The 121,896-nt window shown below is 48.2% G+C and overlaps 1 protein-coding gene across 1 annotated transcript; it reads left to right on the top strand.

Moving 5' to 3' along the window:
• Window positions 1–27,426: 27,426 nt before the first annotated feature.
• Window positions 27,427–120,752, top strand: LOC144805880 (uncharacterized). Its single transcript, XM_078672365.1, has 2 exons — window positions 27,427–27,548; window positions 118,289–120,752. The coding sequence occupies exon 2, from the start codon at window positions 119,541–119,543 to the stop codon at window positions 120,666–120,668; it is 1,128 nt and encodes a 375-aa protein (XP_078528491.1). The 5' UTR covers window positions 27,427–27,548; window positions 118,289–119,540; the 3' UTR covers window positions 120,669–120,752.
• The last annotated feature ends 1,144 nt before the right edge of the window (window positions 120,753–121,896 follow it).

Genomic DNA, 121,896 nt, shown 5'->3' on the forward strand with positions numbered 1-121,896 from the left:
TTTGGCACTGATCAAGGGAGACATCTTAAAAGTGGTTACGCAAAAGGAGATTAGAGACTATCAGACGTCTCGAGCAAGGCGTTATGAGACAGGTGAACAAGCAGGTAGAGCACTAGCACTGCACATAAGGCAAGAAACTAATAAAAATAACATCCTCAGAATTGAAGATAATGGGATAGAATATACGGACCCGAAAGAGATAATGGGTGTGTTCAAGAAATTTTACCAAAAACTATATGATCAGGAGGCGGGAGGGTTACCATCCAGTCAAGTGCTTGGGCCTGCATGTCCGGTTTTGGATGATAAAAACAGGGAGCAGTTGGAAAAGGATATAACCCTAGAGGAGATAAGGACTGCAATACAGGATCTAGCAGCAGGTAAAGCTGCAGGCCCAGATGGGATACCGATGGAAGTTTATAAGATCTTAGCGGAGGAAATTCTTCCACTGCTCTTAGACCTATTTAACTGTATAATTTGCTCTGGGAAGATCCCTGATTCTTGGAAAGAGACCAATATAGTAGTATTCCATAAAAAGAGTAAACCAGAGGAAAACCCGGGCTCTTATCGGCCAATATCGCTGATAAACGCGGACACCAAACTTTATTCTAAGGTGTGGGCCAAGAGGTTAGGGGGGATCATTGGCCAACTTGTCTCTCCGTGGCAGCATGGGTTTGTTCCAGGGAGAGGCACCACGGATCACACTTCGCGTGCGATCTCGCTATTTGATGCTATGGCTGTCACGGGGGGGGAGAAATGGCCATGATCCTCCTAGATGCCGAAAAAGCCTTCGACCATGTGGTCTGGGAATTTATGTGGGATGTTCTGGTCAGAAGAGGCTTTGGAGAGAAGTGTAGGAAAGCAATAAAGGCTATGTACTCGGACCCAGTAGCTAGAATTACAACTATGGGCCTGCAGTCGGAAGAGGTGGTAATTAGAAGAGGTACCCGTCAGGGATGCCCTTGCTCTCCTATACTCTTTTCACTTTATATAGATCCCCTAATTAGGGAAATGTTAGCTTCAGATAAAATCTCCCCTGTTATAGTAAATGGGCATACCACCAAATTATTGGCTTATGCGGACGATCTGGCAATTGTTACCACTAACCTGCAGACAGCAATGCTGGAATTAAGTCAACTGGCTAACGCCTTTGGAACCCGCTCTGGGTATAAGCTGAATGAAGAAAAAACAATAATAATTAGCACAAATAATATCTATAAAGCCGATCAGAGATATGTGGAGTCTGCAGTATATCTCGGGGTGAGAATTAATGCAAATGTGGAGAAAATCATTCAAGAAAATTATGTACCCCTGATTGCCACAATAGACAAAGAATTAAGAAGAATAGATGTTTTACACCTATCCTTGATTGGTAGAGTGAATGTTTTGAAGATGTCAATGTTCCCGAAATTATTGTACTTATTTTGTGCCATACCTCTGCTAGTAGAAGAGGGTCTGTTGAAGAAAATGGAAGCTGTCTTCTCCCAATTTGTGTGGCAATATGGGAAAATACGTAGATCTTTGGCTCGACTATCTGCACCACTGGAGGGAGGGGGACTATCTGCACCAAATCTGAGGCTGTATCACTGGGTTTGTTTAATGATGCAAATGAATGGCCTTTTTAAATATGATGAAATAGCTTTGCCGATTGGTATGTACAGAACCCCCACAATATATGAATTGTTAGTAGGAGGTGGAGCATTGGGGCTTCTAACACGAAAAATAAACTTTAGGTATTTTAAAAGGAGTAAAAGTAAAGTGATGCTTAGTGCTTGGGGTACTTGGAAGTCAATAATGAGATTCTTAAAGATTCCGAAAATCAATAGCACATTAGATCTGTGGCGGTCAAACCCATTTGTTGATCTTGGACAGAATAGTAATAGTAGGTTATGGAAGGAGCTGGGTATTAGTTGTCTGGGGGATGTCATGGTTGAGGATGAACTACTGGGATTTGACATACTTTAGCAAAAGTTCGGAATACCTGGAAGCCAATGGCTTTTATATAGACAATTGGAGCAAACAGTTAAGTCAATCAGACCCAGGATCTCAATTCAGGAGCCTAATCCGATTGTGAACTATGTAAGGAATGGTGGCAAGAAGATTAAAATCGGGTATAGCTATCTCTTGCAGGGTTTGGGAGATGACATCGGACAAATTGAATCAGCTTGGGCCCAAAGAATTGGGGATCCAGATATTGACATTGATTATGCCTTAGCAATGAATAAGAAAATATTAAGAGCTTCAAATCTGAAAGCACAGCACTACAAGACTATTTTTAACTTGTATTACACGCCTGCCAAGCTGTTCAAGTGGGGTAAGAGAGAAAACGATAGGTGTCCCAGGTGTGACCAAGGCCCTGCAGATCTACCCCATATGTTCTATAACTGCCAGAATCTCACTCCAGTTTTTAAAGAAATTGAAAGGTTTTTAACGGGGCTGCTAGAGCAACAGATCACTCTATCCCCTACTATTGTTTTGATTGGCAGGGATGAAAACGTAAAACTGGAGCAAGAGGCAGAAGCATTTATTTTTCTATCTATGGCTGTTTTTAGGATTTTAATTTCGGCTGGATGGAAAGACTCTGTAGCTCCCACTTTTCAGATGTGGATAACTAGACTTCTGGGAATTCATAATATAGAGGAATGTTTGTACGATTTCAAAGGAAAGAGGTCGAGAGAATATGGTAAGAAGATATGGGCTCCTCTTAGAAATTGGAGAGAAGTCAGATAAATAAGAATAAGCTGATCTATTGGCGACCCTGATTGACTCCCTTATGTACTACTGTCTGAAACAAACATGGTTTTATGTCATTCTACTATTGTAATTATTATAAGATGTATATAGCAATTTCAATGTCTGATTTTATCCTGTTGATTAATGTATTTTTTTGTACCCGGAACCATCTCAATAAAAAAAAACCTGCTAACCTATGGTGCGTGTAGACACCTAATTATGCATCTTTACAGAACAATGCGATCACATACAGTAGACACTACTCACGGCCCCAGAGACCTGGAATTTAGACTTTGACATTCCAATGGAAGATCAAGACTGGCAGCGGGCCTGTGAACTAATACGTATGATTTCTAGTAATGACCATTTTCGACTGATACATTATAATTTTCTGCGAAGAACCTACTTAACGCCACAAGACCTTTATTGAATGGTCGTGTCTTGCCCAGATATATGCTTGCGCTGCAACACCATTAACCATGGCCCTGCGATGCAATACACTCCTTCTGGCAACTAGCTGTCGAAGAAATGGTGCATGCCACACAACTAAGTATTGAGCTGACACCCAAATGATGTTTTTTAAGCCTCTTTAGATGCCAGAAGGGTGCAAGATAACCTATAAATTTGGTCAGTCACCTATGGTACTGGCATGACGTAGAATTGCAATCACATGGCTGTCCCAGCATGCCCCAACGATTGCGCTTTGGCATAGAGATGCGCTCGACTGGGCCCTAGCTGAGGAGACACATATGCGCCTTAGCAGAAAGGAGGACAAATTTGAGGATACACTAAACACTTGCCGTGCTCATACAGATAATTCCTAGCTCTTGCTTCCCGAGTGACAACAGACACCGACTCTGGCTTTGAAACTGATGAAGCAGAACACTACGGCACTGGAGACGAGCAGGGAGGTGTCTCCACATGATAATTATAAGGTACATTCCCAATTAGGGAAATAGGACACTTATTGATCACCTGGTGTAGGAAGGTGGCTACCTGACTATGGTTACCCCAGATTTTTTGCCTGTGTTTAGCTGTTTTTTTTGACTTAGTTGACCTGGTTCCCTGCTAATCAGGGCCCCAGGCCATCTGCTCTCTCTGTAAAATGGATTCCATGTACCCTAGGTACATACCACAATTGGAAATGGACTCCTTGTCAGCCCCTGTAGAATGCACTATAGGTGCACAGGGCACAGGAGCCACTAAGGCCTACCAGGGGCTGCAGCATATCTTTTGCCACCCCTGGCTGGTTCTTAAATTGACACAACTGGCTGATCACTCAGCTGGGGTAAGGTGGTGTACACACCCCTTGCTTAGATATAGTATACCTATGTCTAAACCTATATCTGGACACATGTAAAACCTGTGAGCCACTCCTATAGGCAGGCCTCCCCAATCCTGGAGGCTGGGTGCATGGTTTTTATGTGAGATGGAGCTCTAGCATGAGCTGAGCCTGTCTGCAGCCGTCGGGAACAAATCCCTAAGCTGTTTCAGGATAATGCCATACCATATACTATTAAGTGCCTTATAATCCTCGCGGTTATTTAGCCACTTTGGTTTGGCTTTATCAAAACATGTCGTGTAAGGTGTCATACGCTTTGGAATACCATCCCCTCGCCAGTTCTGGCGACGGGGATGGCATTCCACCCCTCTAGAGGGGTAAGACATGTTACTTCACTTTAATGCGGTTGATTTCTCCAAAGGCCTGAAGATCCACAAAATGGATGCCTCTGCCACAGACAAATGTCTGGACCCCTGGAGCTGACCGAAACTCAGTCAAGGGGGCCCTGGACAAAGGGTTTCCTGTCACAGGAGGGTGTCACCGCCCTCCAGACAGGAGATAGTGTATTGTAGCAGGGAGGTTTGAAAGAAACCAGACACTGCTTGGGGCGCACAAGGCTGCCCCTTGCATAATCCGGCCAAACCGGTTCTGGGGCACTCCAGCCCTCGTGCCAGGGCGGCCTGGATCAAAGGAAGGGGGTGTATCCACCCACTTCCTGGGTCCCACCCATAGGAGGGGACCTAGCAGGTAATCACGCCCACCAGATTCGAATAAGAGTGGGAGCAGTGCCAATGCACATCAGATTTCCTGGAAGAAACATTTGAAACGATATTCTGGACCCTTCGCCCTCCATCTCAACGTGGAAGCCCGAAGAATCTCCCTTGTGGTCAAGGAGTGACCACCCTGCAGCAGCAGGCACCATCCAGCCCTCGACGTCTACTTAGTTGCAGTTCCCGCCGGAACTCGAGCGACTGAGATCGACGAGATCAAGCCTGCCCAGCTTCTAACAGCCCGATCCACAGTCCCTGCAAAGCTGAGACCCGTGGAGGCGACCGGAAGCGTGGGGCACGCCATCTTGAAGTGACCACGAGACGCTGACCGTGCAGCCCACGAGTGACCCTCGAAGCTGTACACCGGGGTTTGAGAAGCCCCCACCCTGAGCTACTCCTGAGCCGAAGTTCAGCCCTCCACACTCGACGAGTGCTGCGTGGGGCCCTTTGGCACGATTTGGCTCAACGCGTTGGCCCGGTCACTTGCCAGCTGGCTTGTGGTCCCTGTGCCGACGAACTACCTAAAAAGACTTGTGATTCTGGTTGCTCCAGATCCACACCAGCTCCCCTGAAAAGGAGCCCCGACTCTGACCTTCCTGGTCCGAGTGAGAAGCAATCTTCCGATCCTGCGTGGATTGCTCTTACCAAGGCTTGTTTGCTCCAAACTTGAAGCCGACTGCACCGACGGTGAGAGCCTGCGTGGGACAGATCGTGACCTGCTCCTGGACGTCGCAGATGCCCCAGAGCCCACGTGACAGCGGAGAGAAGCTCCTCGACGACCACCTGATTGCGCCCGACATTGCCTGGTTCCGTCCTGGTTCCACCCTGGTCACTGCTGAGTGACCCAGACTCTGTCCCCTCTGCTTTCAGGTACTCTACAACTTGAGTCCACCCTTGGACTCCACCGGACACTTCGTCTTCACCCTGCCTGCAGCCCTTTCAGCTTCAAGCACCAAGAGCCTGCGTGTCAAAACCCGACGCCACTTCGACCCTGTGCACCCACTTCCTGTGGGTGAGGTAACTTTGCTCCGCCGGTGTTCCCACACTGGTGCACACCTCTAGGGTCTGTGTGTTAAGTTTTGTTCCTCTAGGTTCAGCGGAAGTGTCCTTAAACTTTAACTCTTTGACTTTTACGCACCATTGGTTAACATTGGTGCATGCGTGCGCTTTCCGCACATCTCCCGAATCCCGAGGGCCATTCCCGACTTCAGCATTGCTTGTCCTGACTGCTCCCAGCGATTCCCTAGGCCCTAGGCCTAACCACTGCTCGAGTGGCCTTTCTTATACCACTTGTTTAGTATATGGTTTGAGTGGCCACCCGCCCTCATCCATAATTGTGCAACTTGTATGTTTAAACAGTGCTTTTGATTTAACGCTTGTGCCCCTTTATTCATAAAGAATACTGGGGATTGTTTTTAGTAATAAACACATATATTTTTATAATATATACTTGTGTGGTGTCCTTTCATTTGGTATTACAGGATTGTATGTGGTAAAACAGCTCGCTTAACACGACCTCTTAAGTTAAGCCTTTAGGCTGCTTAGTCCATGCTACCTCTAGGATAGCTTGTCTAATAAGGTTGACTTACAACCAGACACCATAAGGGGATTGTTTGGTCAGGTAGTAGGAGGTTCCAGAATTGGAAACATCCCCTACCAGGCCAACTTCTCACATTGGTGAGCAGCGGTGCGGATTTGAGCTTGCTGTTGTTTTACCATTGCAATCTTTATATCAAATTGAAAGATCACATCAAGTACCTCTAGGTACATATAAAATCAAAAGCTTAGCATATTAAGTTCTACTGAACTTAGTAGTTGTAGGTTGAAGGGAGTAGCACACCCCTGACTACAACTCACTAGCAAGGTCCAGTAGGAAAACACTTAGTGTAGGTAAGTGCACCACTTACACCTCACTAGTAACCATGTCTGACACAGGAAAGGCCTCAGGGTCTAGTCCTGTGACAGTTGACCCTACCCAGGCAACTTTTGGATATGACAAACTAACCCGCAGAGACTTGATTGCCTTGTGCAAAGCAAGAGGGTTAAAAAGGGGCAGAAGCCCCACCTGCCTAATCCTGGTAGAATTCCTAGAACAGGATGACTTAGAGAAGGCAAAAGCAGCTTCCCTAGATACAGGAACTGGAGGGAACCCCCCTGCAGTTGATCCCCCTGAAGAGGAGGATGATGATGACTTGGATGAGGACTCAGATGTTGAGGACTTAGAAGTACAGGATCAGGGTAGCCAGGTTCCAGTTGGTAGGCTTAGCCAGGCCAACTTGGACCTACTGGGGAATGGAGAGGGCCAGCACCTCCCCAGAACCCAACATGTTATTCTCCCAGGCAACAGAAGAGTGAGATCCCCCTCAGGGGACTCTCATATTTCTAGTGCCTCCAGAGAATCACAGAGAAGCATGGGTGCTTCTCAAAAGCTAGAACATAGGGCCAGAATGAGGGCTGTCAAACTCCAGATAGAGAGGGAGGAGGTAGCCTTGGCTCAAGCTAGACTTGCCTTGGCAAGAGAGCAAAAATTGTGTGGCTTAGGTGCCACTGGTGGCAGCAATATTCCTAAAGAGAAACCCAGGTCCTATGATAGTAGAAACCTGACAAAGATTGTGCCCCCCTACAAGGAAGGGGATGACATCCACAAATGGATGACTGCTCTTGAGAGAGCCTGCATGGTACAGCAGGTTCCTGAGGAACAGTGGGCAGCAATCTTATGGTACTCCTTTTCAGAGAAAGGGAGAGACAAGCTCCTCACTGTTAGACATGAGGATGCAAACAATTACAAAGTCCTGAAGAGTGTTCTGATAGATGGGTTTGGCTTAACCACTGAACAGTACAGGTTGAAGTTCAGAGATACCCAGAAGACACAGACTCAGGACTGGACTGATTTTGTAGATTGTGCTACTAAGGCTCTGGAGGGTTGGCTACATGGCAGCAAAGTACATGACTTTACAGGATTGTATAATTTGATTATGAGGGAGCAGATCCTAAGTAATTGTCAGAACCAGCTCTTACACCAGCACCTGGTAGACTCTGATCTGACCTCTCCCCAAGAATTGGGAAAGAAGGCAGACAAATGGGTCAGAACCAGGATTAGGCCTAAGAATCAGGACAGTAACCAGAAGAAGGAGTCTACCAAGCCTCAAGATAAGGGTGGGGATAAAAGTAAAGAAAAGACTTCCCCAGGGCCCCAAAACTCCAAGGATGGGGGTGGGTCCCAAGACACTTCTTCAACAGAGAAAAAGCCTTATTGTTATGCCTGTAAACAGGTTGGGCATTACAAAACAGACAACTGTTGTCCCAAGAATAACAATAAAGAAAATATACCTCCAAAGCCAGCTTCAACACCTCCTGTTACTGTCAGCAGTAATCCCCCAGGAAGTGGAAGCACACCCAGGAATCTGGGTGGGTTTACTTTTGGAACTCAGGTGGACCCTGGCCTATCCAGGTCCCCATCACCCACTAATCTTGTTTATGAGGCTGGCATGGGGTTTGCCAACTTCTCTGCTTGCCCAAATACTTTGAGCAAGTATAGACAAGAACCCATCATCAATGGTTTAAGAGTTGAAGCTTTTAGAGACACAGGGGCTAGCATCACCATGGTGGCTGATGGCATAGTCCCCTCTAAGCAACTTTTACCTGGTGCCACATACCAGGTAATAAACATTGATGGCATCCAAACAAATCATCCCATGGCAGTAGTAAGTCTCAGCTGGGGAGGTGTCACTGGCCCAAAGAGAGTGGCAGTGTCACCAAACTTGCCTGTGGACTGTCTACTGGGTAATGATTTAGAAATCTCAGCCTGGGCTGAGGTTGAACAGGAAACCCATTCTAGAATGGTGAATTCCCATGGAAAGGTTAGTGAGGCTGTACTGGCTACAGCCCCAATCCAAGATGTCCTTCCTGAAAAGGTTGGTAGGGCTGAGAAACTCTCTGCCCCATCTTTAGTAAAAGCTCTTCCTGAACAGAATAGCAAAGCTGTTATGATAACAGCAGAAACCCAAACTGAGTCTCCTCCTGAAAAGGTTGGTGGGGCTGTGATGGCCACAGCCCAAACTCAAACTGACATGTGTGTTGTGAAACCTGAAATGATGGATAACTCCACACAAACTGAGAGCATGGAGGAGGAAGAAAAATCTCCCCCTCACCAGACTTTAGGACAGGATCAGCCTCCTCAGGGAACTGATCTTACCCCTGATGAAGGAGCTGCCCCAGAGGTGGTTGGGCCTAGCCTGACAGAACCTCTGATGTCAGTGGACCCTTCTCAGGTGGGGCCCAGTCTGGAGCAGGTAACCTGCCCCTCTCTACCTTGCCTTAGCCAGCCCAGGGCTGCAGAGGACAAGAAGGACAGTGAGACCCAGAGGGCCCCCTGTCAAATAAAGCACCCCCATCAAAAGATTAGGTGCACCAAAACTAGTAGCCCTAGTAAGGTGAAAACTTTAAAAACTCCTGAGGGAGCCCCCTTAAAAGTAGTTAGGGACCTCCCACAGATGGATTCTGTTGGGCACAGCCAAACCTGGGACCCAAGGGGCCCAAACCTGAACTGTCCCTCCAGCAAGCCAAACAGAGGGACCCGGCCTCCAGCTTTAGGTAGCCAGAGGCTGACCCTGAGAGCACAGTGCAACTCAGTTAAAGAAAGAAAGGCACACCTGGTGGAAGATAATTGGAGGAAGCCCAGCCCTAACTTAGTAGAGCCTAACTTCAATACTCCATATCCAAACCAGCCTTTAACTTTGCATAAACACACCCAAGGTAGTGATTCCCTATGGTGGAGACCCTCTAATACCCAAAGGGTGAGGGACTGCTTAGTGGACCATGAGACAGGGGGTACCCATGCTAGTGCAGGTACTTCCTTATATGGCCACTCAGGCAATATAGGCTTACCTGGCCAAGGATAGCCTTATCTCCTTTCGTTTGGGGGGGGGTTATGTAGGAAGGTGGCTACCTGACTATGGTTACCCCAGATTTTTTGCCTGTGTTTAGCTGGTTTTTTGACTTAGTTGACCTGGTTCCCTGCTAATCAGGGCCCCAGGCCATCTGCTCTCTCTGTAAAATGGATTCCATGTACCCTAGGTACATACCACAATTGGAAATGGACTCCTTGTCAGCCCCTGTAGAATGCACTATAGGTGCACAGGGCACAGGAGCCACTAAGGCCTACCAGGGGCTGCAGCATATCTTTTGCCACCCCTGGCTGGTTCTTAAATTGACACAACTGGCTGATCACTCAGCTGGGGTAAGGTGGTGTACACACCCCTTGCTTAGATATAGTATACCTATGTCTAAACCTATATCTGGACACATGTAAAACCTGTGAGCCACTCCTATAGGCAGGCCTCCCCAATCCTGGAGGCTGGGTGCATGGTTTTTATGTGAGATGGAGCTCTAGCATGAGCTGAGCCTGTCTGCAGCCGTCGGGAACAAATCCCTAAGCTGTTTCAGGATAATGCCATACCATATACTATTAAGTGCCTTATAATCCTCGCGGTTATTTAGCCACTTTGGTTTGGCTTTATCAAAACATGTCGTGTAAGGTGTCATACGCTTTGGAATACCATCCCCTCGCCAGTTCTGGCGACGGGGATGGCATTCCACCCCTCTAGAGGGGTAAGACATGTTACTTCACTTTAATGCGGTTGATTTCTCCAAAGGCCTGAAGATCCACAAAATGGATGCCTCTGCCACAGACAAATGTCTGGACCCCTGGAGCTGACCGAAACTCAGTCAAGGGGGCCCTGGACAAAGGGTTTCCTGTCACAGGAGGGTGTCACCGCCCTCCAGACAGGAGATAGTGTATTGTAGCAGGGAGGTTTGAAAGAAACCAGACACTGCCTGGGGCGCACAAGGCTGCCCCTTGCATAATCCGGCCAAACCGGTTCTGGGGCACTCCAGCCCTCGTGCCAGGGCGGCCTGGATCAAAGGAAGGGGGTGTATCCACCCACTTCCTGGGTCCCACCCATAGGAGGGGACCTAGCAGGTAATCACGCCCACCAGATTCGAATAAGAGTGGGAGCAGTGCCAATGCACATCAGATTTCCTGGAAAAAACATTTGAAACGATATTCTGGACCCTTCGCCCTCCATCTCAACGTGGAAGCCCGAAGAATCTCCCTTGTGGTCAAGGAGTGACCACCCTGCAGCAGCAGGCACCATCCAGCCCTCGACGTCTACTTAGTTGCAGTTCCCGCCGGAACTCGAGCGACTGAGATCGACGAGATCAAGCCTGCCCAGCTTCTAACAGCCCGATCCACAGTCCCTGCAAAGCTGAGACCCGTGGAGGCGACCGGAAGCGTGGGGCACGCCATCTTGAAGTGACCACGAGACGCTGACCGTGCAGCCCACGAGTGACCCTCGAAGCTGTACACCGGGGTTTCAGAAGCCCCCACCCTGAGCTACTCCTGAGCCGAAGTTCAGCCCTCCACACTCGACGAGTGCTGCGTGGGGCCCTTTGGCACGATTTGGCTCAACGCGTTGGCCCGGTCACTTGCCAGCTGGCTTGTGGTCCCTGTGCCGACGAACTACCTAAAAAGACTTGTGATTCTGGTTGCTCCAGATCCACACCAGCTCCCCTGAAAAGGAGCCCCGACTCTGACCTTCCTGGTCCGAGTGAGAAGCAATCTTCCGATCCTGCGTGGATTGCTCTTACCAAGGCTTGTTTGCTCCAAACTTGAAGCCGACTGCACCGACGGTGAGAGCCTGCGTGGGACAGATCGTGACCTGCTCCTGGACGTCGCAGATGCCCCAGAGCCCACGTGACAGCGGAGAGAAGCTCCTCGACGACCACCTGATTGCGCCCGACATTGCCTGGTTCCGTCCTGGTTCCACCCTGGTCACTGCTGAGTGACCCAGACTCTGTCCCCTCTGCTTTCAGGTACTCTACAACTTGAGTCCACCCTTGGACTCCACCGGACACTTCGTCTTCACCCTGCCTGCAGCCCTTTCAGCTTCAAGCACCAAGAGCCTGCGTGTCAAAACCCGACGCCACTTCGACCCTGTGCACCCACTTCCTGTGGGTGAGGTAACTTTGCTCCGCCGGTGTTCCCACACTGGTGCACACCTCTAGGGTCTGTGTGTTAAGTTTTGTTCCTCTAGGTTCAGCGGAAGTGTCCTTAAACTTTAACTCTTTGACTTTTACGCACCATTGGTTAACATTGGTGCATGCGTGCGCTTTCCGCACATCTCCCGAATCCCGAGGGCCATTCCCGACTTCAGCATTGCTTGTCCTGACTGCTCCCAGCGATTCCCTAGGCCCTAGGCCTAACCACTGCTCGAGTGGCCTTTCTTATACCACTTGTTTAGTATATGGTTTGAGTGGCCACCCGCCCTCATCCATAATTGTGCAACTTGTATGTTTAAACAGTGCTTTTGATTTAACGCTTGTGCCCCTTTATTCATAAAGAATACTGGGGATTGTTTTTAGTAATAAACACATATATTTTTATAATATATACTTGTGTGGTGTCCTTTCATTTGGTATTACAGGATTGTATGTGGTAAAACAGCTCGCTTAACACGACCTCTTAAGTTAAGCCTTTAGGCTGCTTAGTCCATGCTACCCCTAGGATAGCTTGTCTAATAAGGTTGACTTACAACCAGACACCATAAGGGGATTGTTTGGTCAGGTAGTAGGTGGTTCCAGAATTGGAAACATCCCCTACCAGGCCAACTTCTCACACCTGGAGAATGGGAAAGCAGATTAATGCATGTGTAATTATTGACTGCTTCTTGATTAACCTACTTACGTAGAACATATTGGTATGATATGCCTATGTATACTCTAACTGCCAGGTTGTATGTTGACAAAATTAAAGTACCACCTAGTGAGTTTAACAATTCAAGACAACATGCGCCAGGAGCTCCTTCAAAGCTGTTGCTCTTTTTTGAAGGTTGCTACTCATAAGAGTTTTCAGTCTACCTGAGATGAAATAGTATTCAACATTTCTTACAACATGGACAGCTACTGTTGCGGTGTAAGGCTGTGGCAACAAGTGAGAGGCGCTTTATGGGTCCTGAATTCGATTTCCACCCTTGACCTCGAAATGAAACATCTTGGCAGTCTTTCTATGAAGCCCAACGCGTTTTAACGCTCTAGTCTATCATCATGACCCCCCTCTGCTTACGTGGGACCGTCTATTTCTGCCTGCCCCTAGACGGTTCAGTATTACACCAGGAAGGGATGGTTGTGACGGAAGTAGAACGGGTGTATTATAGGGCTTGACTCACTTTTAAATTAAATGGCTAGTAGATGTGGATTTTTCAGATAAGGTGAATAAGAAAATGTAACAAACCACAGGTCAAAATAAGGATAAGTAGGCACATCACTTCCCGAATTCAGCCCAATGATAGCACAGATGATGATGGGGAATCTAGGGAAAAGGGGGTATCAAGGATATATTGCTCCCTAACCAATAACAGTCCAACACTTGACTTGCTCAGACACCAGTGGGAGGCCTAGTTGGGTTCGCTGGTAGACGAGGACTGGCGGGATGCCTTGATGGCTCCTAAAACCATTACTACCTCAGCCAAGCTTCACCTGGTCCAGCTGTACTACATTCGTGGAGCATATCTCACTCCCGGTCGTCTCCATTGGGAAGGCCTAACATCCACCCCTGCATTACATGCTGTGGGTTGGAACAGGCTGACTTGTACCATTTGGCGTGGACGAGTCCGCCTCTTACCCCATACTGGGAAGCATTGGAATCTGAGCTTACGGGCATCCTGGGCTGGGAGGTGCCACACAAGCCCCTGAATCTACTCCTGGGGGTTATGGACGGCCTAGACGGACCCAGGGCAGACAAGCTCCTCCTGGGTACTGCCATCATGGTGGCCAAACGGGATATCGCTAAGACCACTATCACTACTCCTTGACCAACTCATAAGATCTGAACATACATTGTGCAGATGTGACGGTTTGTTATTCGTCCCTGAGACGAAGCAGCTATCAATAGATCATGAACAAGGGCGGCCTGACTAAGGTCTTGGCCTGGGAACAAGAATGCTTTTTGCTATAAATAAACAAGCATTTCTGGGTTGGGGCAGAGGAGCACTTGCTATCATTGCAAGGTCACTCCATGCCAAAACCTTAACCCAGCTGCTTGCCAATCACTCTGCGAGGAGGGATGTCCAACCTGTGAGCAAGACGGGTGTCAGGTAGCACCTGTAGCAGAAAATGGGATAGAGGATAAGGAGTGCCATGCCCTACCTTCATATATATCTCCCTTCCTATAATCACAGTCCCCTTTTACCAGTTGGCCGCTTTGCTGTCAGCAAGAAGTGGAGAGAGGGGAGAGGGGAATCGGAAGGCGACCCATTTAAGCCAGAGCTGAGGACGGATGTCAGAGGATACATGATCAAAGAAGGTGGGGGCGAAGAGGACGTAGGGTTGGGCAGTAGTTGGTCCAGCTACACGCAGCAAGGGATCGCGAGGCGGAGAAACCACGAGTGTGGGGAGTGAGGCCATATAGTCAGGACCTGTCCCCAAAAGAAGTCGACGGATAACCGATGGATGTTAGTTGTATACCCAAAACCATCCTATATACAGAAGAAATGGGTTCTGGCTTCTACGCAAGTCTTACACTCAATTGAAAAAACACGACATCCTTATTGGATTCGGGTTGTAGACAGTCCGTCATACAGAGCACACTGGTGAAAGACTTTCAGATCTGCCCGGAGAAAATGACACCCATCTGCTGCGTTCATGGAGACATCAGAACATAATAAATAGCCGAAATCCCCATCAAGTTATCCAATGTCAGTACTCTACTGGTTAGGGTGGGAGTATTGGACAACCTACCTGAACAACTCATTTTGGGCACAGACAATCCAGTATTCATCTTGTTGCTCAAATGCACACTGAGGGAGACTTCTATACCCCCTGGTATGTTGCTCACACAAGCCCCCTGCGCACTCACACTACTTTAGGCCATGCACACTGCACCCTCACACTACTTTAGGCCACATACACACTGCGCCCTCACACTACTTTAGGCCAAGCACACTGCGCCCTCACACTACTTTAGGCCACATACACACTGCGCCCTCACACTACTTTAGGCCACACACACTGCACCCTCACACTACTTTAGGCCACATACACACTGCGCCCTCACACTACTTTAGGCCACGCACACTGCACCCTCACACTACTTTAGGCCACACACACTGCACCCTCAAACAACTTTAGGCCACGCACACTGCGCCCTCACACTACTTTAGGCCACACACACTGCGCACTCACACACTGCACACTCACACACTGCACACTCACACTAATTTAGGCCACACACACTGCACACTCACACTACTTTAGGCCACGCACACTGCGCCCTCACACTACTTTAGGCCATATACACACTGCGCCCTCACACTACTTTAGGCCACATACACACTGCGCCCTCACACTACTTTAGGCCACGCACACTGCGCCCTCAAACAACTTTAGGCCACGCACACTGCGCCCTCACACTACTTTAGGCCACACACACTGCGCACTCACACACTGCACACTCACACACTGCGCACTCACACTAATTTAGGCCACACACACTGCACACTCACACTACTTTAGGCCACGCACACTGCGCCCTCACACTACTTTAGGCCACATACACACTGCGCCCTCACACTACTTTAGGCCACGCACACTGCGCCCTCACACTACTTTAGGCCACACACCCTGCACCCTCACACTACTTTAGGCCACACACACTGCGCCCTCATACTAATTTAGGCCACACACACTGCGCACTCACACACTGCGCACTCACACTACTTTAGGCCAGACACACTGCGCCCTCACACTACTTTAGGCCACACACACTGCGCCCTCACACACTGCGCCCTCACACTACTTTAGGCCACACACACACTGCGCCCTCACACTACGTTAGGCCACGCACACTGTGCCCTCACACTACTTTAATCCACACACACTGCGCCCTCACACTACTTTAGGCCACGCACACTGCGCCCTCACAGTACTTTAGGCCACACACACTGCGCCCTCACACTTCTTTAGGTCACGCACACTGCGCTCACACACTGCACCCTCACACACTCTGCACCCTCACACACTCTGCACCCTCACACACTCTGCACCCTCACACACTCTGCACCCTCACACACTCTGCACCCTCACACACACTGCACCCTAACACACACTGCACGCTCGCCCTACTTTAGGCCACACACACTGCGCCCTCACACTACTTTAGGCCACGCGCACTGTGCCCTCACACTACTTTAGGCCACGCGCACTGCGCCCTCATACTACTTTAGGCCACACACACTGCACCCTCACACTACTTTGGGGTCACACACACTGCACCCTCACACTACTTTAGGCCACGCACATTGCGCCCTCACACTACTTTAGGCCACACACACTGCACCCTCACACGCTGCACCCTCACACACTCTGCACCCTCACTCTCTCTGCACCCTTAATGCAACATGCACTCCAAATACCAGTCAGTGCCACACAATTACACGCCACATAATTACATTGCACTCAATGCAACTTACACTCCAAATATCACTCATTGCCATATAATTACATGCCACATAATTACACTGCACTCAATGCAACATGCACTCCATATACCACTCAGTGTCACATAAAAACACTCTAATTACACTCTACTGAATACAACATACACTCCAGACAATACCGCTCAGTGCCACATAATTGTATGCTACATAATTACACTGCGCTCAACGTAACATACACTCCATATACCACTCAGTGCCACATAATTACACGCCACATAATTACACTGCACTCAATGCAACATACACTCCAAATACCACTCAGTGTCACATAATTACACTGCACTCAATGCAACATACACTCCAAATACCACTCAGTGCCACATAATTACACACCACATAATTACACTGCACCCAATGCAACATACACTCCAAATACCACTCATTACCACATAGTTATATGCAACATAATTACACTGCACTCAATGCAACATACACTCCAAATACCACATAATTACACTCTACTGAATGCAACACACACTCCACACAATACCACTCTGTGCCACATAATTATACGCTACATAATTACACTGCACTCAATGCAACATACACTACAAACAATCACACTCAGTGCCACATAATTACACGCCACACAATTACAATCTACTGAATACAACATACACTCCTCATAATACCACTCAGTACCACATAATTACACGCAACAGAATTACACTCTACTCAATGCAACATACACTCCAAATACCACATAATTACACGCACTCAATGCAACATACACTCAAATTACCACTCAGTGCCACATAATTACACGCCACATAATTACACTGCACTCAATGCAACATATACTCCAAATACCACTCAGTGACACATAATTACATGCCACATAATTACACTCTAATGAATGCAACACACACTCCACACAATACCACTCAGTGCCACATAATTATATGCTACATAATTACAATGCAACATACACTCCAAACAATACCACTCAGTGCCACATAATTACACACCACACAATTACACTCTACTAGATACAACATGCACTCCTCATAATACCACTTAGTGCCACATAATTATATGCTACATAATTACACTGCACTCAATGCAACATATACTCCAAATACCACTCAGTGCCACATAATTACATGCCACATAATTACACTGCACCCAATGCAAAATACACTCCAAACACCACTCAGTGCCAGATAATTATATGCTACATAATTACACTGCGCTCAACACAACATACACTCCAAATACCACTTAGTGCCAGATAATTACATGACTCATAATTACACTGCACTCAATGCAACATACACTCCAAATACCACTCAGTGCCACATAATTATATGCTACATAATTACACTGCGCTCAACACAACGTACACTCCAAATACCACTCAGTGCCACATAATTACATGCCACAGAATTACACTGCACTCAAGGCAACATACACTCCAAATACCACTCAGGAACGCAAGGCGGAGAAACCAGCGGGGGAAGACCGGAAAGACAGAGAAGACCTAACAGCCTCCCGAAAGAGAAAACCGGAGCCCAGGGGAGGTAACAGCTTGTCGGCGAGTGGAACACCCGAACCTGGCGGAGGAGGGAAAGCCGAAACAGATGGAGACCAGACCTCACTGAGGACGCAGAGTCACCACGCCACGGCCCCGGAGGGACGTGGTTCTTCCAGGTGCGTGGGCGTCTACAGGCTTTTGAAAAGGGGCTGAGTCAAAAAGGGACGTGAGAGGAGGCTGAGGGGTGAAAGGGACCCAGGAAAAAGGAAATAAGTGAGACAGAAAAGAAAGACAGGGGCAGAAATCATCGGCTACTCTTCTTCTTTTGGTTGCTCCAACCCCCTCCGTTCACATATATGCATAGCAATTATTTATCCCTGACATCCTCCCTTGATTAAACCATAAAGCAAAAACACTTACCTGAGTCTTTACCTTCTGTCCGAGAGACGACCGCGGCCGAGGCTCACCTAAGGGACTGAAGTGGAAGACCCTGTGGGAAAGAAGAATACAAAAGAGACAATCAATCATTGTGATTTCCTGTAATACTAATAAAAAGTGCATACCAAGAAACTATTCAATGCAGTGTGCTCCTTCTTGACCGACTCTTCTACAACGGGGAGCTACATACTTTCCCTACAGGGAATGGGAGACAGACACACAGAGACCAACAGACACACACAGACACACACTCAGGAAAGCAAAGTAGGAAAACGCTACATACAGTTCTTATATGCTTGCATATGTACATTATTTTAGAAAGATGGTGAAACTATTGATTTTGTTCAATGTGCTTATTTTGCTAATTACTTTTATCTGCTTCTATTATCATTGCAGCACATAAATTCTATACAAGAATTAGGATGGTTCAATACATAATGAAAATGCTAATGTTATATTATTTTAATTTGATTTCGCACAAGAATTACCACTAAGCAGAAACTCCTTCAAGGAGAAATTTAGGATTAGTACGTAGAACCACTCTATCTTTGTAAAGTTGAAAGAAAGGCTCTTGTATAGGTAATGCCTGAAGTTCCTCAACTCTCCTTAGTGAGGTTATCGTTATGGGGAAAGCAACTTTCCATGATAGGGATTGTGACTGACATTTGTGCATTGGTTCAAAAGGCGGGCCCATTAGCCTTGTAAGGACTATGTTCAAGTTCCACTCTGGAGCAGGGTGAATACTTGGCGGTATAACCCTTTTTAATCCTTCTATGAAGGCTTTAGTCACTGGTGCTCCTTCAGTCGACAATTTTGTCTAGACTGTATTACGGGAACTGCCTATACTTGGGCGCGAACAAGCGTCTTCAAAGGGCACAGAATGCAGCTGCTCACATGCTGATGGCCCTTCCGCACACTTGCTCGGTTTCCCATGTACTTCAGAAACTTCCCTGGTTACCGGTAGAAAAGCGCATTCAATTCAAGGCGCTTTGTTTGGCGCATACGATCTTGTCACCTAAAGCACCGGCAGGACTGACGAGGCTACTAGAGTTCTATGCGCCACGACATCCTTTAAGATCTGCCGCCTTAGCTCTGGTGTGCACCCTGCGTGTCTGGAAAGCCAGAGCGGGTGGCCGTTCCTTTCGCAGCCTGGCCGCGCAACTCTGGAACTCACTCCCTGTGTTCATCAGAGTGATCCGGAATCATCTTGCATTCCGTAAGGCCATAAAGACCTGGCTCTTTCCGGCATAAAGCTTTTCGTATCTGGTTCTTGTCCGGGAGTCTGTGGTCTGTGGTCTGCGCTGGGACGCCCCGTTGCTGGGGCAGCCATGTGCACTATAAATCTGATAAATTAATAAAATAAAATAAATAAATAAATGTTTGTAATTCTGAGGAGATATGATATTATTCTATTCTGACTCGTGTTGCAGGCGAACCCTAGAACGAGTCTACACTAACTGTTTATTGCTCATTTTAAACTAATAAAGAGATTCAATTGAAGGACTCTGAGACTCTGAAAATGCATCTCTGCCACGGACGAGACCTCTCTGGTTGTTTACTCGGAAGCCAGAGCAAATCTTGCAACAATACCTGAACTCTCGACAGCCATCTTCAAAAGTCTGATTATAAAACAAGCTTGCAAAAACTATTTACTTTACAGGTGCTTGTTGTTGTCCTAGATATTCATGTATGCATGCGTATCTGCGGTGGCTGTCCTTAAGTGGCATTTTGTTAACTATTCAAAAGTGTACTCAAAGCGAGCTCTGGCTGATGCTTGCGCATCCATCGTCGAATGAACAGGTTTTGTTTAAGTAAAGCACATTCAAATATTCTCCCTGTAGATGTGTGTGCATCAGTGGTAGAAGCGATCTTTGATGAGATTTGTTAAAGCAAGTGCTATTTGAAGATGCAAGTAGTGCATGCGTGCACTTGCGGCACGTTAGAATGTCAGTGTGCGTGTGTGCGCAGTCAGCTCTTTTTGGAAGCACATACTTATGATTGTGGCGCGCCCTTGCTTGCTCCCGCAAAGCGGATGCCACCACAAGCATTAGTATGTGCTTCCAAAAAGAGCAGAGCAACGGCTAAAGGTCCTCCTATGCAGCACATGCGCACTGCGTATGTGAGACCTAAAAATGGCATCCAGTATGGTACCCTTTACATGGGTGCTTGTGTTTATCAGTTGTTTCAGTTGCACGGCCTCCATGTCATGAATTAATCTAACTGCCGTGGTATTATCAGGTTCATCCAGATGGAAGTTAAAGTCCCCCAAAAATGTAATGGAGCTCTTGCTGGCCACCATGTCTGCTATTAAGCTGGGAAATTCCACTAGGAATGGAGTGGGGGGTCCTGGGGGTCTATAGAGCAGTGTGCCTGAAAACGAGTTACTAGCCGATGTTTTAGGCTGAATTGTACAGTTTCACTGTTGGTGGTGGCAACGGACGATATCATGCATTCATAGTCGTTTTTGTAAATGATTGCTACCCTGCCTCCCGTTTTTCCCATCCTACCTTGTCTTTGGATAAGGAACTCTGGGGTTAGTCCTTGGATTATGTCAGGGTCGGACCAGTCTTTCAACCACGTTTCAGTAACGAAGAGAATGTCAAGTTCTACATTCTCTATTAGCATTATGATTTCTGTGGTGTGTGCTGGCTGCTTTATAGACCCAATTCCTCTAAGATAGCAATTCGTCCTTTTGTGTAACATGACGCTATTTGTGCGCATTGTTGTTTGAATATACTTGAATTATTCCCCTTTTTCTCCCTTCATTTCTTTCTACGATCCCCTGTCACACAGAGTTAACAAACACAAAGATGTGTGACATTCAATAGGCAGACTGCCACTGTTTAAGCACTTTCTACGTGACTATCTTAAAGGAACAGACCGTTTCTGTGTAGTCACATTTGAATTGTGGTAAGAATACCTCATTTTTTGTCCGCCATCTATCCTACAGAATAGATGCCCTTCCCCCCTTTAGTATGTCTTTTCTAATGATCCCCTTTTTATATACTTTTTCCTTCAGTCTCTCTCCGACAAGTAACGTCCAATACATGGATAGTAGCCCAGACCTAACAACAAGCACCACGAACATACCAATTTTCAAGGTAAATAACCCATAACGCCGAGAGAGATTAGCATGTTTTATCCAATCACACAATTCTGAACGTGCGCGGTAACGGATCATTTTGCTTGCCCACAAACACTACGGATAAACACCGTCGTCAAACCACGTCAATGTTACCGCTATAGTCCCTCACCTATACCACTACACAATAGCTCACCAATTTTGATTTTCAATTGATTCACTACTGCATGAACCCTCGGAGTGCAAGATCACCGTGTACTTTGCTAAACATGATCACACACCGAAGCGTTATGCTACTAGACCTCACGTCTGTGCACCATCACCCAAGGGCAACCACTCACAGCCTTGGAGTGACACAATTACCAGTTCTGTTGACATCACCACCACACGATACCATTGCGTGCGAACTCCGATGCACGCCACTACTGCATGTTGGTTGCACCTTGTCACCATTTGCAGTATGTGACTACGGCATTACTGATTCTGTATATGTTATTCTTGTATCATCAGCCCTGAAGAGTCGTGTTGACTCAACTGTACACGACGAAACACGTGTCGGCTTTGCATTACATTTCTTGAATCTGGAGAGAATAAACCAACTTCTTGCTGTATCAAGAACACACCAAAGAATCTGCTTCTGTCTCCTTGAATACTCATCAGTCATTGTACTGTTTGTAATACTTTTTTGTAGTAGCGAGAGCACAATTGTATATATGTGCTGGCAAGGATCTACTGTTAATAAGTCTCATATCTCCTTCCTTGTGGGCCTATCTAGTTGTAGTGGCCCTTCAATCTTTTCTGAGTTAAACTTAGTCTGGCAGAGAGGGCATGTCATCTTCTTCCCTATCAAGCTTATTGGCGCTAGAGTCATCTCACAATGGGCTCTACCCGAGTATCTCAATGAGAGTAATAATGCTCTATCATATGTGATGAGCTTACCGTTTTCTGGGACTAATCCGGCATGGTTCCTTGCCCTTGACCGTGTCCGGACGCAGACGGGCTAGCCTTAGGCACGCCAGCAGCGTGCCGCTGCACGTCCGTGCAGCGGGCACCATAAGTACTAACATGAAAAAAAAGTACATATACAGCAAACACTTATTTAAAGGTTAATTGCAGTTAGGAAAGGGAGGTAACTAGGCCTTTAACTTTAGGAACACCTTCATTCTTAAAGGCAGCCACTAGATATACATGCTTTGTTTCTCTACCCCGACTTTACACCCCGCTGGCATCAGTGCGGCCCTCGGTCACACCATAGACCAAACTTTGCGGCCCCCGGGAAAATGTTTGTGAGTATGCGTGATCTAGATCAACAAAAGGCGGGAGTAGTTAGACAGGAGAACGAAACAGAAGCATGCATCTCTAAAAGGCACAAACAGGAACCAATGAAAACAAGCATTGGCATAGCCAATAGGTCTTGCCTTTGGGACCTTATAAGTGTTTAGCCATGCAGCAGTTGATGTTGTTGCACCAAGGATATTGTGCTGGATAACTAAACGCTTATAAGGTCCCAGAGGCGAGACCTACTGGCTATGCCAATGCTTGTTTACCTGATGGGCATTGGCTGACCCCTACCTGGTTACTGAGGCCCTAGTGCGGTTGAGACATATTTGGGGCAGTTTTAGCCTCATCAGATGATGCTGTGCAGGCCCAGCCCAGGTGCAATGAGGCGCAGTTGGTGCTGACTGGGAGTGCGTTGACAATGCTTGTTTACCTGATGGGCATTGGCTGCCGCTGCCTGGTAACTGAGGCCCTAGTGAGGTTGAGTCATATTTGGGGGAGTTTTATCCTCATCAGTTGATGCTGTGCAGGCCCAGCCCAGGTGCAATGAGGCGCAGTCGGTGCTGCCTGGGAGTGCGTTCTTTCACTTTCGATTGACGGGGCTGCCCCCCTTCACTCTCCCAGGTGCAATGAGGCGCAGTCGGTGCTGCCTGGGAGTGCGTTCTTTCACTTTCGATTGACGGGGCTGCCCCCCTTCACTCTCCCAGGTGCAATGAGGCGCAGTCGGTGCTGCCTGGGAGTGCGTTCTTTCACTTTCGATTGACGGGGCTGCCCCCCTTTACTCTCCTAGGTGCAATGAGGCGCAGTCGGTGCTGCCTGGGAGTGCGTTGCCAATGCTTGTTTACCTGAGGCGCAGTCGGTGCTGCCTGGGAGTGGGTTCTTTCACTTTCGATTGACGGGGCTGCCCCCCTTTACTCTCCTAGGTGCAATGAGGCGCAGTCGGTGCTGCCTGGGAGTGCGTTCTTTCACTTTCGATTGACGGGGCTGCCCCCCTTCACTCTCCCAGGTGCAATGAGGCGCAGTCGGTGCTGCCTGGGAGTGCGTTCTTTCACTTTCGATTGACGGGGCTGCCCCCCTTTACTCTCCTAGGTGCAATGAGGCGCAGTCGGTGCTGCCTGGGAGTGCGTTCTTTCACTTTCGATTGACGGGGCTGCCCCCCTTTACTCTCCTAGGTGCAATGAGGCGCAGTCGGTGCTGCCTGGGAGTGCGTTGCCAATGCTTGTTTACCTGAGGCGCAGTCGGTGCTGCCTGGGAGTGGGTTCTTTCACTTTCGATTGACGGGGCTGCCCCCCTTCACTCTGGTGAAAGCCACAAACGGAATTCAAGCCGATCTTCTCATCACAGACTTTTCAGGCGAAACAAATGTCAACGTTTGCTGAGGCCTTGAAAAGAGCGACCCAACTCCAGCAGCGAGGGACAATGAGCATTGTTGATACAAATAATCATCGATCGATGCAACAACAACAACAACAAATGAACCCTGGAGAGCAGGCTCGAGACCCTCCAGCAGCAGACAATCTTGGTATCTCTTGGCCTCACCTGGGGTTTCATGGGTGCTGTGGGCCCTGCTGGGGTCGGGCTGAGCTTTCCGAGGCCTTTGTGTAACCCCAGGACTGAACTATGAGCGCGGGTTTAGGGGGACCGTAGACGGACAACTGCGCATGCGCCGAGGACAGTCACTGCTCCCCCACAGCATCAACTGCGCATGCGCCGAGGAGAGACACTGCTTCCCACAGCACGGGTTGGAGAGGTCTTTGAATCAACTGCGCATGCGCTGGGGATAGACTCCGCTGTCCCCACAATCCCACTCCAGAAATCGATGCAAGAAAGATTCACAGCACAGGCTCCGGCAGCACGGAGCGCAGGAAAGGACATGGGGGACGGGGTCCTCGCAGGGACAAGAATACCAGTGTCCGCGCGGGGACACGATGAATGAGAGACAACAGCTGCCTCCCGCCGCGGAGCACGAGGCGCCTCGCGCCACAGCACAGGGTGAGCTGTATTTTAGTGTAAAGTCTCCCAGTTCTGCTCCCCTAGGGGGGGTGTCTCTCCTCTGCGCAGGCGCAGTGAGGCTGAGCGGCCTCCGTCCAGGGCAGTTCACGGACCCATATCTTCGCTCTGCACATGCGCAGCCCTGTCGCGCGGTCCTGCGCGTGCGCAGCTGTGAGACGCCATGTTTTGTTCCTGCGCGATGGCGGCTCGTGCAGCGGTGTGAGCGCGCGCGTCACTCGGGGGCAGTAACACACCGGGACACACTCCTCACTGGCAGCTGGGCCCCCAGCGTGCCCCCACCTCTTCCCCAGGCTCAGCAACCCCCACTGAGCGGTGAACAAGGAGAGGTGAGACACTCTAATCTCAGTTTCTAAACTCCATTGGAACTGTACTCTTTGCGCATGCGCATTTGTTACGCGTAGACCCGCTTTAACCGGCGCTCCGCTGCGGGAGGCAGTGTCTGTTTACCGCGCATGCGCACTTATACGGCGCGTGAGACCGACTACTCTAAGCCTGGCTGCATACAGTAATCCCCGTCTCTAAACTGCATTGGTGTACTACCCTTGAGCGCATGCGCAGTTGTTAATCCCAGGCGCGTGGTGGCGGGGCCTGTGGTGTGAATGCTCCTCCTCTACCAGGGGCGGGGCCTCTGTGGGGGCGGGGGCTGTGGGAGTGTGGCCTGTGGATGTGGGCTGGGGGGGGGCGGGGTTTGGAAAAGTGGGGGCGGAGTCAGTGGATTTGAGGGCGGGGTCAAAACTGCAAACATGCCCAGACTGGGGGCGTTGCATTATATAGGGAGCGGGCGCCATATGTTTCTGAGTTTGATTTTCTGCGTGCACCGACACCTGTGCGACCAGAATTTGGAACTCTTTTCCTCCGTACCTCCGCACCGCCACCTCTTTCCGCATCTTCCAAAAGGACCTTAACCCCTCCGTTGCTCATGGCGAGCGGAGCTCGTTATGCCCGTTGGAACGCTCGCACGCTGGGCTGATTCCCCTGCCATGCTGAGCGTTCCATTAAACGGGTGCGACCGGAGCGCCGTGGCTCATGCCGAGCTGAGCTCGTCATGAGCACAGGAGGGGTTAAGGTCCTTTTGGAAGATGCCACATTACCTCAGTATATGGCTTATGAAGTTTGTTGAGGCATCATTTTGTTATTTTCATTTCAGGCAGGTCTCAGCACGGAAGATACAGGTCAGTTCGGGACGTGGTGACAGCTCATATATACACAGGGTTAAGGTAGCACGCGGGTATTCACGTAGCGTTTGAACCATTGGTTGTGGAAGCATGTCATTAAGCACCTTTTTCTACCATTTGATTCAATTTTTAATGTGCATGGCAATTAACTACAAGCAATCGCGGTTGTGGTTTACTGAATTCCCATTGAATATATAGCAAAAGATACATGTAGTTTTTTGTTGGTTTATTCCAGTATTCCCCTAAAGAAAGGTAGACATTTTTATTTATTTATTTATTTACTTATTTATGCATTTTTATATAGCGCGGACTTTACCCGAAGGTGTCAGAGCGCTTCACAAAAGGAACAGAAATGAAACATAATGAGAAACATTACAAAAGAACAGATTGCAAAAGCATACGTTACGTTACATAAGGTAATAGTGACAATTGTGAGCAAACAAAATACATGAGGTAGTAAAAATTGTGCGCAGCCAAAAATACATGAGGTAGTAAAAAGTGCACAGGAGGAAAAAGTGACAAGTGTGCAGTTACAAAGAAAACAAAGAATCATTTGTATCATGGTATAATACTGCAAAAGGTGCTAGACACTCCGGCACAAAAACAAGCGTTATGTAGGCAGAGGTGGCACTTGTGCCAGTATCAAAGGTAAAAACATGCGAGAGGTTGCAAATCGTGTGTTACAATGGCAAAGTGGTGTGTGCATGTTACAAAAAGCATACCAAAATGCATTGGGAAACAAGGGACATATGCTGAAAAGCCCCATGGGCGAGACAAATAATGTTAAAAGAGATCCTGGACTGAATGGGAAGCCAGTGTAAGTTTCTTCTGGCTAGCGAGGCCGAGGCAAGCCTGGGGAGATTAAGGACCATCTTTGCCGCCTTATTCTGGACCATTTACAAACGATGAATAAAGCTCTTATTTATACCCTCATAAAGGGCGTTGCAATAGTCCAGTCTTGAGGAAACTAATGCCACAGTGGCTTGTTTCCGAGCATCGGGGGAAAGATAGTGGGCAATCTTTCTTAGAACCCTGATGATGCCGCAGCAGGCGGAAACAGTCCTGCTGACCAGACGTTCAAAAGAAATCGTGGTGTCTATAAGCACCCCTAGGTACCTAGCGAACTGGGGGGGGGGGGCAATCCCCAAGTGAGGGTGGCCACTAGTCATTTGACCAGATATCCTGATTACCCCCAAAAATCGACACCTCCGTTTTCTCCCAGGGGTTTTAAGTCTCTTCAGTGACACAAGCTGCAATAATAGTTTTTGTCGTTGCAAAAAAATATGAATGGCCGACGAGTTTCTGTAGGTCAAAGAATGGAAGGGCTGGGGAACTGTCAGTCATCTCACTGCTAAGCAGAGCAGTGTCATGCTTCATCCTCCATCAGGCCTCTGATCTTGACCAACATCGATTAGAACACTGGGACCTTAGAGACCATCCTTTTAATGAGAAAAACAAAACTACAAGTCCCATAAGCAATAGTGGTGGAAGGTGTCACACATGTCCTGAGACAACATCGGATTCAGCGCATCCAGTTCCATTTTTTAAGTATTTGACACTATATTGAATTTATAACCTTTGTTTTTTATGGTCATGAGTCACCAGAATACTAAAACCGTGTCTTTTATTTTCAAGGTCAATTAAGTAATGGTCACCAGCTTGGAAGCTCTGTTAATTCTTCAGTATTTTTCATTGATCTCCACGTGTGGCTGGTTTGGGTCTGCCCCCTGCATCTATCCCGATAACTCACACAGGTAAGGACCTTGTAGCAGCAACATGATAACCCCATACTCGTCTGTAAGATGTGCGCTCCGAGGCAGCTATCGGATCATCTTTGTGGAAGAAGCAAGCGCCAATATCTGCTATGTACATGTGTTAAATAAAACAGTCAAATCACTGTATACTGTTCCGGAGGTTCAGTCCCAGAGTCATTATCTATAACTGAACGGAGACACCCTAGGAAGCATGTGCTCTTAAGACAAGTTGCGTTCACTCACCTGAAGGTGACATGCTTCATCATTGGGCTATACTCCTCACCCCGCCAGCGCTACAATGCCTGGCAGGCACCACAAGAGGGCACTTTGTCGGAGATCTTTTATTAAGTATGCCGGATGAGCATAGTAGGACACAGAATGTTTGTGTCATAAGATGTGAGATTGGGGAAAGCCTGAATATAAGATCAACTATCGACCAGTTCCCGCAATATAGTTAATGTGATCTTCCTCGTCCATGTTGAGATTAAAAACGGTGGCAGAGAAATTGAGGAACTAATGGCCCCTATCACTGTGTGAAAGTGTCTATCATCTATGGACCTGCTTGTAAGCTGGGGTCTATACTTTTTTCATGCCCTGTGTAGTTATGGAGCAATCTGTTGGCATTTCATCAGGACCAAATATGGGAAAATGGGTAAATGAGACCTAATCTTCTCCACAGCATGATTATCTCTGTAACTCAAAGCCCTGCACCGGGCATAGGTGAAAAGGTGCCTATTAACATCTGGTGAGCAACAGGTGAGCACTGCCTAACAGAGTGCACTAGATACGGTAACCCTCCTAAAATGCAGGAGATACTGACTTATCCATTAGCGAGGACGCCGCATCAGAGGGCAACTGGTTTGAAAAGCACATGCTTCCTAGTCTGCGTTCAGTTAGAGATAATGTTTGTGGGACTGAACCTCCAGAACAGTATACTGTGAGTTAATTTATATGAAGATTGTGTATACTGGACTGTCATTTTCCTCAGCATCTTTTGTGCTATATAAAATAAAACACTACACACCGGGAGGCCTACACATCTATCATACATTTAATGCAAAAATAGCAAAAGGCCAAGCAAAGTAACAAGTGACAATTGTCTTTGCAATGGACGAGAGCATCCATCCTAAAGCAATTTGGAGAATATAATGCTAATGCTACACAATGTATTTTTATACACTTTTCTCCTAATACAAGTCAATGAAACATGAACACATGATAGAAACAGTTACTGAAACAACACTAATGAGTAGGAGGCAGGATCTTCTCTCGAGAGCAATGTGCGTAGTCTGTGAGGTGCAGGTCGCCCTACCGGCCAACATCCAATTGGCTCCAACGGAAGCCAGTTTTAAGAGGCAGCTAAAGACTTGGCTCTTTTCCCAGAATAACTAAACACTCCCTCCCCTTTCTCCGCCCTTTTTTGCCTGGAAAAAAATGATTACTCAGCGCCGGGACACCTCCTTGCGAGGTAGCTGTTCGCGCTATATAAATATCGGTATTATTATTATTATTATTATAAAAGATACACAGAAAAGCTGCAGAATTCACTGTTTCTGGAAATAACACTTGTGTTTGTCAATATTCAATTACTACAAGATGCAGGAAAGTGTGAAGATGGAAATGACTAAATAAGATGGTTCTGGGCCCTAATAGAATCATGTAACTTTGCAGGCATATTAAGGCGAACAGAGACATCAAATTTTATTGTAATTTGGTAATGTAATATATTAATGCACGTTATGGCATTCATGGGTAACCAATTATCGGTATTAAAGAAACCAGTATATCCAGTTATGCTTTCTCCATTCCTTCTTCCCAGTGGCCACCACTGCTATTAGCCAGCCATATTCAGCCGTGCCTCCTGTGACTTGGAATCCTGCATTTAATCAGTACCCAAGGTTGTCAATGCTTCTAGCCAACTCCAGTCACTGGTGCCACTCGCACCCCTCCACCCTTGGGTCTGTTATTCTATTAGCCAGCTCCAGTCAGTAGTAGCCCCTTGGGCCTGTATGTAAGCCTACTAGCCAGCTCCTGTTAGTACTGGCCCCTGGGACCTGTTATCATTCTAGCCAACTTGAGTCATTAGTAGCACCTTGGGACTAGTGATCATACTAACCAACTTCAGTCAGTATTGCCCCCCTGAGAGCTATTATCTAGCTAGGTAACTCCAGTCAGTAGGGACCCCTGTACCTTAAATCCTGCAAATATTCAAAACCAGAGGTCAGCTCCTTTGCCAACCAGGTCCTGTCAATATTGACATGTATTGTTACCCTGCTTGTAATGAATACCAGAGGCCAGCGTTCTTGCTAGCCAGCTCCAGTCACCAGTGGCCCGTCACATATTATCCTCAATAGGATCAATGCCCAAGGCCTGTGCTTCTGCTAACCTGCTCTAGTCAGTAGTGACCTCCCAGACCTGTTATTCTGCATATAATCAGCAAGGCTTCGGCCATAATACCACTCACCCCACATCCTTATGGTATATTAGCAATGTAATTTATTTACTTACATCATAAGGTAGGTACCGCACTATATCACACGATGCCAAAGACAAATAAAATCAAAAATTGCCTAACCATTCAGCACTCCACCTTGTCAAAAATGACCAAATCACACCAAGCACTATAGCCTGCCACATCACATGGCACACTCAGCCACAACATGACCAGATACCACGGCAGATATTTGGGGCCATTAATCCTCTGTTCGAGGCATGTATGCTGTAGATGCACATGCTTTGCACACTCCTGCCATCTTGTGTTGGGTCCGGATGTTTGCAAGTTGTTTTTCTTCGAAGAAGTCTTTCCAGTCGCGAGGTAAGGTGACTCCTCCTTTCGGTGATAGTGCGCATGGGCATTGACTCCATTGTTGTTTTTTACCCCAAACTGGTTCAGATGTGTATTGCTGCGCTCTGAAACCGCTCTTCGGGTTCCTCTCAGTGTGCAGTCCACTTTACCCTCAACGGTATTGATTAGGTACGCGTTTCCCTGTTCTCCGCGTTTCAAATTAATCAACAAATTCTCCATTTTCGATCGAAAACCTTGTGGGCAATCATCGGGCCTTGCTGCATAGGGCCAGCCATCTGCAAATGAAACGGAGCCCATTTCTGTCCTGGGTGGCACGCCTAGTACCCTCGCATTGACCTACATCAAGTTTGTAACTTGCGCCTCTCTCCAGAGCACAAGCAGGAAGACTGCAACGCTTGTAAGTCGTTTCGGTCCAAGAGGACTCTACCCGATCATCAGACTCGATGACGAGAGAGGAAGCGTCAAAGCATTCAACACACTCTGGATATCTTTGCAGAAGAATCTGACCAAGAAGAGATAGAAGCGTCCTCCGTAGAAGAAGAGGCCCTCTCGATTCCAGAGTCGGATTCCGTGCTCGAAATCTATCTGGATTCCCAAGATGTGCCTTCAGGACATGCTTTCGGGGGAAGAATCTGACCAAGACGAGATAGAAGCGTCCGCCGTAGAAGAAGAGGCCCATCTCTGTGCCAGAGCGCAATCGTTGGGGCATGCTGGGCAGCCATGTGATTGCAATTTTACGTCATGCCAGTACCATTGGCGACTGACCAAATGTATAGGTTATCATGCGCCCTTTCTGACAACTAAAGAGGCCTAATAAACAGCATTTGGGTGTCAGCTCAATACTTAGTTGTGTGGCATGCACCATTTCTTCGACAGCTATTTGCCAGAAGGAGTGTATTGCATCGCAGGATCATGGTTAATGTAAGAAATCAGCCCCCACAGTGTTGCAGTGCAAGCATATATCGGGGCAAGACCCGACCATTCGATGAAGGCCTTGTGGCGTTAAGTAGGTTCTTCGCAGAAAATTATAATGTATCAGTTGAAAATGGGCATTACTAGAAACCATGCGTGTTAGTTCACAGGCCCGCTACCGGTCTTGATCTTCCATTGGAATGTCAAAGTCTAAATTCCAGGCCTCGGTCCGTGTGTAGTGCCTACTGTATCTGATCGCATTGTACTGTAAAGATCCATAATTAGGTGTCTACAAGTGCCATAGGTTAGCAGTATTTCCAGGGTTTGAACATGCAGCGGAGCTGTCGCAAAGCATGGCCAGGTGTGCTTAGTTACGTCTGCCAAGCCTGCATCTTGTAAAAATAGCCACTGGCTTAGACCAAAATCTTTGCGGGCATGTTTAAAGGCGAGAAGTCTCATCTGGGTACAATTCACCCTATTGCTCGCATCCCCCTCCCTCAATGCCTGGAAGGACAAACTGAGTGCCATCTGCCTGATTGATTTTAATATCCAGATTGGGAGCTCCCTATGGAATGGTGCGCGCTTAACTACTCTCACTACAAACCAATGCCATACTCTGGCCGTCTGTCGCACAACATATGGAGTATCTCTCGGTGTACCTTATTCCTCCATTAACAGCTCTGGAAGACAACCAGCGTCCACCATTTGCTCGAAGAGCCGCATTTCCCTACTAGGGACTGTGTTGAGCGATCGAGCTGCGTGTTGCAATTGAACGGCATAATATTAGGGGTCCAAATGTGGGACCTTCAATCCCCCGCTGCATAAGTCCTGGCCAAAGCCACTCTGCTATGTGTAATGGCCTTGTTGAAAGATGAAGGGCATGATTGATGGACTTCCTGAAAAACTCAGAAGAAGATGGGATGTCTTACTTCCATGCCTGCTTTTTGCCTATTGGGAAGGGCCATAGAAGGGAGTGGGGTCCTCCTTATTTCTGTTTGGGATTTCCTGTCGGGACCACTGTGCCTTGTGAAGGAGGGATTGGAGAAACCTCTTGTTGAACCGTAGCAGATATAGTTGACTATGTGCTTGGCGTTTGCTCCAGTATGTGTGAGTACGTGGAAAAAGCCAGCAAAAACATTGAGGTCAGCCTAGCTCCAGAAGCTCTGGTGATGCCAAAAGGTTGCTATGGTTGAGTTCCATCCAGGGCAGATGGTGTGGGTTTTGGGGCCTGTGGTTCCTTGGGATCTGCACGGTAAGTGGAGTGGACCCTACCCTGTCCTAGAAAGAAAAAGGGAGGTCACCTACCTGGTAGACCCTGGCTGTGACCATAAGAGGTCATCCATCTCAACCGCCTTACACCCTACTATGACATGGCAGATGTGATCTTGCTCATGGTTCCAGATGAGGATCAGGAAGCAAAGAGCGAACCTGTCCCTGACCTGTCCAGCAATCCAAAAGATGGGTCAGTGGAAGGTGTGGTCTTGTCAGACACCCTACCTGCCCATCAGGAGACTAATTGCAGGCAAGTCCTAAATCATTTTGCTGAGCTCTTCTTTTTGACCTCTCGCCAGACTAGATGGTGTATCCATGCTGTAGACGCTGATGAAAGACTACCTTTCGAGAATAAAACATACAGGCCGACTGAACATGTGAAAGAGAGCATCAAAGCTGAAGTAAGCATGATGCTGGAATTAGGAGTTTTAAAGCTTTCTGAGAGCCCCTGGACCTGCCCAGTTGTCTTAATCCCCAAGTCTCATAACCAGGATGGTAAGAAAGAAATGAGGTTTTGTGTGAACTATTGGGGTGTGAATGCTGTGACCAAAAGCAATGAATACCAAACTCCATGGGCAGATGAACTTATTGACAGGTTGGGAGCAGCCAAGTATCTGAGTATGTTCGATCTCACATCAGAGCACTGGCAGATAGGACTGACGACTGCAGGAGCAAAAGAAATATCTGCATTTTCAACCCCAGATGGGTATTATCAGTTCACTGTGGTGCCCTTTGGTTTGAAAAATGCACCTGCCACTTTTCAAAGGTTGGTGAACTAAGCCCTTGCTGGATTGGAATCGTTGAGTGCAGCATTTCTACACAATATTGCTGTCTTTAGCTCCACCTGGCAGGAGCACCTGATCCAACTTAGGAAAGTACTGGAGGCTCTGAGAAGTGCAGGCCTCATTATCAAGGCATGCAAGTGCCAGATAGGGCAGGGAAAGGTTGCATACTTGGGTCGCCTCGTGAGTGGAGGCCAGGTTCAACCATTACAACCCAAGATCTAGACAATTCTGGACTGGGTGGCTCCTACTACCCAGACTCAAGAGAGGGCCTTTCTTGGCTTCACAGGTACTATATGAGGTTTGTGAGGGATTATGGCACCATTGTGGCACCCCTCACAGAACAAACTTCCAAAAGAATGCCGACAAATAGTGAACTGGACTGTGAGCTGTCTAAAGGCTCTTGATACGCTGAAGGAAGCGATGTGCTCTGCAGCTGTTCTGAAATCTGCAGATTATGCCAAGCAATTTATTGTGCAGACTGATGCCTCTGAACATGGTATAGGAGCAGTGCTATCCCAAAAACATGACCAAGGTCAAGATCAGCCAGTGGCTTTCATCAGTAGAAGGCTAATCCCCAGGGAGCAGCATTGAACTGCCATTTAGATGGACCCCTTTGCTGTGGTTTGGTCCCTTGAGAAGTTTAGGTCAAACCTCTTTGGCTCTCACTTCCTAGTTCAAACCGACCACAGGCTTCTCGGATGGTTAATGCAAATGAAAGGTGGAAATCCCAATTTGCTAAAGTAGTCCATCTCCCTACAGGGAATGGACTTTGAAGTGAAACAGAGACCTGGGAGTGCCAATGCAGAAGGACTTACCAGGTTGTCCCATTTAGACGATGTTAAATGTTACGTTATGTTAAAAATACTTATAAAGCGCGTGCACACCACAAGGTTTCATGGCGCTGCGGACAAGGGAGTCCTGCCACTAAGTGATTCATTCATAAGCCTGGCGAAAGAGCCAGGTTTTTAAGAGTTTCCAAAATTGAGGATATGATATCCTCAATCTAATGTCCTGAGGGAGAGAATTCCAAAATTGAGGGGCCAGGACCGCAAATCTTAGTCCCCCCAATTTCAGCGTTTAAAGGACGAAGTAGCTAGGGTATTCAAATGGGAAGACCTAAGATCCAGAGTGTGGATATATCTCTGGACCCGAGTAGATACAGACACTGGGTAGTTGCCACTTTAATAACTTGTCCAAGTCATTAGATATGGTACAAACTCCAGCCAATCAGGCTACAGCACCCTCTGGAACCTTCTCCTCAGAGGCTCAGGCTCTCAGATTTTCTACCACACGTCGTGTGAAGGGAGTCTCCCTGAGCTCTGCTCAGTACAACTACCTTTACCCTTCAGAAACTCTTCAGAATATCTTCACTGCTTTGTCTACTACAAAGAGGTCACTCATCCGAGACTGTGAGTCTTGTGGGAAACTCCGGCTTCATTCCGAAGACCCTCACAAAAAGTGTATCTACTGCCTCCACCTTGAACATCAGGTGAGAGATTGTAAAATCCGCAGGACTTTTCCTCAAAAGACTTAAAGAGACAGAGAGGGACGTCTACTTCTGTGGTTACAGAAACTCAAGACCAAGGATGATCACTTATCAGATGTTGAGAGTGATTCCTCTCTCGGGACTGTCATCTCTAAGAAGAGGGCTAGTGAGGCGGAGATGGTATCTGCTAAGGTTAAGATTCTCAAGAAACACCACACCTCTACTCATGAAGGCCAGACTTCACCATTTCTTCGACAGCTATTTGCCAGAAGGAGTGTATTGCATCGCAGGATCATGGTTAATGTAAGAAATCAGCCCCCACAGTGTTGCAGTGCAAGCATATATCGGGGCAAGACCCGACCATTCGATGAAGGCCTTGTGGCGTTAAGTAGGTTCTTCGCAGAAAATTATAATGTATCAGTTGAAAATGGGCATTACTAGAAACCATGCGTGTTAGTTCACAGGCCCGCTACCGGTCTTGATCTTCCATTGGAATGTCAAAGTCTAAATTCCAGGCCTCGGTCCGTGTGTAGTGCCTACTGTATCTGATCGCATTGTACTGTAAAGATCCATAATTAGGTGTCTACAAGTGCCATAGGTTAGCAGTATTTCCAGGGTTTGAACATGCAGCGGAGCTGTCGCAAAGCATGGCCAGGTGTGCTTAGTTACGTCTGCCAAGCCTGCATCTTGTAAAAATAGCCACTGGCTTAGACCAAAATCTTTGCGGGCATGTTTAAAGGCGAGAAGTCTCATCTGGGTACAATTCACCCTATTGCTCGCATCCCCCTCCCTCAATGCCTGGAAGGACAAACTGAGTGCTATCTGCCTGATTGATTTTAATATCCAGATTGAGAGCTCCCTATGGAATGGTGCGCGCTTAACTACTCTCACTACAAACCATTGTCATACTCTGGCCGTCTGTCGCACAACATATGGAGTATCTCTCGGTGTACCTTATTCCTCCATTAACAGCTCTGGAAGACAACCAGCGTCCACCATTTGCTCGAAGAGCCGCATTTCCCTACTAGGGACTGTGTTGAGCCATCGAGCTGCGTGTTGCAATTGAACGGCATAATATTAGGGGTCCAAATGTGGGACCTCCAATCCCCCGCTGCATAAGTCCTGGCCAAAGCCACTCTGCTATGTGTAATGGCCTTGTTGAAAGATGATGGGCATGATTGATGGACTTCCTGAAAAACTCAGAAGAAGATGGGATGTCTTACTTCCATGCCTGCTTTTTGCCTATTGGGAAGGGCCATAGAAGGGAATGGGGTCCTCCTTATTTCTGTTTGGGATTTCCTGTCAGGACCACTGTGCCTTGTGAAGGAGGGATTGGAGAAACCTCTTGTTGAACCGTAGCAGATATAGTTGACTATATGCTTGGCGTTTGCTCCAGTATGTATGAGTACGTGGAAAAAGCAAGCAAAAACATTGAGGTCAGCCTAGCTCCAGAAGCTCTGGTGATGCCAAAAGGTTGCTATGGTTGAGTTCCATCCAGGGCAGATGGTGTGGGTTTTGGGGCCCGTGGTTCCTTGAGATCTGCACGGTAAGTGGAGTGGACCCTACCCTATCCTAGAAAGAAAAAGGGAGGTCACCTACCTGGTAGACCCTGGCTGTGACAGGAACCATAAGAGGTCATCCATCTCAACCGCCTTACACCCTACTATGACATGGCAGATGTGATCTTGCTCATGGTTCCAGATGAGGATCAGGAAGCAAAGAGCGAACCTGTCCCTGACCTGTCCAGCAATCCAAAAGATGGGTCAGTGGAAGGTGTGGTCTTGTCAGACACCCTACCTGCCCATCAGGAGACTAATTGCAGGCAAGTCCTAAATCATTTTGCTGAGCTCTTATTTTTGACCTCTCGCCAGACTAGATGGTGTATCCATGCTGTAGACGCTGATGAAAGACTACCTTTCGAGAATAAAACATACAGGCCGACTGAACATGTGAAAGAGAGCATCAAAGCTGAAGTAAGCATGATGCTGGAATTAGGAGTTTTAAAGCCTTCTGAGAGCCCCTGGACCTGCCCCCCCTGGACCTGCCCAGTTGTCTTAATCCCCAAGTCTCATAACCAGGATGGTAAGAAAGAAATGAGGTTTTGTGTGAACTATTGGGGTGTGAATGCTGTGACCAAAAGCAATGAATACCAAACTCCATGGGCAGATGAACTTATTGACAGGTTGGGAGCAGCCAAGTATCTGAGTATGTTCGATCTCACATCAGAGCACTGGCAGATAGGACTGACGACTGCAGGAGCAAAAGAAATATCTGCATTTTCAACCCCAGATGGGTATTATCAGTTCACTGTGGTGCCCTTTGGTTTGAAAAATGCACCTGCCACTTTTCAAAGGTTGGTGAACTAAGCCCTTGCTGGATTGGAATCGTTGAGTGCAGCATTTCTACACAATATTGCTGTCTTCAGCTCCACCTGGCAGGAGCACCTGATCCAACTTAGGAAAGTACTGGAGGCTCTGAGAAGTGCAGGCCTCATTATCAAGGCATGCAAGTGCCAGATAGGGCAGGGAAAGGTTGCATACTTGGGTCGCCTCGTGAGTGGAGGCCAGGTTCAACCATTACAACCCAAGATCTAGACAATTCTGGACTGGGTGGCTCCTACTACCCAGACTCAAGAGAGGGCCTTTCTTGGCTTCACAGGTACTATATGAGGTTTGTGAGGGATTATGGCACCATTGTGGCACCCCTCACAGAACAAACTTCCAAAAGAATGCCGACAAATAGTGAACTGGACTGTGAGCTGTCTAAAGGCTCTTGATACGCTGAAGGAAGCGATGTGCTCTGCAGCTGTTCTGAAATCTGCAGATTATGCCAAGCAATTTATTGTGCAGACTGATGCCTCTGAACATGGTATAGGAGCAGTGCTATCCCAAAAACATGACCAAGGTCAAGATCAGCCAGTGGCTTTCATCAGTAGAAGGCTAATCCCCAGGGAGCAGCATTGAACTGCCATTTAGATGGACCCCTTTGCTGTGGTTTGGTCCCTTGAGAAGTTTAGGTCAAACCTCTTTGGCTCTCACTTCCTAGTTCAAACCGACCACAGGCTTCTCGGATGGTTAATGCAAATGAAAGGTGGAAATCCCAATTTGCTAAAGTAGTCCATCTCCCTACAGGGAATGGACTTTGAAGTGAAACAGAGACCTGGGAGTGCCAATGCAGAAGGACTTACCAGGTTGTCCCATTTAGACGATGTTAAATGTTACGTTATGTTAAAAATACTTATAAAGCGCGTGCACACCACAAGGTTTCATGGCGCTGCGGACAAGGGAGTCCTGCCACTAAGTGATTCATTCATAAGCCTGGCGAAAGAGCCAGGTTTTTAAGAGTTTCCAAAATTGAGGATATGATATCCTCAATCTAATGTCCTGAGGGAGAGAATTCCAAAATTGAGGGGCCAGGACCGCAAATCTTAGTCCCCCCAATTTCAGCGTTTAAAGGACGAAGTAGCTAGGGTATTCAAATGGGAAGACCTAAGATCCAGAGTGTGGATATATCTCTGGACCCGAGTAGATACAGACACTGGGTAGTTGCCACTTTAATAACTTGTCCAAGTCATTAGATATGGTACAAACTCCAGCCAATCAGGCTACAGCACCCTCTGGAACCTTCTCCTCAGAGGCTCAGGCTCTCAGATTTTCTACTGCACGTCGTGTGAAGGGAGTCTCCCTGAGCTCTGCTCAGTACAACTACCTTTACCCTTCAGAAACTCTTCAGAATATCTTCACTGCTTTGTCTACTACAAAGAGGTCACTCATCCGAGACTGTGAGTCTTGTGGGAAACTCCGGCTTCATTCCGAAGACCCCCACAAAAAGTGTATCTACTGCCTCCACCTTGAACATCAGGTGAGAGATTGTAAAATCCGCAGGACTTTTCCTCAAAAGACTTAAAGAGACAGAGAGGGACGTCTACTTCTGTGGTTACAGAAACTCAAGACCAAGGATGATCACTTATCAGATGTTGAGAGTGATTCCTCTCTCGGGACTGTCATCTCTAAGAAGAGGGCTAGTGAGGCGGAGATGGTATCTGCTAAGGTTAAGATTCTCAAGAAACACCACACCTCTACTCATGAAGGCCAGACTTCCTCCTCAAAAAGGGCTCCTGCTCCTTCTAAGGGACTACTTATGCCCTCTACGCCTCCGAGATCTGCCTCTAATTCTCAGACGTCCTAGTCTATTCCTGCAACAAATTTGCCTAAAAAATGAGTTCCTCGTCGACAATGACTTCCGTCGCCACTTCTACAACGACGACTTCCACCTTCTCTTCTCCTCAACCTACAATGATTATGTCGTCAGCGTCCTCTCTGTCGACGTTTGTCATGGTGTCGGTGAAGCCTCGCTCGTCTGCCACCTCCCTCACTTCGTCGTTGACATAAAAGAGGTCTGTCTCCGGTCAGTCATCGACGGATGCCTCCTCGCTGACGAGACGGTCGATGGCTCTCAAGGCTCCACCTGCTTCGTCGACGGTTGCCTCCTCGACGGTTGCCTCGTTGACAGCACAGACACCTTTCCTTACGGAACTTCACCCACGCTCTTCGTCGTCGACTGCTGAGTCGGCAGCGGCATCCTTGGTTCCACCTTCAGCTTTGATGTCTCTAGTCCCCTTGAAATCTTCAGCAACACTTTTGCCGCCTTCAGGAACGACGGATGTTTCCCCACTTCAATGTCAACTTAGGAACTCTTCTTTGGATCTATTGCCATTTCAACCATCTCCAAATCTTTCTGTGGAGCCTTTTGACTATGGGGCTAATGAGGAGGTTTCGGAAGAGGATGACCGGTTCCGTGCTGCTCGTACTCCTTCCGAGCTTCTCATCAAATGACAAGATATTGATGATGACCAAGGATATGATTATTACCCTGAGCCTAATACTCAACCACCACTTGAGAATCCAACTGTGCAGATGCCCATGTCTCTCATCACTAACTTGCAACATGTGCTTGATGACTACTACCGCCGATTTCCTCCCTCGGAGTCGGCCTCATCTGTCCCACAGACACCTCTTCCTCTGCCTTCATCAATCATCGGGCTGCCCCCTCCAGTGGCATCGATGTCTCATCACCCGGAGGACGCACACACAACTGACAACAACAGAGAAGAAGGGGAGTGGGTGATAGATCCCTCCTTACTGAGTGGGACACTTATTAAATTCAGACTCCGTCACCTACTGACAAAACTGAAGAGCCGACCTGGCACACATCCCTGTGTGCCATTCCCATGAACACTGCTAGAGGGATGTCTTACACAAATCTCGGGCAGTGAGTTAAAGTTTGCAGATTTATATATTGCAGCTCATCACCTGTGATGGTTTACAGACGTTGTCTATGGGTACCGGGAGATACAGTGATTGCCCTGAATCACAGGATGTTGCGCTGAAGCACAGACTTGAACCCGGATTCCCAGTTCCCAAGTCGGCAGCTCTGGCTGCTGCACCACATCCCCTCCCCCCTGTGAGGGCATATCTGCATGAAAAGCCCCTGATGCCCCTGCAATATCCTAGTCGATTCCAGGATATTGTAAGTGACCAGGAAAGTCATAGTAAGTACATAGGCTGGACACTCGTCATTATGAGTTCGCAGCTACATGATGGCTTCACTGAAATATGTGATGTTTGGCACCAAGCATCTCAACATAATAAACTTGCACTGATTCCAGTGTCAATTTTATTAAACATTGCACACAGAGGGCCCCTTAGAGGGGTCCCCTGAAACCTACCAATCCTTAGTGTGGTCATTGACTGGCCTGAGCCAGCCTGCTACCACAGGCTATATTCTGACCTCAGGGGAGAGTGCCTGCACTCTGAGGCTGAGAACTATGCCTTTCCTGGGTGGAGGTGTTCACGTCTCCCCTAGACAGGAAGAGCCATCTGTGGTGGGGAGCTTCAGAGGTCTTGCCTCCTTTGTAATGTGACCCCAGCCTCTCCTGTTCGAAGGAGCTGGCCTCCATCCTGTCCTTACCCCCTTTTAGGCGGCAGGACAGGCCGGAAACCTTAGATAGAATAGGAGATGTGCCCCCTCTGCCAACTCCAGCCCTCGGGTACTGGAGGCTAGGTCAAGTACACTTTTCAGTGCCCACCATCTTGAAGATGATGGGACTTATCTACTTAGGGCTAGGACTGTGTCCTCGTCTCACAGAAGGTGGGCATGTTAGAGGACCTATACAACCAGGCAAAGGGCCCATTGGACACTACCTGTCACTCTCTTGTAACACCCTTAAATCTAGTTTTTAGGTGGCATCCCCAGTCCCTCAACTTCAGTTCCTGACGACCTAAGAAGAGCCAGGCACTACCAATCTGCACCAGCATAGAAGATTGCAGAGAACTACTGTACACAGGTGTTCCTGGACCTTTTGTCTAAAGTAAAACCTGGGGGGCGTGGCTAAGATGGCGGCTTGAGCGGACGTGTTTCGCGTGGCTCCCCGGCCCTAACCCCGAAAATCCCAAGTAATAGCTGGGAAATCCCCCTGAAACTCCCACACGCCGTTGCGACAGGGCTGGGCCACGAAGCGATGCACTTTTCGCCGACTTCTGCAACGGCGGCGGGTGCCTTCACACCGTAGAAGCCGGGACCGGCGCAATGGCGGCGCCGAACTGCCCAGCGGAGCCCGCGGCCTGACGACGATCCGCTGGAGTGGGATCCTACCTTACCGGGGACCTTAAGGGGCAACTGGACCGCCGGCGCAGCGGGAGGCCAAACCTGGGCGATCGACGGGTCCGACGGGCCTGAGCACCACCACGGCCCCGGCCGGCCTCCACTACCTGAGGCCCCGGCGTTGAGCCTAGCCTGGACATCTGCGGGACTCGACCCCAGGTGAGTGCCGAACCGGAGCCCCCCACGCAGTATCCCTGGGCGGACGCAGCCCGCAGATTGCACCGACGCAAGGACCCGCTCCCAGACACAGACGAGGGGTCCGGACCCGGAGGGCCGAGTCCCACACACCAGCTAGCGGCCCTCCCGGCAGATAGGCGCCAAATGAATGCGGGAGAACATAGCCGGCCAGGCGGCCTCCAGCTGTACCCGAGCGCACAGACGGGCCTACACCTGTACACTGGCATCGCACCACTGGCGCCTACGACTGGCAGCGACGCCCTGATGGGCTATCGGACCCGGTCCTGATGAAGTCGGGCCCACACTTCCGAGGCCCCCCAGCTCAGGTCAGTGCAGCGGCGCCTTGGCGCACCCCCAATACCGCAGGAGGCACGGCCTTGGGAGCTTGACCCTAAGCGGCCCAAAGCGGCGTATTGAGAGCGGTTGACCAGACCCCGGAGCCTGCGGCCTCGGACCCACACGGCGGCAATCACAGGGAATAAGCTCAGGGCGCCTAAGCGAACTACGCCTTGCCGAGGTCCCTGCCACCGCTGAGCTGAGCCAAGCCTTGCCGGTGTCCCGCTGCCACTGGGCTGACCCTGCCAGACCTGGCCCGACTGCGCAAGGAATAAAAGACTAGACCCAGACACCCGGAGAGGCCTACACCATAGGAGAGGGGGACACGCAAGCACCGATAGAACCACCCCACCGGCCCCCATTGCCTGCAGCCGCACGAAGCACCCCAAGGAACACCGGACTGGGCGGTGAGTGGAAGATACCTCGGGCCCTAACCCGCTGCACAGCACCATCCTGGACTGGCTGACGTAGTCCCCCCAAAGCGTCACCTCTGCACCCACTTGCACCCAGCTTCACTCACTGAGACTCTGGGAAACGCTCTGCGTTTGGAGCCCTCCTGATCCACCCCGATGACTGGGGTTATGGCCAACACAAGTCGCAGAGAAGAACACACAATACCGGACATGCTAGCCAAGACCGCCACGAAAGGAGATAAGGCCCGCACACCCCCATCGCCTACCACCCAGGCCCACGCTACACTGCAGGATGACGGTAGCGCCCCAATCACGAAGGCGTTCCTGGAAACCCTATTCAATACCCTGCGGGACGACTTTACGGCCCTGAAACAGGATCTGGCCGGGGAACAACGAGAATTGCGCAGAGACGTGGACAGCCTGGGTGAACGGGTGGAGGCAGTGGAGACCACAGACCAAGCTCGCAGCGAAGAAGTTGAATTCTTACGGCAAGAGGTGCTCCAGCTCCGAGAACAACAGGTAGACCTTCAGGCGCACGCGGAGGACCTCGAAAACCGTTCCCGGAGAAACAACATCCGCGTGCGGGGAATTCCATTAAAAGCAGAGGGGAACAGCGTGACATGCTACCTACAAGAGCTCTTCAGGGAGATCCTTGGGGAACCAGCCGACTTTGAGGTCCGCATTTACCGAGCACACAGAGTGGGGCCGAACAGACGGGGCCCTGCCCCTCCACCAGACGTTCTGGCCTTCCTCCCCGATTTCCGGCTGAAAGAACGTATCCTGAGGGAGGCACGCCAGAAGCAGCATCTAACCATCCGAGGCCACTCGGTGGCCTTATTTCAGGACCATCACACTACAGAAACGGAAATCCTTCCGAACTGTCACGACCTTTCTCCAAGAGAAAGGGATACCATATTCATGGGGCCATCCTTTTCGAATAATCTTCAAGTGGCAGGGTGCCCTACACCAGATGAGATCCTTCGTTGACACCTGTACGTTGCTGGGCCTCGACGCTGAGGAGGAGGAGCCGCCTGGGGGACTGTCGCAGAGGCGGCGAGGCGGGGGTCCCTCCTCATCGCAAGCTGATGGATGGCAGCAAGTAAGGAGACGACGCCACCCTAAGAAAGGCCTCAAACCAGACCCTGAAACAGTAGCCCAGGAACAGGCTGCTGCTATCCAGGAGGTGGTCAAGGACACGACGAGCCCGGACTGACGGAATGAGGTTTGGGGGTTGATTTAATGCATCAAATTCACAGAAGGGGTGGGGGGGACCGGGGAGCCATGGGAGCTAATGTTGCCGCTCCTCTACATTGAACCTTCATTTACTGACTCTACAGGCCTGTCTGACTCTGGATAGGCCTGGGACTATGACTCAAATTTGGGACTCACAAGTTGAGGTTGGGGGGAGAGGGCGGAGCGGGCAGTTGGGGAGAGGTTGGGGGGGGTTCTCTCTGGCTATTGGAGGGAGCAGCGTTGGGAAGTTGGGGTTAGGGTGGGATCCAGGGGTGTTGTGGGGTGGGGGTGTTGGGGGGTAAGGGGTGGGGCGGGCCCTCCTTGTCCAAGGCCATTTTATTTTGAAGTTCCAAGTCCTGTTCGGCGGGATGCGCTACTTAGCACAGGCCACTCTAACCAGTTAGAATATCCCGCCCACTGACTATTCTTTCCCTCAATGTAAGAGGGCTCAATAACCCCATTAAGCGCGGAGTGATACTCTCCCTCCTGGAATATACTGCAGCCGATATATGCCTTCTACAGGAGACGCATCTGCTGCCAAAGGACCACCACCGCCTTAAATCCCGAGCCTTCCCCTTGCAGTTTTTCTCCTCAGCAGCTAAGAAAGTGGCAGGAGTAGCAATATTGGTGTCCAGGTCCTTTCCCGGTCAGGCCCTACAGAAGGAAGCAGAGTTCAAGGGTAGGCTGCTAGTACACCGCTTTCTGATGGGGGGGGGGACGCATTCCTAATAGGTTCCATATACGCACCTAATAAGGGCCAGGAGAAATTTCTTCACGCAGCACTAGAGTCAGCCACCGCCAACACGCACCCACACCTGCTCCTAGGCGGAGATCTCAACATAGTGTTCCACAACACAGCTGACCGCTCTAACCAGCGATACGGGCAAGTAGGGGCACTCTCTGAGGCAGCTCGCACACACCTTGGCTGACCTGGGTTTGACAGATTTATGGAGACACCTTCATCCTCAAACCACGGCATACACTTACTACTCGGCAGCTCATAAGACATACGCGAGACTTGATTATTTTTTATGCTCCCCACAGCTGGTCCTCCGCGCACAAGATGTCGATATCCTACCGACCTCACTATCGGACCATTCCCCAATGCTGGCATCCTTTCTCTTCCCGAGCACACTCGGCCCGCAACTGCACTGGCGCCTTCGGGACAATCTGCTCCAGAGCCCTACTAACCTTAAACAGATAGAGTCCGCCATCTCTCAATTCCTCACTCATAACACTAATGAAGACAATACCAAAGCCACCCAATGGGCTGCGCTTAAAGCAGTTCTTAGGGGAGAATTTATCTCCATAGCCTCGGCCAACAATAAGGAACGGGCTCAGAAACGGGCTGAAATAGCCCAGCGGGTTAAGGAGCAGGAGCAGATGCATCAACGCACGGGGGCGGCGCGAGCGTGGTGCCAACTCTGCGTAGAGAGGAAGCTGTTGGCGGCCCTAGACCAGGATGTGGCAGAATACGCTGCACTACGTCTTCGGCACGCTTACTACACCGGAGGGAACAGATGTGGGAAATTACTAGCGAGCAAGCTACGAGAGCAGTGCCAAAGGCAGGGTATTCGCGCGCTTAGGACAGATCAGGGCGAGCAGATCACGGATGATGCGGCCATTGCCGCGACATTCGCTGACTTCTATGCCGACCTATACACGGCAGATGCACCCGATATGCTAGCGAGCCAGGGATACCTGGACGGAGTGTCTCTCCCAGCGTTGAACGAGGCACAGGCGGAGCTCCTGGATCGGCCCATCGGACTGGAGGTGGTGATAAAAGCGATATCCCGCCTCAAACTAGGGAAATCACCGGGCCCTGACGGCTACCCAGCGGCCTTCTATAAGACACTCTGCCATCAGGTGGCCCCGATTCTGCGAGACCTCTTCAACACTTTTGATCAAGCAGGGGCGATCCTGGGGGATTTGTTGGAGGCGGCGATATCAGTTATACCCAAACCAGGCCGTGACCCTACCCGATGTAGCTCTTATAGGCCGATTTCCCTCCTGAATATTGACCTTAAGCTCTACACGGGCATTCTCGCAAATAGACTAGCACCATATATGCAGCAGCTAGTGGAGCCTGACCAGGCGGGCTTTATACCCCGGCGCCAGACCAGTGACAACACCAAGCGAGTCCTTCATCTCATAGAGGCAGGATCTCGGGCACGGCCGGACTGCATGCTGCTCACGATCGATGCAGAAAAGGCCTTCGATAGGGTACATTGGCCCTATTTAGAGCTCGTACTGCGGCGATTTGGTCTGGGAGAGACGCTCTGTAACCGCATATTCAACTGCTATCACCATCCTAACGCTACGGTTCGAGTCAACGGCCACACATCCCCGAGATTCCCGATAGGCAGAGGCACCGGACAAGGGTGCCCCCTTTCCCCGATCCTATTTGCGCTCTATATGGAGCCGCTGGCGCAGCGGATCAGGCACCACGACCTCATCAAAGGGATCAAATTTGGCGAGGACATTCACAAGATTAGCCTGTATGCTGATGACGTCCTGCTTTCTCTGACCGAACCAATGCAATCCCTTAGGGCCCTTTTTATTGAGCTCCTTGCCTTCGGAGCGGCATCAGGTTTTAAAGTCAACATTGAGAAATCAGAGGCCTTAAACATATCCCTATCTGCGGAAGTGCTCGCCGACGCCAAAGGAGAATTTGACCTGAAATGGTCCGACTCCACGATCCCGTATCTGGGAGTCCTCTTGGGCTCGACGCTGCAAGCTACCACGGAGGCGAACTACACCAGGCTCCGCTCCTGTTTCACCGACGAACTCAGGAGGTGGAAGCGGCATTCACTTTCCTGGTTGGGTCGGATAGCGGCCGTCAAAATGACCCTGTTGCCACAGTTTCTGTATGTGTTCCAGACACTCACGCTGCGCCCCCCAGTGGGCTGGCTTCAACGAGCACAGACAGATCTGGCACGTTTCATATGGAACGGCCGCCGTCCACGATTTAAGCACACGATCGCAACGCTTCCCCCTGAACACGGAGGTGTGGGGGTTCCTGATCTCACTCTGTATTTCCAAGCAACACAACTCCACACCTTGGTTGAATGGCATCAGCTAGAGTCAGGCAAAACCTGGCTCTTCCAAGACCATGCGGTGGCAGCTAAGCCTCTTCAGGGCATCCCGTTTCTGCCTAAGGGACATAGACCACCTAACCTCTATGCGTCCCACATCACGAGCACAGTCCTGGAGATATGGGACAAGGTGGCGGTCCGGCATGAACTCACCTCATTCCCCTCACCGATGACCCTGCTCTTTGATAACCCCGACTTTACTCCGGGCCTGGACCCCAGGGCATTCACGGATTAGAGACGCACTCCCTGCAGGGAACTGGGACACATGTTTGATTTAAATGGGATCCTACCCTTTCAGAAAGTAAAAGAGGATTATGGCATTACGGAAGAGGATCGTCTGCCCTACCTACAGGTACGGCATTGGGCCTTACAACCCACGGTTAGACCTGGTGCACAACACTTCCTCACCGCATACGAGAAGTGGCTCCTGACGCGCTCCTCAGATAAGAAACTGATCTCAGACTTATACCAACAACTCCTCCTCACCAACAAATTCACACACAACGCGGGGAGGGTCCGGTGGGAGAGAGACTTAGGAAGGCAGTTCACACACAAGGAGTGGGGGGGTACATATCACAGGGCCAGACACTCAGCTTACCACACAGGCCTCACAGAAACTCTGACTAAGGTAGCCACCCATTGGTACCACACACCAGAACGTCTACACCAATGGGACTCCTGTGTTAGTGACTGGTGCTGGAGGGGCTGTGGGGAACAGGGCACATTGGAGCACCTACTATGGAGCTGCGACTGCTTGCAGCCCTACTGGAAATCCATTCTAGATGAGATAGACTCCCACCTAGACACTCAACTTCCCAGATTCCCAGCATATGTCTTGCTCGGCCTCCCTAACACGCTAATGTACCCATTGAAGTCCAGGAGAGGGCGACTCATAGCAATAGCATTGGGGGCAGCTGTACAGAACATTGAGGCACACTGGCGGTCTGCTCAACCGCCCCCGCACACTGGCTGGCTACACAGACTCTGGACAATATTGGGGATGGAAAAGTTATCTCTAGCAAAGACGGGACAGAGCGAAGAGTTCGCGACTCTTTGGCGGCCGTTCCTGACTTTGCTTACTGGTGAATTCAGGGAACTAAGTTGCCCCCGTTACTTGCGCTTACTGCGACTGGCTGACACCTCATTTGAGGAAGTAGACGCCCGGCCACGGAAGCGCGAGTCCATACCCAGGGTTTAACATACATCCCCATACCCGAGATGGAGGACTATCTCCCTGCACTTGGTTTTTCTTTTTCCTTTTTATGGCTTTGCCTTACTGGACAAGGAGGGTGTGGTAAATAAATAAATAATACCCTATTTTTGAATGCATAAATGAATAACAGATAGCTCAATAAATAAGAGTCAAGATTCGAGGTAGTAGGAGTTTTGCACGTTTAATACAGCATAAGGACAGGAACAGGACGACCTGCACGGGAATAGGATGGCAGCTGCCGGGGGGCAGGATCGGGAATGACGGCTAGCTTTTTTTTAACAGTACATGAGCATATATACATAACGCAAACACATAGCATTACATTACAATAGGCGTAGCAGTGGGTGGAGCAATAGGCGTGACGCGTAGCAGTCGCGAAAGATAAGGGTGGAAAGAGGTGTAACAGGGCGTATACATAGACATGTGATGCAAACGTAACAGAATATGTCATGAATGGGGCGGAAACCATGGAGGGGGCTACCTGAGGAGCCGGGACCTCTAACCTGATGGTGCGCGCAAACTGGCAATGACGTATCACTAGGAGAAGCTGGGGGCTTCGAACTCTGTGCTAGGAGCAGAGACTGAAGTCTGGAGAGTCAGGGCGACATGTACCTAAACAGTATCTAGTATCTGATGTTTAGAGAACATGTTGATATAAACTAGAAGTCAGGAGGGGAAAGGCTAACAGACACTAAGACTGGACCATGCATTATTCTACATGTAGTGCGTGATGAAGAATATTAAATGACCATTAATACAGTATTTCTCTAACATGGGGCCGTAAAGGCTAGACAATGACGGAAACTATTGATGCAGTTCAGTAGCTTTAGGAATGCAGAGGAGGAGGACTGAACTGATAACTGGAATCATAACATACTCTTGGCAGACTCAGAGGCAGAGCCAAGCTGAACCGGGCACTGCGAGGCAGGAAGTAAGTGAAGGGTCGAGGATACAGGTGGGGGCTGTATCACTCCTCCGCGAGGCTTCAGGAGACAGGAGACAGGAGCTGAATCTGGTGTCCGGGCCCTTTTGAGGCCTAGAAACGGGGACTTTACAATGGAATAACGTGCACACTGAGAAACGTGGCAACGTAGCTTTACATAGGCCTGATATTCGTAGTATTCACGAGAACTGGAAACTGCCATACTAGAGGTGGACACAACTGTAATTGCGTCTTTAATCAAACATGGGGAATAACATATGCATATTAATCATGCACATATAACATATGATGGATGACATGTAGGGACACAGAACATGGCAAAATTTACTTTTCCACATTCCCTCCTTGTCACTACGTTTCATCAGGAAACATCAATATTCATGATACCATCTATCATTTCATACAGTATCATTTGCTCGTCTCGAATTTTCTTGGAACGGGATTTAGAACGGGGCTTGGGACTAGGAATACAAGAGGTAGCACAAATGCCGCAAATCGCAGGGCCACATTGTATACAGAGGCAGCAGCTGAATATGATCGCTACTGCAATACCTAGAAAGGACAAGACTTTCCATCCCCAGGCGGAAATTATATTCCAGAACCAACCGGACCATGTCCAGGTGCCTGGATCTTGGTGTAACAGATGGGCAATTTTATGGAGTCTGGTTATAGCTGAATAGACAGACGGCGCGTTATTTGGAATGAAAATGCAGCAACTAGATCCGATGACTCTACAGGCCCCGCCCCTATCGGCCAGTATGACGTCAAGGACGAGACGATTCTGTAAAACGACAAATCTCATAGCAGATTGCTCTTCGGTTAAGTTACCTAGAGCAGAGGCAGTCTCATTGACTACAGCTTCAAGGGTTCTGGTTAACCTACGGATTAGCTTACTATTCTGGATAGGTCCTATAAAGAAAAAGAAACCTCTGTTGAAATCTGTAAACTGTTCTAGGGCAGTTTCAGTATAATCGACAATGGGGGACTCCCTTCTATGTCTAACGTGTACTAGATGTGTGTTTCTATGATAATCAGATGGGGCTAGGAAAACTGGTGGCAGTAGGAAGGCAATGTAACAGGTTCCCTCCCAATCGAGGGGCAGACGAACATATGCGGTCTGACCACAAATAAAATAAGAATGACGTGAAGCTTTGAAAATAGATTTCCTACTGTCACTATACTTGACAATAGTAGTACAATCACTATGTCCTACATGTATGGAACCATTATTTCGGACACATAATTCGCCCTTGACTGGTAGTACTGAAATTGCAGGTAAATCTGGAGTGGAATCAGACTGAACATTCAGAACCATGAAATTCGAAGAATAATTACCTAAATTGTACACTTCATTTTCTAGATCTAACCCGGTTCTGTGGGGGAGACCTTGCTTGTCTGGAAAACAAGTACTGTTAAGAAAAGACATATCTGTTGAGGATAACGTTAACGTGGACCATGCTCCACACGAACCATTATGTGAAAAAGGATAAGGAAAGAGTGGCAGAACTCCCTTCGGTGTCTGGAAAGGGGGGAGTCGACCACATACCCAACAATTAGTGGCATTGCTGGTCTGGTGTGAGTAATGTAGCATGCGGATAAAAGTATTATTTCGCATAGCGAGGCGGTAAGAGAGTTCATGAGGAGGCAGATCACTAAACGTGTGCTCTACTGTAACATTAGAAGACGTATTTACATGAGAAACTAGAAAATACAGGTAAAAGGCATAACTGGTGCAGGAAATCATAATGCTGAGAAATAATATGAAACATAGAAAAATGATACATCGGATTGAGTTTTGACTAACTCTCTCACTATGGGGGTCTATTTTATACATGTCAGAAACAGTCTAACCGTTTCACCTAGGGGAGGACTTAGACAATCAAACTGGCTGACTTATTTTACTAGACCGGAGTTTCAACTTATACTCCTGCTGCGGAGTTTTCTCTAACAGGGGAGGGTTTGTAGCAATGTCTTTTGCGGGACAGTCCTTGAGAACAATATTTTGGCAATCCTTCAAATCCTGGGAAATGTTCTTTGAGACGGGTTTCAGTCCATAAAACTTCTTTATATGTGAAAGGTGCACCCAGCCTTTGCGACCCTCCAACTTCACGGCTGTACGGGTGGCGAGGAGGACCTGTCGGGGCTCCTTCCAGCGTGGCTCCAGCGGACTTGAGCGGTCAAAATTCCGGACAAGGACCATGGATCCTGGAACGATTTCATGCGGTGCCACCTCGGTGTTGTCTGGAAATGCGGCGGCAACCTGTGAACGACAAGAGTTGAGGGCAGACATCAAGGAAGCTAGGTAATCTGTCAGCATATTACTTGAAACATCGGTAATACTTCGGGGTCTAGGAGTACCCCACATGTTAGGGGGGTGGCCGAAAACGACCTCATACGGGGACAGACCTGATCTGGAATGTGCGACCATGCGCATATAGAACAGGGCAACTGGCAGAGCTACTAGCCAGTCCACACCTTTCTCTTTACAAATTTTTGCGATGCGAATTTTCAGGGTCTGGTTATGTCTCTCTACGAGACCGGCTGCTTCAGGATGGCGTACACAATGGAACTTCCACTGGTACCCTAACAAAAGGGAAACATTCTTCATCAACTCAGATGAGAATGGCTGGCCGTTGTCAGAATATACGACCCTAGGGAGTCCATAACGGGGGAAGAACTCACGAACCAACTGCTTGGCAGTGGTCGCGGCTGTGTAATCTGGGACTGGATATGCTTCTGTCCACCTGGACAAGGCGCATACAACTACAAGGACATACTTGAAACCTCGACATCGCTCCATCTGAATATAATCCATCTGGAGGACTTCAAAAGGGTGGTCAGGAGGCTGGAATCCCCCTTGTTCCACCGGGACACTTTTACCTGGATTAAACTGACAACATATCATACAGGTACGGACTTTCTGCTTGGCTGCAGCTCGTAAATGCTTGTTGAACCAAATGTTCTGGATACTGTCTAGCATAGCTTTTTCTCCTAAATGTGCTGGACTATGTGCGGTATTGATAATGACTTGAACCATAGAGTCGGGGAGAAACCATGCGGCTCTACCCTTCGTTAACCATCCTTGATCTGTCTGGACCCCTCCTTGTTCGGACCATTTCTTGATTTCTTCAGGAGTAGCATGTAACTGGATATCTATGACATCTTGTGTAGGGTCCTTAACTGTCATACATGTAGTCGGATCTGGAGTGTGTGTCTGTGTCGGATTAACTGGAATGTCTGGAGTCTGTGCTGTAAGCTTGGCTGTGCGATCTGCTAGATTGTTACCTTGAGAAATAATGTCCGTAACTTTCGTATGTGCTTTGCATTTCATGATAGCAATGGATGTCGGTAAATGTATGGCATCTAACAGAGCTTGAATAAGGAGACCATGCTGAATCTTGGTTCCATGAGAAGTCATGAAACCTCTCTCCTGCCAGAGCACTCCAAAGTCGTGTACGACTCCGAATGCGTAGCGTGAATCTGTGTAAACATTAACTTTCCGGTTCTTAGCGTGTATACAGGCTTGTGTCAGAGCAACTAGCTCTGCTGCTTGAGCGGACAGGGTGTCAATACGGTGTGTTTCAATAACTTCGGTGTCGGTAGTCACTGCATACGCGGCGACTAGTTCTCCTGTACTTGTTCTCATACATGAACCATCCACATAAAGTGTCAGGTCGGGATCTGGTAACGGAATATCTGTCAGATCTTGTCTTGGCTTTGTCGTAATGTTAACTACTTCCACACAGTCATGTGTGGCAGAATTCGAAGTAACTGATGGTAACAATGTAGCAGGATTTAAAACGTTGCAGCGTCTGATTTCTATGTGTGGCTGGAACAGTGTCAATTCATAACCTGTTAAACGTGCAATTGTCAAGTGCTGAGTCTGTGTTCGGTTTAAAAGAACTTCCACGGAGTGTGGAACTTGTACTGTCAGGGAGTGTCCTAAGACTATGGAATCACTTTGTCTGATAGCTAGTGCTGTGGCTGCAACTGACTTGAGGCACGCAGGCAGAGCCTGGGCTACAGGATCTAATGTGCTCGAAAAATAAGCACATGGCTTGTATTGTCCTGCTTGATCTTGTGTGAGAACAGATAATGCTGTACCTTCGCGTTCTGTGACGAAAAGTGTAAAAGGCTTACTGTAGTTTGGTGTAGCTAGAACTGGAGCTTGGCATAAAGCTTTCTTTAACTCATTGAAACTGAGTGTATGTTCAGATGTCCAAGGGAGGACAGACGATACGGCTGCCTCCTGTGTCGTTAACTGTATCAGTGGCTTGGCTAGGAATGCATACTGAGGAATCCATTGTCGGCAGTAAGAAGTGAGGCCGATAAAAGCACGTACCTCCTTCTGGTTCTTGGGCTGAGGAAGACTCGCTATTAACTGGATACGGTCTGGTGTCAACTGCCTACCCCTCTTGGACAGTAAGTGTCCTAAGTAGACCACTTGCTGGACACAGAATTGAAGCTTAGAAGGGGACACCTTGTGCCCCATCTCGGCTAGGAAATACAAGACTGTAAGGGATGCTCGCTCGCAAGCACGTTCAGAACGGGCTGTGATCAGTAGATCATCGACATACTGGAGCAGGGCAGTGTCAGTTGGCATGTGAATGTTGTCTAGTTGTCTCTTGAGTGCTTGACTGTAAATACTAGGACTTTCTGTGAAACCTTGAGGAGCTCGTGTGAACATATAGCTTCTTCCATTTAAACAGAATCCGAAAAGAAACTGGCTGTCTGGATGAATGGGAACACTGAAAAACGCGTTCTTGAGGTCTATGACAGTGAAAAATGTGGCTTCGGAATCAATGGCTGTCAATAGGGAAGAGATGTCTGGGACAACTGGATACTGGGGAATAATACATTTATTAAGCTCTCGGAGATCAATCACTAATCGATATACTGGGGGTGCATTTGGATCAGTACGTTTCATGACTGAAATGATCGGAGAATTGCATACATTGGAGTCAGTTTCTACAACTACTCCTTGAGCGATGAGCTCGTCAATAATTTTGGATAAGGCTGCTACAGCCTCAGGTGGCAATCTGTACTGTCTGATTCGTGGTAACACTACACCTGGCTTGAGAGTCACACGATGGGGTGTGATTTGCATGTAACCTACATCAGTTGGACCTTGCGCCCATAAATGCTGTGGAACATTAGACAATCTGGGATCAAAATCTCGTAATACATAGTGACCCTTGAAGTCACGTAGGAACAGACGTATTCCCTCTGGGGAACAGCATATAACTGCACCTAACTCTTTCAGTGTTTTAATGCCTAATAAATTCTCTGGACATGACTTAGTAAGTAACAGATCAGTAGTACGGGACAATGGACCTACTTCTAGAGCAACTGGCTTTGATATTTCATTTACGATAGGTTTTCCTGAAAATCCAAGGGAAACATTTCTTGAGCCTGAGAGCGGAGCCCCTGGAACTTCGGCATGGCTAATTGTGGTCCTACTTGCCCCTGTATCAATCAAAAACTTTCTATCTTTCCCTAGTACTTGACTGTGAACATAGGGACCTTCTTGATCTACAGGTATCTCGATGAGAGGCAAGCCTACCTCCCTCTCTAGGCTGTTTCATGAATACGGTTGATACTCTGGATACTCGGACTGTGCATACTGGTACATCTGCTGTGTAACATGCTGTGTTGCAGCGATAGGCTGCGGTGCTGTAACTGTCTGTGGTGCATTCTGTGGCTGAGGAATCTGTAAAACCTGTTCTTGTCTAGGCGGACGTGGTCTTTCTTTAGTCTTACCAGTAGCTATGTTATGTTTCAGAACTGCACACTCGTTTATAAAATGACCTGGCTGTTTACAATAATTGCAGTTCCCTTTAACGGGAGCTGCAGGATGACTGGCTTGATTTGGACCCCTCTTCTGACTGTCTTGAGGAACAGATTGTGCAACTAGTACTTTCATTTTCGTGTTTTTCATACGTTTCCTTTCGTGGTCTTGCTCTTCCCTGATTCTATTCTGGTGGTATTGGAGCATCTGGGACGGGGTATTAGCTTGCCAGGTACTTTCGACTTTCAAAACTCGATTTTTAATTTGTGGACTTGAATTCTCGACTAATTTAGTAACAAAAAGATGAGGGTATGACTCACTACTTGTCTTGAGACCACTGTTGATGCTAAAACATTTCTCAAATCTAGAATAAAAATCACTAATGTCTTCATCTTGTTTCTGTTTACAGGCTGAGATTGCATCCCAGTCTTCTTTTCTAGTTGTCAATAATCTGGGCAAAACTTGTATTAATAATTCCGGTAATTCTTTACATTTCGCTCCAAGACCGGTACCTGGTACTCGTGCCTTATCTTCAGCTTCTAGAACTGCCCAATCGATCTTTTTCTCTCCCACCTCCCATTCTTTTTCCTTGAGCTTTTCATACACCCCTGCGGGCAGCAGAACCTTTAACATTTTAATTATATCTGGATACGTGTATTCTCCCATACGGAGCATGTCTTTTAATTCTCGGTGGAACCCTGCTGGATCTTTATCATGACAGGGAATTAATTTCTTCATCTCTAGGAGTTCCATCTTTGTAATCGGAGTGTAAACAAACACTCGTTCTAGTTCGCCACCCGTTCCTCTAACTGGGTGGACTTCTCGTAACGGATTCTGTCTCTCCATGTAAAATGGTTTATTTTCTGGGGGTGAGACATGAACAAAATGCGGGTTCAAAAACGTTCTATATTTGTGACGCTGTTCTAGAACGACACTAATTAAATCGGTACCTAAACCTTTCCATCTATACTGGAGTAACTCGTTCAGGATATCATGTAACGGGCCTGGATCAGAGTGCTGACCCTCATACAATGTAATGAGGTGCTGAATCATATACATACCCGCCAGTCGTTGCTCGGCTGGGGGCATTTTCAGAAACATTTGTGCCACTATTTCGTCTGGAAAAGTGGTAGAATCAGTAATCCATCGGACTGCTGATCGGACTAGTTCTTGTTCATGCATGGTACTCAACTCACTGTAACCGATTCGTGATTTCAGAATGTGATCGGTAGCTTGGAATACTTGTTCTAGAGAACCTTGTTCTGGTGCTGGATAATGGAAAGTAGACTTGTGTTCTAGGCGTAAATGGCGATCTGGAAATCTAGATTTTCCTACATAGGCTATTCTGTCGGGATTCTCGTCCTCTACCTCTTCAGTATCAGAGTTACTTTCTTTCTCGCTTACTTGTGCTGCTTTACGTTGATCGTGTAACCTTATTATTTCTTTACGAATTTTCTTGTACATACTTTCCATAGCACTGATGGTTCTGTGCTTACCCTCGGCTATATTATCACTCCACTTTGTCAGGGTTCTCATTTCGGCTTGATCTTTGGACGGGTAATCTTGTTCTCTTATTAGACAATTGATCAGAAACTTTAATATCATGAGCTGGGTCTCAGCTTTCCTTTGAGACATGGCCTCGCCAATGCTTTCTGGATCATCCCCTGTACGGATGAAACGATATATTCTGTCTAGGTCTTCTTTCATATTCGGTAGGGTGACTAGATACTCGGCCACCCTTCTTACACGTAATGAATATAAAACCATATTATCCTCTCCTGGGACTGGATCATAGCCGCATTCATTAAGGGCTTTTCTTATTTCTGCTACAGACTGATGTCTGGGCGTACGCTGTGACGCTTGCATATGTAATTCGGCTGTCGTTAAACGCTTATGTGGCGGCGGGGTCTGAGGAGGACCTCCCCCTGCGGCCCCTAAACTAGAGTCGTCTACTGATGCTCTTCGTCCTGGCAGAGTGGGAAATGGAAATGTAGGCTGAACTTGTATGGCGGGCTGGACCGGGGGTACCGTAACAGGTACTCCGGTGTCTGGAGGAGCGGGAAGTGCCTGATTTACAGGGACTGGCGGAGCGCGAACAGGATTTGCATATTCTGGGACTGTGTCGTCCAAATAGGACGAAATGAAAATATCAGCTGCGGTCTGTTTGTGACGTAGCTTGGTCGGAACTAACGGTGGCGGAAAGTTACTGGATGCCTCCGGAGTCGCTTTTGGCAGGCCCTCGGCAAGAAGAGGATACATACCCTTAATAAGAGCATGCCTCTGTCTGTCTGACTGTTCGGTTTTAACTTGTTCACCAATCTCGACTAATTCCCTTTCTTGGGCTCGTTTTAAGGATTCCTTACTTAATTCTGACTTTCTGATTTCTTTTTCGGTTCTTTTATGAGCTTCTTTGCGCCATAACTCGATGGCATCTTTCTGTGACTGTCTGGCTTTCTTTTTCCATAATGCTTCTTCTACTCTCATGATGCACTCGGCATCCCATGTGCCTGACACAGGCCATCTATACTTTTCCTCTAACTGTTTGGTATACTCGACCCATAAATCTAGATACAATATGGCGCTTATGCCATGCTTCTGATACATAAAATGACCTGGACTGTCCCTAGGCGGAACTGGAACTGCTTCTTCTAACAAACCCTTTCTAGTTTTTAACTGACGTAATCTCGAAAAGAGAGACATTGTAAACTTGAATCGGAACACAATACAATAGACGAGGAACAATAACAATTGGGAGAACAATTCAGGCATACCACGACATTGGAAATACATTGAACAACATCATAACATAACAGTTCGGACAGAATATTACCTGGAATACTGAGAACAGAAACACAAGAATTTCTCGAGAACGGAACAGACTAGAGTTACTGGATGCACTGCTGAAACAGTACGGAACATACCGGTCCCATAAAGGGACGCATCAAGACCCGTATCCACCTAGGTGAACACTTCGTTTGTGGGTCTGTGTACCACCAACCCACGGACCAGAGTCAATTTAGATTGACCCTGTCTAGATACTACCCCAGCGACGGTACTCACCGGGCAGCAAGAACGGAAGGCCTCGGATCGGACTGGACTGCTACGACGACGGACGACGAACTTCGGACTTCAGTTACGGGTGGACCTCCGGATACCTCGGACCTTGGACTCTCGGCTTGGGCTCTGGTCGGGACTCGCCGCGTTCCTCCACCGTCTCGTCTGGATGCTGGACCGCCTCCTCCGTCTCCTCCGTGGGCCTGAGGTATACTTGAAGCAGAAATATCTGCCGGTGCGCAGAAGAGTTCCGTCACGACTGCAGAGGGTCAGGGGGTCGGCGTGGCTTCACCGACGCGTGGGGAAAGGGCAAGTCCCTGTTCAGGCGCCATTATGTGGTAAATAAATAAATAATACCCTATTTTTGAATGCATAAATGAATAACAGATAGCTCAATAAATAAGAGTCAAGATTCGAGGTAGTAGGAGTTTTGCAGGTTTAATACAGCATAAGGACAGGAACAGGACGACCTGCACGGGAATAGGATGGCAGCTGCCGGGGGGCAGGATCGGGAATGACGGCTAGTTTTTTTTTAACAGTACATGAGCATATATACATAACGCAAACACATAGCATTACATTACAATAGGCGTAGCAGTGGGTGGAGCAATAGGCGTGACGCGTAGCAGTCGCGAAAGATAAGGGTGGAAAGAGGTGTAACAGGGCGTATACATAGACATGTGATGCAAACGTAACAGAATATGTCATGAATGGGGCGGAAACCATGGAGGGGGCTACCTGAGGAGCCGGGACCTCTAACCTGATGGTGCGCGCAAACTGGCAATGACGTATCACTAGGAGAAGCTGGGGGCTTCGAACTCTGTGCTAGGAGCAGAGACTGAAGTCTGGAGAGTCAGGGCGACATGTACCTAAACAGTATCTAGTATCTGATGTTTAGAGAACATGTTGATATAAACTAGAAGTCAGGAGGGGAAAGGCTAACAGACACTAAGACTGGACCATGCATTATTCTACATGTAGTGCGTGATGAAGAATATTAAATGACCATTAATACAGTATTTCTCTAACATGGGGCCGTAAAGGCTAGACAATGACGGAAACTATTGATGCAGTTCAGTAGCTTTAGGAATGCAGAGAAGGAGGACTGAACTGATAACTGGAATCATAACATACTCTTGGCAGACTCAGAGGCAGAGCCAAGCTGAACCAGGCACTGCGAGGCAGGAAGTAAGTGAAGGGTCGAGGATACAGGTGGGGGCTGTATCACTCCTCCGCGAGGCTTCAGGAGACAGGAGACAGGAGCTGAATCTGGTGTCCGGGCCCTTTTGAGGCCTAGAAACGGGGACTTTACAATGGAATAACGTGCACACTGAGAAACGTGGCAACGTAGCTTTACATAGGCCTGATATTCGTAGTATTCACGAGAACTGGAAACTGCCATACTAGAGGTGGACACAACTGTAATTGCGTCTTTAATCAAACATGGGGAATAACATATGCATATTAATCATGCACATATAACATATGATGGATGACATGTAGGGACACAGAACATGGCAAAATTTACTTTTCCACAAGGGGACGAGGGAGGGAGTGGGAGGGGGCGGAAATCGAGACCCAAGCTTCCCACGACAGGGGCCCTGTTCCAGGGACGCCGCTTGTATTTCTTTTGCATTCCAAATGATAGAAGCTCCCTGTATGTGGCTCAGTACTGATATACCAATTGACAACTGTGGTCTCTTTGTTTTTTCTGTTATGAAAATAATAAAAGATTTAAACCATAAAGTAAAACCTGGATCCCCTATGGACTGCTGCCCACTACACGTCCTAAAAGAAGCCTTCACCGGCCTCCCGGGTCCAGCCCGCTCTCTTCTGAATGAGTCCCTAGTCCAGGGTTGTGTCCCTAAGGCCTTTAAAGAGGCAATTGTGGTTCCCCTTCTGAAGTAATATGGGGCAGACCCCCAGATCCTGTTGAATTACCGCCCATTCTCCTTGCTGCCGTACTTGGCAAAGGTACTGGAGGCTCATGTGGTAATGTAATGTAATATAATGTAATGCACACTTGTATAGCTCAGCTGTCACCCAAAGGGTGTCCTGGAGCTTAAAGATTTCCAACAAGCAGGGACAGAGCAGAATTGTCCAAGATCACTTTTCTGGGGAAAAGTCTAGTTTTCAGTTCCTTCCTGAGCCGAGACAGGGCATTCAGTTGCCTAAGTTCCAGGGGAAGATCATTCCACAGCCTGGCTTCTGTAAAGCTGAAAGATCTTCCACCCATTCAAACCTTTTTTGCTCGGGGGACATAGACCAGATTTGCTGAGGAAGAGTGCAGGGATCTGGCGGTGGCATACCATACAAATTTCCTTTGTACGATTTTAGGCCCAGTTTTGTGTACAACCCTGTGGACAATACAGAGTGCCTTAAAGTGTACTCTCTGTACAACAGGCAGCCAGTGGAGATCTTTTAAGGCCAAAGAGGCCGAGGCTCCACGTGGCCGGGTCATTGCCAATTTATCCGCCACAGTCTGTATTCTTTGTAAGTTCTTTAACAAGGAGCCTGGAGCACCCAGTAGGAGTGCATTACAGTAGTCTATTCTGCTCAGGACAATACGCCGTACCACTAAAGGTCAAGCAGAAGTGGGTGGTGAAGTGCCTGTCCAATTTTATTGAACAATCCAACTATCGCGACTCACATTAAGCTGGCTGGAATTCAGGGCTCATCCCTTAGCTGGATTAGCTCCTTTCTAGAGGATCGATCCCAAGCAGTCTAGAGTGAGAGTCCACCATGAGCTGACCTCTTATGGACTCCTCGATGTTACCTGCAGCCTCTGCAAGGAGACCCCCTCAACCGTGACCTGCTCTGGTATGCCTTTTCTGACACCAAAAGGCACCCCTGCAACCACACGTCCTGGGCTTTGGTGAAGAGGACAAATGGTGTTGCTACATCCCAGAGAATCAAAACTTACCATGACAGCTTTTGGATTCCTTCGACCGGCCTCCTGGCCCGAGCCTGCAGACCTTTTCCAACTTGGCCTGTCTTTGATGCTGTGTTGGCATCTTGCACCCTGTGTCCCCGTGCCGCTGGTGGTGTGGTGTTGTCATGGTGCTGCCTTGGGCCATGTCCAGTGTTGGCCTCAACCCCCAGAGACTAGTTCCCCCAAGCCGCTGTTACTTACCTGTAAGCAGCCTCTGTCCGATTGCCCCAGTCCCCCTTCGTTTGTATTGGGTTTCCAACCTTGAACTTGCACCTGGGCGCCCCTGTGCCGCTGGTGGTGCACTGTTGGTTCTGAACTGAACCTTGTCCAATACTAACCTTAACTTCCGAAGAATAGTCTTGTAAGTAGATGTTGCCTGTACGTATGTTGAATGTTTTCTTCACCCCATAGGTTAACATTACAAAGTCTGGAAAATGCACTAATTGTCCACTTTTTATATTTAAGAGAATTTCTATTGCAAAACGTATTTATTCAAGATAAAATTCTGGTGTTCCGCAAAATAAATGTAACCAAGTGTCATTTTATAAATTGGTCTCAAATTTATTCATGAGTGTGTGTTATTTATTGCCCCTTTGTGTACAACACTGTGTGTCATTTATTGCCACTGTGTGTACAACAAATGCTTAACACTACCCTCGGATACGTCTAACTGTTCCCCAACACTACCATAAAAGAGCATTAGTATTATGTACTTTAGCCTCTGTAAAACCTCTGGGGATCCACTGGACTCTCTGCACACTATACCTCTTTTTGGTATAGTGTAGTGAGAGCCGGCTCCCCACGCTCAAGAACTCACACACACTCAGACAAAGACAGACAGACACACACACTCTCTCTCTCACACACATTCTCACACATACCCTCCTTACCTCACACAAGAAACATATGTTTAGCTTCTAAATGACACCTTCAACTAGGACCATTAGTAAATAGGTTCATGCAGAATGCAGAAGATCCTACGAGTAAGGATATCTGTGCAGTCATCCCCGTGACAGGAAAGAAGAAATGGAAATGAATGAATAAAATGCTTTAGGAGGCTAAGCATTCTTAAACTAAGAAATGAATGAAAGATAAAACAGGAATAGAGAGAAACAGAAAAAGAAATAAGAAACAGAAAAAAGATTAAAATAAAGATAATAAAAACAAGGGAAATAGAAAGTACGAAAGAAAGAAATGAGGCTCCCATGTATTATATTCAGTCGTACTTGTAATATGGCGGCCAAGATATCCGTCACGTTTGTGTCTGAGTAACCAAGGCCAGCGAACTCTAAATCAGGCTCTTGACACTTTGCAATGTTGCTGCTGTTAACTGTGCACACTTACTTCCTCAGAAGTCACAGGCAGGACACACCTGGTCGCCTGTAACATACTTTTTATAATTACAAGGGTGTGACAACACCACATAACACTGCATAAACAACAAGTGCAGATTAAACCACAGGGTTCAAATAAACCCCCCCACACACACCGTAAGATTAAACCACACAAGCCTCAGTAACAGGTAGATAATACAAAGACTGATGGACATAATGAAGCAGACCTAGAGATACATGCATAGCACAGACAAGATAAAGGTCCTGATTTAGAGTTTGATGAGCAGGGTACTCCTTCACAAGCGTGGTGGAGTATCCTGTCCAACAAACGGATGGTCTGCCTGATCTAGTGCAAGTCAGGTGGATTGTCATGTGTCCAGCTTTCTTGGGTGGCGTCGGAATAGATACATCGGACGCCATTCCTTTTCAGATCACGCAGTCTGAAGTATTTTTCTCTTATTCAGGACCACCAGAGAATACTTGGCAGTCGTGATGAGAATTTCTTATTAAACGAACCTCACTTCCTGGGGGAAAATTAATCAGGGAGAAAGTTCCAAGGGTGTGAGGGTGATAAGTTATTGGTTTTTAAAACCAAACTCCAGCGTTGGAAGCTTGTTTTTGAAAAACACAAAAGTTGGTGAATAGTCGCCTGAAACATGGCAGCCGCTCACCACCCCTGCGGTGCCTTCAGAGGAGCCACCATGGCTGCTGCTCCTCTGAAGGGACAGAGAGCGCCACAGGGCCAGCAGAGATCTCTAACAAATCGGGTGATCCTTTGGACTTTAAATCAAAACCATAGCCTTGACAATTGATAAATAGAGAAAAGAGAGAGTTAATTAGAATGCTGCCTATATGTAATTACTTGTATGTGAATAAGTAAATGACAATGCGCTGCTGTGTTCCTTATCTTAACGCTGCCTTTTTAAAAACAAATCTGCTATATAAGTCTCATTGGTTTATCTCTGCAATGTCAGCTTAACAAGTTACTGGTTATGTTAAATCATGTCATACTGGAAAAGGATAAATAAAGCAAAAAATAAAATAAAATGTCTAGAAAACATAAAAGGACCAAACTTCAGCGTGACAAAGCAACCGAGTTTCAGTCCCGCCTCTATGTTCAATCCAGTTCCGGGGCCACGGGATAGGCAGGGGCTACTGCATTGAGGTCACTTTCCTTTGATGTCACAAGACCTGTCCTAGTAAGGCTGTACAAACTGACCAAGTAAACCCTTATCTGAAAGAAACAGGTTAGTGTTAGATTCCTTTCCTTAGAATATCCCTAGGCGTAAGGCTGGATCTGGAAATTTTTCGTCAGCAGTACCCCTGCACATCGCTAAGCGTTGTCTGCGGCTCCGCGCCCGTCGTCGGCGTTGTGATCCCCAGGATGACGTCATCGGAGTACTTAGACGCCGCTCTCGCGTGCTGACGTCAGTTCTTCTTTTTTCCACGCCAGCATGCACAGATCCGAGAAGAGCAGTACTCTAGTCATTTTTTGACTAACTTTTTGATCTGTTTTGATCACTTTTTCGAATCGACTTCGACTCGCAGTGCCAATAGGGATGCCTGGGTTTAAGCCTTGTGACGCCTGTCACCTCCTGATGACGGTGACCGACCCACACCATCGGTGCCATTACTGCCTCGGGCTCGACCACGATGACAAGTCGTGCCCCGACTGCCGGGCCTTGACCTCGAAGGCTAAACGGGAGCGGTCCTGTAAGCTGCTCGAGCTCCTGTAGTCTGCTCCACGTCGCTCGAGGTCCCGTTCGAGGAGGAAGTCGAGGGACTGGTCGCGGAGCCGCAGTCATCGCCGCTCGTCGAGTTACCACTACTCGTCGGGCTCCAAGTCCTCCGGTAAGTCGAGGCATTCGAAAAAGAAGTCGAAGAGACGTCATCGCTCTTCCGACTCCCCCCGACACTCGCGTGATGCGGCGTGGGGTTCAGGCGACACCCCCGACGCCGCAGGGCACCTTAGGACCCAGGCCTGAATCTGCGTTGTCACCAGTCGACCTCACGACTCCTCCTCTGGCGCCGACCCTGAGGGTGTCGCTCCCGGTGCTGTCTTCGGACAACACCATCCACGGTTTCAGCTCCGGCACCGATGGGTGACCAATTCACCTACAACCCGGCTCCATAATTTTAGCCTGGTTTCCAGGACATGGATGACGGGGAGGACTGGGAGGGGTCTGAGGACCCTCTGGCACAGCAGTGCCAGTTAAGCCAGGACTGGGCAGATAAGCTAGGGGAGGCCAGTGGTCTTTACACTTCACCTGACACTGGATTTGTCTCTCCTCCTTCCGTGGCCTCGGAGGAGGCTTCTACTTATAGCGTGGTATTTAACAGGGCAGCTAAGGCCTTGGCTCATGAGCTCCCTGTCGTGGCCGTGAGGACTAACCTCCTCACTGAGATGCTCAAACCGCAGGCATGCTCCTCGGAGCCTCTGCTGCCGTTTAACGATGCCCTCACCGATGTTCTGATGGGCACCTGGTCCAAGCCCTCTACAGGCCTCCCTGTGGATCGGAACGTGGCCCGACGCCACCGCCCGGTTCCGGGCGACCTCTGCTTTCTGTTCTCCGGATCGGGAATGCAAAAGGTACGATCAGTTTGGAAAGAAATTGTTCTCCTCTCTGAGTTTGAGGCTGTGGTCTGTCAACACCGCCTGCCTTTTGGGGCGTTACACCCACTCTCTGTGGGATACGGTTGCGCACGTGCTGCCACAGTGTCCGGAGGAGGCCCGGACACGGCTCGCCCAATCCCTGGTGGGTGGGCAGGATGCGGCACGGTACTCCATCAGGTGTGGACTCGCGGACTCGCTGGGCAGGGCGATTTCCATGACGGTGGCGATTCGTCGCCACGCCTGGCTGAGGTCTGCCAATTTCTGGGGAGAGGTCCAGGCCACGCTCATGGACATGCCCTTCGATGGCCGTTGCCTCTTTGGTGACAAAGCGGATAGTGCGCTAGAGCATTTCAAGGACTCCAGGGCTAAGGCCAAGTCCTTGGGCCTAGGCCAGCGCCAGCAAACTTCCGCTTTTCGTACCTTTTGTGGCCAAGGAAGTGTCGCAATACACATCCAGCCAGCCACAGGCCGCAGAACCAACCTCAACGCTTTTGTGGTTGTGGTAACCGCTGTGGCGGTGCAGGGGGACAATGGCAGGGTCCACTCCAGCAGCATCTGCCTCAAAGCCTTCCTAGTCCGGCATTTCAGGCCCATTCGACGCAAGTGGGGGGACAGGGTTCGCCATCACCTCCTCCACTGGTGTACCATCACGTCGGACAGGTGGGAGCTGCAAATCGTCCGAAGGGGCTACTCCCTCTCCTTTGAGGCGACCCCTCCAGCCATGCCACCGCAGTACCACCACATGTCGGGGGATCACTTGCAACTTCTGCAAGAGGAAGTTACGGCCCTCTTGGCCAAGGGGGCTGTCGAGCTCATTCCTGGGCCAGAAGTAGGGAGTGGTTGTTATTCCCACTACTTTCTGGTTCCCAAGAAGGACAAAGGAGGCCTACACCCTATCTTGGACCTACGGAACGTCAACAGCTTCCTCCGGAAGGAGAAGTTCAAGATGCTGACATTGGCTCAGGTCTTAGCTGCCCTAGGCCCTGGAGACTGGATGGTGGCGTTGGAGTTGCAGGACGCTTATTTCCACATCCCCGTCCTGCCTGCCGACCGGCGCTACCTGCAGTTCACGGTAGGCCACGAGCACTTTAGGTTTACCGTGCTTACCTTCGGCCTTACCAGCGCCCCTTGGGTGTTCACGAAAGTGATGCTGGTGGTCGCAGCTCATCTGCGCAGATCAGGGGTTCCAGTCTTTCCTATCTCGACGACTGGTTGTTGAAGGCGGGCTAGTCCCAGACAGTCATCTCCCACCTTCAGACTACGGCCGACCTCTTGCACCTGCTGGGGTTCTCCATCAACGTACCGAAGTCACACCTGTGCCCCTCTCAGAAGCTCCTCTACATCGGAGCGGTTCTGGACTTGGCGCAGTTTCGGGTTTATCCTCCTGAACAGCAGGTTCGGGATATTCAGGCTCTGATTCCGATCTTTCAGCCTTTATCCCGGGTCTCGGTCAGGTTGACTCTGCGGCTGCAGGGGCTGATAGCCTCCTGCATCCTACTGATGCATCACGCCAGGTGGCGGATGCGGGCTCTGCAGTGGGACCTGAAGTTTCAGTGGGCACAGCATCAGGGCAACCTGTCTGACCACGTCCTGATCTCGGAGGGCACTGCGAGACAGTTGCAGTGGTGGCTCACGCACCGCGATTGGGTCAGCGGCAGATCCCTCTCCCTTCTTCAACCGGAGCACGTAGTGGTGACGGATGCATCCCTCCTGGGATGGGCGGGCCACATGGGAGAGGAGGAGATCAGATGCCTCTGGTCTCAGGCGGAGTCCCGGCTTCATTCAACCTTCTGGAGCAGTGGGCGATCCGGCTTGCACTGAAGGCATTCCTTTCCTCTGTCCGGGGTAGTGTAGTGCTGGTGTTCACGGACAACACCACCGCCATGTGGTACTGCAACAAACAGGGCAGGGTGGGGTCGTGGACCCTTTGTCAGGAGGCTCTGCGCCTCTGGACATGGCTGGAACGCTAGGGCATCACCCTGGTGCTTCAACACCTGGCAGGTTCCCTTAACGCCAGGGCGGACAAACTCAGCCGTCGGTGCATGATGGATCAAGAATGTCGTCTGAACTCGGACGTGGCGCAAGGTCTCTTTCGGCAGTGGGGAAAGCTTTGGTTAGATCTATTCGCCACCGAAGAGAACGTGCAATATCATCCGTCCTGCGTGTTGGAATTTCCAAGACAGCACTCGCTCGGAGACGCTTTTCGTCGTGAGTGGCGCTACGGTCTGTTGTACGCCTTACCGCCTATACCACTTCTGTCCAGAGTGCTGAAGAAGATCAGGCGAGACCAAGCCCAAGTCATCCTTGTGGCTCCGGACTGGGCACGAAGATACTGGTATCCCGAGCTACTCAGCATGTCAGTCGATCCCCCGATTCGTCTCTTCAGGAGGACCTTCTGTCGCAGCAGCAGGGGACGGTCCTCCACCCAAACCTGTCCAGTCTCCACCTACATGCTTGGAGATTGAGCGGCAACAGTTGAGGCCATTTGACTTGATTCCTGAAGTCTGTAATGTGATTCTGGCAGCCAGGCGTCGCTCCACAAAATCAGTATACGCCTGCAGGTGGAACAATTTTGTGGCTTGGTGCACAGCAAAGGCTGTGGATCTACTTTCTGCCCCCTTTCATAGGTTCTCCTCTTCCTTCTTTCTCTTGCCCAACAGGGCTCTGCTCTGGGCACTATCAAAGGCTATCTCTCTGCCTTTTTAGCCTTCTTGAGGCTTCCTGATCAGCCTTCTCTTTTCAAGTCCCCAGTTGTAAATAGGTTCTTGAAAGGCATTACTCACATGTTCCCTCCTGTTCCTTTCGTGATGCCTCAGTGGGACTTGACCCTTGTTCTAACCTATTTGATGTGCGCTCCTTTCGAGCCACTTCACAATTGCTCTCTTCATCTTCTGACTCTTAAAACTGCATTCCTGGTTGCCATCACCTCTGCCAGGAGAGTGAGTGAGCTCCAGGCTCTATCTTCTAAGCCTCCTTTCCTCTCTGTCCATCCGGACAAAGTTGTTTTGAGAACTCGTCCTTCTTTCCTGCCCAAGGTGGTTGCATCCTTTCATATCGGGCAGTCTATCAGCTTGCCCACCTTCTATCCGCCTCCGCATCCCTCGAAAGAGGAAGAGAGGCTCCTCCATCTGTACCCAAAACGTGCTCTCTCGTTCTTTCTAGAACGCACACGCCAGTTCTGGGTGGACGACCAGCACTTTGTTGGTTACGCGGGCGCTAAGAAGGGACGGGCGGTGCACAAGCGAACCATCTCACGGTGAGTCGTGTTGTGCATCAAGGTCTGTTACTCCTTGGCGAAAAAGGAGCCTCCTGTTGGGCTGAGGACCCATTCCACTCGGGCCATGGCGGCTACTACTGCCTTGGTCGGGGAGTACCCTTACACGACATGTCAGGCAGCTACTTGGTACTCACTGCACACGATTGCTTAGCACTACTGCCTGGACAGCCAAGTCCGAAGAGATGGCTTTTTCGGCCGTTCTGTTCTCCGGGACATTCTGGTGTGATATTGGTTCGCAGACCCACCACCGGGCTTGGTATTGCTGGGGTATCTATTCTAAGGTAACGAATCTAACACTAACCTGTTTCTTTCAGATGCACAAGTTACTTACCTTTGGTAACGATATATCTGTAAGAAACAGTAGTTGCCCCCTCCCTGGCACCCTTGGCAAATCTTGAGGAAATCGCCCATTTTGCCATCTTAGACGTCTGGTTTCTAATTCTTATACAAGAGTCTTGCCGATGTTTTCATTCTTATGTTCCCTCATACCCATTGTTGATGAAAAACTTGGAATTGACCATAAGTAATTTTGCCATTGTATTTCAACATCTCTATCGTAAGACCATAGCATATTCATGTTATAATCACCGGTAATAATAATCTCAGGTTGGGTGTCATTGTCCAGTTGCTGCAATATCATAATTATCAAATTGGTCGCCATTGTTCTTCGTAATTATATACGTTGATTACTACAAGAGATGTAATTATATTTTGTTCCTTGTATCGTATTTTGACAATTAGATAAACACTGGAAGGCCCCAACGATCCGTAATCTTCTGAAAAACTAAAAGGATCCAGTTTCCAATCGCTGGCATTCTGAAAATTCCTGGATTGCCAGTCCGCCACAGAGTTCAGGTCGCCGGGGAGATACTCCGCCATGACAGAAATCTGACGTAGGAGGCAATAGTTCCAGAAATCCTTCGGAAGCTCTGCTAGGACTTTGGAATGGGTGCCGCCCAGGCGATTGATATACCTGACCGCCGTCGTGTTGTCCATCCGAAGAAGAACACAACAAGAGACCTTGTTCGTGGTGAACGATCGGATGGCAAAAGAACCCGCCAGGAGTTCCAAGCAATTGATGTGGAGATGAAGTTCTTCCTCCGTCCATCTGCCACCTATCAAGAGGGAGCAACACTGAGCTCCCCACCCCTGGCGACTGGCATCTGATTCGATCACAAGATCCGGACGGGAGCCGAAGATCGCCTCCGCATTCCAAGCATCCATGTGATCTAACCACCAAAGGAGTTCTGATCTGGCATCCGCGGACAAGGAAATGAGTTCCGAGTACGTGAGACCCTTGCGGAGGTGAAACGCTTTTAGTCTCTGGAGAGCCCTGTAATGAAGTGGGCCTGGAAAAATGGCCTGAATCGACAATGACAGAAGACCCACAATCTTGGCCAGTTGACGGAGTGAAATTTGGTCCCGACGAAGGACTTTGCGAATCTCCTTTTTGATCTTGGTGATCTTTTGAGAAGGAAGGTGAAGCGTCGCGTCCGACGTCCGTATCAGGAACCCGAGGAAAGTCATTTCCTGCTGAGGGACTAAGTCTGATTTTTGGGAGTTGATGATGAACCCCAGATTCTGGAGGAGAGAGATGGTAATCTGAAGATGATGGAGAAGCAGATCTTTGGACTGACTCATCAATAGAATATCGTCCAGGTAAATTATCAGACGAATTCCCATGGTGCGAAGATGTTCTACAACAGGTCTCAGGAGTTTGGTAAAACACCATGGAGCTGAGGAAAGACCGAAGGGGAGAGTGCGAAACTCGTAGACTTGATCTCTCCAGAGGGATTGAAGGAATCGACAATGTGGAGGGTATATTGGAACTGAAAGATAAGCATCCTTCAGATCCAATCGTACCAACCAATCGTTCTGAAGAAGAAGATCCCTCAATAGATGGATGCCCTCCATCTTGAAGTGTCTGTAAATCAACCATTCGTTGAAAGAACGAAGATTGATGACTGGTCGAAAGCCCTTGTCTTTCTTCTCGACCAGAAAGATGTTGCTGAGGAAACCGTTTGGATGAAGGGAAGCTTGAATAATGGCGCCTTTTTGGAGCATAGCCTATACCTCTAAGTCTATGAGCTCCTGCTCTTCGAGAGAAAAAACTAAAGGGCGAGGTTGTGTTAGTTGAACGGGGGAGCCGTAAAACTCTATGTGGAATCCCTGCATGGTTTCTAGAACCCAAGGGTCTGACGTGAGGGCTGACCAAGCTTGATGAAACATAGCAATTCTTCCCCCAGACGAACTGGAGCAATGATGGAAAAACTTACCGTTGAACCCTTTGGAGTTGTATTGGTTGCCACCACGTCCTCGGCCTTGGTTTTTGCCTCCACGGGAGGGATAGAAGGAACCCTGGCGTCAGTCGTTCCAACCATTGTTTCTTCGTGGCTGAGTCTTATTGGGGCCTTGTTGGAACTGGCGGCCGGAAGAGCGACCCCTGCCTCTGCCGGACCCGCCAAAAACCTTTTTCGGAAACATCTTTTTCATCGAAGCTTGAGCCTTGTCTAAGGCGGAAAAAGTCGCCACAAACTTTCCAAGTTCCTTCACGAAAGGATCACCAAACAAGGCACCTTGCGCCACAGAGCCTGCCTCAGATGAGGATAATTCTCCAAGCTTGGGGTCAATCTTTAACAAGAGTGACCGCCGACGTTCAGCCGAGAGAGCACAGTTGGCATTGCCAAGGAGGCAGATTGCCCTCTGTGCCCAACCCGCAACGTCGTCAACAGAGAGTGGCATACCAGATTCCTTAGAACGTTGAGCAAGCTCAATGATTTTTGTCAGGGGGCCAACCACATCCAATAACTTGTCCTGACAAGCCTTCCAGGACCTATTGATCCCTTTCTTAGGGTCCTTGACGTATTTAGCGAAGAATGTGCAGAGTTTTGGGTCAATCTCAGGATTGGCCGCAACCCTATTAGGAAGGGACGGTCGAGGACACTCCGAGTGGAGCCGCAAACGCACATCTTGAGAGAGCGGTTGCCTTAGTTTAGCGACCACATAGCCGCGGTAGATTTATCTGGAGTCCACTAAGAAGAGCGGGGTCTGAAGATAGTGGTAGGGTCAAACATGTCAGGGGGAACCTGGTCACCTTCACCACAATCAGAGACATTAGATTTAGGGCGCCAAGACCTACTAACATCTGACATATCCTCAGAGGATCCATCCTCATCATCATCCATATAGTCATCCTCGTCGTCCATTCCCTCTAGGGGAAACCCTTCTTCCGGGTCAAGGTCTTGGGTGGATGTACCACCAATATCACCGGGTGAGTCGTCCCCCCGGAAGGGTGCGCTTCTTAGCGTGCGCGCACTCTTATGAAAGGCCTCCGCAAGTTTGCTGAAGCCTTCCAGGTGCCCCGCGTCACGCTTCTTGGCCGTGCGTGGAGGAACAGAAATTACTCCACTGGGCCCAGCCCCGCTGTCCCCCAAAATCCCTGAACCAGTTTTAAAAACATGGGCGGACAGTTTATTGACGCTGTCCTGCAGGGGGGCCAGAGCCTCAGCAATAGCCGAAGATAGGAGTCTGTCCACCTCAGCAGGAGGGCGCAATAAGGGCTGAGGAGGCTGTTCAGCATCAACAGCTACATAATCGTGTTCCTGACGAGACTGCATTTGCGCAGAAGACTGGGCACCCATAAAACAAAATACGCCCCAAACTAAATAATAGGGGAGTTCCCCAGCACAGGTACCCAAAAGGTCACAGGAAAAAACAAACTGTCTCAAAACTGAAGAGTTTTATACAACAGAAAGTGACTGACAGAGTTATTTTAAAGAAAAAATTTTCAGTCACAAGATCAATTCTTGCCGCTAACAGGCAGCGTCAGTGTGGGGAAACGAGGCCAGATAATTAAAGCGAAGCGCAAAGCCTCTTCGCGTGTTCGCCACAAGCGCAGAGAAAGCGCTGTGGAGAAGTCGGTCAGCGTCTGAGCAGACGACGCTCGAGACAGCGCACGTGCCAAAACAAAACGCTCGGGCCAGAAGCCTACCGCGTCAGAAACAGATGACAAACAGGTTGTAGAGCCTGACAATACCAAGATAAATACAGCGATAAACTAACAAGAGCTGTCACAATAAATTTCTCAAACTGCCACGCCACAAGAATAAGCTGAGTAGAAAACGGTGACTTATCTTGACGCAGCAGCAATGGAGAAAGAGGAAGGACTACCGACGTGGGATACCTTTATGCTGTTGTGTGGACTATTGCAAAAAACACACACACGGGCTGATGAGAGGTGTTACCTCGAAACCGGTCCGGTCCTCGGATGCTTGATTCCGGTCTGGGAAAGATATGGCTGTTGTAGTTCGGACTGGACTGTTCCCATGGGGCACAGGGTCAGAGCTGATTTGCATAAAGCCATTATCTAACCCAGGGTGGTGTGGAGTGCAAAAAACGATGGATTTAGGCCCAGATCCTTGTACTGGGGTGAATGTAAGACAATGATCTACATTCTGTCCATCAAATTGTTTTTTGTAATTTTCTCCCTGAGTGTACTGGGGTAGCTCAGACGTGGGTCCCAGAGCCTCCACACCACTGGAGTCAAGCTAGCCGGGCTGATGAGAGGTGTTACCTCGAAACCGGTCCGGTCCTCGGATGCTTGATTCCGGTCTGGGAAAGATATGGCTGTTGTAGTTCGGACTGGACTGTTCCCATGGGGCACAGGGTCAGAGCTGATTTGCATAAAGCCATTATCTAACCCAGGGTGGTGTGGAGTGCAAAAAACGATGGATTTAGGCCCAGATCCTTGTACTGGGGTGAATGTAAGACAATGATCTACATTCTGTCCATCAAATTGTTTTTTGTAATTTTCTCCCTGAGTGTACTGGGGTAGCTCAGACGTGGGCCCCAGAGCCTCGACACCACTGGAGTCAAGCTAGCCGGACTGATGAGAGGTGTTACCTCGAAACCGGTCCGGTCCTCTGATGCTTGATTCCGGTCTGGGAAAGATATGGCTGTTGTAGTTCGGACTGGACTGTTCCCATGGGGCACAGGGTCAGAGCTGATTTGCATAAAGCCATTATCTAACCCAGGGTGGTGCGGAGTGCAAAAAACGATGGATTTAGGCCCAGATCCTTGTACTGGGGTGAATGTAAGACAATGATCTACATTCTGTCCATCAAATTGTTTTTTGTAATTTTCTCCCTGAGTGTACTGGGGTAGCTCAGACGTGGGTCCCAGAGCCTCCACACCACTGGAGTCAAGCTAGCCGGGCTGATGAGAGGTGTTACCTCGAAACCGGTCCGGTCCTCGGATGCTTGATTCCGGTCTAGGAAAGATATGGCTGTTGTAGTTCGGACTGGACTGTTCCCATGGGGCACAGGGTCAGAGCTGATTTGCATAAAGCCATTATCTAACCCAGGGTGGTGTGGAGTGCAAAAAACGATGGATTTAGGCCCAGATCCTTGTACTGGGGTGAATGTAAGACAATGATCTACATTCAGTCCATCAAATTGTTTTTTGTAATTTTCTCCCTGAGTGTACTGGGGTAGCTCAGACGTGGGTCCCAGAGCCTCCACACCACTGGAGTCAAGCTAGCCGGGCTGATGAGAGGTGTTACCTCGAAACCGGTCCGGTCCTCGGATGCTTGATTCCGGTCTGGGAAAGATATGGCTGTTGTAGCTGGGATGCCTATTGGAAGCGCTGGGATGCCTATTGGTAACCAGGCGCTATAAAAAACTCAGAATAATAATAATAATAGTTCGGACTGGACTGTTCCCATGGGGCACAGGGTCAGAGCTGATTTGCATAAAGCCATTATCTAACCCAGGGTGGTGTGGAGTGCAAAAAACGATGGATTTAGGCCCAGATCCTTGTACTGGGGTGAATGTAAGACAATGATCTACATTCTGTCCATCAAATTGTTTTTTGTAATTTTCTCCCTGAGTGTACTGGGGTAGTTCAGACGTGGGTCCCAGAGCCTCCACACCACTGGAGTCAAGCTAGCCGGGCTGATGAGAGGTGTTACCTCGAAACCGGTCCGGTCCTCGGATGCTTGATTCCAGTCTGGGAAAGATATGGCTGTTGTAGTTCGGACTGGACTGTTCCCATGGGGCACAGGGTCAGAGCTGATTTGCATAAAGCCATTATCTAACCCAGGGTGGTGTGGAGTGCAAAAAACGATGGATTTAGGCCCAGATCCTTGTACTGGGGTGAATGTAAGACAATGATCTACATTCTGTCCATCAAATTGTTTTTTGTAATTTTCTCCCGTTGTGTGGACTATGATTGGTTACTGTATTACCATGACTACCGCTGCCATGTTGGTTAGGGTAGTTCATGGTTGATGTTTTTTTCTTATACTGTTAATGTGCTGTCCAATAAAATGGAGAAAGGACAAGCAAAATCCTCGACTCCGCTTCCTGACATAGAATCCCAAATTGTTCCCGCGTTCCCACTTCCTGATACCTGAGTACCTGGGTTATGGTGTTGCCCACTTATAAATGATAGGTCCTTATACTCCTCTTTTTGTAGTCCTTGAAAATCATGTCCCTCGTCACAAGAATTAATGAATTGTGGACTACTATTCAAAATGTCTTTTTGATACGGAGTACCCCAACGCTGCAGAGTTTCTGGGTTGCTGTTGTATTCGTCCTAATTAATTTGAGATCCGTTATTTTGATTACATTTCGGCTGGTCCTGTTTTTTAACTGAATTTATTTTAGACAGAGTAAAATCCGATTTCAGTGGGGTATTGGCTTCCCATATGATTTTCACCCCACCATTTAGTTCATTTGGAGCTTCTTGCTCTCGTTGATTTATTTGTCCCAAATTAGATGGTTCCCCTATCCCGTTAGCTGTTCTGATTTTTACTTGCACTTCTATTGGCATTGGATGCCTAGTTGGTAGTTATTGCTGAGTATCTCCCATTGTTAGATTTGTGCATTTTGCATCCTCTTGTTGTGAATGACCAGTAAGTGGAATAGTTAACATCTCTAGGTCCGTTATTTGACCCCAATGGTTGACTTGGTCCTTAGTTGAATTTGACATTCGTTCGTCTTCAGCTTCAGACTCAGGGTGGCCTGGTTCACTTACTCCTTGCTAAGGGGATATAATATTTGTTCTACTCAGTGGTTTAATCGGAGTTTGAAGATCACATGGGTTAGTTAGCAATGTTAGCATAGCACCAGTTGGATCTTTCATAAAATCAAACTTTGACGGCGACTTTCCCAGTTTCCCAAATGTATGGACCTTAGATGATTTAAAGGACTGTATGTCACCTGCCTGTTTTATTTTAAACGTATCTAATGTTAGTGTTTGTTGTATTTTTATTTTCCTTTTGATAGGAGGGAAAGGTGGCCGCTCTTTTCCTGACCTCATAATACACCCTCTAAGGAGAAGAAGTCTTGCTTCTTTCAGAGAATCAAACCAAATGGTACTTTGATTGGACAAAAACACCTCCTAACACCTCCAAGGGAAAACACCCCCAAAGCACACCTCAGTACAGAATCCGCCAGTGCTGCTGGTTACTTATTTAATTAACTAATTCATTAATCAATTGATTAATATCCGGGCTCCAGGTAGGGCTGTAGTCTAGACATGCATAGTAATTCAGGGGTCGAGGAAGCTATAGATAAATGAGATCATCCCTTTCATGTTAGCAGTCTTGGTGGAAAGGCCTCAAATTTTGTGAGAGGTCGAGTGGCAGCCTCCCGTATCTGAGGTGTGAGGGCCCAGTGCATTAATTGGATATACTGATATCTTTCCGTGTTCTTCAATACAAAGTCCCTTTGACATTGATCAAAAGTAAGGGGATCAAAATTGTGTAACAAATGTATTAGAGCTAAGCAGCCTCCCCTTCTCCAGGCATCAAAGGGTCCCTCATGTTGGGCTGGGGGGAAAGCTGGATTGAAATGGATTGGAGTGAATGGGGATGGAAAAGAATTCCACCTGTTGTCGCCCGAAATTGAGTCCCATACTTTAAGAGTGGTGCGTGTGAGGCAGCTGAGGTCACCTCAGCAGCCGCCTGGAAGAGAAGGGAGGCTCCAGCTATATCCCTATGGCACTCTCGTCTTTGGAGACTGCTTGGCTGATATTTTCAGGGATAATGATAAGAATTTCGAATTTAAATGGGGCCTCCTTGTCTCCTTCCTCTCCCAGGGCCGTCCGTCTGTGGTGTGCCCCTCCACCATCAGAGCCCGCCATCTCTTCCAGTTTTGATCACAATCCCAGTGTCGACCAACCTCTCGTTAGTATGAACACGCCGCCATCATGGGTGGGTTAAGAAGTGTTTTTTTTTTTGTTTTTGTTTTTTTACATTTTCAAAAACCTTTATTGTGTCAAGACAGTTTCATACAGGCAGTAAAATCGTACAGCTAATCAATTGGTTTTAGCATTGGTGACATAAAGCCCAATAAGCAGAGTACAGTACATAGGTACATGTCATGATTATTTAGGAACTACTTCAGTTACAATAAAGGCTAGCCAGTGGTATCATCACACATCAGCTGTACGTGTGTAACTGTAATGCCGTGCTATTGCATGTCGAGCCCTTTGGTGTACATGTGTAGTTAGGGACTGACTTCTGGGGAAGGGATCTGTAAAGGAGGTTCACATATGTTCCCACGGAATTCGTTCCATTTACCCCATATTTTGGTCCATTTCTTGGGACAGCCCCTGTGCGTGTAAACCGCCCTCTCAGCCACCATCGCAATATCCATGTCTCGTTCCCATTGTGTACGTGTAGGTGTTATCGCGGAGCCCCAGTATTTTGCTATGTTTCGCTTCGCGATTGTCGCCCCCAATGTAGCCCAGTTCTGTAAGGCTAGGTTTAAGTCGGTGGGCTACCAGATATTGAGGAGGCAACACCTCGGATCCCAGGGAACTTCTGTCGCAGGGATTCCGTGCTCAGGCAGAACTGTGCATAGAGACTTGGAACCTCAGTGAATTAGGATGTCCCAAAACTCACCTTAGTACCCAAAAATCCCCTACCAGACTAGCTACAGTGTCTCATTGGTCATCATAAACTCCCAATGCTTAAACAAACCAGAACATAAACTTAGTACACCTCAGGTAACGTGGAACACATGAACACTCTTTCGTTAAACAATCATTTCAATCCAGAACAAGGAGTAAAAGAGGATACGTGCATATTTGAAATGTTTATTCACTAATGCAGTGCTCTCAAGCGCAGTATCTTAGCTAATACAAGCAAACATATTATAAGAAACAAAGTAATCGGCATAGTCACTAGTCCATAGAACACAAACGGTGCAAGCATAGTATTATGCTAAAATGAATAGGGTTTAACAAAACCTAATTCTCACTCTCCCTTGCTAGTATATTATATTATATCTAAGATGGTCTCTTGTGGGTTTTAGCAGAGTGGCCCCATACCTCAAGATCCAAGTAGTAAGGGATCACATCATCAGCAACCAGCTCTCTGCATGTGAAGCACCATCAAGTGTGTGTTATGCTCTTGTGCAAAGCTATATATAGTGCGCCTAAAGCCAGAACTTGGCTGCAGCTGCATGTATGTTATGTCTAGGGATGTGCGAAGATCAGTGCTCATAACAACTACTGTGTTGAGATATCCTTGAAGGTTTCAGCACTCACTGTACAGACACAGCTCTCCAAGCAAGGCTGATATCAGTGTAACAACATATTATTCTCGTATGAATCGAATTTTTTTTACTAGGCTCAAAGCTAAAGCAGCAGATGTGTGTCGTGTGCAAAAATCAGCAGAAAGGAAAAATGGCGTTTAATCTCACAAAAAGTTCATGCTAACTTAACACAGTAATCAGGCTGCATCAATCCATATATCACCCTCCCTTGATCCGAGCACGTATCAGATAAGATAAGATAAGATAAGATAAGATAAGAAAAGGGACTCAATCGTTGAAAGCAGAGTTCAATAAAAAGCTCAGTTCAACATCGAGTAGGTGAGGAAAAAAATGTTGTCTGCTTAAAAATCCAAACTCTTACCAGCGTGACATTGTAATGTCCACTGTTAGTAAAGCCAATAGGTCTCTTTAAATAATGTCCATAAAAATTCGCAAAAATTTTGAGAGAAGAAAAAAATCATGACATCAATGGCTTCAATAGGAGTCACCCTAAAACTGAGTAAGCGAAATAAGCAGCAACCGCTTCCAAAAGGAAGTCACCGTTATCATCCGAAAACATCTCAGCCATCCAATTTAATAGAGAGAAAGAACATACATGCTCTTCAATTACCGGAGCCTCAAGTACCATCAGAGGACAACTCGGTGGGTTCTCAATGAAGCTGTGTGCCAAGAAATCTTGCGCCGCTGCGAATATATTCCAACGACCCAGAACTCCATGCATCGCTGCAAAGGCCATAATCCCTCCGTCAGAACAAAGCAAGAGCAACTAAGGGACTCATGAGATGATCACAATCCACTTCAGGAGACACCAAATTGCAGAGACACAAATCCAGGGCCCACATGAAATCACAGCTCAAGCAATGAAATACAGGCTGTACACAGGTGAAATAGGAAAATCGAAACGATAATCCATATGACGCACTCAAAGTGGCAAGTGGCAGCACACCATAGTATTCAAGCATCCTGTTGCGAAACAGTGCTAACTGCTCCTGTGTCAGGACCCAAACCCTGGGTTCTATCCTTAGTGACGCAAAAGTGAGGCGAGTTGGAGAAGGAGTCTCTGCCAGACACGCCTGGACAAAGAAGGTGCAGATTTGGAGGAACGAGATGGCCGCTGCAGGAGCCACAGCAGAGGATGAGTAGACGTTCTAGTCCCTCGGGTCACAGCTGCAGTGAACCCAAGGAGCAGCGCAAGTGCATAACGGAATGCGCACTTTACCACAGATTCAGCCCGGAGCAGTTCGTTTTTTGAGGAAGCGCTTAGTTTAGATTCAGAGAAGAAATTCAGTTACGGAAAGCATAGAATTGATTTAATCTATTTCAGGACAAGGATTCAAAGGCACTCGGCGCATCCAGTCAAGCGCGAGTTGCTGAGTTCAAGTTTAAATGTTAATTCCTGAACGCCAGACGCCCCTGTGAAGTAAACAGGAGAAAGGAGAGTGCGTTTGACATTTCGGAAGACCAGAGCCAAGTCGTTCGAGTAATCTACTCGAATTGAAGCAGTGTCATTTGAATGCTGAGAGGTTTTCACCAGCGAGTGAACAGCTGAAACGCATTAAGCTAAGTAAAATAATAAACGTGTAAATAGACAGTTACAGAGTTGCCAAGACGTAAAAAACAGACTGTTATTGAGCTTGTAATGTAATTAATCACTTACCAGATCTGAAATGTTCACTGAATTCCCACGAACCTGAAAGACACAGAAAGCAGACAAGATTATAACTCGGACAGAATGTTAAAAACTGAGTGAAGGAATTTTATGAAATGTAAATACGGTGAGTACTCACCTGAAGTTGAGAAAAGAGGTTATCCAGTCGACCTGCAAAGACATAATTAACTGGGTTAAATAAGTTGAGAAGGTGCAAGCAGGATACAAGGATAACAGACCCCCGATATAGAAGAACTCCACTAATTAGTGACGTAAGTGCACTTACTCTTTAGAAAGACAATAAGAATAGCCAAAGTCAAGTTTAGGAAATAACTAAAATGGTTATTCTTTTATCTTTTATACTTAGTGACGACTAACTAGAAGAGAATAGAATCACAATTTAATAACAGAAGAGGAGCTAAGTCCAGAAGCATAAGGGTGGGTAAGAAAGATAACAGCGTAGAACAGAAATAGATTGAAGGCCATATATGGCGACCGTGCGACGCAGGTGAGTGTGTCCTAGCTCTAGGACACTCCCGCGCCGCACGGCCACCAGCTGCTGCGTGTGCCACCCCCTTCCTCTGTGCCTCGCTGCCCGTCTGCCGCCTCGTAGCCACGCCCCCTCCTTCGAGCGGCGTGGTCCAGGATCGGCGCTCTTCTCCCTGTGCCCCTGGCGTTTTTCTGTGCTTGATTGTTTAATTTGCCCCTGGTGTTTTTACTGTATTTACTGTTTTATTTGTGTTGTTATCCATTTTCACTGCTGTTTCCCCCGCTGTATTGCCTGTCTCTCCCTGCCTGTCGCCGCCCTCCGTCTTCCCTCCCCGCTCCCCGCTTCCCGCCACCACCGCTGACCCCGCCCCTTTTTTCCTTCTGTTCCCTCCCCGCTCACGGCTCCCAGCTGTTCCGCCCACCCGGCGAATTTCGCCATATATGGCGACCGTGCGAACGCGCAGCGGGCGCGCCGATTGTGCGCCGAAGGCGCGCCAAAGGTAAGCCCGTCTACGCCCGTCCGCGCCTGGACCGCGCCCAGTGCCAGGACCCCTGGCCCTCGAGGTCCCCGACCGACCCGCCTGACGTACACCGCCGCCACCCTCATCGCACTCAACACCGGCCGAGTCCCGGGATGCTGCAGAGCCACCCCACGACGCATCCACGGACCCTTCAGCTGCAACACCTGCAAGTTCACCTGCATCCGGACCTGCCCGACACCAGCACCTGCCATGCCGAACACCAGCAGCAACCACCTCAAGTGCATCCTGCTCAACACCCGCTCCGTCCACAGACACGCCATCGAACTCTGGAACCTCCTAGACACCACAGCCCCTGACGTTGCCTTCATCACGGAGACCTGGATGAACGCCTCCTCAGCGCCCGACATCGCCATCGCCATCCCAGAAGGATACAAGATCACCCGGAGGGACCGCAACGCCAACCAGGTGGGAGGAGGCATCGCCATCATCCACAAGAACACCATCCGCATCACGACCGGCACCGACAACACCCCACCCTCCGCCGAACACCTGCACTTCCAGATCCACACCGACCCGAAGACCACCCTCAGAGGCACCCTGATCTACCGACCTCCGGGACCACGCACTCAATTCAGCGAGGACATCGCCGACTTCGTCAGCCCGCACGCCCTCCCCTCCGCTGACTACATACTCCTGGGGGACTTCAACTTCCACCTGGAGAACAACAACGACTGCAACACCAGCACCCTGCTCGACAACCTCGCCAACCTTGGACTCAAGCAGCTGGTGTCCACCCCCACCCACCTCGCCGGACACACTCTCGACGCCATCTTCTCATCCAGCAAAGACATCGCCTTCAGCCACGCCCCAGAACTCCACTGGACGGATCACAGATGCATCCACTTCACCTTCAGAAGAACGACGATCCACCACCACCAGCAACAGGTTGCCCGAAGAAGCTGGAACAAGATCACAGCCGACCAGCTCGCCGCCTCCCTGAGCCAGCACCCTCCGGCCAGCTCAGCGAACCCCAGCCAGGCCGCCGACAACCTCACGAAGTGGATCAGTAACTGCGCGGACGAACTCGCCCCACTGAGGATCCCGCCCAGCAGACCCGGCAGTAAGAGAGCCCCATGGTTCACCGACGAACTCAAGAGCTCCAAGAAGAACTGCCGAGCCCTCGAGAAAGCCTGGAGAAGGGAACCCACGCCGGACAACAGGACCACCCTCAAGCTCGCCACCCGGAAACACCACCAACTGATCCGCATCGCCAAGAAAACGGCTTTCAAGAACCGACTGGACAACAACGCACACAACTGCAAGGAACTCTTCAACATCGTGAAAGAGCTCTCCAACCCCAACGCCGGAAACAACGACATCACCCCTTCGCAAGACCTCTGCAACTCCCTCGCCTCCTACTTCCACAACAAGATCGCGGACATACACTACAGCTTCAGCACTCAACCGACGCTCGCCACAACCGCAGCAACGCCACCCACCACCACCCTCCGCGCCTGGACCCCGGTCAACACCGAAGACACCGTCCACACGATGAACTTCGTCCACTCCGGATCTCCGACCGACCCCTGCCCTCACCACGTCTTCAACAAAGCCGACGCTGTCATCGCACCCCACCTGCGGGACATCATCAACACCTCATTCGACACCGCCACCTTCCCCGAGAGCTGGAAGCACGCCGAACTCAGCGCTCTACTGAAGAAACCTACAGCAGACCCCACCGAACTCAAGAATTACCGCCCCATCTCTCTACTCCCGTTTCCAGCCAAAGTCATCGAGAAGACCGTCAACAAACAGCTGTCCGCCTTCCTCGAGATGAATGGATCCCTCGACCCATCGCAGTCCGGATTCCGCGCCAACCACAGCACCGAGACCGCCCTCATCGCCGCCACTGACGACATCCGAGCCCTGATGGACAACGGGGAAACAGCGGCCCTCATCCTCCTAGACCTCTCCGCGGCTTTCGACACGGTCTGCCACCGCACCCTAGTACAGCGCCTCAGCAACGTTGGAATCCAGGAGAAGGCGCTGGAATGGATCGTCTCCTTTCTCGACGGAAGAACACAGAGAGTCCGCCTACCACCGTACAAGTCAGAGGCCACCGAAGTCATCTGCGGCGTCCCTCAAGGATCCTCGCTGAGCCCGACTCTCTTTAACGTCTACATGAGCCCCCTCGCGGCCATCGCACGCCAACACAACCTCAACATCATCTCCTACGCCGACGACACCCAGCTGATCCTCTCCCTGACCAACGACCCCGCCGCCGCCAGAGCCAACCTACACGAAGGGATGAGAGAGGTAGCCGAGTGGATGACGACGAGCCGCCTGAAGCTGAACTCAGATAAGACGGAGGTCCTCATCCTGGGCTCCTCGCCCTCCGCCTGGGACGACTCCTGGTGGCCCCCCGCCCTGGGCACCGCACCCAAACCGACGGACCACGCACGCAACCTGGGTTTCATCCTGGACTCTTCCCTCTCCATGACCAGGCAAGTCAACGCCGTCTCCTCGTCGTGCTTCAACATCCTGCGCCTGCTTCGGAAGATCTTCTGGTGGATCCCCACAGAGACCAGGAAGACCGTCACCCAGGCCCTCGTCACCAGCCGACTGGACTACGGCAACGCCCTCTACGCCGGAACCACCGCCAAGCTCCAGAAGAGACTCCAGCGCATCCAGAACGCCTCAGCCAGACTCATCCTCGACATCCCACGACACAGCCACATCTCCGGACACCTAAGAGACCTGCACTGGCTCCCAGTCAACAAGAGAATCACCTTCCGCCTCCTTACCCACGCACACAAAGCCCTCCACGACCAAGGCCCGAGCTACCTCAACAACCGAATCAACTTCTACGCTCCCAAACGCCACCTCCGATCCGCCAGCCACGCGCTCGCCGCCGTCCCACGCATCCGCAGAGCCACTACAGGAGGAAGGTCCTTCTCCTACCTGGCCGCCAAGACCTGGAACTCCCTCCCGGCCGACCTGCGCCTGACCCAAGACCACCTCTCCTTCAGGAAGAAGCTCAAGACCTGGCTGTTCGAGCAGTAGCGGCACCCCCCCCCCCCCCCCCACCCCCCAAGCGCCTCGAGACCCTACGGGTAGGTAGTGCGCTCTATAAATGTCTTTGATTGATTGATTGAAGGGGGCCAGAATTGTGATAATGTGTATTTGTTTCTAGGTTTCTTAGCGCAAGACCGCGACAGAAGGTAGCAGAACAAAGGACCCTTACAGGACCAGTCTCTTCTCTTCTCTTTTGTTATTTTATCCAATTCCCCCTTCCCCCGAGGTAATGTAAGCAGGCTCTGATAAAAGACCTGCTGGCATTGCTGAGAGGGATTTGGGTACAAGCATCTCTGTTCCCGTGCAAGAACTGGTAAGCCTAAGTGAAACAGTTCTGACATCCTGCTCATTTGCGAAGACAGGACGGACATCCATTTTGCAATAAACAAAATAGTAACAAAAAACCAGCAGCCAGTGCCAGCAAAACAGGAAGTCCACCAAACAGACCGGAGAATATCGAGTGAAGGAAAGCAGGAATGACTCCAAATATTTTCTGGACAGAAGTCACTAAGCCACCGCTTATTACTTTAAAAAAATGAGCCAGCCCCGAAGTGGAGGATGCGTTAAAGATTGTGTGAATCAGCTCACCAAAATGTAAAGGAAGGTCACTATTTAATAAGGCATGCACTTCTGTGCGGGTGTTAACTACGTGAAGGACAAATGTTTCGCGAGCAGATGTCAGGGCAACTTCTTTTTGTGACATTAAGGCTCTTATTCTGCTCATCTTATTGAACTCTGACTTCAAGGCCGGAATTCTCTGCCAGATGGAAACATCCAGGTCCCCATGCGGGGGTGGATAAAGCACATTCTTACAGCAAACGAGACGCTTACTCACTGTTACAACGTAAGCTATGCCTTTTAATAAACCACAACAATCCTCATTGTTTAAAAGTAAATAACTCCTGTTAACTAATAAGGTAAAAGCCGGGACTATAGCAGGCACCGGTGTACCTTTTAAAACACATGCTAAATTAGGGCGGTTCTGGTTACATGAACCATGCAATTGGATGTGTCTACACATCAACGAGTGATCTGGTCTTTCTGTACACTCATCCATATTCAGATAAACCTCTTTTCCGTCCTTAAGGCATCTATAAGTAAAAGGGAGCGACCAGGCTTCATGTAAGTAGGAGGTACCGAGCCACTCGTATCTGCCTATGGCAAAATACTTTATGCAATTTGAAAACTGGAAAAGCGCGAAAGGTAAAGTAATCAATCAGTGGATTAGCCACGTTGCAGCCGTGGCCTCTGCCACCGAAAAGGGTAAAGACTCTAAGCGTTCAATGTGTAACATTGAAAAAGAAGCATCTCTCATGGAAAGCAAACGTTGTTTTTCAGTCAAATTAAAAGGTGCAAACAGAGATGTGACATTAACACAGGTCCAAGTCACTTTACCATTTTGCAGCGTCTGTAAGGTCCACGCAAATTGCATAACAGAAAGCAATTGATTTTGACCATGGTACAAAACAGACACCTCATCATGTACAATTTCAACAACAGAAACAATATTATCTAATGTGTAAATTCGGGAGGAAAGGGTATTAATGCTGTTGTCCTCTACTGCGAGCACTTTTTCTAAATTAGCTTGGTCAATAGCCCTTAGGCGGGTAGGCGCTTCAATCTGTGATGTTTTCCAGAGTTCATTATAAATGGTATAGATCCATCTTTTAGATCGACCGTTCGCCGGGCCCTTTATGAAATCATTCAAGTCAACCTCGTCGGTCAGTTTAGATAAATGCAATTTAATTGACTCCAATGTAGAGTGCTTGAGCCAATTCTGACATAATTTGCCTACAGAATAAGTGGTAACAGAATGGTCACTCTCAAAACGGGGATCTACACTGACTTGTGTAAAACCCTCAGCTAGGCCCAAAAAACGATGCTGGCACGAGTCTGCACTTCGGTGCCACATTAACCAACCCTTGGGTTCCAAACTGGAAATGTTAAATGATGAATTCAGCAAATGGTCTTGCAATTCTTTAATTGAAAATTTTGTCGAATTTTCCAAACCTGAATATTCCTCCAAATTCGGGAAGGAAGGAGAATTTAATTTTTTAGAAGTAGCCAATCCAAAGCATGTTGTCTGTGAGATAGTAGAATTCAAAAACAACATGTGATTTGGGATGAGACATGCACGGTGCAAAGCCTCAGTGCCTTGTACCTGCCAACTTTTAGAACCCCAAACTGATTTAAGGTCAATAGTTTCCTTCCACACCTCGTAGCCACCAACAGCCAGTTGGTCTAGAAATGACTTCGAATACAGTAACTTAGCATTGGTAAGTCTAACTTTGGAATTGGATTTGTCTGTCATTTTAAAATAAAATGACGCGGCATTAGACTGATTAAAATCACTAAAATATGTATACTTTTTCAAAAATTTATCTGAGCTGCCTCTCAAAGGAGCTGGGCAATGTTCCCACTGGGTATAATTCACAGTACCCCTCCTAGAATTAGTTTTGTGCAAGTAGTGATTGCCAAAATGTTGGTAACAAAACAAATCACCATAATTAGCAGATTCTAAATATAAATCTTCAGCATCAAAGGCAGCATAATATTTCAAATCAGCAAACAAAGCCTCTACGGCCCGAACTTCCCAATCATCAGAACGTATATTTTGTTGAACCACATCCCCCATATTAACTCTAAGTACAATAGGAACATTAACAACTTCAGTCGGGCCATGGATTTGAAATTTAACTGCATCCCAGACTATTCCATCCAGGACAGGCCACGCGGTGATGTTAACAAAGGCCGAGTCTCTCTTCAACCTGTGTGCTGAATGTGATGAGTGGGGAGCTAAAGTTCCATTCAGATGTTTAATGCATGTTCTCTCCTCGACATAATGTCCATTGACAAATCAGAAAAAATAAAACAAAAAACTAATTGACATAAAAATATAGAGAGCAAAAAGCCCCAACCAAATGTAAGTCCAAGGGGGTATCAAAAAATGTTTTTAACACAAAGTTGCATAGGCTCTCAGCCTTGTGGGCTTCTCTGATGTACGTGAAACAGTGTCAAATGAAAATCTGGATTCTGTGGCTAAACGAGCTTGCAAATGAGGCATCGATAAGTCAGTTGGGTAGGTGTAATCTGTATCATCAAGGTGAGCACCAGGCAAAGCACTCAATAAAGGACTGGAAACTGCAGGCATCTCGGGGACCAACTCCGGTGCACAATCTGAAGCAGTGGCCAAAACAGAATTTCTCACCATCGAAGGACATGAGACTGCCGGTGTCATGCTAAGAAGAATCGGCCACTCTGTGTAGTTTGACATTATCAATGGAGATATACCTGTTTTCTTTACGACCTGGAAGTGGTGGTAAAATGACTGTTCATGTGCCCTTCACTCCAAGCACGGGAACCGGAGCACGGTATGAGTGACCAAATTCCTTTTTGTTATCGATCTTCTCCTGAACTAGTTCTCCAACTTGGGGTAGCCAGCCAACTACCAGGATCTGCAAGGCATCATCCGAGGTGGAGGGCAAGTGTTCTTTTGCGAGACTGTCTCTGGTCTCTTGTAGAGTCTGTAAAACATTGCAGTGTTCATCTACGTCAAAGTAGACAGCCGAACCGACCGCGTCTAGACGGTCAAGGTCCGGGATATACATCTTGATACCAAAGAGCATTTCGTATGGGGTCCGCCCACCCAGAGACCTTCTAGGGAGATTATTAAGGGCACGCTATTAAGATGGGTCAACCAGTTTCTGCCAGTGCCTATAACTCGAGCTGTCAGTGATTGCTTTGATTCACGGTTCATTCGTTCCACAACACTATTACCCTCAGGCCGGTATAAAGACGAAAACTTGACTTGGACCTCCATCGAAGCCATGGCATCCCTATACGCCTTAGAGGCGAAAGCAGGACCCTGATCCGAATGGAAGGTAGCACAGGCAAAAATCCCTACAAAGACACGCAAATCCCTGATGACTGTCCGTGAATCAGCTCTGCGATGAGGCCAGACCCAAACAAAGCGTGTGCATGAATCAACTGCTACCAAGATGTACTTGTATGCAGTATCAGAAGAAAAAGGACCGCAGTGATCTAAATAAACACAACCAAACGGTTTATTAGAAATGAACAACTGTGTTTGGGGTGGACGTGTAGCAGTTGAAGGCTTAATCTGCTGGCAAATGTCACATTGAAGGACATAGTCACGCATCTGTTTGTACAGTCCCCGCCACCAAAAACATTGTTGTAACTGAGACACAGTAGCAGAAACGCCCGCATGCGCAGACGCAACCCCTTCATGGGCCGCTGTGATCAGTGTATACCTGCGATCAGAGTTCGGAATCAACCTCTCCCCAACTTCTGGAATTTTCACATAAGGAACCTTATCTGGACTTAAGTGGTATATGTACTTCGAAGGGAACCCCGTAGGATATTTGTCCCCCTTCTCAGTGGCAGCAACAGCCGCCAAGATATCATTATCAATCTTACTCTTGGACCGTCTGACTGCTGCAACCAAATATTTCGATACCGCTGATTTCGCGGCTTCATCAGCAACGAGTTGCCAGCAGCGTGATCTCCCACGCGCTGGTGACAGAGAGTATGAATTATAAACACGAGTGCCAACTGCTCTTTAAGCTCAGCCACTCGGACCCAGATCATTTTATGTTTTATTGTGCTACCCTTGGAATCACGAAAATCATTCTTAATCCAAAAGAACAAGTTTTCATTGTAAGACTCAACACAGTAGTAAGAATCACTTACGATTAGTGTTGTCACACTAGGATCAGCGTACTCCAATGCAAGCATCAGAGCACGGAGCTCTGCTAATTGTGCGGTGCAGTCCCCTAGAGTCTGCGTGTGCACGACTCTGGACTTGAACTCATTGTTCACCATGGCACCTACCACAATGGCGCATGCGGAAAAGTAGGCGTGTTTATAACCATGCGCAACCTGCGCCCAACCATCAGTGTATATGATGCAATGGAAATCCTCCAAAGGCCGCATAGCCAAAGGTGCAGGATGAACACATCTCATATTGCAAAAACTCCTGCAACCGCAAGGAGGCGTCAAAAACGAACGTGACATCCGGAGACGTCAATGACGCAGCCCATTGTATCCACCGAGGGTGCAAAGCTTTAGAAATCGGTACACTAGCTTTCGTAACTGCCTCCAAAGCAGGACACGGGGTAACTACCAACATGCGTTTTCCCTGTGACAGAGCGTGTTCCTTAAGAATCGCCATCTGCACAGCCGTCAAAACTTTCTCCACAGTGGAAAATCGCATTTCAGCCGAAGTGTACAAATGTGACTTGTAAGCAATAGGTACTGTATCTCCCTCATTAAAAGTAAGGTAAGTGAAACCCACCGTCCCAGGGATGATTCTTATCACCAGGTTGGTGTGATTATCACGAGTCAATAAGTATTTAGAAGCGAGCAGATCAGCCTGCAAAGATTGCAGTATAGCTGAGTGCTCAGGCAGCCAGTTTGATTTTGTAAAATTTGGTTGTATCAAAGCATACAAAGGCTTGGTACGCTGGGCATATTCAGGTATGTAAGTCCGCCCGAAATTTAAAAATCCCAGCAAAGACTTTAATTTTTCAGAGTTGTCGGAGCGCGCAATAACACCCTGATATTCTAATTGTTCAAGGATTTCCGCAACGGAAGCCTTTGCTTCACGCTTTATAGGATATTGAGGTTGAGGCTGTGGCATTGACCGTAAAGGAATTTCGTTGTGTGGGGAAAATTTATCCAACCCACAGTGTGTACGATACAGAGCCGGCGTAAGAGCCTTAGCCCACTCTTCCCAAAAATTCAGCGCATGCTCCTTCGAGACTGTGTGCGCGAAACTAGGGAGGATTACCTCCTCCCCTCTCGGAGCTGCGAGCACAAAAGGTGGGGTCCAGTCAGCCTCCGCTAACAAAATGTCATAGGTAGTCGTAAGGCTCTCCCAAAATACCCCTTCTATAGTGCGTTGAATGTCACCCTCAATGAATAAGACAATTTCATAGATCCTGTCAGGGGGAGCTACTCTAGTGTTAGCTGTCTCAACAACAACATAACGGTCAGTCGCTGTCACCTTCAGTAGTGGACGCAGGGCCTCTCGCACTATGGTAATCTCCGCTGCGCTGTCCAGCAAGGTCAGAGCCCATGTCTGATTCCGAAGCTGGGTTCTCACTATCTGTGGCATATCTGTGTGCTGTTAAAGCAGCGACTTTCTTCTTCTGAAACTGGGGTCTCTTCAGTGAAGAATCGTCCTGTTTGCCCTTGCCGTCTTTTGGGCGGGGCTGGTCACGTCCTTGTTGGCCACCCCGGCCCCTGCCTACTCCTCCACCACCGGTCGAAAGGGCAGATGTTTCCTGAAAAGAACGAGGAGAGCGTTGGTCAGGAACCTGAAAACGATCAGGTGACTTTATCATCGCGCAAGTCATAAACACGTTCTGTGGGCGCAGGCATTGGAGACACAGGACGAGACTCCTGTTTCTGCTGTTGCTGTTGTTTTCCCTGTTTCTGTTTTTTAGGCCAATTTTGTTTTTTGGACTTGGGCTGGTCGTCGCTTTCCGACTTCTGCCCTTGGGGTTGTTTTTTCTCTTTAGTAGAAAAAGGCATGAGGCCCCTACTATTGCCGCCCACTGTTTTATTGTATTGTATTGTATTTATTGCTTATTGAGCGCAGCTGTCACCCAAAGGGTATCCTGGCGCTGAGACCTAACCGTGCATCTATTAAAAAAGCTACATTACTCTGGGGAACAAGTAAGTTTTAAGGCTCTTTTTAAAAGTGAGCAGATCAGGGCAACTCCTTAATGTCAAGGGGAGAGTGTTCCACAGCGTGGCAGCCGCAAAACTAAAAGCGCGACCACCCATTCTCGTTCTATTGATTTTAGGGACTTTTGCCAGGAACGCCGAAGATGATCTTAAAGGTCTGGCTGCCTGATACCAGAGGAAGAGAGTCTGAAGAGGTATTGGTCCCAGTCCATGCAGGGCCCTAAAAACAAGGCAGAGAGCCTTAAACGCAATTCTCTGCTGGACTGGGAGCCAGTGCAAATCGGCCAAAGCTGCCGATGAAGAGGCGGACCGTGGTCGAGACAAGGCCAGTTTAGCGGCCATATTCTGTATCCTTTGGAGCTTTAGGACCAGAGTCTTCGGGGCACCCAGAAGTAGTGCGTTGCAGTAGTCAATCCTACTGAGAAGCCGCCACAATAATTTTCGCCAACTGTCGGGGTTTATCGTCATCGGGAACCGCCTGCAAAGCATTGGCAACCTGAAAGTTCACTGCATCCCCTTGGCATTAGCAAGTATGAGATCGGAAACCACATCAAAGGAGCCAGAGAGGCGCATACCCAATTCAACCGCAGCCTCCGGTCCGTGGTCATCCTGAACACGTTTAAGGACCGTCGGCAGGACAGTCATAGACGGAGTGCCGTAACACCTCGCGTAGACCGCTGCAAATGTTTTACCCCAGGTCTCACAGTCACCGATTTCGGGGGTCAAATCCTTTGGCAAGCTAATTGTCAGAATCCTGTGTTTCTCACCAAGAGACGTGTTAGGAAATACTGCTTCCAGCTGGTCAAACTTCTCGGCAAGCCAGAAAGGAAAATCATCCTGTTCCTGTGGACGCCTGCCCATCACAGCGTTGACAATAAGGGGACTGAGTTTCATACCGCCCTGTCCGGCAGGAAGCGCCGCACCATCCGGGGCCCCGCCCGGGAAATTGCGGGTGATGTATTGCACTAACGAACTAATCACGCTAATTGCGGCTACATGTAGCCGTCTGATCTCAGCCACGGGACATGCCCCGTGCTGAGGATGAGGTGTAAATCTAGCCAAGACAGGCCAAGTTGCGCCTGGAATGGACAAAGGACCTAACCTCAGGGCTGCTAATGAATGGGGTAGGACGCCATTAAACCAAACGCGGTGCTGCCAAGTATCAATAGGAATTTCTTGTGCCCTATACGGAGTATACTCATTTGGCACAGCAGTGGGAGTGTACGTATGGAACGCACCTGAAGTTCCGTCCACCGCCGGGAAGGTCACCCACGAATAAAAGATTTCGTAAGGGTAAGCCACCTCTGCACTCACCACCATAATTACTGCCATGCCATCCACGGGAACATTATAATTTTGCAAATGATTGCGCACCGCAATACGACTATGCTGCGGAATGTCCACCGCGGCCATAGCGACACAGAAAGAAAAAGGTACAAAGTCAACCCTGTAGCATAACTGGTTAGTAATTCAAGGAAACCGTTTAGAAAGATTCAAGCTTCAAAAGACCTATACTAATACAGGTAGGTTTGTCTGACACCACCGTTAACCGGAAACAATAGTGAAGGTGTTAAGGACTGAAAGATGTACTACTCAAGTATCACGCTATAAGACCACCAACGATTGGGCGCCATGTCGCAGGGATTCCGTGCTCAGACAGAACTGTGCATAGAGGCTTGGAACCTCAGTGAATTAGGATGTCCCAAAACTCACCTTAGTACCCAAAAATCCCCTACCAGACTAGCTACTGTGTCTTATTGGAACACATGAACACTCTTTCGTTATACAATAATTTCAATCCAGAACAAGGAGTAAAAGAGGACACGTGCATATTTGAAATGTTTATTCACTAATGCAGTGCTCTCAAGCGCAGTATCTTAGCTAATACAAGCAAACATATTATAAGAAACAAAAGTAATCAGCATAGTCACTAGCCCATATAACACAAACGGTGCAAGCACAGTATTATGCTAAAATGAATATGGTTTAACAAAACCTAATTATCACCCTCCCTAGCTAGTATATTATATTAGATCTAAGAAGGTCTCTTGTGGGTTTTAGCAGAGCGGCCCCAAACCTCAAGATCCTAGTGGTAAGGGATCACATCATCAGCATCCAGCTCTCTGCATGCGAAGCACCATCAAGTGTGTGTTATGCTCTTGTGCAAAGCAATATAAAACGCGCCTAAAGCCAGAACTTGGCTGCAGCTGCATGTATGTTTTGTCTAGGGACGTGCGAAGATCAGTGCTCATAACATTTACTGTGTTGAGATATCCTTGAAGGTTTCAGCACTCCCTGTACAGACATAGCTCTCCAAGCAAGGCTGATATTAGTGTAACAACATATTATTCTCGTATGAACCGAAAACATTTTACCAGGCTCAAAGCTAAAGCAGCAGATGTGTGTCGTGTGCAGAAAGCAACAGAAAGGAAAAATGGCGTTTAAACTCACAAAAAGCTCATGCTAACTTAACACAGTAATCAGGCTACATCAATCCATATATCACTTCTGCTCCTCCCACCTCTGAAATTATCGCTAATACTCTTGGTAAAATGTTCCAATACCTCCACACCCTCTGAGGCAAAGGTGATCTGGTGTCTGTCCCAGTTTAAATATCGTGGTGTGAGGATAATATGTTCGGTGTAATATTTTCAGTTGAATGAGTTTAAGTCGGGATGGGATCGCTGCCTTTCGGGCTGAGGCTAGGGCGTCCATCCAATCAGTTTCCTCGATATCTCCCAATTCAGTCTCCCATTTTCCCTTTAGTGCTATCATTGGGTCTGGTTGATTATTGATCAGTTTCTTGTATGTGTAGGAGGTTGCCTTTTTTTCCATGTAGTCCGTGAGGAGCCTATCCTCCAGAGGGGAGGATTCCACCAATTTGGTCTCTGGGGGAATTGCACTTTGTAATGCGTGTCGTATCTGTATGTAACGGAATCATTCCGAGTCTGCCATCTTATACCTCGCTTGCAAGTTTTCAAATGATATTATCTCTCCTTTCGCCCATAGGTCGCCTATTTTAGAGATACCAATTAGGTCCCGATCTTTGAATCTCTTTGTGTTCGCCAGTATGCCCAGTTTTCTCGTGTCCCAGAGGGGAGTGGCTTGTATCAACACTCCCTCCCATCCCAAGGCCCTCTGTGCGGCGTGCCATATTTTAATTGTGTGTGCCGTTGGTCCTGTAAGTCCTTCCGGATTTCCGTAGGTGTAAAGCGCCCTCATCAGTCTTTCTGCCGGCAGGAGGCTCCGGTCCAACCTGTATGCTCGTTCGTCCTGTGGGACGTGCAACCATTGATTTATTGTCATCAGTTGTGATGCCCAGTAGTAGAGTTTAACATTCGGTAGAGCAATGCCACTGTCATACCAACTCCGGACCAGTTTGTGTTGTGCTATCCGGGGGGGTTTACCGTCCCACAATAGGGTTGTTACTTCTGCTTCAATGGATTTGAAATACTTAGGGGGGACAGGAAATGGGGTATTTTGTAGGGCATATAAGGAATCTTGGAAGGGCTAGCATTTTAAATAGTGCAGCTTTACCCAGGAGCGTCAGCGGGAGGGATCTCCAGTGTTTTACGTTCGCTCTGAGTCGTTCCAGGGGACTCATTCAATTTTCTTCCATGAATATGGACTCTGATGGGGTGACATATATTGCTAAGTACTTGAAATCTCTGGTCACGGTCTGCAGTTCGCATCCTGCCGGGATTTTGGGTGTAGGCCCGTGCAATACATAGAATAGCGATTTCGTCCAGTTAATAGTGTAGCCGGATACTTTCTCGTATGCAGTAAAAATGTCTAGTAGGAACACTAAAGATCTCGCCGGGGATGTTAAATATACAAGCACGTCGTCAGCATATAGCGAGATATGGTCCTCCTCCCATCTCATTCCATGAATGGAGACGTCCTGCCTGATCCATGCAGTGAGCGGTACCAGCACTAGGGCGAATAGCAGCTGCGACAGCGGACATCCCTGCCTGGTACCCCTTCCTAGTTTTAATTCTCTTGATATTCTTCCGTTTGCTACTACTTGCGCGAGGGGTTCCGTTTATAAAAGTTGTATCCATGCACAGAATTTCGGGCCAAGTCCCAGCTTCCGAAGTACCGCAAAGAGGAACGGCCATTCCACTAAATCGAAGGCCATAGTGGCGTCCAAGGAAAGGATGGCTGCATCTTTCTGTATCTCTGGTGTACAGGCCATAACGGCATGCACCCTCCGTAGATTAAGGGAGGTGTTACGTCCCGGCATGAACCCTGATTGGTCCGGGTGAACCAAGTCCTTGAGGTGTGGCTGTAGTCGGAGTGCCAACGCTTTGGCCAGTATTTTGGCTTCCGTATTCATTAGCGATATTGGGTGGTAAGAGGCTGCCATATGCGCAGGTTTGCCCGGTTTGTGCACTGCCACAATTGTGGCTATTCGCTGATCCCGTGGCAGCCTGCCATCCTCCAGGCAGTCATTGTACATGTTAAGTAAGTGAGGTGTGATCAGACCCGTCACTTTTTTTTCGTACAGCTCTACTGGTAGCCCGTTTGGACCCATTGCTTTCCCTGTGTTGAGTGCCGCCAGTGCCCGCCCCAATTCTTCCGACGAGAGGTCAGCATCTAGGTCTTCCCTGGCCTCCGGGGAAAGCGTAGGCATCCTAATGTCTTGCAAGAAATGTGTATTGTCCTCTATTGTGGGTAGCCTCCCGAGGTCCTGACATGCTTGCCTGTGAAGTGTAGGGGGAACATAAACGGAGAGCACGTGATACACCTACCTTCCCACTGCCCAGTTAGTACCGCAAATCGTCCCTGTGCATCAGTCCAAGTGTTCTTAATCATGAATGTGGAGCTCTTATGGACCAGGATTCCCACCCCTCTAGAGCCAGATGTGAACTCCGCGTGAGCTACCATTTTAAAGCCCCATCTATCTAGTGCCTTGCATGATGTTCCTGTCAAATGTGTTTCCTGGAGTAGAACAATCGAGGGCCCCTTGCGCTTCAGGTACTGTAGGACCAGCCCTTGTTTAATCTTATGACCCAACCCATTCACGTTCCACGAAATTATGGACAAGGGGGGCCCGGCTGAAGTGGTAACTGAGTATTGGTCTCCCGCCCCTCATGTGGTGTCACGTCGTGCTTGATATGTATATCCTATGGTCAGTGACTACTGTTGATACCTGCTGTACATGACCTGCCCTGTGTGCGCATAGATTGTATAGTTGACACATAAACTTGTTCCTTGAATTAACGTAACATATTAAACGTAAACATTGTAACAGTTGCTTCAAGAATCCTTGGCCCCTAATCCCAAACCCTGCCCTCCCCCCCCATCGGATCTGTGACTGTCCCCATCTCCAATTGCTCATTATGGCCCCTGATAAACAATTGTAGTCCCTGAAGAAAGTGGTCATTGTTCACCAGAGACCAAAACAAACCGAAACTTATCGCTATCAAAATCCCAACCCCCACCCTGCCTCCCTGCCCGGCGGATACAGAACCATCCACCACCCCCAACTGAGCAGAGTGCTTACTTCCCAGAACAAAATGTAGTGTTTGTGAGGGTGAGACTACCGTGACTGTTATAGCCTCCTTCCCACCCATCAATGTCCATGCAGCGCTACCAACATCACGGTAGGTCCTACCTGTAGGAGTCTTCATAACTTGCCTGTGTATCACGTCCTTAGTCGACCCATTGTAAGGAAGGTCAATGTAACAGTACCCACCACCCTGCGCTCACCGCCCAATATCGGGACGTGTCCATATCATAGTCTCCTACTGCGGTGTTGTGAAGCGTGGCAGCCTGTGAGGTCCTTAATCCTTAAAAAGCCAAGTCATAGCGTCGCTTCAGTGATGCAGTTTGTTGTGGGCTTTTGTCTTTTCCATTATCGGTTATTTTGTCTTTCTTCCCGGTTCCTGGGTTTCCCTGTCTGCCGAAAGCCCTCCAACCAGTCTGGCGCATCTTTGGGCGATTCAAAAAAACACGTTTTTCCCTCCGCTTCAACACGCAGCTTCGCTGGGAAGAGCATTGAGTATTTGAGTTCACTAGAACGGAGTTCCCTTTTCACTTCTGTGAAATTTCGTTGTTGTTGTGCCACCGCTGCTGTGTAGTCTGGATAGAAGGTGACCTCTGCATTGTCAATTTTGACTGGTGGAGCCATTCGAGCTGTCTGCAGGATGACATCGCGGTCGTGAAAGTTGAAGATCCTCGTTAAGATTAAATGCGGTGGTGCCCCTGGTTTTGGTTTCCCCCCTGACACCCGGTTGGCACGTTCTACTGAGAAATAACTTGACAGGCCCTTCAGTTGCAGCTTACTTTGGATCAAATCTTCTACGAATAGGTCCAACGCAGGGCCCCCTGTTGTTTCCGGTACACCCACCAGGCGTACGTTGTTGCGCCGTGAGCGGCCTTCCTGTTCGTCAAGTTTTGCCTTTAATAGCAGATTGTCATCTTCCAGTTTCTGTACTTTGTGTTTCAAGGCCCCCGTGTCGTCAGTTAGCCCCGATGTAGCTTTTTCCACCTCAATCAAACGGTCTGACAACTTGGAGAAGTCCGCCCTCATCAGGGAGATATCGGTGGAGATAGTGCCCATTGAAGTTTGCATTGTGTGCAATGCCGCCATAACGTCGTTCAGGGTGACCTGTTCGGCGTCACCAGGCGGGTTGGTCGTCTGGGATGATGTGCGTGGCGCTTCGTTCGGTCGACCATTCTGGGGTTCTTTTACATAGGCATATTTTTCCAAGCGCGGAGGCTGTTGCACCTCGGGCCCCCTGCCCGTCATGGTCCTTGATTGCAGTGGACACGCACCCAAAAATTCGTGAGAACAGGAGAAGAGCCCCGTTTGCCAACTGTTCCTCGATGTGTTGTACAGTGTGTTCCTTGGTGACTCCGGGAACGCGTGTGGGCCTGCGTTGCGCTGGGCTGGTCCGCTGTGTAGAACCAGCGGCCTGTGGTACCTCCAGCTCCTGTCTTTCAGCCGTGGAACTGCTCCCTATAGCCCCCGCTAAGCTCGTGAGACAGCGCTGGGTGTCTTCGCACAGTGCTATCTAGGGTATGCCCCTTAAAATGCCTGCTGGTGTCACTGATTTGCTGCTAGTGCTGCGTGTGGGGCACGTGAGCGGGCTGGTGTGCTCAGCGGCGGTAACAGAGAGGCCGGTGGTTCCAGGATTAAGCCGTCCCTGCCCGGTAACGTCGGGTTTTCACTCAGAGCTCCCTCGCTGCCTCTTCCAGCAGTCGCCAGTACCTTGTAGTCCAAGGATGTCCTGTGAGCGCAGCCGCGTCCGTTTTGGTTTTTGCCGCCTTTATTCTGTGTCCAGGATCAGTTCTTGTCGGGTCATCTGTATGCCGGGCCGCCGTGAAACTTTAGTCCCCGGCTTCCGTAGTGCTGTTAGGCCCCGGTTGCACTGTCTCATAGCCGCTTGAGTTTTAGGAGTCTGGAGTAGCCGATTGCTTCACCGGGAACTGGAAGATCTCCCGTTTTTATACAGCCGTAGCAGCGCCTGCTGAAGTCAGGATTATTGTGCGGATTGTCGGGGAAGGTGCCCTGCAGTCACGGAGCTCTGCTAGAACGCAGCCATCTTTTTCGGCCGGTAGCCACACCGGGAAGTCTTTTTTTATTCGTTTTTTTTCTTTGTTCCTTGTTAGATTCATAATTACTTATCCCATGTTAGGATGAGTTTGTCCACGCTTTTTGGCTCTTCCGCATACAACACCTCGGTGGAGCAACCTGGAGAAATTACCATTACAGAAGGCCGTTGAGTTTTCTTTAGACCTATCTGCTGGCTTAGCAAAGTTGCATGATCTTCTTTTTTTTCTTTTTTATCTCTCTCTCTAAGCTCCGGGGCACTTAGAAGCTGTATCTTTCATTTGGCTTATCTAATAAGAGGAGGAGCTGATTTATATTGATCAATGCACTTTGTCCACCTGTTATAATTCTGTTGAGGCTTTCTGATCCCCTGCGTGGGACCAAGTGATGATGTAATTTTTGCCTGTGGACTGTGGAAAAAAAAGATTTAATAAACACATTTTTGATATAAATCAGGTGGCAGGCCAAGGCTCCTCTGTGCTCCTCTGTGCTCTGCAGCAGCCGCCCCACGAGCAGCACCAGCAGCGCTTAGAACACAGCGGTGCTGGCAGCGGCCGTTCCTGCCTCCATCGCCGATCCGTAGAACTTAAAGCGCCCGTATAACAGGACGCGGGTGAAGCGGGAACCGGTCACAAAACAAACCCTGGCAGTCGTCCCAGGCTCCGCTCTGCTTGCTGATCAACTCCTCCTCGGCTCGGCCCCTCGGCTCTAATCGATATGCTCTGCACTCAACACCAAATCACAGGCCGACAACAACTGTGAACACCAACAGAGGGAAGAATTGTGTGTTTCCCCCTAGTTAGTGAAAAAAACAGCATAAGTCTTGGCTGCTTCTGCTGCACCCAGAGTCTTATGCGTCTTTTCAGTCTAAGTTTTCTGTCTGGAAAAGATTGTGTCCTGGTTTTCTGCACCCAGTAAATCCAGAATGCAGAAAAAGGTGGAATAAAATGAACACATGAAAGTACGCCTTAATTTCTTTGCCCTTGATTCACACTCTGGACCATAGTTGAGGGATAGGTCTAGGCCTGGGTCTCCAACCGGTCGATCGCGAGCTACCGGTAGCTCGCAGAGACCTCGGGAGTAGCTCGTGTAGCCCTTCATGGGCTATTTATTTTTCCGGCTGCATTTGCCCGCCCTCACCCAAACCAGCCGCTCGGATTGGAGCTTAGCTGAGGGTGGGGGCGGGTGAAAAGGATGACGCTCCTCTCCTGGTGCTGCAGACTCTTCTTGTGAGAGTCTGACCCCTGTGACGTGATCGAGGGCAGAACGGCACGAAAAACAATGTAAACAGAGGGCAGAAGGGCACGAAAAACAAGTGGAAAACGAGTGAAACAGAGGGCAGAAGGGCACGAAAAACAAGGGAAACAGGGCAGAAGTGCACGAAAAACAAGTGGAAAACGAATGAAACAGAGGGCAGAAGGGCACAAAAAACGAGGGAACCAGAGGACAGAAGGGCACGAAAAACAAGTCGAAAACGAGTGAAACAGAGGGCAGAAGGGCACGAAAAACGAGGGAAACAGAGGGCAGAAGGGCACGAAAAACGACGGAAACAGAGGGCAGAAGGGCACGAAAAACAAGTGAAAAACGAATGAAACAGAGGGCAGAAGGGCACGAAAAATGAGGGAAACAGAGGGTAGAAAGGCACGAAAAATGAGGGAAACAGAGGGCAGAAGGGCACAAAAAACAAGTGGAAAACAAATGAAACGGGGCAAAAAGGCACGAAAAACAAGGGAAACAGAGGACAGAAGGGCACGAAAAACAAGTGGAAAATGAGGGCAGAAGGGTACGACAAATGATGGAAACAGGGCACAAGGGCACAAAAAACAAGGGCAAAACGGGTAAAACAGAGAGCAGAAGGCCACAAAAAATTAGGGAAACAGGGCAGAAAGGCACAAAACACGAGGGTGGGGGTGGGGGAAAAGGATGATGCTCCTCTCCTGGTGCTGCAGACTCTTCTTGTGAGAGTCTGACCCCTGTGACGTGATCGAGGGCAGAACGGCACAAAAACAATGTAAATAGAGGGCAGAACGGCACGAAAAACAAGTGGAAAACGAGTGAAACAGAGGGCAGAAGGGCACGAAAAACAAGGGAAAACGAGTGAAACAGGGCAGAAGGGCACGAAAAACGAGGGAAACAGAGGGCAGAAGGGAACGAAAAACGAGGGGAAACAGGGCAGAAGGGCACGAAAAATGAGGGAAACAGAGGGCAGGAGGGCACGAAAAACAAGGGGAAAACGAGTGAAACAGAGGGCAGAAGGGCACGAAAAAAAAGGGAAACAGGGCAGAAGGGAACGAAAAACGAAGGGAAACAGAGGGCAGAAGGGCACGAAAAACAAGGGAAACAGGGCAGAAGTGCACGAAAAACAAGTGGAAAATGAATGAAACAGAGGGCAGAAGGGCACGAAAAACTAGGGAAACAGAGGGCAGAAGGGCACGAAAAACAAGTCGAAAACGAGTGAAACAGGGCAGAAGGGCACAAAAACGAGGGAAACAGAGGGCAGAAAGGCACGAAAAACGACGGAAACAGAGGGCAGAAGGGCACGAAAAACAAGTGGAAAACGAATGAAACAGAGGGCAGAAGGGCACGAAAAATGAGGGAAACAGGGCAGAAAGGCACGAAAAACGAGGGAAACAGAGGGCAGAAGGGCACGAAAAACAAGTGGAAAACAAATGAAACAGAGGGCAAAAGGGCACGAAAAACAAGGGAAACAGAGGGCAGAAGGGCACGAAAAACAAGTGGAAAATGAGGGCAGAAGGGTACGACAAATGAGGGAAACAGAGGGCAAAAGGGCACAAAAAACAAGGGGAAAATGGGTGAAACAGAGGGCAGAAGGCTACAAAAAACGAGTGAAACGGAGGGCGGAAGGGCACGAAAAACGAGGGGAAAAGGGCAGAAGGGCACAAAAAACTAGAGAAACAGAGGCAGAAGGGCACGAAAAATGAGGGAAACAGAGGGCAGAAGGGCACAAAACAAAGGGAAAACGAGTAAAACAGAGAGCAGAAGGCCACAGAAAACAAGGGAAACAGGGCAGAAGGGCACGAAAAACAAGGGGAAAATGAGTGAAACAGAGGGCAGAAGTGCACAAAAACAAGGGGAAAACGGGTGGAACAGAGGGCAGAAAGGCACAAAAAACGAGGGAAACAGAGGGCAGAAGGGCACAAAAAACAATGGGAAAACGAGTGAAACAGGGCAGAAGGGCGCAAAAACAATGGGAAAACTGGTGGAACAGAGGGCAGAAAGGCACAAAAAAACGAGGGAAACAGAGGGCAGAAGGGCACAAAAACAAGGGGAAGACGAGTGAAACAGAGAGCAGAAGGCCAAAAAAAACAAGTGAAACAGAGAGCAGAAGGCCACAAAAAACAAGGTAAACAGAGGGCAGAAGGGCACCAAAAACAAGGGGAAAACGAGTGAAACAGAGAGCAGAATGCCAAAAAAAACAAGTGAAACAGAGCAGAAGGCCACAAAAAACAAGGGCAACAGAGGGCAGAAGGGCACCAAAAACAAGGGGAAAACGAGTGAAACAGAGGGCAGAAGGGCACAAAAAACAAGGGGCAAACGAGTGAAACAGAGGGCAGAAGGGCACAAAAAACAAGGGGAAAACGAGTGAAACAGAGAGCAGAAGGCCAAAAAAACAAGTGAAACAGAGAGCAGAAGGCCTCAAAAAACAAGGGAAACAGAGGGCAGAAGGTCACAAAAAACAAGGGGAAAACGAGTGAAACAGAGAGCAGAAGGCCAAAAAAACAAGTGAAACAGAGAGCAGAAGGCCTCAAAAAACAAGGGAAACAGAGGGCAGAAGGTCACAAAAAACAAGGGGAAAACGAGTGAAACAGAGAGCAGAAGGCCAAAAAAACAAGTGAAACAGAGAGCAGAAGGCCACAAAAAACAAGGGAAACAGAGGGCAGAAGGGCACCAAAAACAAGGGGAAAACGAGTGAAACAGAGGGCAGAAGGCCACAAAAAACGAGGGAAACAGAGGGCAGAAGGGCATGAAACACGAGGGAAATAGAGGGCAGAAGGGCACGAAAAACGAGGGAAACAGAGTGCAGGAGGGCACAAACAAAAAACGAGTGAAACAGAGGGCAGAAGGGCACAAAACAAGTGGAAAACGAGTGAAACAGAGAGCAGAAGGTCACAAAAAACAAGGGAAACAGAGGGCAGAAAGGCACGAAAAACAAGGGGAAAACAAGTGAAACAGGGCAGATAGCCACAAAAAACGAGGGAAACAGAGGGCAGAAGGGCACAAAAAACAAAGGGAAAAGGAGTGAAACAGAGAGCAGAAGGCCACAAAAAACAAGGAAAACAGAGGGCAGAAGGGCACGAAAAACGAGGGAAACAGAGGGCAAAGGGGCACGAAAAACAAGTGGAAAACAAGTGAAACAGGGCAGAAGGCCACATAAAAAGAAGGAAACAGAAGGCAGAAGGGCACGGAAAACAAGGGGAAAACGAGTGCAACAGAGGACAGAAGGCCACAAAAAACGAGGGAAACAAGAGGGCAGAAGGGCACAAAAAACGGGGGAAACGGGACAGAAGGGCACAAAAAACGAGGGCAACAGGGCAAAAGGGCACAAAAAACAAGGGGAAAATGAGTGAAACAGAGGGCACAAGGCCACAGAAAACAAGGGAAACAGGGCAGAAGGGCACGAAAAACAAGGGGAAAATGAGTGAAACAGAGGGCAGAAGGGCACAAAAACAAGGGGAAAATGGGTGGAACAGAGGGCAGAAAGGCACAAAAAACGAGGGGAACAGAGGGCAGAAGGGCACAAAAAACAAGGGGAAAACGAGTGAAACAGAGGGCAGAAGGGCACAAAAACAAGAGAAACTGGGCAGAAGGGCACAAAACAAGGGGAAAACGAGTGAAACAGAGAGCAGAAGGCCACAGAAAACAAGGGAAACAGGGCAGAAGGGCACGAAAAACAAGGGGAAAATGAGTGAAACAGAGGGCAGAAGGGCACAAAACAAGGGGAAAACGAGTAAAACAGAGAGCAGGCCACAGAAAACAAGGGAAACAGGGCAGAAGGGCACAAAAAACAAGGGAAAACGAGTGAAACAGAGGGCAGAAGGCCACAAAAACAAGGGGAAAACGGGTGGAACAGAGGGCAGAAAGGCACAAAAACCGACGGAAACAGGGCAGAAGGGCATGAAACACGAGGGAAACAGAGGGCAGAAGGGCACGAAAAACGATGGAAACAGAGTGCAGAAGGGCACAAAACAAGGGGAAAACGAGTGAAACAGAGAGCACAAGGCCACAAAATACAAGGGAAACAGAGGGCAGAAAGGCACAAAAAACAAGGGGAAAACAAGTGAAACAGGGCAGATGGCCACAAAAAACGAGGGAAACAGAGGGCAGAAGGGCACAAAAAACAAGGGGAAAACAAGTGAAACACAGCAGAAGGCCAAAAAAAACAAGAAAAACAGGGCAAAAGGGCACAAAAAACGAGGGAAACAGAGGGCAAAAGGGCACAAAAAACAAGTGGAAAACGAGTGAAACAGGGCAGAAGGTCTATAAAAAGAGGGAAACAGAAGGCAGAAGGGCACAGAAAACAAGGGGAATATGTGTGCGACAGAAGGCCACAAAAACGAGGGAAACAGAGGGCAGAAGGGCACGAAAAATGAGGGAAACAGGGCAGAAGGGCACAAAAACAAGGGAAACAGAGGGCAGAAGGGCACAAAAAACAAGGGGAAAACAAGTGAAACAGAGGGCAGAAGGGCACAAAAACAAGGGGAAACAAGTGAAACAGAGGGCAGAAGGGCACAAAAACAAGGGGAAAACGACTGGAACAAAGGCAGAAAGGCACAAAAAACGAGGGAAACAGAGGGCAGAAGGGCACACAACAAGGGGAAAACGAGTGAAACAGAGAGCAGAAAGCCACAGAAAACAAGGGAAACAGGGCAGAAGGGCACGAAAAACAAGGGGAAAACAAGTGAAACAGAGGGCAGAAGGGCACAAAAACAGGGGGAAAATGGGTGGAACAGAGGGCAGAAAGGCACAAAAAACTAGGGAAACAGAGGGCAGAAGGGCACAAAAAACAAGGGGAAAACGAGTGAAACAGAGGGCAGAAGGGCACAAAAACACGGGGAAAACGTGTGGAACAGAGGGCAGAAAGGCACAAAAAACGAGGGAAACAGAGGGGAGAAGGGCACAAAACAAGGGGAAAACGAGTAAAACAGAGAGCAGGCCACAGAAAACAAGGGAAATAGGGCAGAAGGGCACAAAAAACAAGGGGAAAACGAGTGAAACAGAGGGCAGAAGGCCACAAAAACAAGGGGAAAACAGGTGGAACAGAGGGCAGAAAGGCACAAAAAACGACGGAAACAGGGCAGAAGGGCATGAAACACGAGGGAAACAGAGGGCAGAAGGGCACGAAAAATGATGGAAACAGAGTGCAGAAGGGCACAAAACAAGGGGAAAACGAGTGAAACAGAGAGCACAAGGCCACAAAATACAAGGGAAACAGAGGGCAGAAAGGCACGAAAAACAAGGGGAAAACAAGTGAAACAGGGCAGATGGCCACAAAAAACGAGGGAAACAGAGGGCAGAAGGGCACAAAAAACAAGGGGAAAACGAGTAAAACAGGGCAGAAGGTCCATAAAAAGAGGGAAACAGAAGGCAGAAGGGCACAGAAATCAAGGGGAAAATGTGTGCAACAGAAGACAGAAGGCCACAAAAACGAGGGAAACAGAGGGCAGAAGGGCACGAAAAACGAGGGAAACGGGGCAGAAGGGCACAAAAAACGAGGGAAACAGAGGGCAGAAGGGCACAAAAAACAAGGGGAAAACGAGTGAAACAGAGGGCAGAAGGGCACAAAAACAAGAGAAACAGGGCAGAAGGGCACAAAACAAGGGGAAAACGAGTGAAACAGAGAGCAGAAGGCCACCGAAAACAAGGGAAACAGGGCAGAAGGGCACGAAAAACAAGGGGAAAATGAGTGAAACAGAGGGCAGAAGGGCACAAAACAAGGGGAAAACGAGTAAAACAGAGAGCAGGCCACAGAAAACAAGGGAAACAGGGCAGAAGGGCACAAAAAACAAGTGGAAAACGAGTGAAACAGAGGGCAGAAGGGCACAAAAACACGGGGAAAACGTGTGGAACAGAGGGCAGAAAGGCACAAAAAACGAGGGAAACAGAGGGGAGAAGGGCACAAAACAAGGGGAAAACGAGTAAAACAGAGAGCAGGCCACAGAAAACAAGGGAAATAGGGCAGAAGGGCACAAAAAACAAGGGGAAAACGAGTGAAACAGGGCAGAAGGCCACAAAAACAAGGGGAAAACAGGTGGAACAGAGGGCAGAAAGGCACAAAAAACGACGGAAACAGGGCAGAAGGGCATGAAACACGAGGGAAACAGAGGGCAGAAGGGCACGAAAAATGATGGAAACAGAGTGCAGAAGGGCACAAAACAAGGGGAAAACGAGTGAAACAGAGAGCACAAGGCCACAAAATACAAGGGAAACAGAGGGCAGAAAGGCACGAAAAACAAGGGGAAAACAAGTGAAACAGGGCAGATGGCCACAAAAAACGAGGGAAACAGAGGGCAGAAGGGCACAAAAAACAAGGGGAAAACGAGTGAAACAGAGTGCAGAAGGCCAAAAAAACAAGGAAAACAGGGCAAAAGGGCACGAAAAACGAGGGAAACAGAGGGCAGAAGGGCACGAAAAACAAGTGGAAAACGAGTAAAACAGGGCAGAAGGTCCATAAAAAGAGGGAAACAGAAGGCAGAAGGGCACAGAAAACAAGGGGAAAATGTGTGCAACAGAAGACAGAAGGCCACAAAAACGAGGGAAACAGAGGGCAGAAGGGCACGAAAAATGAGGGAAACGGGGCAGAAGGGCACAAAAAACGAGGGAAACAGAGGGCAGAAGGGCACAAAAAACAAGGGGAAAACGAGTGAAACAGAGGGCAGAAGGGCACAAAAACAAGAGAAACAGGGCAGAAGGGCACAAAACAAGGAGAAAACGAGTGAAACAGAGAGCAGAAGGCCACCGAAAACAAAGGAAACAGGGCAGAAGGGCACGAAAAACAAGGGGAAAATGAGTGAAACAGAGGGCAGAAGGGCACAAAACAAGGGGAAAACGAGTAAAACAGAGAGCAGGCCACAGAAAACAAGGGAAACAGGGCAGAAGGGCACAAAAAACAAGGGAAAACGAGTGAAAAAGAGGGCAGAAGGCCACAAAAACAAGGGGAAAACGGGTGGAACAGAGGGCAGAAAGGCACAAAAACCGACGGAAACAGGGCAGAAGGGCATGAAACACGAGGGAAACAGCGAGCAGAAGGGCACGAAAAACGATGGAAACAGAGTGCAGAAGGGCACAAAACAAGGGGCAAACGATTGAAACAGAGAGCACAAGGCCACAAAATACAAGGGAAACAGAGGGCAGAAAGGCACAAAAAACAAGGGGAAAACAAGTGAAACAGGGCAGATGGCCACAAAAAACGAGGGAAACAGAGGGCACAAAAAACAAGGGGAAAACAAGTGAAACACAGCAGAAGGCCAAAAAAAACAAGAAAAACAGGGCAACAGGGCACAAAAAACGAGGGAAACAGAGGGCAGAAGGGCACAAAAAACAAGTGGAAAACGAGTGAAACAGGGCAGAAGGTCCATAAAAAGAGGGAAACAGAAGGCAGAAGGGCACAGAAAACAAGGGGAATATGTGTGCGACAGAAGGCCACAAAAACGAGGGAAACAGAGGGCAGAAGGGCACGAAAAACGAGGGAAACGGGGCAGAAGGGCACAAAAAACAAGGGAAACAGAGGGCAGAAGGGCACAAAAAACAAGGGGAAAACAAGTGAAACAGAGGGCAGAAGGGCACAAAAACAAGAGGAAAACAAGTGAAACAGAGGGCAGAAGGGCACAAAAACAAGGGGAAAACGACTGGAACAAAGGCAGAAAGGCACAAAAAACGAGGGAAACAGAGGGCAGAAGGGCACAAAACAAGGGGAAAACGAGTGAAACAGAGAGCAGAAAGCCACAGAAAACAAGGGAAACAGGGCAGAAGGGCACGAAAAACAAGGGGAAAACAAGTGAAACAGAGGGCAGAAGGGCACAAAAACAGGGGGAAAATGGGTGGAACAGAGGGCAGAAAGGCACAAAAAACTAGGTAAACAGAGGGCAGAAGGGCACAAAAAACAAGGGGAAAACGAGTGAAACAGAGGGCAGAAGGGCACAAAAACACGGGGAAAACGTGTGGAACAGAGGGCAGAAAGGCACAAAAAACGAGGGAAACAGAGGGGAGAAGGGCACAAAACAAGGGGAAAACGAGTAAAACAGAGAGCAGGCCACAGAAAACAAGGGAAACAGGGCAGAAGGGCACAAAAAACAAGGGGAAAACGAGTGAAACAGAGGGCAGAAGGCCACAAAAACAAGGGGAAAACAGGTGGAACAGAGGGCAGAAAGGCACAAAAAACGACGGAAACAGGGCAGAAGGGCATGAAACACGAGGGAAACAGAGGGCAGAAGGGCACGAAAAATGATGGAAACAGAGTGCAGAAGGGCACAAAACAAGGGGAAAACGAGTGAAACAGAGAGCACAAGGCCACAAAATACAAGGGAAACAGAGGGCAGAAAGGCACGAAAAACAAGGGGAAAACAAGTGAAACAGGGCAGATGGCCACAAAAAACGAGGGAAACAGGGCAGAAGGGCACGAAAAACAAGTGGAAAACGAGTAAAACAGGGCAGAAGGTCCATAAAAAGAGGGAAACAGAAGGCAGAAGGGCACAGAAAACAAGGGGAAAATGTGTGCAACAGAAGACAGAAGGCCACAAAAACGAGGGAAACAGAGGGCAGAAGGGCACGAAAAACGAGGGAAACAGGGCAGAAGGGCACAAAAAACGAGGGAAACAGAGGGCAGAAGGGCACAAAAAACAAGGGGAAAACGAGTGAAACAGAGGGCAGAGGGCCACAAAAAATGAGGGAAACAGGCAGGAGGGCAAGAAAAATGAGGGAAACAGAGCAGCAGGGCTCAAAACAAGGGGGAAAAGAGTGAAACAGAGAGCAGAAGGCCACAAAAAGCAAGGGAAACAGAGGGCAGAAGGGCACAAAAAACAAGGGGAAAACAAGTGAAACAGAGGGCAGAATGGCACAAAACAAGGGGAAAACAAGTGAAACAGGGCAGAAGGGCACAAAAACAAGGGGAAAACGGCTGGAACAGAGGGCAGAAAGGCACAAAAAACGAGGGAAACAGGGCAGAAGGGCACAAAAAACAAGGGGAAAACAAGTGAAACAGAGGGCAGAAGGGCACAAAAACAAAGGGAAAACGGGTGGAACAGAGGGCAGAAAGGCACAAAAAACGAGGGAAGCAGAAGGGCACAAAAAACAAGGGGAAAACGAGTTAAACAGAGCAGAAGCCAAAAAAAACAAGTGAAACAGCGAGCAGAAGGCCACAAAAACGAGGGAAACAGAGGGCAGGAGGACACGAAAAACAAGGGGAAAATGAGTGAAACAGGGCAGAAGGCCACAAAAAACGAGGGAAACAGAGGGCAGAAGGGCACGAAAAACAAGGGAAACAGAGGGCAGAAGGGCACAAAACAAGGGGAAAACGAGTGAAACAGAGAGCGGAAGGCCACAGAAAACAAGGGAAACAGGGCAGAAGGGCATGAAAAACAAGGGGAAAATGAGTGAAACAGAGGGCAGAAGTGCACAAAAACAAGGGGAAAACGGGTGGAACAGAGGGCAGAAAGGCACAAAAAACGAGGGAAACAGAGGGCAGAAGGGCACAAAAACAAGGGGAAAACGAGTGAAATAGGGCAGAAGGGCGCGAAAACGGGTGGAACAGAAGGCAGAAAGGCACAAAAAAACGAGGGAAACAGAGGGCAGAAGGGCACAAAAAACAGGGGGAAAACGAGTGAAACAGAGGGCAGAAGGGCACAAAAAACAAGGGGAAAACGAGTGAAACAGAGAGCAGAAGGCCAAAAAAACCAAGTGAAACAGAGAGCAGAAGGCCACAAAAAACAAGGGAAACAGAGGGCAGAAGGGCACCAAAAACAAGGGGAAAACGAGTGAAACCGAGAGCAGAAGGCCAAAAAAACAAGTGAAACAGAGAGCAGAAGGCCAAAAAAACAAGGGCAACAGAGGGCAGAAGGGCACCAAAAACAAGGGGAAAACGAGTGAAACCGAGGGCAGAAGTTCACAAAAAACAAGGGGAAAACGAGTGAAACAGAAGGCAGAAGGGCACAAAAAACAAAGGGAAAACGAGTGACGCAGAGAGCAGAAGGCCAAAAAAAACAAGTGAAACAGAGAGCAGAAGGCCTCAAAAAACAAGGGAAACAGAGGGCAGAAGGTCACAAAAAACAAGGGGAAAACAAGTGAAACAGAGAGCAGAAGGCCAAAAAAAACAAGTGAAACAGAGCAGAAGGCCACAAAAAACAAGGGAAACAGAGGGCAGAAGGACACCAAAAACAAGGGGAAAACAAGTGAAACAGAGGGCAGAAGGCCACAAAAAACGAGGGAAACAGAGGGCAGAAGGGCACGAAAAAAGAGGGAAACAGAGGGCAGAAGGGCACAAAACAAGGGGAAAACGAGTGAAACAGAGAGCAGATGGCCACAGAAAACAAGGGAAACAGGGCAGAAGGGCACAATAAACAAGGGGGAAACGAGTGAAACAGAGGGAAGAAGGCCACAAAAAGAAGAGGAAAACGGATGGAAAAGAGGGCAGAAAGGCACAAAAAACGAGGGAAACAGAGGGCAGAAGGGCATGAAACACGAGGGAAATAAAGGGCAGAAGGGGACGAAAAACGAGGGAAACAGAGTGCAGAAGGGCACAAACAAAAAACGAGGGAAACAGAGGGCAGAAGGGCACAAAAACAAGGGGAAAAGGAGTGAAACAGAGAGTAGAAGGCCACAAAAAACAAGGAAAACAGAGGGCAGAAGGGCACGAAAAACGAGGGAAACAGAGGGCAGAAGGGCACGAAAAACAAGTGGAAGACAAGTGAAACAGGGCAGAAGGCCACATAAAAAGAGGGAAACAGAAGGCAGAAGGGCACGGAAAACAAGGGGAAAACGAGTGCAACAGAGGGCAGAAGGGCACAAAAAACGGGGGAAACGGGGCAGAAGGGCACAAAAAACGAGGGAAACAGGGCAAAGGGCACAAAAAACAAGGGGAAAATGAGTGAAACAGAGGGCACAAGGCCACAAAAAACGAGGGAAACAGAGGCAGAAGGGCACGAAAAATGAGAGAAACAGGGCAGAAGGGCACAAAACAAGGGGAAAACGAGTGACACAGAGAGCAGAAGGCCACAGAAAACAAGGGAAACAGGGCAGAAGGGTACGAAAAACAAGGGGAAAACTAGTGAAACAGAGGGCAGAAGGGCACAAAAACAAGGGGAAAATGGGTGGAACAGAGGGCAGAAAGGCACAAAAAATGAGGGAAACAGAGGGCAGAAGGGCACAAAAAACAAGGGGAAAACAAGTGAAACAGAGGGCAGAAAGGCACAAAAACAAGGGGAAAACGGGTGGAACAGAGGGCAGAAAGGCACAAAAAACGAGGGAACCAGAGGGCAGAAAGGCACAAAAAACGAGGGAACCAGAGGGCAGAAGGGCACAAAAAACAAGGGGACAACGAGTGAAACAGAGGGCAGAAGGGCACAAAAAACAAGCGGAAAACGAGTGAAACAGAGAGCAGAAGGCCAAAAAAACAAGTGAAACAGAGAGCAGAAGGCCACAAAAAACGAGGGAAACAGGGCAGAAGGTCACAAAAACAAGGGGAAAACAAGTGAAACAGAGGGCAGAAGGCCACAAAAAACGAGGCAAACAGAGGGCAGAAGGGCACAAAACAAGGGGAAAACGAGTGAAACAGAGAGCAGGCCACAGAAAACAAGGGAAACAGGGCAGAAGGGCACAAAAAACAAGGGGAAAACGAGTGAAACAGAGGGCAGAAGGCCACAAAAAATGAGGGAAACAGAGGCAGAAGGGCAAGAAAAATTGGGGAAACAGGGCAGAAGGGCTCAAAACAAGGGGGAAAAGAGTGAAACAGAGAGCACAAGGTCACAAAATACAAGGGAAACAGAGGGCAGAAAGGCACGAAAAACAAGGGGAAAACAAGTGAAACAGGGCAGATGGCCAAAAAAACAAGGAAAACAGGGCAGAAGGTCACATAAAAAGAGGGAAACAGAAGGCAGAAGGGCACAGAAAACAAGGGGAAAATGTGTGCAACAGAAGATAGAAGGCCACAAAAACGAGGGAAACAGAGGGCAGAAGGGCACGAAAAACGAGGGAAACAGGGCAGAAGGGCACAAAAAACGAGGGAAACAGAGGGCAAAAGGGCACAAAAAACAAGGGGAAACCGAGTGAAACAGAGGGCAGAAGGCCACAAAAAATGAGGGAAACAGAGGCAGAAGGGCAAGAAAAATTAGGGAAACAGGGCAGAAGGGCTCAAAACAAGGGGAAAACAAGTGAAACAGAGGGCAGAAGGGCACAAAAACAAGGGGAAAACGGGTGGAACAGAGGGCAGAAAGGCACACAAAATGAGGGAAACAGAGAGTAGAAGGGCACAAAAAACAAGGGGAAAACGAGTGAAACAGAGGGCAGAAGGGCACAAAAAACAAGGGGAAAACGAGTGAAACAGAGAGCAGAAGCCAAAAAAACCAAGTGAAACAGCGAGTAGAAGGCCACAAAAAACGAGGGAAACAGAGGGCAGAAGGACACGAAAAACAAGGGGAAAATGAGTGAAACAGAGGGCAGAAGGCCACAAAAAATGAGTGAAACAGGTGGCAGAAGGGCACGAAAAACGAGGGAAACAGAGGGCAGAAGGGCACAAAACAAGGGGAAAACGAGTGAAACAGAGGGCAGAAGGGCACAAAAACAAGAGAAACAGGGCAGAAGGGCACAAAACAAGGAGAAAACGAGTGAAACAGAGAGCAGAAGGCCACCGAAAACAAAGGAAACAGGGCAGAAGGGCACGAAAAACAAGGGGAAAATGAGTGAAACAGAGGGCAGAAGGGCACAAAACAAGGGGAAAACGAGTAAAACAGAGAGCAGGCCACAGAAAACAAGGGAAACAGGGCAGAAGGGCACAAAAAACAAGGGAAAACGAGTGAAAAAGAGGGCAGAAGGCCACAAAAACAAGGGGAAAACGGGTGGAACAGAGTGCAGAAAGGCACAAAAACCGACGGAAACAGGGCAGAAGGGCATGAAACACGAGGGAAACAGCGGGCAGAAGGGCACGAAAAACGATGGAAACAGAGTGCAGAAGGGCACAAAACAAGGGGCAAACGATTGAAACAGAGAGCACAAGGCCACAAAATACAAGGGAAACAGAGGGCAGAAAGGCACAAAAAACAAGGGGAAAACAAGTGAAACAGGGCAGATGGCCACAAAAAACGAGGGAAACAGAGGGCACAAAAAACAAGGGGAAAACAAGTGAAACACAGCAGAAGGCCAAAAAAAACAAGAAAAACAGGGCAACAGGGCACAAAAAACGAGGGAAACAGAGGGCAGAAGGGCACAAAAAACAAGTGGAAAACGAGTGAAACAGGGCAGAAGGTCCATAAAAAGAGGGAAACAGAAGGCAGAAGGGCACAGAAAACAAGGGGAATATGTGTGCGACAGAAGGCCACAAAAACGAGGGAAACAGAGGGCAGAAGGGCACGAAAAACGAGGGAAACGGGGCAGAAGGGCACAAAAAACAAGGGAAACAGAGGGCAGAAGGGCACAAAAAACAAGGGGAAAACAAGTGAAACAGAGGGCAGAAGGGCACAAAAACAAGAGGAAAACAAGTGAAACAGAGGGCAGAAGGGCACAAAAACAAGGGGAAAACGACTGGAACAAAGGCAGAAAGGCACAAAAAACGAGGGAAACAGAGGGCAGAAGGGCACAAAACAAGGGGAAAACGAGTGAAACAGAGAGCAGAAAGCCACAGAAAACAAGGGAAACAGGGCAGAAGGGCACGAAAAACAAGGGGAAAACAAGTGAAACAGAGGGCAGAAGGGCACAAAAACAGGGGGAAAATGGGTGGAACAGAGGGCAGAAAGGCACAAAAAACTAGGTAAACAGAGGGCAGAAGGGCACAAAAAACAAGGGGAAAACGAGTGAAACAGAGGGCAGAAGGGCACAAAAACACGGGGAAAACGTGTGGAACAGAGGGCAGAAAGGCACAAAAAACGAGGGAAACAGAGGGGAGAAGGGCACAAAACAAGGGGAAAACGAGTAAAACAGAGAGCAGGCCACAGAAAACAAGGGAAACAGGGCAGAAGGGCACAAAAAACAAGGGGAAAACGAGTGAAACAGAGGGCAGAAGGCCACAAAAACAAGGGGAAAACAGGTGGAACAGAGGGCAGAAAGGCACAAAAAACGACGGAAACAGGGCAGAAGGGCATGAAACACGAGGGAAACAGAGGGCAGAAGGGCACGAAAAATGATGGAAACAGAGTGCAGAAGGGCACAAAACAAGGGGAAAACGAGTGAAACAGAGAGCACAAGGCCACAAAATACAAGGGAAACAGAGGGCAGAAAGGCACGAAAAACAAGGGGAAAACAAGTGAAACAGGGCAGATGGCCACAAAAAACGAGGGAAACAGAGGGCAGAAGGGCACAAAAAACAAGGGGAAAACGAGTGAAACAGAGTGCAGAAGGCCAAAAAAACAAGGAAAACAGGGCAAAAGGGCACGAAAAACGAGGGAAACAGAGGGCAGAAGGGCACGAAAAACAAGTGGAAAACGAGTAAAACAGGGCAGAAGGTCCATAAAAAGAGGGAAACAGAAGGCAGAAGGGCACAGAAAACAAGGGGAAAATGTGTGCAACAGAAGACAGAAGGCCACAAAAACGAGGGAAACAGAGGGCAGAAGGGCACGAAAAACGAGGGAAACAGGGCAGAAGGGCACAAAAAACGAGGGAAACAGAGGGCAGAAGGGCACAAAAAACAAGGGGAAAACGAGTGAAACAGAGGGCAGAGGGCCACAAAAAATGAGGGAAACAGGCAGGAGGGCAAGAAAAATGAGGGAAACAGAGCAGCAGGGCTCAAAACAAGGGGGAAAAGAGTGAAACAGAGAGCAGAAGGCCACAAAAAGCAAGGGAAACAGAGGGCAGAAGGGCACAAAAAACAAGGGGAAAACAAGTGAAACAGAGGGCAGAATGGCACAAAACAAGGGGAAAACAAGTGAAACAGAGGGCAGAAGGGCACAAAAACAAGGGGAAAACGGCTGGAACAGAGGGCAGAAAGGCACAAAAAACGAGGGAAACAGGGCAGAAGGGCACAAAAAACAAGGGGAAAACAAGTGAAACAGAGGGCAGAAGGGCACAAAAACAAAGGGAAAACGGGTGGAACAGAGGGCAGAAAGGCACAAAAAACGAGGGAAGCAGAAGGGCACAAAAAACAAGGGGAAAACGAGTTAAACAGAGCAGAAGCCAAAAAAAACAAGTGAAACAGCGAGCAGAAGGCCACAAAAACGAGGGAAACAGAGGGCAGGAGGACACGAAAAACAAGGGGAAAATGAGTGAAACAGGGCAGAAGGCCACAAAAAACGAGGGAAACAGAGGGCAGAAGGGCACGAAAAACAAGGGAAACAGAGGGCAGAAGGGCACAAAACAAGGGGAAAACGAGTGAAACAGAGAGCGGAAGGCCACAGAAAACAAGGGAAACAGGGCAGAAGGGCATGAAAAACAAGGGGAAAATGAGTGAAACAGAGGGCAGAAGTGCACAAAAACAAGGGGAAAACGGGTGGAACAGAGGGCAGAAAGGCACAAAAAACGAGGGAAACAGAGGGCAGAAGGGCACAAAAACAAGGGGAAAACGAGTGAAATAGGGCAGAAGGGCGCGAAAACGGGTGGAACAGAAGGCAGAAAGGCACAAAAAAACGAGGGAAACAGAGGGCAGAAGGGCACAAAAAACAGGGGGAAAACGAGTGAAACAGAGGGCAGAAGGGCACAAAAAACAAGGGGAAAACGAGTGAAACAGAGAGCAGAAGGCCAAAAAAACCAAGTGAAACAGAGAGCAGAAGGCCACAAAAAACAAGGGAAACAGAGGGCAGAAGGGCACCAAAAACAAGGGGAAAACGAGTGAAACCGAGAGCAGAAGGCCAAAAAAACAAGTGAAACAGAGAGCAGAAGGCCAAAAAAACAAGGGCAACAGAGGGCAGAAGGGCACCAAAAACAAGGGGAAAACGAGTGAAACCGAGGGCAGAAGTTCACAAAAAACAAGGGGAAAACGAGTGAAACAGAAGGCAGAAGGGCACAAAAAACAAAGGGAAAACGAGTGACGCAGAGAGCAGAAGGCCAAAAAAAACAAGTGAAACAGAGAGCAGAAGGCCTCAAAAAACAAGGGAAACAGAGGGCAGAAGGTCACAAAAAACAAGGGGAAAACAAGTGAAACAGAGAGCAGAAGGCCAAAAAAAACAAGTGAAACAGAGCAGAAGGCCACAAAAAACAAGGGAAACAGAGGGCAGAAGGACACCAAAAACAAGGGGAAAACAAGTGAAACAGAGGGCAGAAGGCCACAAAAAACGAGGGAAACAGAGGGCAGAAGGGCACGAAAAAAGAGGGAAACAGAGGGCAGAAGGGCACAAAACAAGGGGAAAACGAGTGAAACAGAGAGCAGATGGCCACAGAAAACAAGGGAAACAGGGCAGAAGGGCACAATAAACAAGGGGGAAACGAGTGAAACAGAGGGAAGAAGGCCACAAAAAGAAGAGGAAAACGGATGGAAAAGAGGGCAGAAAGGCACAAAAAACGAGGGAAACAGAGGGCAGAAGGGCATGAAACACGAGGGAAATAAAGGGCAGAAGGGGACGAAAAACGAGGGAAACAGAGTGCAGAAGGGCACAAACAAAAAACGAGGGAAACAGAGGGCAGAAGGGCACAAAAACAAGGGGAAAAGGAGTGAAACAGAGAGTAGAAGGCCACAAAAAACAAGGAAAACAGAGGGCAGAAGGGCACGAAAAACGAGGGAAACAGAGGGCAGAAGGGCACGAAAAACAAGTGGAAGACAAGTGAAACAGGGCAGAAGGCCACATAAAAAGAGGGAAACAGAAGGCAGAAGGGCACGGAAAACAAGGGGAAAACGAGTGCAACAGAGGGCAGAAGGGCACAAAAAACGGGGGAAACGGGGCAGAAGGGCACAAAAAACGAGGGAAACAGGGCAAAGGGCACAAAAAACAAGGGGAAAATGAGTGAAACAGAGGGCACAAGGCCACAAAAAACGAGGGAAACAGAGGCAGAAGGGCACGAAAAATGAGAGAAACAGGGCAGAAGGGCACAAAACAAGGGGAAAACGAGTGACACAGAGAGCAGAAGGCCACAGAAAACAAGGGAAACAGGGCAGAAGGGTACGAAAAACAAGGGGAAAACTAGTGAAACAGAGGGCAGAAGGGCACAAAAACAAGGGGAAAATGGGTGGAACAGAGGGCAGAAAGGCACAAAAAATGAGGGAAACAGAGGGCAGAAGGGCACAAAAAACAAGGGGAAAACAAGTGAAACAGAGGGCAGAAAGGCACAAAAACAAGGGGAAAACGGGTGGAACAGAGGGCAGAAAGGCACAAAAAACGAGGGAACCAGAGGGCAGAAAGGCACAAAAAACGAGGGAACCAGAGGGCAGAAGGGCACAAAAAACAAGGGGACAACGAGTGAAACAGAGGGCAGAAGGGCACAAAAAACAAGCGGAAAACGAGTGAAACAGAGAGCAGAAGGCCAAAAAAACAAGTGAAACAGAGAGCAGAAGGCCACAAAAAACGAGGGAAACAGGGCAGAAGGTCACAAAAACAAGGGGAAAACAAGTGAAACAGAGGGCAGAAGGCCACAAAAAACGAGGCAAACAGAGGGCAGAAGGGCACAAAACAAGGGGAAAACGAGTGAAACAGAGAGCAGGCCACAGAAAACAAGGGAAACAGGGCAGAAGGGCACAAAAAACAAGGGGAAAACGAGTGAAACAGAGGGCAGAAGGCCACAAAAAATGAGGGAAACAGAGGCAGAAGGGCAAGAAAAATTGGGGAAACAGGGCAGAAGGGCTCAAAACAAGGGGGAAAAGAGTGAAACAGAGAGCACAAGGTCACAAAATACAAGGGAAACAGAGGGCAGAAAGGCACGAAAAACAAGGGGAAAACAAGTGAAACAGGGCAGATGGCCAAAAAAACAAGGAAAACAGGGCAGAAGGTCACATAAAAAGAGGGAAACAGAAGGCAGAAGGGCACAGAAAACAAGGGGAAAATGTGTGCAACAGAAGATAGAAGGCCACAAAAACGAGGGAAACAGAGGGCAGAAGGGCACGAAAAACGAGGGAAACAGGGCAGAAGGGCACAAAAAACGAGGGAAACAGAGGGCAAAAGGGCACAAAAAACAAGGGGAAACCGAGTGAAACAGAGGGCAGAAGGCCACAAAAAATGAGGGAAACAGAGGCAGAAGGGCAAGAAAAATTAGGGAAACAGGGCAGAAGGGCTCAAAACAAGGGGAAAACAAGTGAAACAGAGGGCAGAAGGGCACAAAAACAAGGGGAAAACGGGTGGAACAGAGGGCAGAAAGGCACACAAAATGAGGGAAACAGAGAGTAGAAGGGCACAAAAAACAAGGGGAAAACGAGTGAAACAGAGGGCAGAAGGGCACAAAAAACAAGGGGAAAACGAGTGAAACAGAGAGCAGAAGCCAAAAAAACCAAGTGAAACAGCGAGTAGAAGGCCACAAAAAACGAGGGAAACAGAGGGCAGAAGGACACGAAAAACAAGGGGAAAATGAGTGAAACAGAGGGCAGAAGGCCACAAAAAACGAGTGAAACAGGTGGCAGAAGGGCACGAAAAACGAGGGAAACAGAGGGCAGAAGGGCACAAAACAAGGGGAAAACGAGTGAAACAGAGAGCAGAAGGCCACAGAAAACAAGGGAAACAGGACAGAAGGGCACAAAAAACAAGGGGAAAACGAGTGAAACTGAGGGCAGAAGGCCACAAGAACAAGGGGAAAACGGGTGGAACATAGGGCAGAAAGGCACAAAAAACGAGGGAAACAGAGGGCAGAAGGGCACAAAAAACAAGGGGAAAACAAGTGAAACAGAGGGCAGAAGGGCACAAAAAACAAGGGGAAAAAAGTGAAACAGAGAGCAGAAGGCCAAAAAAACCAAGTGAAACAGAGAGCAGAAAGCCACAAAAAACGAGGGAACAGAGGGCAGAAGGGCACAAAAAACGAGTGAAACAGGGCAGAAGGGTACAAAAAACGAGTGAAACAGAGGGCAGAAGGGCACAAAAAACAAGGGGAAAACGAGTGAAACAGAGAGCAGAAACCACAAAAAATAAGGGGCAAACGAGTGAAACAGAGGGCAGAAAGGCACAAAAAACGAGTGAAACGGAGGGCAGAAATGCACAGTATGGGGTCTGATGAAATTAGGCTTAAAGTCAATGAAACTGGGCGTGGGGGGGTCTCTCGGAAAAATGCGCGAGTTGCTTTGGGTTCAGTAGCTCACGACGATTTTCACTGGCCAGAAGTAGCTCTGACTACACAAAAGGTTGGAGACCCCTGGTCTAGGCATAGTCCTCGCAGCACACAATAGATTTGCTTGAGGCAGAGGCCAAAACTCAAAAGTCAGGAAACCAGTTACAAGTAGGTGGTAACTCAGGGCAGGGGAAAACGCCTGTTGTCCGTGGAGGAGTCATTCCCTTCCCAGAAATCTGCATTACACATTAATTAATAGTATATAGTTTTTTAATATCTGTTTGGTGCCAGTCCATAAGACTTTCAAATCTGCCTTTGGGATTCGATGTTGCAACTCCATAGGGTACATGTATCCTTTGTGAGCTTAATAAAATGTTGAAAATTCTACAAAACCTCACTCCTACATCCAAATACTCTCATGCTACCATTCTGCACTCTGCTCTGTCTGAAAATCAGCTCAGCATATTTAAAACTCTGCATTGATTTGGCTTGTAAATTATATTTTTGGAAATGTACATGTATTAACTATTTAATTTTAATACTATAGGTGATTGAAATTACGGACGAAGAAAGCAAGATTTAGCACTAAGCAACTGAATGTCAGTGCCATAAGAAGGATTATTTTGAAAAACTGAAGGACATCCAGCATTCTACGTTTAAACAATTTCCAAAAATCTAAGTGTGGCGAGGAAAGTACTATACCTGTAAGTGAAGTCTTTAATTTTGCATTTCATTAACCCAGAGCAAAGCCATATCTGTGCACACAGCATCAGAAATAATGTAGAAAGACCGCTTCAGCATCCTCATCTGAAATATTATCAGAAAGACAAATTGCCTCAGCATGACAGAATAATGTTCATCTAAAGCATCATGTAATTATAGAGAGGAAGCACACACTACATAAAAGAAAGTTACAACTAAAGGTTTCTTCTGGATACCATCAAAGAAAAGACTCTGAAAGAAGACTCCGAAGCTGACACGTTAACAACCAAAAGATTGGAAAATCACCTATGTTCAACAACCGTTTTTAACCAGTTACGCAAGTTTGAGACTATCTGCCTCGGGATATAAAACACCTTCACCCACTCTGCTCTTTCTTGCGAAAACCTTACAAATTCACCACTTTATTGTGTTAATGACCATCTCAGATTGTTTCCTTTTTATTGTGTACTGTTCTGTAATTCTATGTAAATCGCCTCAACATTCTCTGTTGTGCAGGAGTGATATGTAAAACTGTTAAATATAAAAATTGATTAAAGGAGCACTGTTGCGCTATATCTAATGTAAATAAATCCTTATCCCCAGAACTACAAACCTTAAACTTACCCCAAACATAGAAAGGGTAAAAGGAACTGATGTTCTGCGACTAATGATCCACAATAGTACTCTGCACGTTCAAACGCCCTCAGTTACTGCCATTACATCAGAGCAAAAAGGTACTTATCAGTTTAATCATTAAATATCAGACTAACACCTTATTACTGCATTGCTAAGAACCTATAGAAATAGATTTGAGAAAAACTTCAGTCACAAATTAAGTTGCTGCCGGAGAGGCTATTACCTAAAGACTATTATCTGTTAGAAAAATTTCAACAGGTGTTACAGGACTGCTTCCCGACGTTTTTTGCTCAATCCAAGTGTTGAGAAGATTACACACAATTTCTTTTAGAGAGAAGTGCTGAACATTATCTAAACAAGCCCGACTCTAAAATCGAGGCAAAATAACCGAAGTTAGGGAAAAAAGTTACCTGTGCCCAAAAAGATACAGCCATAAATCTTATCTCACAGAATTTGACAGAATGCATACAGGGGAAAACCACTCTCAGTGCAAAGTATGCCAAAAAAGTTTCAGGCGTAAATCTTATCTCACTGAGCATATGAATATCCACACTGGGGAAAAACCTTTTCAGTGCTCTGAATGCCAGAAAAGCTTTAGAGTCAAAGCGAGTCTATATCAACATGCATTAACCCACTCTGTGGAAAAACATTATCAGTGCTCTGAATGCCCAAAACATTTCAAACTTAAATCACTTCTAACTGCACATGTGAGATTCCACACTGGGGAAAAACCTTATCAGTGCTCTGAATGCCAGAAATGTTTCAGTGACAAAAAAATACTCACTAAACATTCAAGGACCCACACTTTGGTAAAACGTTATCAGTGCACTGAATGCGACAAATGTTTCAGTGAAAAAAGCAGTCTTACTCAGCATATAAGAACCCACACTGGTGAAAAACCTTTTCAGTGCTCTGAATGCCCAAAAGATTTCCAACTTAAATCACTTCTAACTGCACATGTGAGATTCCACACTGGGGAAAAACCTTATCAGTGCTCTGAATGCCAAAAATGTTTCAGTGACAAAAAAAGACTCACTAAACATTCAAGGACCCACACTTGGGTAAAACGTTATCAGTGCACTGAATGTGACAAATGTTTCAGTGAAAAAAGCACTCTCACTCAGCATATAAGAACCCACACTGGGGAAAAACCTTATCAGTGCTCTGAATGCCACAAATGTTTCCGTCAAAAAAGCAATCTCACTGAGCATATAAAAATCCACACTGGGGAAAAACCTTATCAGTGCTCTGAATGCCAGATATGTGTCAGGCAAAAAAGGGATCTCACTCAGCATATAAGAATCCACACTGGGGAAAAACCTTATCAGTGCTCTGAATGCCACAAATGTTTCAGTCAAAAAAGCAATCTCACTACGCATATAAAAATCCACACTGGGGAAAAACCTTATCAGTGCTCCGAATGCCAGATATGTTTCAGTGTAAAAGACAGTCTCATTCAGCATATAAGAATCCACACTGGGGAAAAACCTTATCAGTGCTCCGAATGCCAAAAATGTTTCATAAAAAAATATAATCTCACTGATCATGTGAAAATCCACACTCGAGAAAAAAAATTATCAGTGCTTTAAATGTCAGAAAAGATTCAGAGGTAGAGATGGTTACAAGCGCCATAAGAAAACACACCATCAAAATAATCAGTTCTCCGAATGCCAGAAAAGCATACATTTTAAACTCAATCTCACTCTGCATGAGCAGACGCACACAGGGGAAAACATTACGAATTTCTGTGAATGCCAGAAATTCCTATTTGATAGGCACAGCCTCACTAACCATAAGCGACTCCATACTGATGAAAAACCTTATGAGTGCTCTGAATGCCAGAAAAGCTGCAGAGAAAAATGCTATTTCACCATGAGAAACTCCACACTAGAAAAATCCTTATGCCATAAAAGGTTGAATCTGAAAGACAGTGTTATGCTTCATGAGCGATCTCACTCTGGGGAAAAACCTTATGAGTGCTTAAAATGCAAGCAATGTTTAAAGTACAAATACTTCTCACTAGACATGAGCGAACTCAAATGGGGGAAAAAAGCATTATGTGTGTTCCGAATGTCAGATGAGGTTTAGTCTTGAATACAATGTAATTTCACATGAGAGAATTCACACTGAACTAAAGCCATATACAGGAGGGGAAAGCCAGAAACGTTATACTCAGAAAGGAGATATCACTAAACATGAGAAATGCATCCACACCAGGTGAAAAGTAAGGCGTATCTTGAGTTGCAGAAAAGCTTCTAACAACCTGACTTTACATGAGAGAGCACATATTGTAGTTGCAATAGAATTCATCAAGAAACTCTTGCAGGATAACTTAGGCTGCCCGCCTGCAACCTCCAAAGAAATTTCAGGCCTGGAAATATTTTTCATTGCAACAGAATCCACAATTTGAGTATCTGAAAGTTGCAAAACACTCAAGGTCTTTACTTTACACAGAGAAGTGTTAGTGCTTGCAAAAATCAACTAATTGCCCAAAAAATCACAATAATAATGTCTTAAATTTTACTCCACCCAAAAGGTTTCTACTCACCCTTGTTTCTTAACATATGACTGATATCTATTTTTTCATGATAAGATTAAGCCTATGCGGAGTTCCTCAGTGAGGAACTCCGCAAATTGACAAAAAAACTCTGGCGGTCTACGCGGAGTTCCGCAAGCAGCGGAGTGCGTAAGGGTCATGCAGTTTGTGGTGATTTCATCCCATGTCGGAGGATCATTTGGCCCTTCTCTTCCAGGAAGTTATGTATCTCTTTGTCAAGGGAGCTAGCAAACGCATCCCTGTGCCAGAAGTAGGTCGGG

Source organism: Lissotriton helveticus (assembly GCF_964261635.1).
Source record: "Lissotriton helveticus chromosome 1_1 unlocalized genomic scaffold, aLisHel1.1 SUPER_1_unloc_31, whole genome shotgun sequence".
NCBI classification, from domain to species: Eukaryota; Metazoa; Chordata; class Amphibia; order Caudata; family Salamandridae; genus Lissotriton; species Lissotriton helveticus.

Coding starts and splice junctions, on each gene's coding strand:
- LOC144805880 (XM_078672365.1), top strand. CDS start 119,541: ATGCATACAGGGGAAAACCACTCTCAGTGCAAAGTATGCCAAAAAAGT.